Here is a 127567-nt window from a genome sequence, read left to right as displayed (position 1 = left end):
GGTGTTTTTGTCGGAATTTCAAGTGCTATAAGCAAAAGGTAAACTATAATAGGTGAGGAGAAGGATCATTGTAAGGCATTCATGTCTGTGTGGTACGTATCATCTGTTCTTAGCCCCATTTTCATGGTTCATTGGCATTTTGTCAATGTTGAGTTTTTGTGTTTTTGTTGGAATTTCAAGTGCTATAAGCAAAAGGTAAACTATAATAGGTGAGGAGAAGGATCATTGTAAGGCGTTCATGTCTGTGTGGTAAGTATCATCTGTCCTTGGCCTCATTTTCATGGCTCATTGGCATGTTGTCAATGTTAGGTTTTTGTGTTTTTGTCGGATTTTCAAGTGCTATAAGCAATAGGTAAACTATATAATAGGTGAGGAGAAGTATCATTGTAAGGCGTTCATGCCTGTGTGGTACGTATCATCTGTCCTTGGCCTCATTTTCATGGCTCATTGGCATGTTGTCAATGTTAGGTTTTTGTGTTTTTGTCGGATTTTCAAGTGCTATAAGCAAAAGGTAAACTATAATAGGTGAGGAGAAGGATCATTGTAAGGCGTTCATGCCTGTGTGGTACGTATCATCTGTCCTTGGCCTCATTTCGTCAATGTTAAGTTTTTGTTTTCGTCGGATTTTCAAGTGCTATAAGCAACTGGTAAACTATATTAGGTGTATAGAAGGATCATTGTGAAGTGTTTATGCCTGTGTGGTAGGTATCATCTGTCCTTGGCCTCATTTTCATGGTTCATTGGCATTTCGTCAATGTTAAGTTTTTGTTTCCGTCGGATTTTCAAGTCCTATAAGCATTTGGTAAATTATATTAGGTGTATAGAAGGATCATTGTGAAGTGTTTATGTCTGTGTGGTAGGTATCATCTGACCTTGGTCTCATTTTCATTGTTCATTGGTCAATGTTGAGTTTTTGTGTGTTTTTAAAAAACTAGAATTTTTAGGTCAACTATATTTGGTGTATGTTATGATGGTGTATGTGTGTCTGACATGTATCATCTCATCTTGACCTCATTTTCATGGTTCACATGTCAATGCTAAGTTCTTTTTGTTTAGGTTTGTGTTTCAATTGTGTGTACAAACTATTTTTTATAGTGTTATTTGTCTGTCTAACAGCATGTATCTTACCTGAGTTTCTGTGGTGCTTTTAGTTAAACCTTTATCTTTAAGTCTTTCAACATAAAATCAATGTGTAGTAAACCAGGAGATGATGATTGGAGTTTTAACAACCATGACTTGCTATACAGCCCTCACACAGTCGGTGAAACATGTCAGCGTGCGCACTCTTAATTCTTGTAAGTATAAGTGCTCTTGGATAAACAATATTTATATTCTTAAATGGCAGTGTAAATGAAACCCTAAGAGCTGTGATAATATTATCTGTAGTTGATATCATCTGGTCGCACACTTGCCGTGACATAGTCTTTTGTTGCTGATGCGGCGTAAAGCAATTGCCAATCAATCAATCATCTGGTTTAGGTTTTACAGGATTTGACTTTTTAAAAAAATCTAATATGTCTTACCTAATAAAAGGCACAGATTTATCATAAACCACTGAGGACCTCAGAAATACGGTTTCAGAATAATATGCTGACATTTCAGGACCTCCTCGTTTACATTTCAAGAAAAACTAAAATTGAACCGACGATTGATTTCTTTGAATGGACTTTAGGGTTGATATCTTGGAACAGATTTCAGAATTGATAACATTCAATAGACTTCAGCATTGATATGATTGAATGGACTTCAGGATTGATATACTTCAACGGGCTTTTAAATTGATTACCTCAAATGGACTTCATTATTAATTTTCCTAAATGCACTTCAGGGCTGATATCCTGATATGGTCTTCAGGATTGAAATCCTTAAATGAGCTTTATGTTTGATATCCTTAAATGGACTTCACGATAGATATTTTTAAAAGAACTTCAGAATAAATATTCTTAAATGGGCTTCATCACTGATATACTTGAATTGACGAGGATTGTTATCATTGAATGGACGTCGGGATTGGTATCCGTCAATGGATTTTCAGAGTGATATCCTTAAAAGTACTTCAGGATATATATCCTTAAATTGACTTCAGGACTTTTACTTAATGGACTTCGGGATAGATTTTACTAAATGGACTTCATGATAAATCCCCAAATGGACTTGAGGATTGATATCCTTAATTGAACTTAAAAATTGATATCCTTAGATGAACTTCAGGATAAATATAATTTAATTGATTTTAGAACTGATATCGTTAGATGAACCTCAGGATCGATATCCCAAAATGAACTTCATGATTGATAATCTTATATGAAATTCAGGATTGATATTCCTAAATGGATGACAGAACCGATATCTTTAAATGAACTTTATAATTGATATCATTGAAACGGACTTCTGCATAGAAATTATTCATTAATCTATAAATTAACGAAGGGATGATTTCAACTTCACCATTTGGAACTTTTGGTTTAATATCTTCCTTGTGAGCACCAAATTTCGAATTATTTATTGAGAGAACACCATCTGTATAGCGGAAAGTAAAGTTGAAAGATATTGCTAACTTTCTATCTATCCTGTATGAATTCAGTCTCATCATAATATAGAAACAAGTCGGCAAGAAAGGGGCACATTTGGTTCCCACTGGAATGCCGACATTCTATTGAAAAACATAAAAAAATCTGTTGTTAATTAAAAAATCAAGCATCTTGGTACTTGTAGTTTCAGAAAATATATTGTTTGAATCTACACATCTAAACATGTCAAAACTGAAGCATAACTAAAAATTGAAGCACAACTATGTAAAAATTAATTACAAATAAAAAATATATAATTGCATGCAGAAAGGAAAGAAAGAAGACAATAGAAGATGCTGAGTCACGATTAATTCACACTTAGTAGTTTGCAGAGTTGAAGTTGGAAGGCAGGGGCCGGCTGGATGTAACACCTACGCGTCTTGAGAAAGTTTGGTAAGGGTCATATTTGACCCCAATTATAAAGTTCAATGCTTCAAGGTAAAAAATGTTTTAAGTTGACTTACAGACATTTGAGAAAGTCTTATGGTACAATTTCTGTCATACTTTTATTCTAACGCGTTGATTTTTGCATCCCAGTTAGATCAAAATAAGGGATTTTGGCGAAATTTGACAAAATAGGCAGGATCATTCAGCCAAATTTAAGATCAGAAAACATCGAGTGCAGCCGTCGACAACCTAACTATTCAATTTAGACATGAAAAATGTCAATACAAACATTATTGTTAAAGATCTAATTTCTTGACATATGCGCTCTATGTTTTCTGTCCAGATATTCAATGGAAATTGACCCATTTTCGTTGGGTTTTTGAGTACTATTTGTGACATCATGGAGTGCCTATGAATAAAACGTAGGAACGTAAATTTGCAACAAAAAGACTTATTTCTTATCGAGTCACTGTGTTAGCTATGATCCATTGTGATATTGGTAAATAAATCCCAATTTGAAATTTAGGCTAAAAAAGTGTCTTATCAAACCTACTTTAAATTCGTGTGGCGCAAATACAAAATTTCATTCCTGGTATCTATGATGAGTTTATTTACAACCACTGGGTCGATGCCACTGCCGGTGGAGTTTTAATTCCCCGAGGGTATCACCAGCCCAGTAAGTTGTCAGCACTTATGCTGACATTAATTATCACTGATATGGTTATATTATAAATTAACTGTTTGCAAAACTTTTGTTTTTTTTTTTAATACTAAGGCTTTTCTGCCTCAGGAACAGATTTTCTTAGCTGTATTTGGCAAAACTTTTAGAAATTTTGGTCCTCAATTAATGTTCTTCAACTGAATTTCGTACTTTATTTGGCCTTATTAACTTTTTTTATTCGAGCGTCACTGATGAGTCTTTTGTAGACGAAACGCGCTTCTGGCGTAAATACAAAATGTATTCCTGGTATCTATGATGTGTTTATCTACAGCTAAATAGAGAACAGCAATATTGGAAGAGAAAAAGGCACCTAACTGGAACAGAACAGGTACATTTCAGTTAATTTCTGACAGGTGGAGATGGATGGGGAAGGTATCAGAAAAAACATTATGAAAAACTACCTTTCAGATCTTAAAATTAAGATGAAGAGTTTCTGTTCATTTCGGGTGGATGTGTTATCATGGGGAAAATTGACCTATCAGATTTTTTTCTGCAAGGGTTGTACCCATCAGAGTTTTGTATCAATATCCATTCACTGTATTGTGGACAAAATTCAATTCAGTCATGAATATAATACCAGATAATGTTTGAAACGAAACTGTTTATATAGATACCAAAGCAACACCCCTAAGATATGACAATAGGCATTTTACAAAATAACCCCTTAAAAGTAATTAGTTTTACCTTGCAAACTACTGATTTACTGCTGCAAGACCCTTCAAAGTTTTTTGCGTATAATTGTGTGTGTCAGATATGAAAAAAAATAATACCCTCCCCTAAGATGTATAAATTTCACACCCTCGGAAATGACCATCCATCCCCCTTTATCATATATTAACTCAGGGAGGTCCAGGATTTTGGAAAGGGGGCGAAGTTTTTAAAGATTGCCGAGCGGTGCTAGGCGAAAAATTTGTGACCTTTTTTTGGCTAAAAAACATAAAATAAGCGTAACATGCAATTTTTAAACGGTTTTTGTCGTGGGGCATGTTTATTTTTTAGTTGCTGTAAAGAATATATAAGGATTGGACATTTTTATCCTGTATTGTCCCTGTTAATTGTCTTTCATAAAATGACAGTATGGATCCAAAGCTATATATATGTACTGATAAATTTGATGTGGGACTTGTCAGTTAAAAATAGACATGGAAAATTCTCGCCGGTTTGTACATGTTGTAAGTTAGGTTATCATTACCTCACATATTTCTTGTTGTAAACAAGATATACGCCTGGATATTCGATGGAATTTACAATACGACCGACAAGAGTTAAAAAAAGACAAAGTTTAACAAGCAATTTTAATCCCAATGTTTGGTTGATTTGTTTCACCCAACAAAAGTAAGGGAAGTGAGGGGTTCCAAATCAACCAAAGGCTACGAATGAGTCTTATGACAACGAATTTATGAATGACGGTCGACAAATGGAGACAGAAAGGCTACACTCAGCAGGCAGGTTGTAGTCTGGTCTTGAAAAAAGTATTAAATATTATCAGTTCGGAGAAACAGACATCCCGGTCAAACATGCAAACCCCGGCCACAAAAAAATACGCCCGTTTCTATTCATTATGTTCATTTAATGCTAAATAATTCTGTTGGATTTTTTTTGTTTCTAATAGCAAAAAAGTGGACAAGATTATTGTTTCCAATTTAGTTCCGGCCAGAACTTGTTTAAGGCAAAAATCAAAGTCATTTTTTTCTCTCGCAAATATCTAGGACTGCCTCCTCAAATCAAATGGTTCATACCTTAGACTTTAAATCTATTTATATCTAGAGCTTATGCAGACTTGGGATAATTATTCAGCTATGTTGTTTTAAAATAGGCTGGGCGTTTGGGGTTAAACATGCCTTCGTAGGTAAATAATATTGCTGTGGAACTTTTTTTTCCATGAGAGTGTAAAAGTCCATATATAGAGTATTACGTTCTGTTTGGTGGAATAGTGAAATCAGTTAATTCCAGCGAAAAATATCTTTACTGATAAGTAAAGAATTGTCGCAAAAAAATAAATACTAGAGTACACGAGAAATGGCAAAGTTAACGAAGTCAAGTCTGTTTTATCATTTTACAAAAAAAAAGTACAATCAAAGGGGGGCTTACGCCCTCTACGCTCCCCTCTGGATCCGCCACTGTAACTGGAATATTGGTCCCAAGTTGAATGAGGCACCTACTGGAAACGCCTCTTTGTATTGAGAAAATTACGGCATATTTTGAAAGATTTTGTAGTCCTTTGTAGCGTCGTGAAAAAAATGGTAATGCCATAGCAGCGTTTTTGATGCTAGTATGTAGTAGAAACCCTGAATATATATAAGCAGTGAGTACATTTTACGATGGTCGAAATACCTTGAAAAAAAGATATATAGATGACCCCCCCCCCCCCCCCAATAGATGAAGATAAAATCTCAATACAAGAAGCTACTTCACGCCAGATCGCAGATACGTAACAATAGAAGTAGTGTATAGCACCTGAGATCACCCCTAATTTTTGGTTTGATTGTCCCTCTGGTATCTTTTGTCCCTCTTTTTTTTTAATAGCCTCGAGAAAACTTTCCGTGTTTTCAGACACAGTGAACTATTGAATTCGGTTTCTTACCGGCTAAAAGAAGAAGATGTCTATGAAATACTGAGTAAATATGGTTACGGTACTGAGTTGTATAGATTGAAGCCAATTTTGATAGACTTTGATTTTTTAACAACTCGGATGCATTTCTGAAAGTAAAAAAAAAACACTGTTCCCGTAATTTCCTGCTGCAGACCGATATTGATGTTATGTGCCACATCTCGGAGCCGTCACAACTGAGTAACACGCAGGTTCATACTACACACCACTCACCAGTCTTAGTCAAGTTATTACTGACTGATCGACCCCCCTCTTTTCTCGAAACTTTTTCACCGACTGCATGTCCCCAATCAAGTTTTTTAATTGTTTTTCATATATATATATTTTTAATGTCCCCAAAGTTTGACAAATGACCTCTAAGAAAATAAAGCAGAACACAAAATAAAATTATAGCTTTTGCCAGTTTTGGAAGAGATAAGATCGGATGATTTAAAAATAAATAACATTTATATAGACTCATTGTACATTTGCATCTATTTGAAACAGAATAGTCTATTTGAACAAAATTTTGTTGATATTGTAAATATTTTCCCCCATTTAAATATGCCCAAATAAAGATGTTGTGTCAATAATTAACTATCTGGAATAAATCCGATTATGAATGAATATTTTGCTCCCCCTTTTTTATATAAGGAAATTTAATGTCGACGTCATCTTTCGATCACGTGGATAATACGGAAACGAGGCACATGCATATACGCCACCATTGTTCCTTGGAGGGAAGTGCTCTTTGATAAATAATTCTTCAGATTTAGTGTTTACAACAATATATCAGAAATAGTGGTGTGGTTTTTAAGAAACCTTACATTTTATAGACAATATAGACTTATTTTTAAATTCGAACACAAACGTGGAAACTTGTTTTGTGGAATGTCTGCGAGTCTTGATCAGGTATGGTCACCATGCGCCATTTTGTGAATGTATTTGTAATTTCCTGTAATCAATAAACGCCCTAATACGTAAATTAATTCAGGCCTTGGTCATCTAATTATTAGTTATTTGCCATTGATTTAGTGTTATTTCTTTTTCATGTACTCCCAACTTCAGAGAGGAAAAGGACAGCCAAACCAAGGTACGTTATTGACAATATTTTGGTGGGAAATACACTTTTTTGTGAATCACTTCACTTTTACTTTCGGTTATGAAAAAATGCAACAATTATTGATATAGAATATTGAAGGTTGAAAATGAACTTAAGTGTATATTTATGTTCGTTGTTCATGTGTATATTTTAGCAGGTGTTTGACTGATAAACAATACGAGGATGTAAATGAAATATCAACTTTCCCTTTTTCATTACAAAGCCCAAGGACAATTTTTATATTTTGAAAGGCTTAGCAGTTGAAAGAGGATAATGAATTTTTATTAGATTAAAATATATACAACTTATGTCAACTATCTGTTTAGGTAGCGGTTGTGTCAATAAAAATAATAGGGTATTTAGGTTGGTATTTCCTTTTCATTTTTTGCAACATGATAAAATAAGTTTTGCTTTCCCTCCTATCGTAGATGAGCTGACTCATATTTTCTACGATTGGTCTCTTTTTTTCACACGAGTCCATTAGAACAATGGGTATATATAGGATTGTGAACATGAAGGATCAGGCAACTCTTTTAACTTTGCATTTGACACAAATTAATTTTTCACTTTGAAGAATAAAAAAAAGAAGATGTATATATGTGGAATGATTGCCAGTAAGACAACTCTCCACAAAACAATTATTTGGTGGTAATCAGACATATTGTTTTTGTCTTGTGACAAAACGTTGACAAGATCATACAGGAACAGGTCACATTTTATTATTAAACAGCTTCAATTGATAGTTAATTGACATACAAAATTTAAAACCCTTTTCCTACTTGCATGATTGCGAAAATAACCATTGTAGTTGGGGATAAAATAAGATAATATTCCTTAAACCAGAAAGCTTCTTTTTTGTCTGGCCGCATTGAAATTTTCTAAAATCAATAATATTTTCTGACTTAAGTCATCAGTGATAAAAAAAATTATGGCCCATTTATGAGCATTATATTTTCTGATCTGTGCAGCTGTTTGACTATCTTCAGGTTAAATTTTTTGATGAAGTTGAAGTCTACTTGAAACTTAATACTCATGTTCCCTATAATACATTCTTTCTAATTTTAATGCCAAATCAGAGTTTTCACCCCAATTTCACAGTCCATTGAACATAGCACATGATGGTGTGATTTAGGCATCCATGTACTATGGACACATATTTGTTTATTTTCTGCTTCAGTTTGTATGATAGGAACTACTAAACAGTCGACAACTTTTTTTTTAAAGTAAAGTAAAATATTAAAGTGTCAGGCCATAAAAAAGAATAGGTTTGTTTGCCCAAACGCTACCTACCCAGAAAAAAGCTGCCTACTCAAATTCTTTTATTGTCCTGATTTGAAGAAGTTTTTTTTTAATCAGATAGGCATGAAGACTAATAAACACCCGATACTTTAATTTCTCTTTTGGAAAAAAAAATAAAAAAATGCCTACCTACCTACCCACTGTGTCAACCTTTGGGTAGGGTTTGGGCAAACCAAAATATTTTTAATTGTGGCCTCATTTATTATTTGTTGATATATATATTTTATGTCATTTATGTACTTTTTGCAAAAAGTTTATTTGAATCACAGTTAATTGGGTTTGTATTTCTAATTATATAATAATTATTATACTCAATGGCTACTGTCATGCTCATTTTTGTGTGAATGACAATATATTTGATTTGTATATTACGATATCTAGAGAATTGAGGTAAAGAATTCAACCATCAATTGATACAATAACTGCTAATAGAAGATTGATTGATTGAACAACAAAGTCTCATTTTCATATTAAAGATTACGATATATCTATTGTCTTGTACTATAGGATTGATCACAATTATCAAAAATCAACTTTATAAATAATGCAAACCCTCCATCATTACAGTAGATACGGTAAATTATCATTACCACCAATCAATTAAATCAATTCAATAAATATTGCAAATTTAGTCTACAATTGTCATGATAGATATGATTGATTACCACTAATCAATTCAATATACATTGCAAACCTACAATCATTATGATTCGGATTGATTACCAATAATCAACTAAAATTGTAAACTCTAGATCATTACAATATGACTGACAAACAAAAATCACCAAAAAGAAGTGTGTACTCTGTTGAACAGTACAATAAATATGATTGACTACCAAAATTCAACTCAATAAAAATTGCAAACCACAAACCGTTACAAAATTTATAGATCATTAAGAGTGAATCTTCATTGAACTGTACTGTAGTATTAAATTTATTTTCAGTGGCAAATGGACAAGCTAAAGAAACTGTGAAAGACGAGGAATTTGAACCTTATCTACAACAACCACCCCAACATCAGGTATAAAGATAACTAAAAACTGGACTTCACAAGTCTGTGGAGTCGGTATGAATTAACATTGTACAAGGTTTAAACCAAACGCTTGATGTCGGAACATTATTTTTGTCCTAAAGGTTTTGACAAGCTTCAATGAATTTTGTTAATTCTTAATGAATTTCTGATTTCTTTGAAATTAAATAATGTTCAATAAGATGTTGAAGAAAAAAATCTGTAAATTTGAACCCAGACAGTGTGGTGTAAGAACATAAATCCACTATAATCCCATTTACATTCAATACTATTTATTATGATTTTAACCTTGTTTTTAATCAATATTAAACACAATAGATACAGGTGAGCTACACAATGTTTTCATACAATAAGTATTCGCTTTATTTGAGCCATGTGAAAAAATAAAGAATAAAACAAAAAAATTTGCCCACACAATAGCCAAAGGTTTATTAAGACGTTTAAGCCTTGTCGATCTGTATCTCCTAAATTTAGTTTCCCTTCTCTTTTGTTTACCTCGAACAAATGTTATGAAACTTATATACACAATGCTTGAAACCACAAAACGCAGCCAGGTCAAGTTTGAATTTTTGTGAGGTTACTATTAACATTCTAAAGTTGTGTCCTATTACAAATGGAAAAATTTCAGAAATTTAAGTTTCTGTTCTCTGACTTTAATAGGCCTCAATCAAATGTGATAATTTTATACACAATGCTTATTACTACAAAACACAGATTAAATTAAAATTATGGTGGCATCATTTTTACCTTTCATGTGTTATGCCCTTTTACAAATGATAAAATGCTTAATTTTTAGTTTTCGTTCTATGTTTTTCCTGAACTATATGTTATGAAATCTAAACACAATTCTTATTACCACTAAACTTAGATCAAGTACTAATTTGGGTATTGTCACTTAGGCCAGGGTTTTTTAATTTGTTCGTTTACGGATTTTACCAATGAAAAAGTCGGGTCGGTCGGCAAAAAAAAAAAAAAATTCTATTTTGTCATCATTTCTTAGATTTTAGTTCGATGAAATCAGCTGTCATAAACATCGCATGCCATTCTAATAATTTCCCGTAAACAAAAAGTGGACGGGGACTGTACGGATATCGTCATTTCACAAACATGAAAAACAGATTCGCGTAGCTCTTAATCAATTCCCGATAACTTGGTGGGCTTGGTGAATTACGATCTTCAAGCACGAAAACTGATAAAGAAGAAAAAATGTAAAAACGTCGTACGAAAATAAGTTGCAACACACATGTCAACAAACGTAATGGACTCCTCCACTGGAAAAACGAGAATATCGGATTAATCTGTTGTCATGCATTCCCGTTCTTTTGGCCAAATGGACGATATTTTTTTATGATCTATGAAGCAAGAAAATTTCAAATGATTTGTTAATATTTAGTACTTTAACTTGACGTCTTCTACCTGTCCACATTTGAACAATTCTATTTCTATCAGATGATGCATCTTACGGACTGATGACAAATACGGTAAACGAATTGATTTTGTAATTGGTTTTAAACACAGGTTTCGTTTCGCAAAATTATTTGCACAAACCACATTTCAAGGTCAGTTATAATTGATTTGTCTATTTTTAGAAACGTAAACTGGAAGTTTTATTTTTTTCACTACAGAAAGTGTTATCAATTTTGATAGTGATTAATGCATTTCATTTCATAAAAAAACGAGTATTTTAATTATTTTTTAGGGATAATGCATTTGTTACGGTCGGCGGGAATAAAAAAGCATGAAAAGTGAATTTTATTTTTATTCTGGAAATCGGCAAAACCGGATCGGCGGATCCGTAAACCAACAAATTAAAAAATTCTGGCCTTTATAATGTTATAAGCTATTTTCGGACCACAGATGAATTATCACGTGATTGGTTAAATACCGTCACATGGTGACCCCCTATGAGACTGTATGGGGTTAGTAAGTTTCATATGGGGTTCATGACGCGTTAATGGCGACGTCATCTATTAATGTTGTTGTGTTTCATTGTTTATTTTTCAACAAAACGCTGCAGAAAAAGTCCAGCGTCCGATAAATTCGTATTACGGTTAACTACTCCGGCCTCACCTCCCCCTATGGATTTACTAACCCTCTATGGATCCGTAGGGGGTCAGTAGCGAACCATGTAACTTATAGTGGGGCATCATCTGTGTCCCAAGGAAAATACATCTTTAACCTTTTGTACCAGTAAAACACTTATACAAGTTTTAACCCTGACTGCATATAGGACTCTAAAATATCCTGTTGACCAAATGACATAGAAATTAGAAACTACAGGTCACGGTACAGCCTTCAACAATGAGCAAAGCCCATACCAAGTAGAAGAAAGAAAATAACAATCATGGGCAAAAATAAAAAGGAAATCACAAACAGCTGTCTGTAATAAAAAGGTGCAAAACACGAACACAAATATGAACACTTAGCAACATTAAACGCAAACAATTTGGTTTTAAGGACATATTATGGTATACAAATGTCTGTCTGTCTGTCGGGCGTCCACATGTCGCACCATAACTTGAGAATCGCATATCCAATATTCATGAAACTTAACATAGTTGTTTCTTATGATGGTCAAATGATCTGTATTCGGTAAATTCAGAAATCATTGCCTGCATTTATTATTGCAATTTTTGAAAAGTGACAAAAATTGGAGATTAATAATAATTATTACGATGTCAGGGAAAATCTACTTTCAGAAATATGTAAAAGATATTACTTTTTATCAGAATGCAAGTTTTAATTATTGCAATACTCACCTAGTCACATATCTTTGGTGATGATTCAAAATTTTATTTTAGTAATTGATTTTTTTGTTTAAAAAAAAGGGGGGCTATTACATGTCGCGCCATATTTCAGAGACTTTATGATAATTGCATAAAACTTCACACACTAGACGACAGACGTATCATGCTCTCAAACTTGCATTTATTTCTATTATGCCAACACAAAAAAATGTCTGTTTACGGTTACCCAACGGACCCTATTTTGAACGCTGACCCTAAGCCATTTTATTTCCATCGTAAAGTGAAAAATTAACTGAACACGTGTTTAAAGTGAAGATAATGTTGCCTGATACATCCCAATGTTCATAATCATGAATATGATAGCTGTTTACAGGAAATTCGCGACTTGTGTGATGAAATAAACATTTTGCTGCCATTTTTTCCCAATCAATAACAAAGGGAAATAATCCAATCATTACAGCTAATTTCCTAATGCATGTAGAACAAAACTTTGGATAGCTTGCTTGCTTTGTTTGTATATTGTAAAATCATTAGAATAACACCCAATTAAATTCAAATATAATATATACAGGTTTAACTATGTCTATATATATTGTTTAAGGATATCAATCTTAGTTACAAAGCTTGAATAAACAGTTATACAAACAAAGCAAGCAAGCCAACCAAAGTTTTGTTCTACATGCATTAGGAAATTAGCTGTAAAAATACGAGTAAACTCGGCCCATGGACAACTCCGACCACAGGAAGACAGACAGCACAACTCAAAATCCAGGTGCAAAAAATAAAATGGAAATACCGACCTACCTATCCTATTTATTTTGATGATGTAACTTTAAACAGACATATATTTTTTTGGGGCCTTAGGCCTAAACGATTTTGTTTCAGATCAAACAATGCATTAGAACCTTATCTACAATTTTAAATACATGTCGTCAATTTCAAAATAAAGCGATAAAACATTACTGTTCACTTTCTATATGCACTGACAGTTTAAATCAAACTAAATTATGAACAAGTCACTGTCTGTTCACATGAAGGTAATGAAGTCATTGTTTATTTAATATCTATCATTCAATTTGCTCTGACAGATTAAATTGAAATAAACATGTTTATCAAGTATTAAGATTTTATCTCAGATGAAGTATCATTGATATCAGATAATTGTTTTAAAAAGAGCTTCAATTTTCTTATTTATCTATTCAAAAATTAAAAGAACTGACCCTTTTATATAGTAAAAAACAGACCTGACTGGAGTGTTGAAAGGGGAAACAAAAAAATTGGTTTTAACTTCATTAAAATTTAACATTGAAAATAATTATAATTTAATTATCTGATAGACATGGTCGTCACTTTTTTGACAGTAATGTTGGTCTGTCTTGTCTGAGATAACTATAACAATAGGCATGTGAATGAATAAATCACAGGTCACTGAACGTATCTTAACATGTGAACAGACACATGTAAAAGTCGTCACAGATTGTTGATTAATAATATCTGATGTATTTTTAAAACAGGGATACAGTACAGGACCAATGTCGAGCCCAGACCCATTCATGCCTAGTTACTATAATCCAACCATGTCATTTCCGTATCTTGGACAAGGACTAGGTGAAGGTGCTTGGTCAAACGGTGGTGACGCGACAATGCTTTCATTTGGTAGTTATGACTATAATGGAATGTTCAGTGGTTTCGGATACCCTCAATTTGGATGGACTGAATATTCAGGAAGTGATTACTGGAGCAATGGAGGACAGGGTAGAAAAGACACTCGTTATCCTAATCCAGAGGACTATTACAGGCAAGAGCAAATGATACCCGCTGATCCGTATACACAAATGAATGGAGAATTTGAACGTGATCCGGCTATGAATAGTGTGGAACAGGGACTTAAAGGAATGAATATTGCTGGGGATAAAGGAATGGACAATGGATATATGGATCCTGGGCAGTTAGGTGGGGACGCTACTAATGTGGCACCTCCTGTGGGACCTGTTTCGACCGGGCAGCAGGCTCCAAAGAAGACATCTTGGGCTGCAATTGCAAGTCAGCCAGCTCGTCCCCAGCCTAAAATTCAACCAGGTTCTATTCCTCGGGCTCCGATGAATCCTAAAAAGCAAAACATGGACATTGGAACTTGGGATACAAGGAACAATGTGGCTGGAAAGCAAGGAAATCAACATGGAGGACGATCTTGGAGTGCACCTCGTAGTAGGTCAATGAATTCTAATTATTCAGGAAACACTAATCAATCGAACAGTGCTTCTAGTAGCTCTGGACAGGCGAGTGTGTCAAGTGCAGCATCTGCACTTCCACCCAATCCTGTTTTGGACAAGCTCAAGTCGGCTAATCTATATAATCCAAAGGATTTCAATTTGAACCCAAAAGGTGCAAGATTTTTCATTATCAAGAGCTACTCGGAGGACGATATCCACCGTTCAATTAAGTATAGTGTATGGTGTAGCACTGAACAGGGAAACAAACGTTTGGACGCGGCATACAAGGAACGTGAAGGAAAAGGACCAATTTTTCTTTTCTTTAGTGTCAACGGAAGTGGACATTTCTGTGGAATGGCCCAAATGATGACAAATGTGGAATTCAATACTGATGTGGGTGTTTGGGCACAGGATAAGTGGAAGGGACAGATTGAGGTGAAATGGATCTATGTGAAGGACGTTCCAAACGGTCACCTCAGACACATAAGACTGGAGAATAATGAAAACAAGCCTGTTACAAACTCCAGGGATACGCAAGAAGTGCCGTTGGAAAAGGGAAAGCAAGTACTGAAAATACTTCACAATTATAGGCATAGCACTTCGATTTTTGATGACTTCAGTCACTATGAGAAACGTCAAGAGGAGGAAGGCACAGAATTTAAAAAAAATGGTGCTGAATAAAGCCCATTGGTGACACTGGGTAGGTGTCTTCCTGTAGTGAATCAAATAAAATAAAATAAACTTTTGTTTCAGGCTAGTTACAGAAGAAGATACTCCATTTGTACAGTGAAACCTGTTTAACATGAGGCAATTGATAAGCACTCTTAAAAAGTTTTCGATTATTTAGTTGTTCCTTAGAAGTCAGTAGTAGCTGGCAAAATTGATTTTGATTGCAAGATTTTGGCTGCCTTTGATATCTTTATGTTAATGACAAAAGTATTCCTTGTGAAAAATTTTGATTGCAATGCTTGTCGGTTGTCCTATTTTCAAATTTTTGAGATCCCTTAGCCAAAGCGGCAATCACTTGGCATCTGTTGTTTTTAAATATTTAATTTTTTGCCTCACAAACCATCAGACAAATTTTAATAAATATAGAAAAAAAAAGACGTGGTACGAATGCCAATGACTCTCCACAAGAGACCAAAAGACACAGAAATTAACCACTATAGGTCACTGTAGGGCTTTCAACAATGAGCAAAGCTCAAACCGCATAGCTAAAAGACCCAGAAATGACATGTAAAACAATTTAAAAGAGAAAACTGACTGCCTTATTTATATACAAAAAAATGAATGAAAAAACAAATGTGTTGCACACATACAGACGATGACCACTGAATTACAGGCTCCTGACTTGGAACAGGTACATACAGAATGTGGTGGGGTTAAACATGTAAACGTGATCCCTGCCCCTACCTGGGACAGTGGTGTAACTTCAACATATGAAAGAACTATAAAAATCAGTTGAAAAAGGCTGTACTCATCAGGTGGATACAAATAGAAATACATCCCCAACAAAAACACAGAACTTGGGGTGAATTTACTTAAGGACAAAAAAGGAACATAAGAGTAAAATTCAGAAATGTCATTAGGTAATTTGTGAACATGTTATAATTTTGAAAATAGATATAGTAATGCCATATTTCTATCCACAATTCAGGCACTTCATGAACAGATCCTTATGTAAGATCGGCATACTTTTTTTTAAGGAAAACATTAGTGATAAATCATTGGCACCAAAATTTGATATTATTCACCATTTTTGTCCTGCCTTCAACAAAAAGTACAAGGATGCAAAACTTACGGATATATACTATCAGACTCCGTCTTTTTCATCTATTTGTATAGAGCTTTATATTTGTAGAAGATTGAAGTTGTGGATGCTTCATTCCTTTCATTCAGATTCCTTAGTTATGACAATAAAATCGATGAAGGATAAAAAAAAAAATTCAACTTTTGTGGGTGGAAGTCAAAATTGCTGCACATTTTGTTTAATAAACATAGATTTTATATATATCCTCAGTGAAAAAATTATATGAATTATGTTTTTTATCCTACATTGGACTTTTGATGTTGTCCCTTATATAACTAAGTTTCCATTGTTGTCATACATGTATGTCCATTATCCTAGACATCATTTTCATGGTTCAGTGACTTTAAAAAAAGGATTTTTATACTCCCTTATATTATTAGTGATGGGGGCTTTAAGTTTTACCTTGTCCCTCCTGTACGTCCCATTTTTTTGTGGTTGTATATTGGTATGACGCTGTCCACGTCCGAAGACATTGGTTTTCACACTATAACTTTAGTTTAAGTAAATAAAAATCGGTGAAATTTAAACACAAGGTTTATGAACACAAAAGGAAGGTTGGGATTGATTTTTGGAGTTTTGGTCTGAACAGTTTATGAATTGGGGGCACAAATAAGCATGTTTCTTGGTTTTCGCACCATAACTTTAGTATAAGTAAATAGAAATCTATGAAATTTAAACACAATTTTATGACCATAAAAGGAAGGTTGGGATTGATGTTTGGAGTTTTGGTCCCAACAGTTAAGGAATTATGGCCCAAAGGGTCCAAAATTAAACTTTGTTTGATTTCATCAAAAATTGAATAATTGGGGTTCTTTGATATGCCGTATGTAGATTTTTAATTTTTGGTCCCGTTTTCAAATTGGTCTACATTAAGGTCAAAAGGGTCCAAAATTAAACTAAGTTTGATTTTAACAAAAATTGAATCCTTGGGGTTCTTTGATATATGCTGAATCTAACCATGTATTTAGATTTTTGATAAGTGGGCCCAGTTATCAAATTGGTCAACATTAAGGTATAAAAGGGTCCAAAATTGAACTTTATTTGATTTCATCAAAAATTGAATTTTTGGGGTTCTTCGATATGCTGAATCTAACCATGTATTTACATTTTGGATATTAGACCATAATAGGTTAATGTCCAATTTAAAATTTTAAAGGTTAAGTTCTTAGACCACATTCATTTTGTGTCAGAAACCAGTGTTGTTTCAACTTTTTAATCACAATCCAAATTCAGAGCTGTATCAAGCTTGAATGTTGTGTCCATACTTGCCCCTACTGTTCAGGGTTCGAACTTGAAGGTCGTATAAAGCTGCACCCTGCGGAGCATCTAGTTTTTTCTGTTCTTTAATTTAAGTTTGCCTTTACCAAATGTTATGAAACTTATACGCAATGCTTGATACCACCAAGCTTGAATTTTGACCATTCTAGAATTATGCCCCTTTACAAATGGAAAAATTGCTGAAATTTTTCGTTTCCATTCTCTTAAGATGACCTCAATCAAATGCTATAAAGCTTCTGCACAATTCAATACAATTAAGATTTCGGTTGTGTAACTTTTACTGTTCTTCAGTTTATTATGTCCATTTATGATATGCAAGTAGATTCATCTGTTTCTCAGGCACACATTCCAGGGGAATCTTCATTTATTTTGGTTATGCCAATTTTCTCTTGTCATGAATAATAAATGGGATAATAATAATTGGTAGAAAGTGTAACATTGTGATAGTTTTCAAGCAATGCAAACGGTTATGTTGAAAAAAAATTGGGTGTCCATGCTGTTACTGTCCACTATGTTCGTCTTTTCTTCTGAATTTAGTACTACCTAGCTAGCTAAATAGTACTTTGATCAACAACTTTAGTCAGGACTCATATTTTGAACAGTTTATATCTTTACAAATAATATAACCAAGAATTCAAATCGTTGCTTTTGTGAAAGAAGTGGAATTATGATGTGAATATTTTTGTCCATCTGACCTTATTAATTAATCAATATTATGTTTTTATGCCCCGTCTACGATAGTAGTAGGGGCATTATGTTTTCTGGTCTGTGCGTCCGTTCGTCTGTTCGTTCGTCCGTCTGTCCCATGTCAGGTTAAAGTTTTTGGTCAAGGTAGTTTTTGATGAAGTTGAAGTCCAATCAACTTGAAACTAAGTATACATGTGCCCTATGATATGATCTTTCTAATTTAAATGCCAAATTAGAGTTTTGACCCCAATTTTACGGTTCACTGAACATAGAAAATGATAGTGCAAATTTCAGGTTAAAGTTTTTGGTCAAGGTAGTTTTTGATGAAGTTGAAGTCCAATCAACTTGAAACTTAGTATACATGTGCCCTATGATATGATCTTTCTAATTTAAATGCCAAATTAGAGTTTTGACCCCAATTTTACGGTTCACTGAACATAGAAAATGATAGTGCAAATTTCAGGTTAAAGTTTTTGGTCAAGGTAGTTTTTGATAAAGTAGAAGTCCAATCAACTTGAAACTTAGTATACATGTTCCCTTTGATAAGATCATTCTAATTTTAATGCCAAATTAGAGAATTTATTCCAATTTCACAGTCCTTTAAACATAGAAAATGATAGTGCGAGTGGGGCATCCGTGTACTGTGGACACATTCTTGTTTCTGGTTCCTTTAGTTTTGACTTTGATCTTGAAGTCTTTTTACATGTCCTCTCTTATTGATATATTGGCTCATCCTTTTAGCCTGCAGAACTCCTGATATACATGTACTACTAAATCAATTTCTCGTTGACTTTTACCTAGCTTTAGGTTAGAAAAATGTTCATGATGTCTGTTATATATACATGTAGCTAGGGCTGAAAAGAATTAAAACTTTGGTGAATGAAGTATCCTGTAGGGAAGAAAAGATTTGATTAAATTTAATTATTTGTTTAGTTAAAAAAAAAGTCCTAAATTCAATAACTTACTTTTACTAGGCAGGTTTCACTGTACAAATGTTGGTTAAGGTTTTACTTTTCAGTAAAGGTTTGTATCATTGTTAATTATATATATAACTAGCCTATTTTAGAATGCAAGACATGGGTTACGGGACTGACAGTAGCTTCATACTACAAAAGGTAGAAAGCCCTGGTCATTGTATTGATTAATTTCTCGCTTTTGAAATTATTTGGTATTTAGAAAACATCCGTGATACAGGGATTGCCTTACCTTGTCCATTTGCAAATTTAATTCTTGGAGGGCCTTAGCGGAGTTATTAAAAATTAAATACCCTTTTTCATCTGTAAATCCCAAAGTTAGTTTCCATTCTCTAATGTTTGATTAAACCAAATGAAATGAAACTCATGTACAATGCTTATTATGACTAGCAGATTAAGTTTGGCTTATTATTACTAGCAGATTAAGTTTGAATTTAAGTGGGGGAAATTGTTGATTATTATGCCCCAACCATTGCAGAGGGGGCATAAAGTTTTACTCTTTTTCCATCAGCTAGTCCCACTTTTTCCATCGGCTAGTCCCATAATAGATTTTCGTTCTGTAACTTGAGTTTCCTCAACCAAATGTTATACAACGTGTTCACATTGCTAACTTCCACAAAACACAGATTAAGTTTGAATTTTGGTGGTGTTTTTTATACAGTTCTAGAGTTATACCCCTTTACAAATGGAAAAATTGCTGAATTTTTCATTTCTGTTCTCTTTCTAAGGTTTGTCTAAAGTCCTCAACTAAATCTTATGAAACGTATACACGATGCTTATTACCACAAAGTTCAGATCAAGTCCAAATGTGGGTAGTGTCTCTTTTACAGTTCTTGAGTTATGGCCCTTCATAAAATTACATTTAAGCGGGGGCTGTCATGTGTCCCATGGACACATTCTCCATTTATTTAGCTGTTTTCCAACTTGGCCTTAGCAAATGTTCACTTGTATTCAGAACTCTGATAAATTATAATTGCATCGATTATTAATTGCCTACATTTTGTACATGTAAGCTCCACTGGTTTATGTAATTTTCATGGTTGAGTCCTTTACTCTGATTATTTTTGCAATAGGTTATAAATTAACTTGGTGTATAAAATAGATTGGTACAAGTTGTTGCATTGGTCAATGTTGAGTTCATCATATTCTGTTATAGGTATACATATTTATCCCTCTGTTATGTTTCACCTAATCTTGACCTCATTCTAATAATTCATAGAATTGGTTTATATTTAAGCTTTCTTTGCAAGATTTTTATGCCCCACCTACGATAGTAGAGGGGCATTATGTTTTCTGGTCTGTGCGTCTGTTCGTTCGTCCGTCCGTCTGTCCCGCCTCAGGTTAAAGTTTTTGGTCAAGGTAGTTTTTGATGAAGTTGGAAGTCCAATCGACTTCAAACTTGGTACACATGTTCCCTGTGATATGATCTTTCTAATTTTAATGCCAAATTAGAGATTTTACTCCAATTTCACGGTCCAATGAACATAGAAAATGATAGTGCGAGTGGGGCATTCGTGTACTGAGGACACATTCTTGTTTAATAAGCAGTGAGGACAAGAATCATACATGTGCAGTCTTGTTACTTATGAGAGACTAGAGTGTGCATACATGTATGTTTATAACAGAAACTGAAAAAGACAAATTTTAAGTACATGTTTTAAGAATATAGACTAGAAATGATGGAGGTGAAATGACATTGTTTATTTTCACACCTTTATGGTGTCAAAAAGCAAGACAAAGGTCTAACAGCTGTCTTGTCAATAATGTACCAGTTTGTAATTAGGTCAGTTATCATGAACAACTAGTGGTAGTTCAATGATATTTGGTATGTAGATGCATTATTATTGGCACATCTTGTTTCCATTGAGATAAATTGACTATAATTAACCCTTCAAAGTCCCGGTATGTTAACTTTCAAGATTTTGTGTACTTGACCAGTGCAAGTTTGTTAGGTCATGTTGATAGTAGAAGCTTGCTTAGTTCACATTTTAAGTTTGTAATAAAATCCGTTTAAGAGGAACCACTTGTGATAAGTTAATGATATTAAGTATGCAGTTGAGTACTTGTGAATCTTTTCCATAGTGATTATTTTACCCATCCCCTCAGCACTTTTCATGGATTAAAACTTTTACATGCACAAATTAAGTTTGTGTTTATGTTATTGCAATTGGAATCACATATAAGTTGATGATACAAATGTATTTGGTTAGCACACTACACAACATCAGTATTCTTATTTCTATTGGTTTATTTTGTCCTGCATCATAAGGGAGCTACCATTTGATTTTTATTGGGGGGGGGGGGGGGGGGTGCTAGGATGAAATTTGAAAAAAATAGGCAGGACAGGAGTTTTGAGTAAAAAAAAGGCAGGATGAGACACTTGCAAAAAAAAAAGGCAGGATAAACTAAAAAAAAAAAAAGGCAGGACAGAGATTACAGCTAAAAAAAAAATGCAGGACAAAATTTTTCATCCTAGCCCCCCCATAAAAATCAAATGGTAGCTCCCTAAGTTGTGGGTTCATGGACTGAATGTTTTGTATTGTTGACTGGCTTAGATATTTAAATTTAATATTTCATGATGCTATCAATATAAAAAAGAATACTAGGGGAGACAAATCTTGATGTCCACTGCAAACATGTAGTATATGAATAAAACAAAAGATTTACATGTATGTCATTTTGGAGATAGATCTGTATATAGCTACAATAATGTATATCCAAAGGATGTGTAAACTTGTAACACAAGAGAAAAAATATATTTGAAAGTGTCCGATATATTTATACATTCATGATTATCCAAAAGCACACAAAAGTTAATGACCTGTTTCTTAACAATAAGGAACGACATCAAAAGTTCAATGTAGGATAAAAAAAACTTAATTTGGGAAAATTGATTGACCAATAAGGATATACATAAAATCAAAGTCAATTAAACAAAACTTGCAGCAATTTTGACCCCCACCCCCAAACAGTGAAACTATTTAAACTAAGTTTTTTATCCTTCATTGATTTTTTCTATGTCGTCCCTAAGGGGGCAACCATTCAACTTTCTTTAATAAAAAAAACCTTGTCTGATAAGAGAGCAGTACTTTTGTTATTGTGCTACTATCCATATGAGTCGATCCAGTTTTCATCCTTCAGGTCCAATTACAATTTTAGTCATCTACTATTGAATAGGTTTTAAGATTGAAAAGGGCACAATACATGTAAACCAACAGCAACATGAATGTGGAATAGGGTGACGTAAATGTAAAAAAGAAGATGTGGTATGATTGCCAATGAAACAACTCTCCACAACAGACCGAATGACACAGAAATTAACTATAGAGCACCGTACAGTTATCAACAAGAGCAAAGCCAAATCCACATGTAAAACAATTCAAACGAGATAACTGACAGCCTTATTTATGTTAAAAAAAAATGAAAGAAAAATAAATGTGTAACAAGTGAACACAACAAACACTGAATTACAGGCTACTGACTTTGACAAGCACATACATACAGTATGTGGCGGGGTTAAATGTAACACACACAATGCATACAGCATCCAATGTTTATGTATTGTGTTATGCCATGTTTGGTAGTGTTACTTTTAAATTCGAAGGCACATAATAGATTTAAAAGTTTTTGAGATTAAAAAAAAAACAAAATTTTGAGACCGTGCACAAGGTTTCTCTGAAAGTATTTTGACTGCCACATGAGATTCCTTCGGGTGTCATTTAGTTGTACATATTTTAACAATTGTGTAAATATCATAAGTTTGTCAATGTTTAAACTTTTTTTCATTTCTTTTACAGGTAATTTAAAGATATTTGGATTATCCAGCCAGCATTTTGATAAAACTTTTAAATCTTCAGAATATATAATCTATAATGAAATGTTAGCTTAGACAATAATTTCAAACTTCATAATTATTTCATTTCCGCTCAACATGATCCTATCGACTAAGGAAATAATGCATCGTGATTTTATGTTCATTATGAATTTCATTTTACAAATTTTACTGGTCGCAGCGAACGACTGTTAACCCTTCCACCAAAAGAATCAACCATTGTGCTTCTTCTTGCGTTTTGAATGTGTTCTTGTACAATATTTTCAAATCGACAAAACAATTTCCTTCCAATTCAAGAAGGAGAATTCAAAATGTGTTGTACTTTCATTTTCTGAAAGACGGGAGTAGTCTACGAGGACAATGATGGCATTTATTGATTCATTGTGGATTGTAAAACAGACAGTGCATTACACCTCAGGGAAAATGTATGAAAAATTGACGTAATGTCCCAAAAGACACACAACCTGCGTGTGATTCGTGTGATTCATTATTGAAATTGAGAAGACATCCTACTTCAAAGAAAAAACTTCTGTGTTAAGATTCAGTATTTAGACAATTCAAGAAAACTGTGTTTTGAAGATAATTCTCATTTCAGAGGGGAAAAGATATTTTACGTATCCATGGAGACACGAACAATATAAAGAGTCTCGGGTAGACAGATTATAAAACAGTTTTTCCCCAAAAACATCGTCATTAGTGCAATGGAGTTTTTATACAAGAAAATAATGTGCAGCTTTAATTATGAAAACAATTGAAAAGACAAATCAAAGCTAGGACCAAATTACTAAACATTTCGCTGAGTTCCGTAGTGTACTGATCATGAGTTATAATGAAACAATTTTACATGTGCATGTTTTGTACATGGGTTTGTGAGAATTAGTGCAGTGGTGAGGACATAAAATGGGGGGTTTCACCAACAACAAATCTGTGATTTTTTTTTAAACACAAATTAAACAGTAGCAGTTTGTTTCTGTTAAAAGTCAAAATAAAATACTTACAAAACATGAGATATAGTACATATTATTAGAAAATGCATGTCTAGTTCTTGTAAGACATCTGCTGCTAATTTTCACTGCATCTGGCCAAAAAGGAGTAATATGTTTTTGCCATTACATTACTTAGGTTTGTGTCGACTCGTCATTCCAAGTTGTCTTCATGGAAAATTTTTAGAAACCACTGGACAAATAGTAATTTTCAAATTACTGATCTGTTTCTGTATAACACACTTTCAACACCAGTTGTTTCTCTTTGCTATAAATAGTACATTTGTTCTATACCCAACCTACAAGTAATAGGATGTGCTGGCAATGCAAAGCAAGATAAGTTTAAATGATAAAAAAATGGATAAAAAAATTATTGATGTGAAAAGTATTGAGCTGAAAAAAAAATATTGTCTTCTCAATACACTTAAATAAATTAAAGATGACACATTTATAGATTTTGCTCCATGCAGCTCTGGTTAACCAAGTACTGTAAGAGTAAATAAATTATTAAGCACTCTTACAAATAAATTACTAAGCACTGGGTCAATTGCAGAATGTGATTAGGATGTCCAAATCAAACTTCACACGGTTGATTCTCATGGTGTCTAATAGTTTGTGAATGAAATTACCGACAATCAACCAACATATTCATCACAGCTATAGTAAAAAAAGACAGAACATACATGTAGGTTTTCAAATGGAAGTTATTGTTTAAAAAAAATATTAGGTACAAAAAGTTATTTCAAATTAACTTGAGTATACATGCATTCTTTTGTGGAACATAATGTATATACTTGTGAATTCTATTGTCGGTCTACTGTGTATGATATATAATGTACATTTATTAATGGAAAGTTTGATTCTTTGTTTCCATTTACAAAATTTTGACCCAATTGCACATTTGCACCAATTAAAACTGCTGAACAGAACTTGAATTTAACTTCATAGCTGCTATGAAATCATATTTTTATGTATTAATTGTCACGAGTCTGTTGAAAGGTAAGTTGGTTATATTTGAATTGCTATAAAGATGTTCAGATTGAGTACTCCTCAAGAAATGTTTTTATACATCCGGAAAATTTTTTTGTGGTATATTGGTATCACATCCGAAGACATTTGCTTTTCATACAATAACTTTAGTAAAAGTAAATAAAATTCTATGAAAAACATGAGCTTAATGACCACAAAAGGAAGGTTGGGATTGATTTTAATGGCTGAAATAAGCATTTTTCGTTTCCAGACAACTTGTGGAATGGTGTATGAATCTCTAAAATTATACCACAAGTTACCATACCATAAAGGGATGGTAAAAATTGCCTGAGGAGGGTCAATTTGCAACAGCATAAAGTATGTACAAAAGCAAAAAAGTTTAATATGAATCACAAAATCGTCCTGAATATGCATGACATATTTGCCACTGGACGTTAAGCAACCAACAATCCATCAAACAATTAAAATCACATAACCGATTTAAGATCTTTGACTACAGTTATTGTTTGTCAGAAACCTATTATGTCAAATATTTAATTACAAGCCAAATTCTGACCTGTATCAAGTGTAAATATTGTCCATTTTGCCCCAATTGTTCAGCGTTGGACCTCTGAGGTCGTATCCAGATGCACTCTGCGAAGCAATTTATCTATGTTATAAGAATCTGTCATCAGTTTGCATTCATAGCATGCAATAGGCTTTAAAATCAGGGGCGTAGCTACCTAAGGCTTGACTAGGCATGTGCCTATACATAAATTTGCCGATTATACCCCTTTTGGAAAAAAAATTAAAATTTTTAATTCTAATGCGTATTATTAGCTCACATGGCCCAAAGGGCCAAGTGAGCTTATGCCATCACTTGGCGTCCGTCGTCTTCTGTCGTGGTAAACTATTTAAAGAATCTTCTCCTCTGAAACTACTAGGCCAAATACTTCCAAACTTTAACTGAATGTTCCTTAGGATATCTAGTTTAAAAATTGTATCCAAAGTTTTGATCTATCAACTAACATGGTCGCCATTGCTAAAAATAGAACATAGGGGTCAAATGCAGTTTTTGGCTTATAACTCAAAAACCGAAGCATTTAGAGCAAATCTGACATGGGGTAAAATTGATTATCAGGTCAAGATCTATCTGCCCAGATGAATCGGACAACCCGTTGTTGGGTTGCTGCCCCTGAATTCGAAATTTTAAGGAAATTTTGCTGTTTTTGGTTATTATCATGAATATTATTATAGGTAGAGAGAGATAAACTGTAAACAACAAAAATGTTCAGCAAAGTAAGACCTAAAAATAAGTCAACATGACTGAAATGTTCAGTTGACCCCTTTAGGAGTTATTGCCCTTTATAGTCAATTTTCTAACCATTTTTCATAAATCTTAGTTATCTTTTACAAAAATCTTCTCTGAAACTACTGGGCCAAATTGAACTAAACTTGGCCACAATCATCATTGGGGTATTTAGTTTGAAAATTGTGTCCGGTGACCGGGCCAACCAACAAAAATGGCCGCCATGGCTAAAAATGGAACATATGGGGTAAAATGCAGTTTTTGGCTTATAACTCAAAAACCAAAGCATTTAGAGCAAATCTGACAAGAGGTTAAATTGTTTATCAGGTCAAGATCTATCTGCCCTGAAATTTTCAGATGAATTGGACAACCCATTGTTGGGTTGCTGCCCCTGAATTGGTAATTTTAAGGAAATTTTGCTGTTTTGGTTATTATCTTGAATATTATTATAGATCGAGATAAACTGTAAACAGCAATAATGTTCAGCAAAGTTAGATTTACAAATAAGTCAACATGACCGAAATGGTCAGTTGACCCCTTTAGGAGTTATTGCCCTTCATAGTAAATTTTTAACCATTTTTTGTAAATCTTAGTAATCTTATACAAAAATCTTCTCCTCTGAAACTACTTGGCCAAATTAATCCAAATTTGGCCACAATCATCTTTTGGGTATCTTGTTTAAAAAATGTGTCCGGTGACCCGGCCATCCAAACATGATGGCTGCCACGGCTAAAAGTAGAACATAGGGGTAAAATGTCAAAAACCAAAGCATTAAGATCAAATCTGACTGTGGTTGAATTGTTTATCAGGTCAAAATCTATCTGCCCTGAAATATTCAGATGGATCGGACGACATGTTGCTAGGTTGCTGCCCCTGAATTAGTAATTTTAAGGAAATTTTGCAGTTTTAGCTCACCTTTCCTAAAAGGAAACGTGAGCTTTTCTCATCACTTGGCGTCCGTCGTCGTCGTCTGTCCTCGTTAACAATTTTTCAAACATCTTCTCCTGAAACTACTGAATGGATTTGGATGAAACTTAGCATGATTGTTCCTTAGATTATCCTGCACAAAGTTTGTGCTTTGATTTTTGATCCGTCAAAAAACATTGCCACCGTTACTTAAAATAGAACATAGGGGTCAAATGCAGTTTTAGGCTTATATCTCAAAAACTAAAGCATTTAAAGCAAATCTGACATGGGATAAAAATGTTCATTAGGTCAAGATCTATCAGCCCTGAAATTTTCAGATGAATCAAACAACCCATTGTTGGGTTGCTGCCACTTAATTGGTAATTTTTTAGGAAATTTTGCAGTTTTTGGTCATTATCTTGAATATTATTATAGATAAAGATAAACTGTCAACAGCAAAAATGATCAGCAAAGTAAGATCTACAAATAAGTTAATATGACCAAAATTGTCAATTGACCCCTTAAGGGGTTATTGTCCTTTAATGACAATTTTTCCCAATTTGTTCATCATATTTGCTAACTTTAAAAAATCTTCTCTAAAACTACTCAACCAAACTTCATTTGAATGATCAGTAGAGTGTATAAAATAAAGTTTGTGTTTTATTTTCTATTTCGTCAAAAAACATGGCCGAAGGCATTGTTTACCAGGTGAGCGATTCATGCTCTTGAGAGCCTCTTGTTATTTATACATAAGCCACACGTATTCAAATTCCGACAAGTAATACATCGTCATGTACACAACACCATCCCCCTTACCCAGATATCGGGTCTTTACAACACCAACAAACAATACCTGACTTCTTGGTGTCCTTAACGTAACAAACGCCGATCTGTATGGAACGCCATGACTGCCTTATGTTAATGATCAGCATTATATGCAGTGCTCACACCATTATATTAAGTGCTCACAACATTATATTAAGTGCTCACAACAGTATATGCAGTGCTCACACCATTATATTAAGTGCTCACAACATTATATTAAGGGCTCTGAACATTATATTAAGTGCTCACACCATTATATGCAGTGCTCACATCATTATATTAAGTGCTCACAACATTATATTAAGTGCTCACAACATTATATTAAGTGCTCACAACATTATATGCAGTGCTCACACCATTATATTAAGTGCTCACAACATTATATTAAGGGCTCACAACATTATATTAAGTGCTCACACCATTATATGCAGTGCTCACATCATTATATTAAGTGCTCACAACATTATATTAAGTGCTCACAACATTATATTATGTGCTCACAACATTATATTAAGTGCTCCCAACATTATATGCAGTGGTCAAAGCATTATATGAAGTGTTCAAAACATTATATGCAGTGGTCACAACATTATATGAAGTGATCACAACATTATATGAAGTGCTCACAATATTATATGAAGTGCTCACAACATTATACGTTTTTTGTTGTATGATGAGATTGTTGTATGATGAGATTGATGTATGATGAGATCATTCGGTAAACATCGTTTTTTAGCGGAAATTACCGAATCCATAATTTGTAAATTACGGTAATGCCCAGCAAACAAATTTAAACAGTTATTAAAGTCATGTGATCATAAGGCAGTATACAATATTTAAAACTGATTGAAATAAGTAAGGAAAAGATGAAACTAAGAAGTGAATGATTAAAGTAGTTCTGTTCGTCGTAAGAAATACGAATGGCAAAATGTAAGTGAAATAATAAAAAGTTTATTTAATGAAATATCGAAGGGAAATTTGTATGACATATTCCTCGAGTTCATTTCCTACTGAAGAACTTTAGCAAGGTGCCACTTTATAGTCCGTACTCAGTTTAAAAAAAGCTTAATTACCTTTTAAATAAAACAGTCAGCTTTCTATAACACATAAGCGTCATATTACGCTAGCTTATATATGTCATGATTGAGTGTCATGATTGAGTCATTTTTGGCATCCATTTTCAGAATTTGTCATTTCACATGAATAAGAATCTAACAGATATGGAAAATGCAGTTTAAAGCATTTCATTGTAGGTGTTTAACATAACTTTAGGCAGCAACCATTTAATTTTTTTTTGGGGGGAGGGGGGGGGGGGGCTATTGATTTTTATTTTTTTCGCGACAAGTCGAAAATATTTTTTTTAATTCAATTTTAGCATTACATATATTGACAGCTAGGGGTGAATCAACCAAATTTTTTTTCTCAGAATCAAAAACAAATTATTTTTTTCTCCAAAAACTGGAAACACACTTTTTTTCAAAAAAATCCATAAATTTTACCCTTTCAAAACCCAGTTTAACATTATTTTCATTTAAAGTTATCATCTCTTATGAAAACTGAGTTTGTGGGGATGAAAAACGTTTACTACGTTTGTTCGTCATTTTGCACGGTTAATATATATAAAAAAAGTGGTATGCTTGATAATGAAACAACTCAAGTTCCACAAGAGACAAAATGACATCACAGAAATTAACAACTAAACGGCCACAGTACGGTCTTCAACAATGAGCAAAGCCCATACTGCATAGTCATGCAGCTATAGAAGGCCCCGAAATGATAAACGTAAAACATTCCTAATTTATGTACAAACAAACGATCGAAAAACTAACATGTATATAACACATTAACAAACGACAACCACTGAAATAAAGGCACCTCCTGACTTGGGACAGCCACATATACAGAATGTGCGGCGGGTTTTAACATGTTAGCGGGATACCAACCCTCCCTCTAACCTGGGACAGTGGCGTAACAGAACAACATAAGAACGAACTATGAAAATCAGTTGTAAAAGGCTTAACTCATCAGATGGGTACAAATATAAATCCATCTACCAGAAAATAGAGTAGACGTGGGCGGCTACTTCTATATCCCAACAACAAAAAGACACTATAGGTACTGATCTGAGAGTACTCGCAATTACTGACAGCTAGTTCAAAGCCACTAACAACTAATAAAAAAAAACATGCATCTAAGTTTTGCATTTAGGTAAAGATTGAAACAAACTGTGAGTAAAATAGAATGATTTACTATTATTGGATAGTAACGATTGTCCATGAAAAAGGAGTCATTTTCAATGCTCTTCAACTTTGTACTTGTTTGGATGTATAAATATTTTGATATGAGCGTCACTGATGAGTCTTATGTAGACGAAACAAGCATTTGGCGTACTAAATTATAATCCTGGTACCTTTGATAACTACTTGACCTAAATTAATTCTGGTTAAGGTACATTAAGATACAAAATATAATCAACTACAAGTCATAGAAGAATAATATCTTTTAGATCGCACTTCTTTGATAACAATGGACCTCGAAAAAAGATTCAAATTTGTGTTTAGGTCCAGATGATAGCAACAACACAAAAAAGAGGAATGCTATTTGTTGCTGAGCACTTCTTTTATTTTATTTAAAGTCCACACAATTTATTTTGTAACGGAAGCACAAAAAAAAAAGATACTCATTATTATGTCAATATATAATTGTAATATAATTATATTAATGGAGAACTTCTAGTATTGTTTTACTGTGAATTCTTCTCGTTGTTGTGATTGGCGTTCTAATTCTTCTCACATACAAGCTTGTCTATAGTCTGAGGATTTCTGTTATTTTTGCTACCAATTTTTTTCCATATCCCATGTTAGGATCAATCTAAAAGGTTGAAAATTTCATATCTGAATATTTTTTTCGTTATCTGGAAAGTTACTTTTGACGGCGGATCTTGATTGTTTCTGTGGGGCTTCTTTCTCATGGATAGGGATCACTCACGGGAAAAAAAATGGAAAATTGTCGAAACTAATTTGACTTTTAGGTATACTAGCATAAAATCGAGAATGGAAATGGGGAATGTATCAAAGAGACAACAACCCGACTCCATAGAAAAAACAACGGCAGAAGGTCACCAACAGTTCTTCAATGTAACGAGAAATTCCCGAACCCGGAGGCGTCCTTCAGCTGGCCCATAAACGAATATATATTAGTTCAGTGATAATGAACGCCATACTAATTTCCAAATTGTACACAAGGAACTAAAATTAAAATAATATAAGAAAAACAAAGACTAGAGGCTCCTGACTTGGGACAGGCGCAAAAATGCGGCGTAGTCCGAATTATATTCTTAAAAGAATTTAAATTCACAAACTAGTTTTTTTGCACCAAACATTAATAACTGTTTAAATTTGTTTGCTGGGCATTACCGTAATTTACAAATTATGGATTCGGTAATTTCCGCTAAAAAACGATGTTTACCGAATGATCTCATCATACATCAATCTCATCATACAACAATCTCATCATACAACAAAAAACGTATAATGTTGTGAGCACTTCATATAATGGTGTGAGCACTTAATATAATGTTGTGAGCCCTTAATATAATGTTGTGAGCACTTAATATAATGGTGTGAGCACTGCATATAATGTTGTGAGCACTTAATATAATGTTGTGAGCCCTTAATATAATGTTGTGAGCACTTAATATAATGGTGTGAGCACTGCATATAATGGTGTGAGCACTTAATATAATGTTGTGAGCACTTAATATAATGGTGTGAGCACTGCATATAATGCTGATCATTAACATAAGGCAGTCATGGCGTTCCATAGATCTGTACCCTTCATTACATAGGATTATTTGGATTTTATTGACAATGCCTGTTTCATCGGCAACTAGTGAAAGATCCTTCAGCGCGATTAGACGCGTCAAAACCTGCCTGAGATCGACAAAGGGAGACGAGCGACTTTCAAATCTATCTCTTCTTCATATCATTTTACACCGAAACCTCAATGTTGATGTTGATGCGAGTTTAACTGACTTTATCGGCAGAAAAAACCGTCGACTTGACTTTGAGTAAATGTATCATTGTCTTTGTGTATGAAATATTAGATTTGTTTAACCAATTTTTGCCCAAATTTGAGTTAAAAGATTCGTTCAAAAAAGTTGAAAATCTTTTCCTTTGACCCTCTGTGGGCCTTAATCTAAAACTGATCTACACTGGTCATATGGTAATAATTTTTTTTCTTTCAGATTTTTGATTGTACACTACCACGTTAATTCAGGTGTTAATATAAAATTATTCATAATTCTTCGAACGTTTCTTCATGAATATTATCATGATAAAAACCAGTAAATATGATATTTTTGTACACAAAATTATGCAACTAAAATGCCCTGGACCTGCTGGGGGCCTTGGACGGCCCCCAGACCCCCTGCCGATTTGTGCTTCAGTACAGTTGATTTGATACCTAGCTACGCCCCTACAAATAAATAAAGTTGTAAATGTCAAGGAATGGGAAGATAATCTTTTATGATCTTTAATCTTAAAGATCCATATAGACACATGGCTGCTTTTGGTAAACATAGAACATAGGGTGAAATGAGTCAGATTTAGAGGGGGGCCTGGCACTCATTTTTTCTGGGGAAAATTTGCTTGATTATATAAGGAATCACTAAAGCATGACCGAGCGGGCCGGTATGAAAATTTTAGATCCGCCACTGATTGATAATGCAGTATTGGCTTATATCTTAAATACTAAAGCTGTAAGAGCAATTTGAATTAGAGCTAAATGGATCAGCTGGTTGAGGTCTACCTCCAGCATTACCTTCAGAAAACTTTTTATGCAATATTGCCCCTAATATGTCATTTTTTTGCCCCATTTATGGGCATTATGTTTTCTGGTCTATTCGTCCGTCCGTCTTTCCCGCTTTAGGTTAAAGTGTTTGGTCGAGGTAGTTTTTGATGAAGTCGAAGTACAATCAACTAGAAAATTAGTACGCATGTTCCCTATGATAAGATCTTCTGATTTTATGCCGAATTAGAGATTTAATCCCATTTTCACGGTCCACTGAACATAGAAAATGATATTTCGGATGGGGCATTCGTATACTTAGGACACATTCTTGTTCGAAATATCTTTCTTTGCATGGCTTGCATCTTAAAAAACAGATGTAGATGGTACGACTAAAGGTAAAATTTATCAGCAGATTCAGGTCTGTTTCTATCAGATTTTTTGAAAAGTTGGACAACAGATTTGGTTGGTACTGAAATGTTATTTGCCTCATTATTAAAGTTTATTTCTTGTTTCAAGACAATAACTGGAGTTTCAAGTGTATAGATCTCTATGACATAGTACCACAAGGGTACAAACCTCAAAAGAAATATTGGGGATTAAGGCCCAAACTTAATAAGTGAGGGTTTACTAGGATTTCCATGTCCCCGTATAGTATCTTTAGTCATGAAATAATACCACAAAGTTCCATATCATGAACACAGTGACATAAAATACAACATATTTAATTTTGATAAAAAGAAGGCTAAATCTATTACATGTAGGGAAAATGGGCCATGCAAAAACAAAAACAAAAATCTAATAATCAGATTATTACATGGCATTTTTAGCTCACCTGACCTGAAAGGTCAAGTGAGCTTTTCTCATCACTTGGCGTCCGTCGTCCAGCGTCCTGCGTCCGTCGTCCGTAAACTTTTACAAAAATCTTCTCCTCTGAAACTATTGGGCCAAATTTAACCAAACTTGGCCACAATCATCCTTGGGGTATCTAGTTTTAAAAATGTGTCCGATGACCTGGCCATCCAATCAAGATGGCCGCCATGGCTGAAAATAGAACACAGGGGTAACATGTATATTTTGGCTTATATCTTTGAAACCAAAGCATTTAGAGCAAATCTGACAGGGATAAAATTGTTGATCAGGTCAAGATCTATCTGCCCTGAAATTTTCAGACGAATCGGACAACCTGTTGTTGGGTTGCTGCCCCTGAATTGGTTATTTTACGGAAATTTTGCAGTTTTTGGTTATTATCTTGAATACTATTATAGATAGAGATAAACTGTAAACAGCAATAATGTTCAGCAAAGTAAGACCTACAAATAAGTCAACATGACCAAAATTATCAACCCCTTAAGGAGTTATTGCCCTTTATAGTCAATTTTTAACAACTTTTCGTCATTTTTTGTAACTTGTACAAAAATCTTCTTCTCTGAAACTACTGGGCCAAATTAAACCAAACTTGGCCACAAGGATGATTGTGGTATATAGTTTAAAAAATGTGTCCGATGACTCCGCCTACAAAAAAAATGGCCGACATGGCTAAAATTAGAACATAGTGGTAAAATGCAGTTTTTGCTTTATATCTTTGAAAATAAGACATTTAGGGCAAATCTTTCAAGATTTAAATGTCCATCAGAAGAAGATCTATCCCCTCTCAAAATTTCAGATGAATCTGACAACCTGTTGTTGGGTTGCTGCCCTAAAATTGGTAATTTTAAGGAAATTTTGCAGTTATTATCTTGAATACTATTATAGATAGAGATAAACTGTACACAGCAATTATGTTCAGCAAAGTAAGATCTACAAATAAGTCAACATGATCAAAATTATTAGAGGACCACTTAAGGAGTTATTGCCCTTTATAGTCAATATTGAACAACTTTTCGTCATTTTTGTAACTTGTACAAAAATCTTCTTTTCTATAACTATGGGCCAAATTTAACCAAACTTGGCCACAATCATTACTAGGGTATCTTTTTAAAAAAAAGTGTCTAATGACCCCGCCTACCACCCAAGATGGCCGACATCAGTAAATACAGTAACAGGTGAGCGACACAGGCTCTTGAGAGCCTCTAGTTCATATCGCATGTATTATCAGCCCAAGAGCCGCATGGCTCGAGGGCTGATAATACATTCGATATGAAAAATGACATATAATGATCTTTTTATCATATGCTTCAACAATGGAGAAAAATAACGGATTCATATATTGATCCTTTTTCGTGGTTTTCAAATAGAAGTTCGGAGAGTGAAAAGCTCACGGACGTCCCAGTGGCGGACCCAGGGGGAGAGGGTTCCGGGGGTTGGAACCCCCCATTTTTTTTGGACGATCAACTTGATGCATTTGAATGGGGACATGTGGTTGGACCCCCCCCCCCTAATTTATCCTGGGTTGGGATCCCCCTTTTTAAAATGGCTGGATCCGCCCCTGCGTCGAACCAAAAATTAACTACATTCGATATGAATTATTTCTACCATATGCGTCAACAAAGTAGAAAAAACATTTTAATATGGACGAATCGACGAAAAAAATCAACAATATACATAATTAACACTGTTTGGAAAAGTCAACTTTTTTGAAGTAACTTTCTAAATAATCATTGAAACTTTTAAAAAATGCATTTGTTTAATAATTAAATTATTATTTATTTATTTTTTCTAATTATTTTACACAATATACTTTTCAGTATCCAAATATTGTTTTGTACACTACTTTGTAGTGTCTTTCACTGAAAACGATCATTGAGATCTATGTGTCGAATATCACCGGAATGCCATGTGATCACGTTACGGAAAGGCATGTGATAACAATCGAAGCATGTGATAAACTTTTCATATCAGCCCGCTAAGCCCCAATTCGAAAAATATGGAATTAACGTTAATTTAATGCTATTATCATACAGTAAAAATTATTTGTTATTTAGTCTAAGTATATGATAAATTTTATTATTAATTTTTATTTCTTGATTAACTTCATTGGGTTTATATGATTAATTAGTCTTGAATAGTGTTTTTATACGCCCATTTACGGGACGTATTATGGAAAACTTTTGTCCGTCCGTCCGTCCGTCGTCAACATGTCGGACGTTATGTCTCTTGGAAACATTAATTATATAGGAAATTGTTAGCGCTAATGTGTACAATTCTTGCAAGATTTTTATGATATTATCATGTTTTTTACAAGTTCAAAAATCAGTGCTGTTGATTTATTCAATGGATATCACTTTGCATTTACTCTGAGGTATTAATTTCTCTCAGATATAAATTAAAAGTTCTTTTAAAATAAAAACAGTATATGTACTGCCGAATTTATTCAGTTGGTCGATCTTATTAATAAAAAAATCAAAAAAATTCGAACAACTTTTGATTGCCCCCGCCACAAATCTTACACCGATCTGGTCGTCGATGCTCACCTGGCCCAAAATAAAAGCCCACGTAAGTTTTGTCATTACTTTGCACTGTCGGTGTAAAGTACTCTGAAAGTGTGGTAATCAACTTTACTTTAATGGTGCTTGTGCCTCTATATAACTCTAACATTGTCTTTGCTGTATTTGGAAGAAAAAAAAATAGAAATTTTTGGTCCTCAGTGCTCTTCAACTTTGTACGCTGTTTGGCCTTTTAAACATTTTTTGATTCCAGCGTCACTGATGAGTCTTTTTAGACGAAACGCGCGTCCGGCTTTAATATAAAATTTTGATCCTTCAAGGTATCTATGATGAGTTTATTTGCAACCACTGGGTCGATGCCACTGCTTGTGGAGATTTATTTCCACGAGGGCATCACCAGCCCAGTAGTTAGCGATTCTGTGTTGTCTTGAGTTATAATTGATCTGTTCATAATTATAAATTAACTGTTAACAAAATTTTGGATTTTTGAAAAATTAAGGCTTTTCTACTTCGGGAATATATTGCCTTAGCTGTATTTGGCCGCAAAACTTTTAGGAATTTTTGGTCCGCAGTGCTCTTCAACTTTTTATTCTATTTGGCCTTTTAACATTTTTTTAAACGAGCGTCGCTGATGAGTCTTTTTAGACGAAACGGGCGTTTGGCGTTAATATACAATTTTGATCCTGGTATCCGCTATGATGACTTTATTTAGACGTGCACTCTGTATTACGTATCTTGATCTCTGGCATTAATGATAGATTTTCTTCTCTTTCTAAAACCGCTGTCATGGCTCTTGTTTTAATTCCGGAGATAACAATCCAGAAATAACACGCTAATGTTATACTTGAGAACAGAAACCCGTTTCTAGAATTTTATAACTCTGACTTGCCTAGTACATGTGGAATTTCTTCGGAAGTAGATAGGAAGTTGCATTTCTGGAAACATATCAAAGATACGTTGCCAAAGTCAGCTGCTGAAACCACTATGCAATGCAACAAACTATATTATCCACACATATATGCTATTCTCAAAATTGTTTGCTCAATGAATGTAACAAGTTGTATATGTGAGCGTTCTAATAGTGAGCTCGGGTTACTAAAAACTTTTTTACGTGCAACAATGGGCCAGGATCGACTAAATGGACTTGCACTGATGCAGAACTTGATGTGATTGTTGACACGTTTGCACGCATGCATTAAATTCAAGAAAAATGAAATTAGAATCAACTTTATAAATCATGTGTAACATTGTATTCTATAGTTGTAACTATTTTCATATTACAAATAAAAAAAATAATTTAAAATTTCAAAAGGTGACCACCCTCTGACAAATTCCTGGATCCGCCCTGACGTAAGAAATGATTTTAACGCCAGATAGGAAGATGTAGTATGATTGCTAATGACAGAGTTCCATGACATTGATATGTGCAATTATATAATTCATCGTACATATGACAGACATGAACCAGCAACAACTGTACTGAATAAAATACAGGCTCCTGACTTGGGACAAGCACATAAAGAACGTTGCATGTTCAGAAACCTGGGACAGTGGTATTTTAATAACACTCGATACAATCAGATCAATTTGGAATAACTCGATATATCTGGGGCTATCATAAGTATATAGCCATAAGGCTACAAGTGTTTTGAAGAAATACTCCTGGATCTTAGATAAAATCAAACATTAAGATGACTCGTTATGCTTAACATGACTGATTATATCTCAAAGCGGTAAATGGGTCGAAGGACTTGGAAGGCATGACCTGTTGCTGATCTAAATCTGCTTTTTTTTAATAATATTAATAATATTCCTGGTTCATCCAGGAGAAAGAGTTCAAATATTGTTAAAAACTAAAGACTGAGTGCTCCGAAATTCGGGTAAGCATATCCTGCTAAAGATCATTGAAATTGGTGAACATCCACTTTGTATACATAACTTGTCTGTTTTGGTATAAAATAAATTTATACTCTACTTTATTCTTAATTTTGCATAACATTTTTTAAATTAACATATGTATGAAATTATAGTTTATAGTTTTGTTTTTAAATTATATGTGAATTATAAATTTAAGTATTTTAAGGGAAATAAAACTAGTTTTTACAAAATTGACCATATTAGGGATAGTAACTCTTTCTCTCTCAATTTATAATTAATAATATTATGTACAATTTACACACTTCCAATAAACAGTTCTATTCATCCTAAAAGTATGCTCAAATGGTGGAATAAAAATATTGAAAAGATCACAACAGAAATTATTAACTCTGTTTTCGATACTATTTTAAATAAGAAACATGGAAAGATTGACAAACATTATAAATACAAGGTCAGGGATGCAATCATAGTTTAAGCATTTCCAATATATGCAAATTAGGGAGGCCATGTTGAATCGACAAGTGGGACAAGTTCACTTCCTGTGATATGAAAACTTCCTAAATGTTCCAACAGAAGCGTTAAATATACTGAAATGCCCGAGCAAATAACCGTCTCGGACTTTCTAAAAGAGACATGGGACGACTACAATTCACCGACGACATCGTCTTTCACCAAGAGGTTGTCGCAGTGTCGAAACACAGTGAACTCCTTAGAGGAAGTGAGTGGACAAATTATTTGTGTACAAATGTTTAGGTGTATACAACCATAAATATTCTATATACATTGCATCTTGCCAATGAATGCATACTTGTCCATTGAAAAACAATTGTTCTAATTTTTATCTGAGGGTCAACAGTGCACAGAGTGACAGACCATTTTTTTCAAATCATTTTTACCCTGCCCTGGTCTGTCAGAGTACTTCAGCATCAGTGAAGTTAGTCCAAATAATTATGAGGTCTTGAAAGGCTATTTATATTATTATGCTTTGACACATTACAAAGGCGTCGTAAGGCGTAAAAGCATAAAAGTATAAAAGCCTTTTAGACGTCATAATTATTAGGACAAAAATTCGTAGACACAGATTATTCATTTTACATGTAGAATACTTGAATCTATACACCTTATCGCTAATCCTGGCTGACCCAGCCGCTTGAACTTTTGGCGTCATCCATTTTGTACATATAAATCACTTTTCCATTGTGGCATCAGATATTTTGTTTTATGATGTCAAAATTTTACAGGAACCTGTGTGATATCCAGTAATGGTGGACAAATAGCGATAAGGTGTATTAGAATTTAGAGAAGTTGAATTACTTTGAAACAGCATAAAAATATATACTCCCTTTTTTGTATTTAGAAATTAAAATATAATAAACCAGTCTGTCTTAACAATTTGCATATATTTCTTTTCAGTTTTAGAAAGAAAATATACCTGACTGTTTTATTTTAATTAGTTGGCTAAAATGTTATATGCACTATAATAAAATTCAGATTTTAAATGCACCTAAACAGATGCACATGCACAATCTAAAAAGGATGTAACATGCAGTTTTGTACTACATGATCTACAACATGTTTATATTTAAACAATTCAAGAAGTTTATGAATGCATGATATTTTAAAAGCAGCTGCAAAATTATAAAATGTAAGATCGATCAGCCCTTATTGGATACTTGACCAGGATGATAGCAGTTAAAAGTAAAAAAAAAAAGCCTCCAGTAAAATATAAAAAAATCTGAAAGATTCACATTACACACAAGTACGGAATTTGATGAAATTTGGTAAAATGCTTTATTTCACTCCAAAATCTGTATTTTCTGAAAACAAACAAAATGTGGAATAAGGAGAATAACAAAAGTAAAAAATTTACACTGGTAATAGCATTCTGACAAACCCCATTGTACACACTCATTGTATTATGACCACTTCACTGAATAGTCTTATATTTATAACTAGTGTACATGAATAGTTGCATGTAGAATTAGTTATACATAATGAATCTCAATAAACCTAATTTTGACATGTTTGATAACTACAACATGTACATACCTAAATTTTAAAAGAAAACTTTACTATGTCATTGTATGTTCAACAAGGGGAGTTAATTCAAATTGCACATCACACTACATTTACTTGCTGTTTATAATGTATTTCATGTATTAGATCTGAAAATATAAGGTAACAAACGTTGAATGTGCTCATTACTTGATGAACTCCTGTTTATATTGTACTTAATTGAAAGTCAAAATCTGCTGGTCCTAACATTTACTATTACTTACATGTATTTACTCAATTAAATTTATCCTGTTATTTAAGTTCATGACCACACTCTTCTCAGTCACCCCTTCCCCCATGGACAGCCATAGCATGGGCATATTTAATAGATTTTTCATATCTAAGCTAGAATCGGAGCGTTTTTTTATGAGGAAATCAGTTAAAATCTTTCCCATAATATTATTGAATGAATCAACTGAAATAGACACTTTGGTGTTTAAAAAGTGTCTAAAATATTTCTTCAGATGAACTTGAAATTTGAGGCCAAAATCGGTCCTTACCGGACCTACTCCTTTATGCTTTTATTTAAAATCATACATTTTGGTCTTATTAATGATCACAACTGATTCTATAAAGGTACGAAGTGAGGGCCTCTATCACTTCAAAGACTCCTGTAGTAACAGGCCTAATTTTCTCAATTACCTTTAAATTATTGCATTGAATTACATTTAATTCATGTAATTATACCCTTCAATAATTATATGTAAAACGTATATACAAAACTTGTGTCTATTTAAAGGTATAAGATAAATAGTACAAATATTATATTAAATAGAAAGAATGCACCATTTACTGCATTGCATAAAAAAGCTTTTTAACCATCAGGGTAATTTATGTATACATATGATATCCAGCTGACCAAGCTATAAGAAGTTTTAGAAACTACATGTAGCTATACATGTAGTATCTTGTGAAACAGCTGCCTAAATGTACATGTAATTCATGTAATTCATGATTTTTGCCATGATTATTTCTAGTCAGACTAGTAAAATTTTATTTGGACTAGCAAGTATTTGCAAAACTTTGTATACATGTAGGCACATTGACATAAGAAGAATGGCAGATTATTGGTCTTCGGACTAGTAGTTCGAAAAGTTTTTGGTGCAGACTGAACTTGTGCATGTAAATGTTTAACTAGAAAGCTACATGTAGTGTCCATTGTTTTAAAAGTTGTTTTCAAGATTTTAAACTCTACTACTTCAAAAATTTGGGAAACACTGTTGTGTGATTCTATGTAGTTATGTAATTGGATGATGTTCAAAGGTTAAGATCAGACATTTTTTTTGTTTGATGTATAGATTTAAAACTGAATGTACTTATAAACTTAAGACTATCAATTACACATGATGTATGTACTAAATCAACCACTGAATTCCTATATAGGCCAAACAAAAAAGTATGTCTGTTTAATGAACCTCTAGATATGATAGACTCTTATGTAAAAAAAATAAAAAATATCCTATCTATCTAACCTTTTATTGCAGTGGCGGATCCAGGGGGGGGGGGGGGGGGGGGTTCCGGGGGTTGGAACCCCCTTTTTTTGGCCAATCAATGCATTTGAGTGGGAGCATATAGTTGGAACCCCCCTCCCTTTTTAAAATGGCTGGATCCGCCACTGTATTGTTCAGCATGTGACAGTAAACACACATACTTTTTTGATTGGCCTAAATCAACTACTGAATTTTCTGAGGTATATATATTTACCGTTAAATGATCTTTAGGATTCTGTTATATAACTCGTATCTGACCTTTTCACAAATTTATGTTTTCAAAGTTTTTGATATTGTATTTAAACCAAATTAAAGGATGCCTATAGATAATCTATTAGTTCAGAATTTACAATTACCTGAAATTTGAGAAAGGAATAAAAACATCATTATTAACATTTTTCTGTAGGTCTGTGTATAAATCCGCAGGTCTTAAATAACCTAAATACTGATTTAAGGAATTCAATTCAAATAAAAGCATGAAAAGATTAAAGGGTCAAATAACATATTTTACATTTTTTACGTACACATCCAGTTTACACTGTCCACTTTTGTAATTTTAACTGTCTAACATTTATGAATTGGTTTCTCTTTCTTTGATAGTACAGATAATTCTGGTTATTTGCATAGCCTTTTGTGAGACATATTACAAATGTATTACATTACAGTTTTTATCACGATTGGAAATGTACTTATTTGTATAGTTGATATATTCTTACTTTATACCTGTTAAGACTGAGAGTTGTATTGATGATTTTTAGACAAAAATCCTTGATGAAAAAGACTACGGATAATATAGTCAGAGATTACTCTGAATCTCGGACTAGGGATAATAATGTAACATTCAAATTCCATGACCATTTTTGGACTATCATGCTTTGGATCATTTTTAAAGATTTAAAGATATTATTCTGACTGATACAAACATGACCATGCATTTTGTAATTTGCTGAATGAGTTCTCCGGGTCATGTGCATAGTTGAATTGCATGACACATTCAGAACCTTTAAGTCCTGAACCTTGCTATGATTTAGCGATTTTTACAAGTTTTACTGTAAGTACATGAAGTATTGACCAGTTAACATGGTTAACATTTGTACAGAAAGTAAACAACAGAAATGACTGAAGTGGTTTTTCTATACAAGGGTTATCAGTGAACAGGAAATAAACCCTGTGTGTAAGGAAGTGAGAGAGAAACAAATGTGTCACATGTATTTCCTCTAGATTGTGATAAATCTCTTGATTTTTTTTTGATAAAAAAATGAAATGTGATTTACAATAAAAAAATCTTCCTTGTGATTTTGTATAATTCATACAAGACTTTGTTACAGTTGAAATTTATGTACAAGATTTTCTTATCATTTTGATAAATAATCGTTGATAATAAACACAGTAAAAAAGGAAGTAATTCATAAATTCGATATGCTCCTAAATTTAAAGGAATGAACCTGTTAAACTTTATGATTTGTTTGCTTTTAGTTTCTAGATGTTAAGTTTATTAAAGTTTTAAGTAAAGGGAATGGTAATACAAAGATATTTTACAAGTCCCCCTGTTAACTTTGTCTTGATGCCCCCTTTTTGTCAAAATCCTGGATGACAGGAGCCTTAAATGAGAGAACAGACACAAAATCCTTATCAACTATTTTCATTAGAGTTATGCCCCTTGGAAACTATCATTATATTGAAAATTGCATTGTAAGAGCTAACAAGCATACATTACTTTGAAATAATTATAAAAGGCTTTTAGGTTTTGCTTTTCTATGGATAAAATATGTGCAAAGGGGAGACAATGCAACTCTGTTCTAGCAAATTATCTAGGCTTTGTTGGCTCAAATTGAACAATACATTTATTTCTGTTTTCTTTATATCACCACCTGATAATATTCTGTACATGAATCATTTAAAAAGGGGGGGCATAGGAGGGGTCCTGATCCTAAAATCCAAGGCTATGAAATCCTGAGGTCCCCAATTTAAAAAAAAATTAAATTTTGACATCCCGAAATTCGAAAAAATTAATTCCAGGGTCCAATGCTTAAAAACACCTGATCTGGGAGTCCCGATAAAGATCCTATCCACCCTCATTTAAAATTGAAATAAAAAGTCTGAAACAAGAATCTATCAATAAAATAGAAATGGCAGACCGTGCAGACCCTCATGGGTAATCAAGGTCGTTAAAAACACCCTCATTGTCATGAGAATTTCAGCAGTGATTTAACCATGTTCATATTTTTTTCATTTTAGAAACTAGATATAGACAGAAGCAGTGTGTCAAAGATGAAGAAGTCAGTCAAAGCTTTATACAACTCCATCAAAAGTAAGAAATCTTATGTTAGAATATAGAGATAAGAAAATGGTATGAGTGCCAATGAGACAACTCTCTATCCAAGTCACAATTAGTAAAAAGTTATGGCCTTTAACACTCAAGCATTGGCTCACACACAACAGCAAGCTATATAGAGCCCCAAAAATAACTAGAGTAAAACCATTCATACGGGAAAACCAAGTCTCATCTATATGAGAAACTAGAAACACATCAACAAACAACAACTATTGAACATAAGATTCTAATCTAAATAAGAAACAAGAATTGAAAAAATACTTATGAACCACATTAAAAAAACCACCACTGAACAACAGGTTCCTGACTTAGAACAGCTCTACAATCAAATGCAGCCGATTTAGAATGTTCATTAGCATATAAGACAAGTTGGACATAAGAAATTGCAAACTGCAAATCTGACTTTATGTTTCTTTCAAAATAAGCATTTACAGTGTTTACAAATACAATTTATTAAATTCAGAAGTGTTATTTATATTACTTGAAATTGCAAAGGTTAAAAGTTTTAGAACATAAAATTATAATAATGCAGAAATGTTATGTACACATGATCCATATTTACAATTGAAGGCATTGTTAGAATAAGACAAAGTTTTCCTGGTGGGGATAGGGATTTCATTGTCTGTCACTTAAATTATAATTGAATTAAAAAAAAGAAAATGTAGACATGCATATGCATGACATAATTTGTCTTAAAAATCTTTAAAATCAGTTGAATAAGTAATTTTACAAGTAAAATTTTTAACACTATACAAATATGTCACTATATACATGATATATGTGAATGATAAACAATTTTTCAAGAATGTTCATGGTCTTTTAGTAGCATGCATGCCTAGAATCCTGAATGTTGTGGTTTCTATCCTTGGCTCGGTCAAACAAAATACTTTAAAATTGGTATTTGCGGCAGCTAGGCTGGACTTGTTGCAAATGATGTGGATGTTACCAATTAAAGATCACTGTAAAAATCTTGCCTTCCACAATAAGCAAAAAACATTCTGTATAGTGAACTAAAAATGCTATAAAAGGCCTGAGATAACAAAATGTGAAAATCTATAGATGGCCTTATGCTTAATATTCAGCATCCCTTCATTTGATAGTCCAAATCTAAATTGAATCTGTTTTAAATGACTCGATTTAAGCTTTTTATTATATGTGCACTGTATGCTTGATATTCAGCACCCGTTCTTCATTTGCTATCGCAAATCTTAGTTGTATCTGTTGAAAATGACTAATTTATTCATGCTATTATTTTTTTTTTAATTATCTATTTATTTAGAGCATGTAGAAAATGAAGATACTTTAGCTGAGAATATCGAACATGTTGGAGAAAGTCAGTTGGAACAAGAACCTTGTGTCGGTAAATATCAAACAGTGATAAACAAATAGTGGGAATTAATTCCTTATCATGCCCTACCTTCCATAGTAGTGGGGCATTATGTTATACTGACTGTGATTCTGTCCTTCCATCCCATATCAGGTTAAACATGTTAAAGTTTTGGATTAAGTTATGTTAAGTTTTGGATTAAGGTTTGTGGTCATATCAACCACATGTTTATTAAGAAATAAATTCAGTTACTGTCTTATAAATATATATATATATATATAAGTTACATGTATTTAGAGGTTTTAATAGTAAAACTGGTTTTCACATCAAATTACAAAATGTGCATCTTTGCATAAACTAACCCGTTTACAGTATATAAAAAGAATAACAATGATCATGAAACAATAGGTAGACAAAGATCAACAACTTTTTTTATGAAATGCTTCAGTGGCTGCATGAAGTTTTATCTATGATTCAAACATTTTACAAAGACGTCGCTGTATGACGCTGAGGATAAAATGATATTTTTTTAATTAAAATTTATGTTATGTTTGTTACAGATGATGCATTTAACAAATTTTCTACAGTCACCAAAGAATTGTCTGGTTCCATGAATGAATTAGTAAGTATATGGTTATTACACCTCCATAGATAAAGAGCATAGATAAAGAGGGTGGGGGGAGCTTGTGGGAATTTTATAGACCTCTGCAGATTATGTTTTTCAGAGCTGTTGACATGGTGGACTCATTTATTTTTGGCTGCATCAATTTTCATGGATTAAGGAAAAAAAGAGAATATTGTGTGAGAATAAAATGACCTGTTACCCTTTTAACTGGGAAAGGTATTCTCCTGCCGACAAAAAAAAAAACTAGCAGTTAGGATATAGTCAAGTTTGCTGAAAGAATTATCAATCAATTCTTTGGACTATTATTGACGAGCTAGGTCAATTTAGAACCATAACTCATATACATATGTATAGATGTAAGAAGATTTGGTATGAGTGCCAATGAGAAATCTCTCATTCCAAGTCACAATTTATAAAAGTAAACCATTATAGGTCAAAGTACGGTCTTCAACACAGAGCCTTGGCTCACACCGAACAGCAAGTTATAAAGGGCTTGTAAAATGACTAGTGTAAAACCATCTATCAGTCTATCTTTTTAGTACAAAGAAGACTTCTTTCACCAATAAAGGTGCTGTTAAACATTTAACTCTAAAAATTTCAAGGCTAGGTAAAGGATATGAAAAATACCAAGAAATCTTCAGTATACTTATACTTTGATTTAATGTTTATAGTTTTCTCTATTTATCATAACTCAGAATAAAAACATTGTAACTTGAGAGGCTTTTATATTTACAGGTATTTAAAAATATGATTGCCAATGAAAAATTATATGTCACCGTACAGTCTTCAACAATGAATAAACTCCATACCACATAGTAGGCTATAAAAGTCACAGAAATGACAACAATTCAAAAGAGAAAACTGACTGATTTTTTTTAAATTGATGTTTCTCTACAATGGGTGTGCTATAATATTTAAATGTCTTTTCAAAAACTTTTACAGGTATCTAAGTTACACAGTATGTTGTTATTTCCACTTGACACATTCCTGAAGAATGATTTAAAGGGTGTGAAAGGTGACCTGAGGAAACCATTAGATAAAACCTGGAAAGACTATGAAACTAAATTGTAAGTACTAACTAAACATTTCAAATTATGATATTTCTTATCATAGTTATATGCATTTGTTTAATAAATACCAGTGAAGTTTGAGAAAGAAGATTTCAAATTTTGTTTTGTCAAAAAAAAAAAAAAAATCACCTGGATTTTTAATAAAAGAGAGTTGTTCAAGATATGAAATGGTGTATTAATTTATTTTTGGGAGTACCATATTTATGGAATGAAGAAAAATAATATACTTTAAATTCAGAAATTATTGTGAAGTTTTTATTAATGCAAAAATGTGACAATTGCAATAATTTATACCCACATTTTCAACTTTTTTATGTGAACTGAACATAATTTTTTTCATATTGCAAAAATTAAAATCGCAATTGAGTCTAAAATGAAAAATCACAATAGTGAATGTAAACAACAATTTCAGAATTTACAGTCTTGATTTTGTTGTTTTGACAAAGTTTGTTAAAAATTGCTCATCTATACAAACAAAATCCCATGAAAATTGGTTCACCAATCACAGTATACTTAAAATCAGACAGAATTTCTGTCATCTGGATTAACTGAACTTATATTATGGTGATTGTTGTTAATTTAAGTTCAAAGATAGAGAAAGAGAAGAGGCAATTGGCAAAAGAAGTTGGTATGACAAGGGAGACAATTACAGGAGCAGAGGTAGGGATTTTATCCAGCAATGAACCACATATGTTTATATTTACCAATATATGTTTGATGATGTTCATAAATAAGCATTTAAAAACTCGTCACAAAAAGTGCTTGTTAAAAAAAGAAGATATGATATGATTGCCAACAAGACAACTATCCGCCAGATACAAAATGATATAAAAGGTAACAAATATAGGTCACTGAAAGGGCTTCAACAATGAGCAAAAGCTTGAACATGTTTATGTGTTAGAATAGAAAACCTGCTTTTTATTAGACTGACAATCAGATTGGTTTTTAACCTGCTAGTTCAGAAAGTAACAGTCAAGAGGAAGACTCCTCACACTACCTGAACACAATTCTGACACCGAGCGGACTTGTTTTTTTTTCTTTTTACTTAATGCAGCATGATTTCAAGTCTTTCCTTGAACCTCAACAAAGGTCAACGTGTGACCTTTCACTCTTGAGGCTAGCATGCTACCAAAAAAAAATCTTATTGTAGGTTAGATTGAGTAAAATCTGAAGTTCAAAAAGAATATAAAAAAAAACAATATAAAAGATCAAGCAAAATTTACTAAATAAAAGCAACTTGTGAAATTACCTCCCTTCAGTATTAATCTAAACAAAATCTCATGAAACCAATTCAGCAAGAATTTTCTGATAGTTAATCTTCGTGCTTGTGTAAACATATTAATTTCTTCATTAATATAAAGAGGAAGAATGACATCTTATTTTTGTTTTATGTTGCAGATTGCTGAAGAAATGGAAAAAGAAAGAAAAGTATTTCAACTTCAGTTGTGTGAGGTATGAACAAATATTGGAAAATTAAATTTGAGATTAATGAATGTTCTAATTTGCATGGTAGTATATCAATTTTCTTTGAGGAAAAAATAACCAGGAGAAATGAAAATAAACTTATTCTTAATATCACTTAATGGAGCAAAGTGAGAGAAAAATAACAGATTTCTGCCATAGGGCTGCTCCATTAAAACATACATTAAACATACATTACACCAATGAAAATGAAGTATACTTCTCTTCTGCATTATACATATTTTTACCATAATAACCCTTAGTACCAGTATCATTTAAGGGTATATTGTGGTTAAACCTGATTTAATGGTTGCAATCTGACAGTTCCATAACAGTCCAATAAAACCCCTGGTTATCCACTGAAATTAAGTTTTGATGTTCTCTGTCATTAAATGTGAAATCATGAAGAAATCAGCCATGTCTGATGACCAAAAAAAAAAAAAGAAACAACAAAACACTATAAGACAAACTTTTAAAATGAGGAACATGTCAGCTAAAATTCATTAATTTATTAAAAAAAAAAAAAGAATTTGATAAAACTCTTAATCCAATTATCCTTAAAATAGTTAAACTATGCACAACCATACACATTTGGATCAAACTATGTAAAAAAAAACTTGCTTTTATAGATCTAACCATTATAAGGCCATCCACATGGTAAAAACTCTGATGAATGTAATATATAGATTCTTACACTGCAACAAGTGTATTACGATATTTCTCCACTCCAGACAGTTAAATTTTATTATTAAAAGCGCAAGTTTTAGTGTCGGAATCTGTTTCTCTAATGCTTTTTATCCTTCTTTTTCATAGATTTTCAGAAACTTGTGTTCTTTATATGCAACGTCATCAAGCATTGTCGCCTTTTTTCATGACGTCATAATAGGAATATTCAGAAGAAAACAAAACATTTAGACGTCATAATCAAATTTCAACTAATCATTTGCCAAGAACAGATTTTTCACTAGTGAGGAGAAATATTTTTCTCACACCAATCGAGAAATGTGAAAATAGCACAAAAATTAAAGAAATAAAGATCTCTTAGGTTAAACATATTTCATTCTAGAAACTAAATTAAGAAGACTAAATTAAGAATGAAACAAGTTTTACATCTTAGTAAAATAATAAAGATCTCTTTCTATTTGTTACAATCACTCATACAGGTTACAAAGTTAAAGAAGTAAATAGCATGGTGAGCTGCATTGTATCATTTTCTCTCTCTCCATTTCAGTACTTGATACGAGTGAATGAAATCAAGACAAAGAAAGGTGTAGACTTGCTGCTGCATTTAGTAGACTACTATCGTGCACTGACAATGTAAGTAGAAAATAGATGGACAATTGTGGATTGTCTTCTGGAAACAGGATTTTTACTGAAAAAGTCACTTTTGTAAATTTATAATTATTCATGGGATACAATTTTTTTTGGACTTTTAAACAACAATTTTGAAGAATGCAGATTTTGGCAAAACTATAGATATACATATCCACAATTTGTTCTGTATCTAAGAAAATTAGATGAATCTGTTAGAAAAATAACTTACAATATTTTGTCATTTTCCACCTACTGATTAAGGACAGGAAACTCCCACACGCTCAAATGTAAATGTCAGTTTAGGTATTAGATAAACGTTGGATAGGAAAGCTTTGATTCAATTTTCCTATGTTAAATCCTCATGACAAAGAATGATTTAGAATTTGCAGAAAAAGACATAATGTTGGTTCCTTGCATTTTATGTTTTATATTACCAGTCAATAAATTAGATCTAAGATTTGCAAATCTAGAATTAAAATATATAAGAATAACCCATGCTTGAACAAACAATGCCGATATATCACACTTGTATTACAGACATTCATAAATTAATATGTTTGGTCAGTAAATATATTTCCATCTTTGCTTTCTTGTATTAGTTATTATATAATACATTGTTATCACAAAAATGCAATACTCAATTACCTGTGGTTTGACCTAATATTTAAAATACACGTTGTTTCATTTTATATTTACAGGTTCTTCCAAGAAGGACTAAAAACCATTAACCACTTCCAGTCGTTCATAGATAAGCTAGTTACTCAACTAGAGACAATCAAACGCACCCAGAATCAGGAAAGGAATGAGCTTGTCAAACTTAGGGATGCCCTGAAAGGTTCAATGGCATCTTATAAGGAAGTGAGTAGACCAAAATAAGAGGTCAAAATGTGGTGTTACTAATTCTCATAGTGAGGCTTGGATTATTCCAAAATTAAATGTAGGGGTTGGAAGGAATTTTTTCCCATAACCCCTTCTACTTCTAATTAAGTTTGGAATTTCTTTTAGTCAAATTTGGATAACTTTGATTTTTAAAAGCTGTATAAAAAAAAACTTGAACCATCTGTACTATTCTTCACAAATTATATGATAAAGAATTATTTTAGGGCTAGTTTTCCATTGATTGGAATGTTATCTTATAATATTCTTTTCACATTATTTAAGATGTCAATGATGGCAGAAATATTTTTGCACACTCAGGTTGGAAAATTTACTAAAAACTGTTATACATTCTTATGATAACATTAATTTGCTAAGCAAAACTAACACCATTACACATGTTACATGCACAACCAATTTAGTTCAATATCAAAATTAAGAACCTTAAAAGCATGATTTATTTAGGAGTTTTAAAATTAGTTAGGTCTGCATGTGTATAGACAGCAATCTCTACACGATTTCTAATCGTGTTTTTGTAGCGTAACTTCTAACTTCTAAAATCTGTACTATGCTTTCCAGTTTTTATGAAAAGCTTTTGTTGATTCAACAAATTGCAATGAAACTATATAGTTTAATTAATATTTAATCATTTAGAGGGAAATGTTCATTCATGCTATTATCACACATGCAAAATAGAGAGTTGCCTTTAAGCTTATAATGTTAAATATACATGGTATTCAGGGTTGACACTCGCACAATATATGAATGTTTAAAGTGTCCTCCAAATTGGATCTTATAGAAAATTATAAATTCATAATATACCATTTTCATGATGCTATTCTCATGTACCATGTATGTTTTTATAAAACATATCTAGAGAGTTGCCTAACTACTTATAATATTTAAAATACATGGTATTTAGGAATGGCACTCTCTCTATTTATAAACGGATAAATTGTAAAATCCATTGTACTCCATTTTCAAAGTGTCATTCTCATACATACCATGTATGTTTAAATGGAATAACATCTAGCTGTCAGAAGTAGAAAGATATCTTTATATTATTTTGTGGTTTATTTTTATTGGGCAAGCAAAACAGGAACTCAACTTTAGGACTGGTAATCTATTGTGTAAAGCTTATTTTTATGTTGAAGTGTTGATACTAGAGGGAAAAAATGCAATTTAATTCTGTTTACCCATGATACTTGTTTTTTTCGTTATTATAACATAAAACTTTTTACTATTGTAAAAATATAACTGGTTTTGAAAATTTTGGATAATTGTAAAAATCTTAAAAACTCTTTTGCCAGTTTTTGCTGAAACTTGTTATAAACTGAAACAAAATAATATTTGAGGTAAAGTAAGTTTTGTCATAAAGATATAATTTTCAAGATATCTGAAAACTCGCAGATTATAAATAGAGTTATGTTTTGTTGATTTAAATAAGCAAAACAAGTTGCATTTCCACTTGTAACCAACACTTTGAATGTATTTATCCTGCATTTAACTATCTAAGAAAACAGAAAAGTAAAGCTGTACAAATAAACTTGTACAATATCCATTTTTCTGTCTTTTGATACCCACCATTGTATATCAAGATGTGTTGTAATTAAAATACAAGGCTCAAGTCTGTTAAACTTATATCATTTCATCGTTTTTGTCCAATTAAGTTTTCTGTAAATTAGAGGCCACAGCTAGAAAATAGAAAAGGTAAAATATATTTATGCCAGATTAATTGCAGGATAAAAACATTTTACATATTTTAAAAGAAAGAATAAAATTTATTAATACTTGTTTTGAATCAGGAGAGAATCTTAATGAGCCTTGCTGTGCTTAAAAAGCAAGAATCTGATGTCTTTTCTCCTATTGCGAAACTTTATACAAATAAATTTCATTTTTTTAACAATGCATGTTGTCTATTTTTAGTTTGTTTACCATGTGACCTTCAGTTATGATTATTTTTTAAGCATATGTTTTTTTTAGTTTCAGTATATTTTATTTCACTTTGAAAAAAGGGTAAAATTTTGTTTTTGTTTAAAGCCTTTCCATGTACACTGTGAAGCTATGCATTGCTCAAAATATGATGTTTAAATGTAGCAGCCATTCTTCAAAACAGATTACAATAACAAAAGCTTTTTGCATAGACTTACATGTACTTGAAGAGGCTTAATTTCTTCCATCTTATAAACTATAGATGGTTTTATGTATGTTGGTATTGTAGCCTTTTAATAATGCTTAAATTTCTTTTATGGTGTTGTGTATATATGTCAATTGTTAATTGTCTTGATAATACAAAATTTTATGTTTACCTTGAAAAATAACAAAACATCAGTAAATGCTTTAAACTTTTATACAGTATACTGGAAAATGTTGAAATACATGTAATTTTATTTTTACTGATGATAAATAATTGTATCGGAGTTACTCCATCTAATGAACCAACACTATTGTATAAAAAAGATGGTGTATGATTGCTTATGAGACAACTTTCCACTAGAGACCAAATGACACAGTAATTAACTGTAGGTCACTGTAGGGCCTTCAACAATGAGCAAAGCTAATATTACATAGTCAGCTATGAAAGGCCCTGAAATGACAAATGTTAAATAAATCAAACAAGAAAACTTAACATTTTTTTTATGTACAAAAAATAAACATAAAAAACTATGTGTTTACTTCTGGTATAGACTTCTTAAGTGAATATCTTGGTATGCAGGGTTGTCAATTTATATTATTAAATAAAAGACCCAATTTGACAACATTTCATGAGACTACAATTTTATTATCAAATCATGCAAATCTGGTCCACATGTTTTGCCTGCTAGACAGGTGTCATCAGGATTTATGATAAATAAATAATATGGCAAAAACTTTGAAAAAATTTCTTGTATTTAACAACTTAATACTGCATGCTTAAGAAATGATTATGGTATTTGGGGTTGATGGTCAAAGCATGTTTGGAGATTAAATTTTGCAGATCTTATTTGTGACTCAGTTTCTACATTTCAACAAGTAAGTCCTCTATTTGTGCTCGAGACCTCCTTTAAAAAGATTATATAACACAAAAGAACCAAAAAGTAAAGCTAAAACCGGAAGAAAGAATAAAAAAAGAACAAGAAATTTATCAGGATTCCTCCATACACAAAATTTACATAAAAAGTGCAATGGTATGTTTAATTATGTTGTAAGTTGAATGCAAATGTGTCTTATTTTGTTTATATATTCGCAGAACCAACCACAAGCATACCTACAGAGAAAAATCAGTTTTGTAATTTGTAATTACATGTAGATTGCTTGATTATTATTAATATTTATACCACAAAAATAACTAATCTTATATGCCTAATTAAATATAAACAATTCTGATATCTTTCCAGCCTGCAGCCAATAAAGTATCAAGTGGGTATTCCCTCCATCAATTACAAGGCAATAAAATGCATGGTTTTGAGAAGGAGGGAAATCTTCTTAAGAAGAGCGAGGGAAGAATGAAGAGAATATGGCAGAAGAGAAAATGTAGGATTGTTAATGGTATAATGTCCATAGGTCATTCGGATGTAAGTAACCAATATAATAAGAAGATGTGGTATGACTGCCAATGAGACAACTTCGAATCTAAGATCAAATGACAATGATGTCCAAATATACAGGTTAATGTTCAGCGTTCTGCAACTAGCAAATCATATATACATATTATTTGGTCTCTGGTTGGAAGTTGTCTCATTGGCAAACATACCACATCTTTAAAATTTGTATAGGAACAAATATTACTAAGTTACTAGTCTCATACTTATGTTAATAGTAAGGCATTGAAAACATGAACAGTGGATTCATTTATTTTGTTGTGTACCAATTTTCCTGGACTGAGAGCAATTTGTATTTTTGTGACAACCCAGACAAAATGACAAAAGGACATCCTCTGAACAGTACACATATAACTAAAGAATAATCACTTTGAACCCTGACCAAAATCTTAAGAGTGTAATTATTTTATATCCATATATCAAAAACTCTGAATTTTACCAATAGATATCAGAAAAAGTGGAATAAAATATATTAGATGACTAAATGTATGATTTTTAAGGATATGGATGTTCACAAATAATTAAGAGGAAATCTTGGTATAAAATTGAATAAATATCGTATTAGAAATTAGATCTGTTAATTAGTATAAAAAATTATTATATTGCTTGTGTACTGTGGATTCATTTTTATTCGTGGTATACCAATTTTCGTGGGTTTCGTGGGTCACAGCGAACCACGAATTTAAGAATTCAACGAAGAATAATCCCGAGAAATGTGTATGGAGTTGGATGTCTATTTCCGGTTATGTTATGCAGTTCTAGTATAGTGTTGACTAGCGATAAACATTGTAACATAACACGTGATTTTTATTGAAAGAAGATACAAGTATTTTGATTAAATCTATAATAAATATATCGAATATCAGTGATAATTTACTTTTTTTAAATTGATTAAAACTGTTCATGGAAAATAACTGCAAGTTGTTAATTACCGTGTCATAGTTTGGTTTACCTGTGATTAAAAATCAATAGGATTAAGTACGGGGATATTGCCCGTAGGTAATATTGTTTATGACAGGAACATTTATTTTCACACCTTATACTTAAATCACTGTTTATTATATCGTGATTAGGGAAATTAGCTTTCAATCATAAAGTTTTGAATGCCTTATAGAATTAAGACAAGAATTTATAAATTGTAAAACAAACAAATAATTAGTTGTCTCTGCCCATTATTGTAATCGAAGTTATCAATTAACACTTTAACCTAGAATGACCAATTAAGCGAGGATTTTGACAATTCAAATTTTTCAATGAATTCCTTCTTTTTTGTTTTGTTTTATTATTGATCAAACCAAGGATGTTATATGATCTCCTAAATAAAAAAGAAACCCACGAATTACGTATCTAATTTTTTTTGTTGTAATCAGCGATCCACGAATTTACGTATACCACGAAACGTCTTTTTTTCTCTATCCACGAAAATTGATACCCACGAAAATAAATGAATCCACAGTATTATAAAATACATTGTATATGTGTTTTGTATATTGCAGGAAAGTAAAGACCCGGTGAAACTAAATCTACTTACTTGCCAGGTTAAGGTATGTATTCATTTCATTTTACCATCTTGTTTAAAAAAATATCTTATAAAACATGATAGGAAAAAAACTTATAAGTATTACTACTAGTATATAAACATGAAGAAAAAGATATCAATCAAATCCATATTATGATACAAAGCAAGATGTATTTTATTTCTTGTGTTGACTATTTTCACTTTTGAATTCAAGGGTTATGGTCCTTGATAATTTGAAAAATGTCACTTAATGTCCAAACAGACACACAGATAGGAAAATAACACTTTATGTCCAAACAGACACACAGACAGGAAAATGACACTTTTTGTCCAGACAGGCACACACATGTAAAGCCAAATCAGCCTGAAAGCGCCATACATTAGAATACAACTAGCTGCCATTTTCAGTTTGTCAATGGTTACCTACAAAATTCAGGAAATTTTATTAGCTCTAGATTAAATATACAGCTCATTTCTAGTTCTTTGATATCTTTGCACATTGTATTACTTGATCTTTTGAATGGACCCATTAAAGTGCTTTCTATTTATGGATTTTTGCTTCTGGACAGTAAGAAACCAACCATTAATAAATTTATTTCTGGATTGAAAGTGTCTAAGATCTTAGGGCTATTCCAGTAAAATTTACCTAGGAGGGGCGGAACGCCGACGATATTTTTTCCATAGGTGGGGGGTTATCAACATAATTGTATTCTGGAGGGTGGTGGTCCCGATTTAAATTCATTTCTGTTGGTGGGGGGTTTCTGAATGATAGGTTAAACATATTGTTCCCCCTGTTATGAAGGAAGATTCTCCTGAAAAGGTCATCCGACTGCAAATAAAGTTGGCAGACCACTAATTTTAAGCGTCCGTTTGTATTCTTGTCAAACCAGTGATCGGGAAGGACGTGCCCCCTGCGCCTATAGCGCATATTGACAAGAAATGGCACATACAGTGACAAATGTAAGCGCCCACGTGGAGCATGATACTTTTCACTTCGTTTCGAAACGTTTAGATATCGTCAAATGAATTTCCGATCGTGTTCCATGCCGCCATGTGTGTGTACACAACTGTGTAATGTTCCTCCAATAATAGGAGCACCTATATATTTTTGGGACGTCTCGGATGTTTACCTATGATAATAGAACCATGCGATTTCACGTCTCGGGTGTTTTCCTATTGTAATAATAAAACCATGCGGTCTAACTGATAACCCGAAAAACGTAATTAACCATCATTCATGATATATATTTTTTTTATAAACAACTTTAAATTTGTTAAATTTGGCTAGTACAGACGAGATTTAGCCCTTATAATAATCTCATTTAGTTTAGCTTGCTATTATTTCGATTGAAGAACCCCAAAGACTTTTTAGGAATATAGTTTTTGTCTCCATAAAAGACGCTTAACTGTCCTTGTCATTTTTTGGTCTTTGGCTCATTTTGACATTTTGTAAACATGACTTCTTCAGCGATTTGTTGTTTTGTTCTATGAATTAATGGTACTCTATACTGTTATTCTTGTCACCGTGATGAAGATATAATGATACAAGAAGTGCAGAGGAATTGCCTGAAATGTCCTCTGATACGGAACGTCTGGAATAAGTATGGTATCGACAAAGACCCAAATTTAATGTAAAAAAAAACAACATGAACATGAACAAGGCAACAGTACCAGTTTAAACATTGTAAATAAAGGTTAACTTAAATATTGTTGAGGTTGGAAGAAGTTATTGTATATTCATTGAAATTGAAATGGCAGAATTTGCTGTACTTAAATCTCTTTCCTTGCAAAGAATATGTCCTTAATAAGGTGGACTGGCCAATTCTTTGCAATTTTTGTCCCAAATAATATTTTATTGCATACAGTTTATAACAACTTCAAGTACCCTCTCCCTTGTATACCGTCTCCCCACAAAAAAATATGTGTGGGTGACATCCAAACTATGCAATCCATAAAAAAATATTTATATTTGGCACAGAAAATTAGATTTTTATTGCGCATGTTGCGTGGGTGGTATTGAAGGAAAAAAATGGCCTAATTTTTGCGGAAAAATATGGCCTTGTTACACAGGAGAGTATATCATCTTCCTCAACATTTGCCTATTGAAAAAAAAAATGTATATAAGAAATACAAAAAATAAAAAAAAGAATTACATTGTGCCTACCAAAAAAATATTTTATGGCTCAAACTAAACTCTGAAACATCAAATGGTTGGTGCCAACCAGTTTCCCCACCTGAAGAATATGTCGTACCTGAAAATGTTATTGACAGTTTTAAAAATAAAATGGGCCATAATTAAAATCGCACCCCCCTTTTTCGGTCACTGTGAGCTATTGCCGTCATGTTGCATCTGTCGTCTGCTGCTCCATAACATTGTTACATGTTTCATTTTATATTTTAATAGCAACATAGCTAGTATAAAAAAGAAGATGCGGTATGATTGCCATTGAGACCAGAGGCGGATTTAGGGGGGGCCAGGGGCCCCCCCCTTTTTGGATGCACTGAAATAGATAAACCAACAAATTTTACATTTATTTGACAGGATGCAACATTTTTGTATACTTTAAAAAACTAGCTAACTTTTATTTTTTTTCTCTAGGTAGGGGGTCTTGGAAGAAAATACATGTTCTAGGTGGGGGTGTATTTTTTTAATCTTTTCCATAGGTGGGGGGTCAAAAAATAAGTGGCGTTCCACCCCCCCTGGATAATTTTTACTGGAATAGCCCATAGTCTTCCTATAGATAAAAAAGTATATATCATAATAAAAGACATTAATATATACATGTATATATTTGTATTCTACTGCAATTTTTGAAAAAGATATATATTTATTTATTTATTTTTCAGTTAGTACATGATGATCCTGGTAAAAAATGTTTTGATCTAGTCTCTCGTAAGTGTTGCTTATTAATATGTGTATTAATGTATTTAAAACTGTAGGGGCAACTTGGCCAAAGAAAAAGAGGTTGTTAAAAACTTTTTTTATAATTTTCACATAATGTTTAAAAATGTGTAAAATATAAAAATGTAAAATGAATTATCCCAGATTTTTTTATGGTATTATGTAATGTGCCTTTTTCAGTGCAAATTAAGGAACATTTTCCATTGATATTTCCTTTGTTGAAACATTGTACACAGTAACGAAACATCGCAGAATATTTATGTTACGAATTTAAATAATCTTTTACAATTATGAATTGTTTCTTGGGTACACACATACTTTTCTTTAATCCAAGATTTTCTTAAAAGTTGATGTATCAATGTTTTGACTTTTGAAAGTAAAAATATAAACAGTTTCTAAAAATGAAATTAGGGATGTTCCATTAAAACATACTTAATACCCATATAGTTTTATTCAGAAAACTGCAACCCTGTCTTATACAGTGCTACACTTATAGATTATCGGTGATCATCTCAACGAGATTGATTTTCTCGCTTGAGCCAGGACTGCAAAAGCTAGAAAGGCAATCAAGTTGAAATAAACACTGAGAATCTTTTTATCACTATTTTACCTATGACAACGTTGTCAATTTCGCTAGCAACGCCACATGCATGCTTAGTTTCTAGCGATAATTTTCCATCTCAAGCGAGTAGCATGATTTGAAAATTATCACAAAAAAAAAAAAATCAAAAGGAAAAATGCACAAAATACCGATAAATATTGATATTCAGAAGGTACTGTTTTGTCTTCACATATAAGAAAATTTGCACTACACATGTAAAAGTAAAATTGTGTAGAAAATAAAAGTATCAGAAACATAATGCTATAATAACGTACTAATATAAGCTATTTTTTGTCATTATAGAAAACAGAACCTATCATTTCCAAGCTGAAGATGAGGATAGCATGAAAGAGTAAGTCTTACTCCCATAACCATAGTTAGACTTGAAAAATTAAATTAAGAGTGTCAGAAGTACTTTTCTGGATTTACCTTCATTGGTAACATAAAAACATTTGTGAGCCATAAATGTATACATTAGTAGAAAGAGCTATACAACCAAAAGGGACAAAAAAAGAAAAGCCAAAATTTCAATCATTTGTCAATAGGCTTTTTTTACAGAAATTTAAAGACAAAAAATTATCATAAGTTATACTGAAATATTCATGACATATAAGTAATTTGGCTAACCTTAGAATTAGGAAAAGTCTTAGATAGAACATGAATTATGACTAGGAAAGGTAATAGATAACCTATGTACATTGTTTTTTTCTTCATTTCTCATTATTCTATTTGAACAGGTGGATATCTGTTTTAAATAACGCCAAAGAACAAGTATTAATGAAAGCTTTTCACGACAACACAAATTCTCCCTGTATTAACCAAAATGTAAAAGAACTGACGGGGAGTATTCTACAAATTGTTAAAAGGTTGCCTGGCAACAATGTCTGCTGTGACTGCAATGCAAAAGGTAAGAAACATAATTTTTTTTCTAAAAATGTTTTTAAATAGAAAGAAGTTTTGTTTAAAGGTTGCATTTCTGTAAATATTGACAATGCAATTTCCCATAGGAACTCCTTTTACGGCTAAAAATGTACCACTTTTACAATGAAGTTTTGAAAAAAATCTTATCCTAGAATTGAAAGTTCATATGCGCCACAATTTTTTTCAAAGGTCAAAATATAGGGCTGTGTGGCATATTTTCAACGTTTATATACCCTGAACTTCTCAGAATTTAAACTAACACAAATTTTTTTAACTACCCCTACCTTGAATGAAAGGTTACCACAGATTTCAATGTAAACAATATGCACATGTTTATTTACTGGTAACATTCCCAAGTTATGTCTCTGTGAGATGGAACACAAAGAGCATAGCTGGGAACTAGTATGTAAACAAAATTAATTTCCTATGAATATTCAAGATCTCACCAAAAGAGGCTTGTTTTGAGAAACAGCTGTATTTACAAAGTGCAACCTATAGGAAGAGATCTCTAATTATATACATGATATATGAGCAGTATAAATAAAGAATTTCAATTCCTGAGTGGCTTTCATCAATTTAGGTGTGCTAATCTGTTTTTTTACATTTCAGATCCCGAGTGGCTGTCCACAAATTTAGGTGTATTAATCTGTTTAGAATGCTGTGGTATCCACAGACAGTTAGGTGTACATATTTCTAGAACTCAGAGTATTGTTATAGATGAATTAGGAACCTCACAACTACTGGTATGTATTAGCCTTATAAAGGAATTATTACTTGTTTTGATTGTGAAATCAATTTGTGAGGGGATGGACCATGGTGATTTCGGGTTTTATATCTGCTCCAGCCTACTATCCCTGCTCTTCCAATCAAGCTTTAAGACAATTTTATTCTAAATATTCTCATCCAAGCACCTGTAATGTGACTTCTTGAGAATACAATTGGGAATGGAAATTGGGATTGTGTCAAAAGAGACAACAACCTCATCTCAGAGTAGAAAACAGGCCAAGGACAATAGTGGGTCTTCAACACAGCAAGAAAATCCTGCACCCAAGAGTCAGCATTTGGCTTCCTAACAAAAATGTATACTAGTTCAGTGAAAATGGACGTCACACTAAACTACAAAACTTATAAATGACTAGAATAAAAAAAACATAAAATACAAAGGCCAGATGCTCCTGATTTGGGACAGGTGTAGAAATAATTATATAAATGTACAGTTAGTCAATCAAAGGCCACACCTAATGAAGAATGTACTGTTACATCTAATTCAGTTTATAGATGAACATTGATATATAAAAATGATACAAGGAAAGGTGGTATAATAACTAGGTAAATTGTCTAGGTAAATTGCGATAAACATATATATCTAGTCTTTCGACTTTAATATTATTCTGGCATTTCAGTGCAAGGGTGGCATAAAGCAATCTTGTATTTCATGTAGAGGTGAATCCGAATTTTTTCTTTCTTATATATATTTATTTTTACTGTTTAAGGAATGACTGTAATATTTTTTCTGTCTATGAAGAAATAACATAAAAAATGTGGTGCACACTGAATAACGCGCGTAGCGGGTTATTTAACAGTGTGCACCATATTTTTTTATGTTATTTCGAATAGACAGAAAAATCTTAGTCATTTCTTATAATTTAATTCTAAATTCCTTTTTAAACCGTAGAAAACCACGAAAAAACGTTGATGACGTCACGGTCACATGACTAAATTATGTCTATGGGCTGATAACAAAATAACGTCAGCCAATCAGAAGACGCGTTACATCCAAAATTAAATTATTACTGAATGAATCCACAGTAGTAACAAGCTTTGAGATCAATATTCTAAAGTTAAAATCAAATTTTTTAGCATCTACTATTTTTTTTTAAATTTCAGCTGGCCAGAGTGGTAGGAAACCAAAACTTCAATGAAATAGTGGAAGCCAAAGTAGATCAGACAATGAAACTAAAACCTTCTAGTCCTATGTATGTATGCAATTATCATTCTAATGCAACATTGTTTTTTACTTTCATTTTTTATTGGATAACTAACACGTCACAAGTGAACTTAATATTTGTGACCATCAAATCACCAATTAATGCTGTAGGAGTTTAAATTACAATACAGTTATCTCTTTTTTTTTTCTTATAGATAATAAATGACTTATCTTGTATGTCTTATGTTGTAATCATTGATTGGTTAAACACTGAATATACACTAAAATGTAGCTCATTTTGGCTGCTGTTCGAAAAATAATTTATTCAGACACATACCTTTAATGATTTATTATATGAAACTAAGGCATTAGTGTGGGACTGCATTTGAGTAGAAATTGTTTACGTACATACATGTTTATACTTAAAAATAGAAGTGCAAATCTTCATAAAATGTTTAGCATCAGGTTGCACCTATGTTGTGCATAAAGTGAGTTAACAGCAGCATACTTGATATATAAACAAATAAATAAGGCATTTATGAAATAACGAATTTTAAAAAGCAAAGTGCAATTTTTATTACAGGTTGCTATTTGTATGGGTGTTGATAATTGACTTTCCAGAGATCTTTTCATATACAATATACTGTTCATTGACACACAAAATATGATGTCATCATTTCATAATGCAATTTTATTCTACAGGGAAGAAAGACTCCATTATATTAAGGCCAAATATGAGCAACATAAGTATGCAATAATAACCAGCACCGACAAGGAAGACCTTAAGCAGGACTTAAAACAGGCAATAATACAGCAAGATATAGGAGCTTTAATTCAGGTCTATGCAGAGGGGGCTGATCTAATGACAGAACTGCCAGACGATGTAAGTACCTGGGGGGAGGAAAATAGAATTGCTATACTAATTAATCATGCTGGCAGAGGACTAGGTAATTATATAAGCTGGTAAAGTGTTAGGCATATCAAATGTATTTCATAATTTTCTAGTTTGCAGAATGATATTCACACTGGGAGTATGGCTTGTTTATTAACTATTTGTCTTCAAAATATAATGTTGGGCGAAGATTTTTCTCTATGTTAATTTTTGTCAGGTTTTCCTAGAAATTTCCCAATTTACATTTTGAGGGGGATACTGACCCGAAAACACAACTCTTACGCAAACAAAAGAAAATTCATGTTTGCAAATGCTGCAGTCAAAAAGTCTTACAGCAGATGCTTTGAGTGTGTAGGTAAAGGCAATATCTTTGGTTAGCTTTCTTGTTAGCTGAACTGTGTAGTCATTATAGCTAGGTAAACTACCCTCCTTTCAGAGTAGACTATTATAACAGATAACCAATCTATCTGTCTGTAGAACTAGACTACTCTGAAAGGAGGGTAGTATACCTAACCTGATAATGACTTCATGGTTTAACTAATAAGTAAGCTAACCAAAGATTCTACCTTTACCCACACACTAAATGTATTCTGCTGTAAACTATTATAAAGAATACTGTTGTCCAGGTCATTAAATTTGTTCTAGGTCACTGTTTTAATTCAAAAAGGAAACATAAATTTCGATGCTTTTATTAAGTGGTCATTGGCAGAGATATATGTTTTGGGGGGAGATTGTACTTAATAGTTCTATTATATTAACATATAAAGTCATGATTTAACAACAAAATAATCAATTATTATTGTTGTTTCAGGAAAATTCAGGGACAGCACTTCACTTAGCAATAGAAAAAGAAGATGGGTACTCATTGCATATCGTAGACTTCATTGTACAGAATAGTCATTTGTAAGTGAATACAGTGGACTTTATTTTACAAAATAAGTCGTTGTCCATCCCCCTTACATCAATTTGTAGAGACATTTGACAGAAACACAGGTCAGCCATTTATCGTCCCCTCCTGACGGACTATCATTCAGAAAGCTCTTATACTGTGGATTTATATATTTTCCTGTATACCAATTTTCAGTGATTTAGGAATAGTTAACATTTTCATGGATAGTTTTAGATTACATGGTTTTCCTAATGTCTAAATATATACCTATAGAAAATTTGCAATATGATAATTCTTATATGATTTGCATATCTATAAATACTTGAATTGGATTGGTCAATTAGAATTTTTTTCGAAGTTTACACTTCGATATACCATGTTTCCGAAACTACTTTTGTAATCTATTCATGCGCGATACACAAGCTTGCAGTGATTCCGGGATTTTCAGCAAATTGAGATTTAAAAACAATTGCATAATAGTTGTGAATATTCTAGTGCATATATAACAAAAAAAAAAGAAAGAAATTTAAAGCACTAAAGCTTCGAAAATGTATAAAAATACAATTTAATAAAATTCCGCGAAATTTCATGAAGGATTTGGCGAATTTACGTCATGGCAAAACACGACGTCATACGAATGGAAATTTTAAAGGGAAAGATTATTTCGTTACGTGTACGCTTCAAATTCGGATAACATTTAATTAAAATGAAGTTTTTGAGGTAGGTGCTATTTCATTTAAGATTCCGTTGTATTTATCGGACATTTATGGTTTTTAGAAAGTCAAGATGGCGGCGTACTCCTTAGTTACGACTTGCCATTGTGCTTTTGATGGTAAATATATATAGTAGCCATCAACAAAACAAATGTTTATTAAATATCACAAATGTTTGGCTGAAGAATTATAAGGATTAAACACATTTTTTCTAGAGGTTATTGATGTGTAAACCGGGGCGATTAACTCACAAACTGAATAAAAGTCCGAAGGACTTTTATGTTGAGTTTGTGAGTAAGATAGCATTCATCGATTTCTTGGGTACAGGTTACTCACAAAATGAAATATTCAATATAGGATTAAACACATTTTTTCTAGAGGTTATTGATGTGTAAACCGGGGCGATTAACTCACAAACTGAATAAAAGTCCGAAGGACTTTTATGTTGAGTTTGTGAGTAAGAGCCCCGGTTTACACATCAATAACCTCTAGAAAAAATGTGTTTAATCCTATATTGAATATTTCATTTTGTGAGTAACCTGTACCCAAGAAATCGATGAAAATTGGTATCCAAAAAATTATAATGAATCTGTAGTATCTTGTTTCTCCTCTAAAACAATTTGATTGAAAATGAATGCTATCATACTTAGAAGACATTTTTGCCATCATGTGTTGTTGACCATGTTATACTTAAACTTTGATTTGACCATTTAGGTGGAGTTTTATTTAACCATGTTCAGACTATTTCAACACAACAACTTGCTCTAAGAACAGCTTCTCTGGCACTTACTGACAGAAAGCTCTTATATTGTGAATTCATTTATTTTTTTGTGGGCACCAATTTTTGTTTATTGAAAAATGTCTGTATTTTTGTTGATATTTGATTTCATCGTTTTGTCTAAGTCAGCATACAAAAACCTATAGAAGTTTAGCAGTTCATTGAACATTTAAGGTGGATCCCTACAGATCATGCAGAAATGACAATTTTTTTATCACTGTTCAATTTTTCTTAAATTTTTCATACATGTATATGAAATGCAATTGCCTCTTTAAAAAATTGAGTTGAAAATATCATGTCACCAGATTCTTTTCCATGGTAACAGTCACCAAATTTGGTACATCACAAATATGTATGAATACATACCTGCAGTTTATATTCTGGATTTTTTTCAAGCCTTTGAAAGTATTTTAAAGGTTTGTTCTTCATTTATCACAAAAATAATGTTAAAAATGTAAATAAAACACAAATAATGGCAGTTTTATACATATTTGATAAATCCAGCTCCATTTCATCAACACTGCTGCACACAAAAAAAAAATATTCAAAATTTGTATTTTTCCTAAATTAAAAAAAAATTAGTCCATTGAGTTTTTTTTTAAGATTTGACATAAGATGGTCAAAACAATGAGCTTTAAAGAAATAAAAAGTAAAATTTAGGTCTGAAGGCTATTGTTTTGACCTAAAACCGTTTTTGTTACCGCTGCCGACGAAGTGATCAATAGCAGTTTTTTGTATATCTTTCAAAATTGTGTAAAACAAAGTGTGACACAATTTGTCATATCTTTTGTTAAACCTACACAGATCAATAAAGTTTTACATGACAGTCTAATGAAAGCTATTTGTTGTTTCTATGAACAACGGTTACCATGGCAACAGGACAAGAAGTAGGAAAATTCAAGTTCTTATATTGTTCTGACATGCAAGAGTTACTACTAACAGACAAAAAGAAATCAAATACCATGATTTCAGAGCTGCAACCCATGGCTTCTATGTAAATTTAAACGAATGTCATGATAATGCAGCTTTTTAAGCATTGCTATTGTCTAAAATGAGCAAAATAATTCACTTAGTAGTTCGAAAAAATCACCATATATTTTTTTCTTTCAATTATTGATTCATAGGAACCAGTCACGCAAGTAAATAGATACTCAATTTCAAGATGTTTTCACACTGTCCTCAATTATTATTTAATGATTTAAGTTTGATGAAATATACACAATATATATTTTTTAATTGTCATGGTAACATAATCAAAAACTGATGAAAGTATAACTTTATCAAAAGTCTTTCAACTTTCTTTATTTTCAATACCTCAATAATTCAGCAACAATATACTCTTATATTTAAAATGTATATATAGTTTACTCCTCTGATTCAGTCAAATACTGTAAATTCAGAAATGATTACGACATTTTTATTATTGCGAAAAATGCTACAGGGTTATAATCACAATAATCTAAACTCACTTTTTGAAATTTTGTATATCAATTAAACAAGTCTATTCTCAATATCGCAAAATTTAAATTGCGTTTTAGATCAAAATGACAAAATTGCAATAATATGCATGCGCTAATTTCTGAAATTACAGTACTTTCTGATTTATAGCCATATCAAGCATATTTATAGTACACATTGTCCGTGTAAAAATTGTCAATCCTTTCATGTTGAATAGTACATATAGGTTTTAACTTCTCCCCCAATCAGTTTATCATATTAGTGGCATGAGGAAAAGAAAATACCAGTTATTGTGCCAGCTTTATTTGAAAGATCACATCTTGGCATGATATGTCTCTGAAATTGGTATGGTCCACCATGTCCATTGGCAGATGCCAACTGATTGATTTCACTGTTTCTATAAAGATGTCTTGTTTCAAAATCAAAATCCATACATTGATCTATATATATATATATTACAAAGAAACAGAAAAAGGCATTTGCGTATAGTAACAAGCCAATTTTTAAATATATTTAATTATGTTGAAAATTTTTTTAAAAATTAGGAACTTATTTATTTTAGTTGCAGCAATTTTATCTTCTTCATATTAAATGTTATATCCATTGTGTGACTCAAATCCAATTGGCACATACTTGTTTTTGTCTTTAAAAATACAAAAGAATTATTTCTTTTTTTATCAATTTCAGAAATAGTTTAGGTCATAAAAACAAACAAGGCAATACTGCTTTACATGTGTGTTCATTGTTAAATAAAACCGAGTGTATGAAACTTATCCTACGCACCCAGCCTGAGCTTGCCAATGTAGAAAACAACGATAGCCAGACACCGCTGGACATCGCTAAGGAGAATAATCATGAGATTTGTATTGATTTGGTAATTATAATTGACAATAACTATTTCTATAAAAATAAGAAGCTTGGGTGTGATTGCTAATGAGATAACTCTCTCCAGAGACCAATTGATATTGGAGTTGACAACTGTAGCTCTATGTTTTTTGGTGTTTTTTTTCTTCATGGAATGGATTGTTGTTTGACCAAGTTTTTGTCAGTTTTACATGTAAAGTGTCATTAATTTTGCAACTTATCCATACTACATAAACTAAAACTAAATGTGTTTATAATCTTTATTAACATACTATTTTAAAGAAACAAAATAAAATAACACATATGACACTAGAGTAGACATAAAATTTTTATTAGAATAAATCATCATTCAGTATATTGTATGTGGATTAGAGACGTTCATCTTTCTTCAGGGATTTCTTTTACTGATCTGTTCTATCGATGTTATTTGACTCTGTCATTTGGCATTTCGGATATAAGCATACTCCGCTTTATTGCATAATTTTGTCTGACAAATAGGCTATGCAAATAACCGGAATCTACTGTATAAAAAAAAGTGTTTTGTAACTTCATAGATTGCAGTTATCTTTTATAATGTGGATTCCTTTGTTTTGAGGGAATTTTTTTCGATAGGACCATAAACCATACTTGGGACACTGGGAAGACAATTAAAAAATCTAAAATACAATTTGGTATCAAATACTTTTCATGAGCAGTGTAAATGTCTGTAAAAATCTGAATTGCCTCTATATATATAGTTACCTAAATGTTGGTGCCTTCCCTGGGTATACATTAGAATTGGGTCATATTGACAAAATAGACACTTATGGTTTACTTTTACAAATTTAGATTTGGATGAAGAGTTGTCTCATTGGCACTCATACCACATCTTGCTATATCTTCTTAGTACTTTTCAAACAATAATGGAAATCTATCTATATGTATATGGTGGCTTTGTGCTGTCTTTTGGTCCAGTTGTTGTCTGTTAGACATGTTTTCATTCTCTATTCTATTCTGTTTCAGTTGAAAGCAGCTTTACAAGGCAGGAAGGATGTATTTGGCAATGTTAATGTTGACTGGGATCTAACATATGTAAGTTTTTGATATTTGATTACCATCTATAGGTCTATATGTGCAAGGCTAATTATTGTTAAAATGTGATATGCAACTTTTTTGTATTCTTTTCTATAAAATGCTTGTACATTTATTTCTGATCATTTATGGAAATGGAAGGAAATGTGCACTGCATTTGTTAATTAAAATGTGGCATTAATACAGTGAGAAAAATACAAAGGAACTTACTTATTTTTTCATATTTTGCTTGTTTTCTAAAAATACTGGCCTCATGGTAACAGAAAACTAACCAAGCTTTCAATTTACAGGATACTTTTCTTTTGTCTTTAATTTAAGAGCTGAGGTGGTGCAAAGCAAACTGTGACCTGTTCTATATTTATATTTTATAGGAAGAACATTTTGGCGAAGACCAAGGGTACAGTGATGATGATCTTGAGGTTAGTAATTATTTTAGCCGGTATTTTCAAGGAAAGTTTTTAATTGAAAATTAGTACATATTTATACAGGTTTATAAAAGTGCTTGCATATTATGTCTTTCTTCAAATTTTTGTTTTTCCTCCAACCCCTTTTCTGAGTTTCAAATAGATTTGAAAGATGAAATGTAGTTGGGCAGTGAAAATGAATAATAGGGAGTTTAAATAAAGTTTCAGATAGAAGATACTTAGATTTATTTCTGTACAGTGAAGCATAATTCTTCTGTCTGAGTGGTAAAGACAATTTTAATGAAGGTAATTGATCACAAACTACCAAATAAGAAATGAAGTTTTATTTATCTCAAATTTCACTATTTTGTATTTCGAATTCCAACACAACAGACAAGAACAAAAAACTATTTCATTACATAGATTTTGTAGTTTATGAAATTTTATGGACAAATAATTACATCTTATGTTAGATATACAAGTTTATGAAACATTATTTCAAAAGAAAATCAAAACAATAACTCATTTTATATTTATTATTTCCCTAGAGTACTCCAGAAAGAAATAATAAAAATAGGTCACGACCACCTAGTTTAGTGACTGGTGCTAGTACATTAGAATTACCCAGCAACCAAAAGGAAGGTTTAGATGCAAGAGATCGTGCTTTGTCACAGTCACAGGCTTTATACATGAAACCAAAAAGTAAGTCATATTATATGTGTTTTTTTTTAACAGAATAACCTTTTGCTTAGTTTGGAAATGGAGAAAATGCAGCAATGAGACCAATACCAAACAACACAAAACACAAAAGATATCATATGGGTCTTCCTCTATAAACTATTGTCTAAACCGAATCTCAGGTTCTAAAGTGCCGCTAAAGTTGTCTAGTGTAGTTAATATACAGGCATTATCGCCAATTTCCTGAGAGGAATTTATTAAAAGAAACCTCTTATCAGGTCCATGTTTCCTGAAAAGCACATTTCCAGATATCACTCTCTTTTTTCCATCAGAATTATAAAATGTACACACAACAAATGTAAGATATGTTACAATTTCATCTTATAACTTAAAATCACCTCAAAAGTAAAGATTATCTTCCCTTTAAAAAAAAGCAAATTACCACAACATTGAATAATATACCCCCCCAATAAAAAAGCCCAGAGATTTTATGAGTTGTTCTACATTTATAACTTAGATTATCATTATTGTCTTGTATAAGAATTTTGATAATTTAAAAAAATTGTAAATTGTAAATCAACAGAGTAAATTGCATGAAACACTCTCAACATACACAGTAGAAACCGGACCATGTTCGTAATTAACCAAAAAAGGGAATAGTTATAATGAGGAAAGATTTTTGTTAGTAAACAAAAATCGTAAAAAAGGTAAAATCTGACTGACTGTTACAAACTGCAATTGATCTTAGATTATCCTAGAGTTAGAACAATACATATAGAGAATTCAAATGACATGTCACCATTCACATGAGAAAGCAGAAAAAGTATAATTTTTTATTTTTTTTTTATTAAGGGGAGATAATATTTGATATTAAGGTGATTTTAAGTTATGAGATGTTACAAACTGCAATTGATCATATGTTGTTCTAGAGTTGGAGTAATACATATAGAGAATTCAAAATACTTTTCACCATTAACATGATAATGCAGAAAAATTATAAACCAAATAATGATAAGAAAAAAAGAAAAGTAAAAAGATTTGCAAGAAATGTGCAGGTCAAGAAAAGAAAAGAAAAGAAAGGTTCTTATGTAAACTAATTCCTACTTTTTTTTGGTGATATTTCATCTGTTAAGATTTATTTTGTGAGTAGAAATAGGACATTTTGAAAAAAAATATCAGTTTAAATAATGTTTTGTTTCCTAGAGTTTACCCATACTAGACAAAGGAGCAGTGTAAGGAGTAGTAAGTAATTTCTCATGTATCAGAAATGCATGAGAATTTCCTCATGGATCTGTATGAGGAACTGCATGATATTTCCCTTCATCTTGTGTTTTTATGGCTGTAACTGCATGAGATGTGTTCACAAATTTATATAAATGTAACGTAATTTAAACTTTGTGTCTCATGGATAACAATTTTTAACTTGATTTTAGCATGCATACTTTTGTTTTCATTTAAAAAATACCTTTGCTGTTTCGAACATATAATACATATCTTCAAGGAATGGAAGAACAAATGCATATACAAACAATTTTAAATTCTAATATTATGTTAATTGTTAGTGAATGTCCAACGCCACTTTCAGCTCATGTGGCTTCACAAAATTGACATTTCCTTCAGACAATTTGATAGGCTATCAAGACAATGCCGATGTTTGTGTGGAATCCTGAATGCTTTTATTGTAGCATGTAACCAATTTCCTTTTTCCTTGAAATAAATATTGGTTTATTCAGACGAAATCTTATACAATACATGTATCAACATGATTAATGTATGTCCTAATTTTTTTGTTTTAATTACTGGTCTATGTTCATAGTCAACAGTCTTTGTTTCATACGTACTATGGCTTCTAGACTGTCATATAATGTATTTGTTTAGGGCTTCATATCGAGAAAAGTTTTGATAGAAAATGTGAAAAAATATATATTAATAATGTAATAAACTTTACAATAACCCAGCTGCTAACACACCTTTGAGTGATTTGATTACCAATATATAAAACTGGATTGAATAGTCTAATAATTTTACATGAAATAATAGAAAGAAAATGTGCATGCCGACAATTATACAAACATTAAACAGTTTTTGTTTGAAGTACAAGAAAAAATAAAAGGATTTTTATTGAAATTTAGTAGAGTTGTAAGTCTCAATATAAAAAAGGAAGTGATATGCATGCCAATGAGAAAACTCTTCACAAGAGACCAATTGAGACATTAATTAACGTTTATAGGTTACTGTATGGCCTTCAACAATGAGCAAAGCCCATATTGCAGTCAGCTTTAAAAGTTCCTTAAGGCTATTGTAGGAAGAAAATGAGATTGAAGAATTTTCCAGCATTCTCTTTCTTGACCTGACCCTTCCAAAATACAACTTATATAGGAAATTATATTAAAACATAGCCACAAACTTCCCAACCCCTCCCCTCAATTGTCATTTTCCATATGCTATCACACACCCAATTTACACATCCTACTTTTGTAGCAAAGGTGACCCTTACAAATGATTAGTTATTCATATATACTCAGTAAACAATGTAATTATTAACTGCAGATTCTGTCCTTTATTATAAAACAAGTTTATCAGATAATAATAATTCTAATTTTATATCATTTTATATTTAGATTTTACAGTGCCTAATGCTGTAAACATGCAAAATATCACAGCTTCTCAGCCAAACTTAGCCATGAATTCTTCAACCAATCATCATGATTCCCTACAGTCACATGACAAGATATCACCCAGTGGTAATGGCCCACCGCTGCCGCCAAGAATGAAGAAACCTCCACCACCGCCACCAAGTGACAAAAAGCATGCAAGAAACAAATCTGAACCTTTCCCTGCAGAGGTCATTCATAGGAGGTCAATCTCCGATCCCCCTTCGCGACCGCCACCTCCAGAATTCAGGAAAACAATTGCTTTATCATCTAGGCCCTCACCACCTCCAGAGATAGATAAAACAGGAGTAGGGTAATTATCATTACTGATAAATTCAGAAACTTTTGTGATGTTTTTTATGATTGTGAAAATTGCCAGGGGGTATATATTGCAAAAATTTAAATTTGTATTTACATTTTGAATGCATTATTGTATGCAGTTTTTCCTGAAATTTCAATATTTAATCTGGCATTTTTGTCCATTGTTGAAAAATTGCAAAAGGGAATGCATGCAAGAATTCCATGTCTCAAATTATGATATATTGTAATGTATCTCAACGAAGTAATAGTAAGTCAAATTGTAAAGTGGTAAAATTTCACAATGGTTTTTAATTTTCCCAAATTTTGCAAAAAATTCTCCCTTTATTTGTGTTTGCTGTAAAAGGAAAATTAGGTAAAAAGAACAAGAAAAAGGTGAAAATAGAACCTCACAGACAGTTACTGGATTAGAAATCATGAAAAATAAAGTGCCTTTATGCAGTATATTTTCCTTGAATGTACAGGGTACAAACCTGAAATACACTTAGGTGTTTTTTTAATATGGGTGAAAAAGCAGTTAGATTATTAACTTATGATGTCCAATCTTTTTTTCCCAGAGTGACCCCTTCACCAAGACCAAGGGCCAAGTCCAACAGTGATGGTAGGTCAAAAATATAAGGAATAATCTTAGAATTTTCTTTGAGCTATTCAATTTCAACATACATTAACCAAAGAAATGCAATTTTGAAATACCATTATCACATATGTCATGCCGTTGACTCAAAGTTTGCCAAGTATACATATGTAATAAAGATTGTGAGCTTTGATCAATTTTGATTGACACTTTCCTTCAAAGGTTTACTGAAAAGAGTTCAAAATGAGAGAGAAAATTAAAAAAATAATTTTGCATAGTATGTATACATCATTGTACATGTTAAAGATTGTGATTATGAAAAATTGAGAATCGTCCTTTGCTTTATTTTTAAATTTCAGACTCCAAATCATCCGGAACAGAAACACCGCCATTACCATTACCTCGCAAGGTAAAATATTTACTTGCATTACATTCATTACTGTTACTGTGGATTCCTTATTATTCGTCAAATATCAATTTTTGTGGATTTTGTGGGGTTAAGGGAAACCCCAAATTTTGATGTGCAAAGAAATGTTAGTATACAGACTTTGGCAAAAAAATGTAAGTATACAGACTGTTGCAAAAAAATGTTAGTATACAGACTTTGGCAAAAAAAACAACCTAAAAATTTTTTGAAAACGCAATTTTCCTCAATACACAAAATTGATATCCACAAAAATAAATGAACCCACAGTAGTTTTTCCAACATTAGCTTTTATTGTCAGCAGTTCATTAACTACAGCACATTTCAAAATAAATACTTCTGATTGACCATTTGTATTATCATGCTTTTATTGTTGTATCCAATTTTTCAAACTGCAGAAATTGAGGCTTTCATATATCCTCTTCATTGTCTTGCATAAGTGACAAATAATTTCTACAGCTCTTCTCTAAAAGTATGCAAAACAAAACTTTGATCAACTTGCTTGCTATGTTTGCTTGGATGTTTGCCAAAAAATAGGTAGGCAGAGTTTCAGTTTGTTTTATATATACTGTGATTTGATGGAAACAGACTACCTACCTGTTCTTTACCAACATCCAAACAAAAATAGCAAGCAAGTTGATCAAAGGTTTGCTTTGCAAGCTTTTATAGAAGAGCAGTAATATAACTTTATTTATAATGTTTTGTTTGATAGCTGTTGAATTACTGCTTTGTGCTGTACTAAAACAGTTATTATATACTTTTATACTTGTTGCTTGAATGTCTTTTATAGACAATTACAGCAGATTTCATTGAGTGTGTAGGTAAAGGTAGAATAGACTAGTCCAGCAGATAACCAATCTATCTGTCTGTAGGACTAGACTACTCCAAAAGGAGGGTTGTATACCTAACCTAATAATGACTTCACAGTTCAGCTAGAAAGCAAGCTAACCTACGATTCTACCTTTACCTTCACACTCAGTGCATTCTGCTTTAATGAATAAAAGAAAGGGTGAGCAAGTTGCAGAAAAATCTGTCACAACTTATTTCTACCCTCATCTCACATTAATTTTCCTCCAAAATGCAACTGAATTAAAACAGTGCTTAGTCTTTCACAATACACCATTGCTTGCAAGTACAATTTCAGATCATCAATTCAGAAATTGATGTCCTGAAATTTGTGGCATTATCCAATCAAAATGTACGTTATAGACAATGTTGCATTGGAATGATATGTTTAATTTTGCCTATTAGATTGTTGTAAATCAGGTAAGAACATTGTTATTTACACCGCACCTGCTTTGTGCTTGCTACTACAACTTTTATTTTGCATTTTGGTAGATTTTTTTTCCCACCAGGGACTTTGTTTTAATGAATGACTTTATATTGCGGCTTGGTTTTGCTCAGTTTTTGTTTGTTTATGAAAAAGGAATTTCTTGAAAAACTGTTTTCTATGCAGGTAACATTAAGGCAAATATAAAACTAAAGGCACCATAGGAATAAGTTTAGCCACAGTATTCCCTTGCCAGTTTTTTGGTTTTTCCTTTTTCACCAAAGGGTTGACTGAGTTTGATTTCCAATTTTTTTTGCATCCTGAGAACAAAAATCTATTAACCACTTTCAAACAGTTGCTTTCTAGAAAATAGTTAGTTGTGGTGTTTCTTTATCATTTTTTTATGCCCTACCTACGATAAAGAGGGGCTTTATGTTTTCTGGTCTGTGGGTCTGTTCGTTTGTTTGTCCATCCGTCAGTCCCGCTTCTGGTTAAAGTTTTTGGTCAAGGTATTTTTTGATGAAGTTGAAACTTAGTACGAATGTTCCCTATGATATGATCTTTCTAATTTTAATGCCAAATTAGAGTTTTGATCCCAATTTCACATTTCACTGAACATAGAAAATGATAGTGCAAATTTCAGATTAAAGTTTTTGGTCAAGGTAGTTTTTGATGAAGTTGAAGTCCAATGAACTTGAAACTTAGTATACATGTTCCCTATGATATGATATTTCTAATTAAATGCCAAATTAGAGTTTTTACCCCAATTTAACAGTCCCCTAAACATAGAAAATGATAGTTTGAGTGGGGCATCCGTGTACTATGGACACATTCTTGTTTTTATTTAAAATTGAAACATCCACATTGTCAAGTTAATTGCTGAAAGTGAGGTTGAGCACCAAAAAATCAATCATCAATCATAAGATTTATTCATACAGCACCTTGGACACAATTAAATTTGCAATTAGGTTTTGCTGAAGAAATCATGAATTTAAACTTTAAAATAGTGCACTTAACAGTAGAAATGTCAGTCAACATTTTAAATTCTACAGTTTTACACCTTTGATATTAGATCAGAGTAGCTAGAAGTGTGTTTTACACAGTAGTATTTTAGAGAGAACATGGTTGATATATACATTGGATTCATTATTATTTGCGGAATACACATTTCATATATTTTGTGGGTAAAGGTTAACCATAAATTTGAAGATTCGACAAAGTACAAATGCTATAGAGGCTTGTATGCAGAATTTGAGAGAACCACAAAATCAAATATCCAGGAATATAGAATGTTTCTTCAATCCATAAGAATATGTATCCACAAAAATAACCGAATCTGCTGTATGTGACCACCAGTTTTAATTTTTCTTAGCTCTTTGGATAATGTTGTTGTAGACTATAGTCTGTTTCATATTTTTGCTAATTTCCAAGTTTGAAACATTCCCTTTAGAATGTAGATGCCATACAGAACTTGTTTTTATCCTATGTTTCTAGACATAATTGTATCGTTATTAAAACACTTAAATGATTTAGACTTATTTATTTCAAGCCTTTCCAGTTTAATTACCATAATAGGAAATATTTCTATCAATTACTGTTAATTTCTGATAGAGCTCTGTAACTAATGAACTACCATAAGAATTCTCATCAAAAATTGTTCTTGAGATGTAGAGTTTTGGATATATAACACTGGTTATTGAAATTTAAGGATATTTAACGGCTTGAATCAAAGAGTGATTGGTATGGCTATTGAAAGAGGGACGTAAGATACCAAAGGGTTAGGGACAGTCAAACTCATAAATCTAAAACAAACTGACAACGCCATGGCTAAAGTGAAAAAGACAAACAGAAAAACAATAGTACACATGACACAACATAGAAAACTAAAGAATAAACAACACGAACCCCACCAAAAACTAGGGGTGATCTCAGGTGCTCCGGAAGGGTAAGCAGAAGAAAATATTCTTTGATCCTAACCTTTGTGAAAATTAGATTGATTATTAAGGACACAAGAACCAATCTAATGTTCTAACTTACTTGGTAGCTAAACTGTGAAGTCATTATAAGGTCAGGTACACTACCTTCCTTTAAGAGTAGACTAGTCTGATAGATAACAAATCTATCTGTATGTAGGACTAGACTACTCCTAAAGGAGGGTAGTATACCTAACCTTATAATAATTACACGATTCAGCTAGCAAGCAATCAAGCCAAAGAAATTACTTTTACCAACACACTCAAGTCATTTCGCTGTAACCATGGTAACACATGCTTGTTGATAGAAATTTTACATGAAGAGTTAAAAGATTTGATTTTTTATTCCAGAAGAAGTCACCAGTTGGTCAGAAGTTTCAGGCATTATTTGATTGTGATGCTGACAATGATGATGAACTGACTTTTGCAGAAGGGGAGATAATCCTTGTATTGAGAGAAGAGGAAGATGATTGGTGGGTAAGTAATCACATGATCAGAAATGACATTGATGAACTTCCAGATTTTATGAAGAGTTGGAAAGTATATAAATGATATAATTGTATAACATAGAATTCACTAGAAGTCGAAATAATTTAGACCCCATGACCTTTTTTCCACATTGACCTCATATAAAATTGCTGACTTTCTTTAAAAAGATAAAAAAAAAAAAAAAAAAAACAACTAAAAAAGTAGTTCTTTAATGGTAGGTAATTGATTAATTATCATTGAGATTGATTGAAGAAGTTTCATCATGCATTATTCACCATCAGAAATTCAATTCTTAGATAGATTTACCCTTTTTCACTGCTATTTGTTGGTTACACATTTTTATTGTATTTTGTGGGTATAGATTTGAAAAGAAATTTGAATATTCAGTCTCATAAGCTTATATAAGGCAAGCAAACTTTGTCAAAACCATAAAATCTAGCTTTATTAACAAATATACATGTATATTTTTCTCCAATCCACAAAAATTGGAACCCATGAAAACAAATGAAACTACAGTTTTCTTTTTTCTTTGTATAAAGTTTGGAAATCAATAACTCACCACTATAACTGACCAAGGTATATTTTTAATTAAGTAGTATATTGTATATTTGTAGGAGGGAACGATTGAAGGTCATCCAGAGAGAAGAGGACTTTTCCCTAAAACTTTTGTACAGCCATTGTCCTAGCATCTGTACATACATAGCAGTATATTATTTAGATATACTTAGATAATGATTCTTGTTGTACCACCTGTTTAAATTATTTATTCTAGTTTAGACCTTTAAAGAAAATACTGTCACTTGAGACACAGTAATGCCTCTGAGTCTTGTCATGAATTTTATATTCAAACATTGAAAAGATGTAACACAGTATAGCATAGAGTATTCCGAAATGATATGAAATATGGCAGACTTTCACTCAAACTTTTATCGTGAAGACTGATATGGTGTGAGAATAGTTTATTGATAAATATGCCTTGTACCTAGTTTTGAAGCTGGTCAAATGCAGTCTATTTGATTGTTAAAAAAGATAATATAAAATAATTATCTTAAATTTAGAATAGATTTGACCACTTGCAAGAAAACATGCATGAGATTGGGTTAGTTTGGCTGTCAAATGTTACATGTACCTAATTTTTGTGTCAGATTTGTGAAATAAGGTCAAATGTCAGAGTGGTACGACAAGAATTAAATTGACACATGATAAGTTTTGAGATTTAACCATATATATAAAAAAAAACTGTTTGTTTAATGTTTACAGTACATAAATGACTGAGAAAAAAGTATTTCCACACAATAGATAGTCTCATGAACTGATTTTTTTTTGCATAATATTTATTCTTTATAATATTTGCTTTCAACAAATGGCTTAAATATGTTAATTTGTAAAAAAAAATGAATACAGTTTGCAGTACTCATAGTGCTACCATTTTATATTATATATTTAACAGATACTATGTCCTCAATTGTCTTGCTTGTTTTTTCCATGGCAAAATTTTTATTAAATGGCTTTTTTTTTCTAATCATTACAATGTAATGATATTATACAGATTATATTTGAACACAAATTTATTTATAGTTAATATATAAAATATTCCTGTGTGGAGGAAGCAGGACTGTCTGTTCCATGGAGCAGTTATCAGTATTAGAATTATTTCACAGCTCAGCTTTCGTTATGTGTGCCTTGGTTTGCTTTGGGTATTATCTAATAATTTTTTTCTTTCATTTTCTAACAAACTTTGTAGGAAGAGAGGTTTACAGTTTTTAGCCTCATAAAGATTGAAAAATAAAAATGAGTAGTGGTAAATGTACATAACCAACTTTAAATGTTAAACATGTTGTTCTGACCTTATTAATGATTAACCTATTAGGAATAATATCAACCAAACCGTTTCTTTCAAATCTTCTTTTTCCCTAGCCTAAACTTGTTAAAAAGTTCAGTTTATGTGAAATAGGTTGAAAATGCAAAATTCATTTTGTCATCTGCTTTTGGATTTGAAATTAAATGCAATCATGTAACACTCATTTTCATTGGTCAATGTTAAGCACCAAATTCTCAATTGATACCTTGTACTGTAGTAAAGAAGTGAATGAGCTGTCATATTGAATTTCTGAAACTTTATATATTATAATTTGAATGAAAATGAAACATCACCTACCTCAAAGACATAGTTTTAATTAAATATCCAACTTTAAAGCATACACACATAAACACAAATGGGGATCCAGGATTTTGAAATGGGAGGGTTATGATAGACAGGATGAGAAGAAGAACCTGTGAAAAGATTGTTAAGCAATTTAAAAGACAAGGAATTATAGTACTCTGTTTTAAGAGTTGCCTCCCATCAATTGGGGGTTTTAATGTTGTAAATAATAAGGCAAGTTTGGTACAAGCTTTTTTCATTGTGACCTCGAATGCTTTCTTTTGGTAAAAAATACTTTGACAAATGTTTTTATTTCTTGCAAAGATGTACAAACTTGAAATGGGTTCTCTGGTAAAATACTGATCAAGTAAAAAGAAAAATATATATTTGATTATTTTATTAACTTGCTGTATTGCTTATGTTAATGGTAATTGTTATGTGTATTACACTGAGAAGTTATTTCTAAAAAAAAAGTGAGAATTAACACAGAATTTTCTGTTTTTCTGAAGTTTTAATAAAAGTTTAAAGGGTAGAGGTCAAAGGATACCTACTCCTGTTCTAGTAGAATAGTTTGTTTGTCAAATTCCTATTTAAGAAACCAAGAATGGTTTAGTGATTTACTTAAAGTGTGTCAAGAATGACCAAAACGTTCTTTTACATGCAATGTTCCTTTTCATCAACTAAGTCATAGTGAAACCTTGCAAAAATATACCGGTAAAATATCAGTGCAATATTCTATTTTAGCATAATCATTGGAAATAATCAGATAGTTTAGATTTGAATATTATCAGTCATTAACACGTCAATCAAAAACATAAACCTATTTTTGAAAAATACTGTAAAAGCAGTCTTTTTTTGTCAAATTGCCGATGGCTGGCAATGCAGAACTTGTTGGTAAGATTTTATTGTCATGTTTTTTCAATCTTGTTAATGATTTTCATCACACAGCAAATTACTCTTGAGATTTTTCTTAATTGAAAAATTAGCATGAAATTGTTCAATGAGATAAATCATGAATAATCCTTGTTTTAAAAGAAAAATTACAATCCCTTTAGATAATTCTGAGTCTGATGAGTTGTGGGTAATTTTATTGTTGCATAAGAATCTGAGACTGTGAATTTAAATTCAACACTAATTAAATCGGAAGAATTAGGTTGAATTTTGTCATAGGGCATCAAACTAATTAAAACTTTATTATTTTTTTGTTATTACTAACAATGTTAAATAGTGCAAGAATACGATAGAGAATTGTTGTAATGTTATTTTGATCCATGCAAGATCTGTCGTTGTTAGGGTGATGGTTATATTTAGATAAGGTTATGGCCGATTAACAAAATGGCAGTCAAATATAAAATATAAAAGTAAAAAATAAATCAATTGTTAAGTCATTAACTTTATTTTATATAAATCTATTTGTTCCTGAATAGTAAATACTGTTAAAACCTGTTTAAATCTCCCAAAGAACTCCAAACAGTTATTGTTACTGAATTTATCTGAGCTCATGAATATTCATGAGGTCAGTTATTGACCTTAGTATGAACTTAATTATAGATTATTTTAATGCCCAAATTGCAACCATTTGTTGAAATATAAACTGTGATTATAGGTAATTCATTCCTTGATAGTATCAGATATTCCAAAGAAGGTTATTTTTTTTTTATTGGAAAGTGACATGTTGTCTGTTTAATGATATAGACAGAAATCAAATATCTGTCAAAAGTCAAAATGTATGGTTATAAAAGTAAATGACAGCTCACATGAAATGAGAAAAAAGTTTATTTGGATATTGAAAGTTTTTATTAAGGAATAAAATTGAGAATGGAAATGGAGAATGTGCCAAAGAGACAACAACCCGACCATAGAAAAAAACAACAGCAGAAGGTCACCAACAGGTCTTCAATGAAGCGAGAAATTCCCGCACCCGGAGGCGTCCTTCAGCTGGCCCCTAAACAAATATATACTAGTTCAGTGATAATGAACGCCATACTAATTTCCAAATTGTACACAAGAAACTAAAATTAAAATAATACAAGACTAACATAGGCCAGAGGCTCCTGACTTGGGACAGGCTCAAAAATGCGGCGGGGTTAAACATGTTTGTGAGATCTCAACCCTCCCCCTATACCTCTAGCCAATGTAGAAAAGTAAAAGCATAACAATACGCACATTAAAATTCAGTTCAAGAGAAGTCCGAAACATAGAAATTTAATGGAATCAAACCTTATATGATCAGTTCAAAGGATGGAGCTAATCTATATAAATTTTCTGAGGAAAATGTCAAGAATATTTATTTTTGAAATGTTATTTTGTTCATAAATTCATCATATGATCTGTTATAAATAAATTCATACATAAATAAAGAGTCTAAAATTCATACATAAATAGTCTAAAATTCATACAACTGACAACATATAGTTATTTGGTGTGGCCTAATAAGAATTTTTATATATATTGTTATTGTTTTAAATATACACAGCTTTAAATACATGTATACCAATTTATATTATTATATTTGTTTATCACAACACTAAACAATCATATGAACCATTTAAAATATATTTGTTTATATTATGAAATAAGTTTTTACTGTGACAGTTTAATTGAATTGTTTTTGAATTTCACTCAAACTAAAAAGGTTTTGATAGAATGTAATTTGAGTTTGAGTTATTGCCCTTGGCCGCCATTTGTAAAAAAAAAGGAGGGGGTTAACATGGTTTATTGTCTTAATTCACCAACCAAAGTGAAACATGAAATACAAACAAGTCTGATAAAAGATCATTACTAGATTGTAATGATAAATTAAGCAAGGCTAAAAGAAATTTAAGTTGTTCTAGCAGTCAATATAACAAGACAATGTGTACCCGTATCTCACATGGTGACAAAAGGGAAATAAATCTTGCTTAAATTGTATCTCTCCCAAAACCTAAGAATCCAAAATGGTGTTCAGTAGGGTAGAAATATGTTAGATGTACAAACCATGTTATTTAAAGTCAATCATATAACTTTTTGAGATTTTTTTTATAATACAATGTGTGTACAAATCGGAATATATCGATTAATATAATGACAGAATTGGGGTATATATTTATGATTAAAGGGGAAATATTGGGTTTATATTTATGATAAAGGGGAGAAAACTTTATATAATCATTATTTAAGATTTATTCAAGATGTCAGACTCAATCATCCAGACATGAATTTCTTTACAAAGTTGAACGGTTCAAACATTTTTCTCTTGAAAGAGTAAAATATGAGGAAAAAATAAACAGGCTGGTTTTGTCATCTAGACATGAATTTCTTTGTAAAGTTGAACAGTTAAAATATTTTGGACTTGAAAGAGTAAAAATAGATAGAAAAAATACCAACTGGTTTTGTTTTGAAGAAATTCTTCTAATGCTGGTGTGAATATATTGTCTCATTGTTATTTGTATATTGTTATGTTATGATGTGCAATATGTATATATATATATATCAATGTCTATACGTTAATGTACAAATATGTATTGATATGACCACTCTTTGGTGGAGAGATTTTGTTTTAGAACATTTTATATACTGTATAGCCCTTTTTTTTTCTTGTGCATTAACATTTGCTGCATTTCATGGTTGGCTCTGTAGAAGTAAAATTATACCTGACAAAAATATTATGTTTAACCTAAGATACATTGGTGAAGACTAAGATATGAATATTAAACCTTGCAATTATTTTACTGACCATATTTCCTTCTATGTCACAATATAAGCTGACACCAAAAGTAATTAATTAATGGCAAAGTAAAGGAAAAGTATAAAACATTGACATTCAATTGGCATGTAAAGGGATTTGGCATATACTGTTTTATTCAGAAATTAAAGCATGCATTTATAGTTGTGAATCCTTGAACTCTAGCAAAAAAGCAAATTCTAAGATCAAAGATTTATAAAGAAAGATCACTTCTGAAATAATAAATGCATGTTTTTTTCATTGTGCACCAGATACAGTCACATTTAACACATTGATTAAAATATAATTTCTGAATTTACAGTAGTTTTGGAAATTGGCTATGCAAGTTAATGGAATATGTTTATAGAAATCTATCACAGAAACCAAACAGGATGTTAATTGTATATTACATGTAAATCTTTCTTGTACAGTTTGTTGTGTATTCTGTATGTTAATTACAAGTCATTCAATTAGCAAGACCAGATTTTCTTGGGGTTATTTTTTTTCAATGATTTTAGGGTGTGCTAGAGATATCAAACACAATAATATGTATGTGGTTAAATAGATAATTAGGAAGTGATTTTTCTTAAATTCCTATTTACAGACATTTGGGAAATTTGGTATAAAACAATCTTTATACAGCAGTCAATTTGTCATTTAATTAACTTAGAGATTAGTGGGATTATTCATTGTCTTTAACCAAAATGAAAATACGTGTATATTGGTTGGGCATCAAATGTTAATTATAAAGTTTTTTATGTTTTTTTTTTTTTTTAAGATATAACAAGGAATGCATTGTAATCTTAATTGGTGAATTATTGAATTGGATCCATTTGTTTCCATGCCATTATAAGATTTAAAGTCTTTTCTTACTAATGCAGAATTAGGTTTTACTACCAGTAGATTTAGAATGGGTCTGTACTCTTTATTAACTAATTTGAAAAATATGCAAATTTGAGACTAAATTTAACAATCTGGTTTGCATCATTGGGTGAGTGTATAGGTTTATATATTCTATTGAATATTTTATAAAGCAGATTTATTAAACTTATGTACAGGATAAACATGTAAATGTATATATTGTTTCATATATAGGAATATGTTTGTAAATACATGAACGCAATCTAAATGTTTAAGTATTGAATATGTAAAAAATTATGAGTATAGGAATTGATATTTTATGAACTAAACCGACTACACTAAAACCTGTCAAAAATAGTGATTTAAAGAATAAAACTAAAATAAATGATGTAGACTAAACTTCATAATACTTTTTGAAATTTTTGAAAACTCTATTTCAACATAATCTATAACTTACTTTAATACTTTCTGTCATACAGTAACTATGACAATTTCAGAACTTGTCTAAAGAGAATTTGAGAAGAGTAAGTTTGACATAGACTAAACCGGCCTTCACTCTTTATTCTTTAAAATTTCATGTTATATAAGAATTACAAATGAAATTTTAGAAGTTGCCATCAAAAGAAGTACAGATAATTTCGATTCAAACTATTTCATGAAAGTAATAACTATTATTTGGCATTATGGTCAGTTTTCAGTATCTAAAGAAGTTCTGTAAGTGGTTGAAACTGTAAATCATGTATGGTGAAATATTATATCTTAATTTTTTCATCAGGCTTTACAAAAATAGAGGATCTGACTTATGGAAATTGTTCAATCCTCCTTTTAGAAATACTGAATTAAAAATGATTTGATTAATCTATATAGTTTTTAAATTTGATTTAAGCTTCAGCAATTTTGAATGTACAGTTTATATTTTTCGGTATTTTTGCGATTATTTTAAATATTGAAATAATTGTATCAGAATAGGTAATGCAAAATAAAAAACTCCAATTTGAAAAGCTGACCACATTTCTATGCAGTATTTGCTGAAAATCATAAGTATTAGTAAAGAAGTTTTTCCTATTCCTCAAAAATCGTAATGATAGGTGAACAGAAACATTTTGAGTTAACAAATATACATCTGGCAGGAATATATTTGGTCCCTGTCTTATTTCAAATGTCAAACATGTGTTATCAATTATTTTGCAACTGATCAAATTATTAAATTGTGCCATTGAAATCAGACAGTTGTTAACAGTCAAGTCAAAAGTTACTTGGTATCTTCTTTCTCTAGTTTATAACACTAATCTTTTTTCACATGTCTTTGTGATGAAGATTAACCATGCACTATTGTAAACAACTATTTGTATCCATGGTCTTTATGAATAATTTATACAGCTGCCATACACATGTGCTATCAAATAAATATAATAATAATTCTACTTGCTGTTGTTAATTTTTCAATAAAATATTCCATTAACCTTGAGGTACATGCTTTTCTGACGAACTATATGGTAACAAGTGTAAATACTGATTGATGACAATAATGTTGAAGATCGTAATCTTCTGCAGGCTTGAAGTGTTCTGTGCATTGAATTAATGTAACTGTTCAATAGCACTTCGACATGGCTTGCGGATATTCCCAATTGTATGTTGCTGTTATACAGTAGAATATCGGTATGTTGTTTTGATTTGGTAAAAAATAGTTGAATGCTTTTCAGTGGGAAAAACTTAAATTTCCAATCAATGCTATAATTTTCGCATACTGTTACCATCGTCTGCATTTTACTACAGTTAGTTCTGATAAGAGCGATATCATATGCTTCAACGGGTGATGAAATATAAATGAATACGAAAAGTAATAAGAAATTCTGAAGGCAAAATACAAACTAAATAATCTCCTCAAAGATACCAGGACTAAATTTTGCATATATGCCAGACACGCATTTCGTCTACAAAAGACTCATCAGTGACGCTAGAATAAAAAAAAGTTAAAAAGGCCAAATAAAGTACGAAGTTGAAGAGCATTGAGGACCAAAATTCCAACAAGTTTTGCCAAATACAGTTAAGGTAATCTATGCCTGTTGTAGAAAAGACTTAGTATTTCAAAAAATTCAAAATTTTGTAAACAGTTAATTTATGAATAAACTCATCATAGATACCAGGACTAAATTTTATATGTACGCCAGACGCGCGTTTCGTATACAAAAGACTCATCAGTGACGCTCGAATCCAAAAAAGTTAAAAAAATCCAAATAAAGTACGAAGTTGAAGAGCATTGAGATCCAAAATTTCTAAAAGTGTGGCCAAATACAGCTAAGGTAATCTATGCCTGAGGTAGAAAAGCCTTAGTATTTAAAAAAATTCTAAATTTTGTAAACTGTTAATTTATAAATATAACAATATCAATGATAATTCATGTCAGCACAAAAAGTGCTGACTACTGGGCTTGTGATACCCTCGGGGATATAAATCTCCACCAGCAGTGGCATCGACCCAGTGGTTGTAAATAAACTATAACTATATCACTGATAATTCATGTCAGCGCAACAAGTGCTGACTATTGGGCTTGTGATACCCTCGGGGAAATAAATCTCCACCAGCAGTGGAAGCATGGAGTCTTCCAATAACACTAACTTTTCAAGAAATAACATTGCCTGTTCATCTATGTATGGCGGACTTCAAGTCAATCAACGCATTCCCAATTGTATGCTGCTGTTATACAGTAAAATATCGGTATGTTGTTTTGATTTGGTAAAAAATAGTTGAATGCTTTTCAGTGGGAAAAACTTAAATTTCCAATCAATGCTATAATTTTCGCATACTGTTACCATCGTCTGCATTTTACTACAGTTAGTTCTGATAAGAGCAATATCATATGCTTCAACGGGTGATGAAAAATAAATGTCCATTACGAGTATGCCACGTCTACAGTCGGAGAGCTCTTCTAACAAGTCATGAATGTATAACAGATACAATGTAGATGATAAGCTGCTTCCTTGGCGAATGCCGCGATAAACTGGGAAGAAACTTGAGATTTGTCCGTTGTAAAGAACTGCACTTTTAGCGACCGAGCACATATTATACCGCAGTCACACTAGGCCACGATTGCACTACGATCTGTGAAAAGAATTAAAATTGTGAAGATCGTAGTGCGATCGTGTAGATCGCAGAAAGGTAGTATCACGGTCGTGGTGAGGTCGTCAAGATTGTGATGAGCGTGGCTAACTTTAAACATGTTCAAAATAATCGTTGTGTGGTTGTGGCGAAATCAGGTCGTAATAGAGCGCAGTAAGGTAGTGGTAAGATCGCAAATGGTCGCTGTACCATCCGAACGAGAGCGTGATTCTATTCGGAGAGACTTCGCTACGATCTCAGAATTACATTATTACGACCTCACTACGACCATCAAGTTCTCACCGAGACCCGACTACGCTTACATTACGACTATACCACATTTCCACCACGCTGTTCAAGATCAAGACATAGTACGATTTTAGCACGCCCATGCCGTCCTAGTCACGCTCTTTTTACGACCTTTTTTTCTGGTTTATTTTTAAAAGTGAATGAATGAATGAATACTTTATTCTCTTAAAACAATTGTTACAGAGAACATATACATATTAACAATATACAAACTTATATAGCATGTGTGAATTACATAATTATACATGTATAGAGTAATACTAAGAAGCTCTAACCTGGAGGAACGACCTTCTCTTGGACGTTTTTAATAAATTTACATAGTTTTTCTAATATAATTACATTGTTGGAAGCAAATAGCTGTTCAAACTTATAAATGTTAACATTTTCGTGACAAAAAGGGGGAAGCAGATTTATTCTTTCATTGATAAAGTAGCTACAAGTCATAATATAGTGGTATTCATCACCGATATCAATCGAGTCACATAGAGAGCAAACTCTTTCGCTTCTTGGCAAATTGTGCCATCTCCCGGTCACGAATGGTAATCGGTGACTACCACATCTAAATTCACAAAGGATGTACATATAATAGGGTGATAACTCTGAGATATATTTTTCAAAACAAAAAACGAGTTTTAAATAATCTATAGCATAATGCCTTAGGAGACTTGAACATTTCTTAATACCAAAATTGTATGAATTGATCCTAAAGTTTCTGTTCTGACTACGTTCATACTACGACCATCATGCTCATTGTCATGTTCACATAAAATATATAAAAGATCTGCAGCTTTTGTTTGTCTGTTCGTAAATAAGACCTCTTGTCATTTTTCTCTAACGGCTCAACCATGCTTGACACATCGGTGTCATACCTGCTATCGTTCCCTAAAACATCGTTTGAACCAACATAGAGTTGGGAATCCGGCTTGATTGGTCGGTCCGACATCTTAACTATAAGAGCTCCCTCTGCCTCTACAGCTACCCCTACCACAACGCCCACGTGTTCCGGTAGATATTGGTGTCATAACTGTGTTGTTTCCGAAACATCTACGTATTTATCAGATATAGAAGAAATAGAACAGTATTGATATGGAACACGATGCTGATTTTATTGCTGAGAAAGTAGTAAGATCGCAGTTTGAACGTAATGTAATCATGGTGAGAATGTGCCATAATAGCAGTAGGAGCGTGGTAAGATCAAGTTACAATCGGAAAACTCGTGGTATGGTCGTATGAGAACGTGATAAGCGTAGTAAGATCATGATAATCGTAGAAATCGCGTGGTGTGAACAGGATATAGTCGTAGCAGGATCATTGTACAAGCGTAATGAGGTCGAAGTATCATCGTGAAAACAACGAAAATATAAATTTTCATGCCGCTCGTACTGCGACCTCTCCACGATCTGAATTAATTTAAGATCGCGGTGAGTGTGGTGCGATCGTGGTCTAGTGTGACTGGCCTAAGCAATACTCAACCATAATTTTCAAGTAACTTCATATTCAAGCAGTGTATACAACAATACATTGTGCCAAACCGTATCAAATGCTTTTGTTGAATCAAGTAAAACAACTATAACATTGCCTAGTCATTCAAGATGGTGAAAAATGGATTCATGGATATCAAATGGTGAACACGATAGACAATGCTGATATGCCATTTTCTGTGGGTTTGGAAAGCATTTGTTGTCTTTTTTCAATTCAATTTTTTAATCCATGAATTTATCAAACACTTTTCCGATACACGGTGTTAAACGTATTCCTCGATAAGATTTAGGAGAATTAAAGTTGTAACAAACTAAGTTGAAAAGATTTGTTATGTGATTTCTCAAACTGTTACCACCGTATTTCAGATGTTCATATTCGATGTTATCCAATCCAGACGCTTTATTACTTTTCAGGCTCTTAAAAACTTTTCCCACTTCGTTGACTGTAATATTTAGCTTAGTATTGTTATAAAATGTTCCTCTGAAATCTTTGTGAGCAACCTCAACAGTCTTGGTTATCTCCCGTTCCTTGTCACAAATCGGTTCTGATTTGGTATTTTGTTTGAAAATTGACTCGAATTGCTCTTCCCATCCATCTAAGATATCATCCTGGGTCGAACATTGTCTCTCACTAACAATTAGTCTTGATAAGCAGCTTTTGGACTTTTATTTTTGTTCAGAAATAACCATAGACGTTTTTGATCGATATCAAAATCCTTTTTTCGAATGAATCATATGTCTATTGCATATGCTTTTGAAGAGCATTGAGTAATTCCCGTTGGAAATTTCTCTTGAAATATGATGTCTTCACCCCTTGGTCTATTGTTAGAAATCCAAAGTTGACGTTTTGAACCCATATGTTCATGCAACGCAACACCGAAATGTTGACTACTGGGCTGGTCATACCCTCGGGGACGAAACGTCCACCAGCAATGGCATCGACCCAGTGGTTTAAATAGTTATCAAAAGTACCAGGATTATAATTTAGTACGCCAGACGCGCGTTTCGTCTACATAAGACTCATCAGTGACGCCCAAATCGAAATATTTATAAAGCCAAACAAGTACAAAGTTGAAGAGCATTGATCATCCAAAATTCCAAAAAGTTAAAAGCTAAATACGGCTAAGGTAATCTATGCCTGGAATAAGAAAATCCTTAGTTTTTCGAAAAAAATCAAAGTTTTGTAAACAGGAAATTCATAAAAATGACTACATAATTGTTATTCAAATTGGTATTGCTGGTTCTCCGTAATGAGATCAATTTTACTGAGTCACACTTTTATGTTCTTGAAAAAAAAAAAGTTATTTCCAATATTGTTTTAAATACTTAATTTATGTTCGTATAAGATGAAGACGAACCATTAATGCTGACTTTAAGGAGGCTCGAGAGTACAAAAATTCAGCAACAATTAATACATTTTTCTTTTCATTACACATTTTATTTATTACACTATAAGTTGTTACTCTATGATATGGTTAAAAAATCAACAAAAAAAAATTCGATTCGTTTTGGCCCCAGATGACTTTTAAAATATTTATATCATTGAAAAAACTCAAAATTATCTCCCTTTGGTGAAAAATGCCATTTTTTGCATCAAAATTGAAATAACTTTTTTAACTCATCGGTGACCTATTTTGTTTTATTACTTTTTTCGAATAAACTGAACAAAAATGCATGCTTCTTTCAAAGGCAGATTGTGAGCTTAAACTGTGACCCCATATTCTTATCTGATTTTCCCTTTCAGTATAGGATGAAGATTATTTATAATTTTTTTTTTAGCGAAACCCTTCATTTAAACCCGCGAGCCCCCTTAAATTTGCTTTATCAAAACGAAGGTTTGTAAGCAAAAGTGTTTGAAGCCTTCGATCACTTTTAAATTCTTTAATTACGATAAAATAAGATAGAGTATTAATTATCTTGTATAAACGTTTCCAATTTTGCCCCTTCACCTTTTTTTTTGTATATATGGAATTTGAGGTACTGAAAAGGATTATCTATCATTTACTTTTGAAACTGCATATTCAATGAAATATTGGTGCATTGTTTTGGAATACTAATAAAGATTAGTATGTTTTACAAAAACATATTGCGAACGACGAACTGTAAGTAAGAAGATATAGTCTTCAGACTACACTTTATATATACTCAACGCCTCTGATATATATGTCAACAATAATAACGGAAGTGCCCACCTTATTAACGTACAAAATATACAATATTCGGATGTGGTATGATTGCAACAAAGTAACAAATAATGAATAGAGAAAAATAGGTGACAGTAACCAAGAATATAGTGTAATGCAATCTTTGGATAGAAATGATGTAGAATTATGTTGTCTTTGAATAAAAAAAAAGAGAAAGTGCAGTGTTTTAAAAAAAGACAGAATAGTCCGTAAAATGAATATAGAGAATAAAAAAAAATAAAGCCGCCCTCTTATTCAGACCTTCATTATGTAACGGAAAATGAAGCGACTTTGTTATATTGCCTACTGAATTTTGCGAAATATATAAATCCGGTTTTAAAACCATAAATAAAAAGATACTTTTTTTGTATAGTTTGCACTTGCATTGTGCAGTTGCATCACATTTGAAGATTGTAGTTTGGGTTGGCACCATCCAACTAGTCTAACACCACCGCATTCTTAATGTGCCTAAACCATGTTAGGACTCTGCAATTCTGTGGTTGTCGCTTGTTGCTTTGTAACATATTTGATTTTCATTATATTGAACATATATTAGGCCGTTTATTTTCTCGTTTGAATTGTTTTACCTTTGTCATTTCGGGGCATTTTATATCTGACTATAAGGTACGGGATTTGCTAATTGTTGAAGGTTTTTGGTGACCTATTTTTAGCTTCTGTGTCATTTTTTGTCTCTTTCGGAGAGTTGTCTCATCGGCAATCATACTTGGCACTCACACCACATCTTCCTATATCTATATACATATATTTATTATTTTTATATGAAACACCAACAATCGATTATTTCACTTACAATATGAACATGTATCGATTCTCTGACAGTGTAAAGCCTCTAAAAATATATAAGAATTAACAAATGTACATCTTATTTGTTCTTTGAGCAATTCGTGAATAAGTTTAATAAATATTGTTTACTCATGCGTGTGTTTTAAAACATATCCGGACATCTTTGTTGACAAACTATACAAGTTAGTTCTAAATAATTAAATATATTTATATCCTACGAATTATTTTGCCATTTCTTAAATAAATGAACTCGAAGCGATCCTTGTAAGTGTATATCCGAAACTTTTCTAGACTTTATAAAAATGTATAATATTATGAATGTGTGGTAATGTACTGATAGCAATAAGAATTGAATGGTCTTATAAGAAGTCAAGTGTTACACCATTTATTGTCACTGTATATATGTGTAAATGTATTTCAAAAAGTATACTTTGTAAATAAACTCATCATAGATACCAGGATTAAATTTTGTTTTTAAGCCAGACGCGCGTTCCGTCTAAAAAGGACTTATCAGTGACGCTCGAATCTCAAAAAGTTAAAAAGGCCAAATAAAGTACGAAGTAGAAGAGCATTGACGAGTTAAATTCCTAAATGTTTTGCCAAATACAGCTAAGGTAATCTATTCTTGAGGTAGAAAAGCCTTAGTATTTCAAAAATTCAAAAATTTGTTAAACAGTTAATTTAAAGATATGACCATATCAATTATAACTCATGTCAGCACATAAGTGCTGACTACTGGGCTTTTGATACCCTCTGGGAATTAAAACTCCACTTACAGTGGAATCTACCCAGTGGTTGTAAATAACCTCATCATAGATACTAGTATAAAATTTTGTTTTTAAGCCAGACGCGCGTTTCGTCTACAAAAGACTCATCAGTGACGCTCTTATTGTCTCATTTTTATTATTGAACTATATTTATTAACACATACATTTTTGTAAATACAACAAACGTCATGGAAACAGTAATCCGCCATATTTTACGTTTCTATTCAAGAAAATCAATGTTCACATGTATTCTGATAGAAAAGTATTTATTTTCACCATGTCGTTGAGAAGGATATTGTTGCAATTTGTACTAGTCGATACTATGCATTTCCAAAAGCATCACATGTGTGCCTTTGGAAAAGAAATATGTTCACTTGGATCTAAGGTTTTTTTTTCCGCAAATAACTTGCTTTAGTCATGGAAAAACAAGACATTGCCAATCAAGTGATAACCTTGAACATGAATATGATTTGAGCCGCGTCAGATAGAAATCGACCTTATGCAAAAAAAATCTCAATTTGAGTTTTGTTCATATTAATTTTGCTTATAGTCATACAATTTGAATGCAAAAACCGTTTTACTCTAGGTTTCTTCTTTCAAAAGTTTCGCTATTTCAAAGTTGTGACGGCTACATATATTTAACTTCAGAATCTCACGACAACGTCGTGAAATTAGCATTATCGTGCATTAATTTTATTCTTCATCGGTCCTTTTCTCGTTATAGAGAGAGCCACGAAAACATGCATTTGTATACAATATTTAATTTATTTTATAAGATTGATACAATGAAAACATAAAGGATTCTCTAATTTTCAATCCAACTGTTACCAGTACATGTGAAATGTTACTCCTCTGAAGCACGAGGACAAAATTCGTCACGGAAATTATACTGGAAAAAAGGACGGACTTCATTGTACAGATAAAGCATTCTCTCCTCTGTCAGCCCTGCTGGCTGAATAACTTCTGGAAGTGTCGTGAGCAACTCCGGTACGTTTGTGATTTCCTTAAGCAAAGCCAGTCTTTTCTCCGGTTGATCAAGAGTTTCTCTCGCAAATACTACTCTGGTAAATCGGAAGTAATGGAATTTTCCTAAACCTCTGTGTGGTTTGAAATAATTAGTGAAGAAATTATCCCATCTGTACCACTTTAAGCTGTGTTCGTCATCGTCATTTTCATTATAAACTTCCATAGGCGGATCCAGGGGGCCCCCCCTTTCGTGGGAAAAATTTGGTTGATTATATAGGGAATCACTGAAGCATGACTGGAGCCCCCCCCCCTTTGGTCAGTCAGCGGCACCCCCCCCCTTTAGGCAAAGTTCTGGATCCGCCACTGACTTCTGACCTATTGCATTTGGCAGAATTGTCAACAATTTTAACCAGTTGTGATACAGTGTTTACGTCCGACTTTCTAAATTTCTTTTTCAACATGCCAAAACATGCGTCACATAAACATTCTGTGTGCCCAGCAATCATAAAATGCAAATTAATAGTTTTGTGTAAACCCTTTGCGCACCTCCACAACAGATAATGTAAAGTAGTTTCATTTTTGTTTTGTCCCACAGAATTATCAGCATGAAAATGACACGCCTTTTCATCGTAAGTATTACCATGCAGATAATGGTGGAGCATGCTTAAAACAGCATTGGGTCCATGTGTCCGACTTCCATTTTCCCCGATTGTTTGTTGCTCATCAATAGAATAATTCGTTTGCATTGGAAAGTTTTCATCGCAAACTCAAAATATTTGAACCTTTCGAGGCGTTAAAACGTAAAGAGCTCCAACCTCTTGGGACGAATGTTGCAAGTTTATATATTGTGAAAAGTCAATAGTGTAAGGGAGCTACCATTTGATTTTTAGGGGGGGGGGAGCTAGGATGAAATTTGAAAAAAAGGCAGGACAGGATTTTGAGTAAAAAAAAAGGCAGGATGAGTAACTTGGCAAAAAAAAAAAAAAGACAGGATGACAATTGTTGTAAAAAAAGTCAGGATAAGCTAAAAAAAAAAAAAGTCAGGACCGAATGGACTGAAAAATAAAAAGGCAGGACAGAGATTACAAATTAAAAAAAAAGGCAGGACACAATTTTTCATCCTAGACCCCCCCCCCCATAAAAATCAAATGGTAGCTCCCTAATGAACATTTTCAAAAATTTTTGAACATGGAGTGTTATATACTTTCCTATTGGAGACTCAGCCAACTAAATTCATCACGTGATCTTTGTGTACATAATTTATAATATTCACACTGCGTCCGCGCAGACTGTATATGGTCAATTAGTTTTTGAGTTCTCACTTATTTCGCGTCTTCTGAAATAGATCCGGAAATATCATCCCTCAATTGAAAGCACGTTTTACACAGATCCGTCTTTGGTTTCATAAATTGAACATGAGGGGCACATGCGTTCCAAACTTCTTTAAATACGGTTAGTTGAACATATTGTTGTTCTGAGTTAACGAATGAACTAACATATTTGGAGTGTACATATTTCTTGCTCTCGCTACAAGGTAGAAATTTATCACAACATTAAAAATAACTCGAATAATTCAAGCCCTTTCCGTGTCCGATTTTCTCCCACAAAAGGGCTTGAACTCCTTATGATCATTGGCCGCTGAGAGAGAGCCAATCGGCGGCGATCAGGATAATGAGTCTGCGCAACTGTCTTGTAATTGTCTTACCAAACACGTGTGTTCAATTAACACAAATCCGATAATAACTAATTAACATCAATTAACATCAGTTTACATCATCTAACATTAATTAACACCCGGAACTCCTCCTTCTTTAGCTGCCAATTTAAATCAAAATTCCCATATTGCATAGCGGTGTGAATTTTCCGGTTGACGGTCTTGATCGAGGAAGACGTTCATGTAGCCTTCGTAGATCAGCGGAATATAACGACTGAATTCTTCGGGTTACATTAAAAAGGAATGGAATTAAAGACAAATTGAACCAAGAGAATTTTTCGATACGACTGGTTGTCGCGCTTTTTGCCATAATAGTCCAGTCGATTTGTGAAACAATAGCTCAGAATGTGGTAAAAGCATAAAATTTTGCAGAGTGTTAGTTGAGGTCCTAACTAAAATTTATAGCTATGGACCCAATTCAGAAAATCAAAATGGCGGCTCTGGGCGGCCATTTTGAAATCATGTCCAAAAAATTAATAAAAATTATTATTAAAAATATGAAAAATATATTACATTACCAATTTTGATAAACTTTCGTATATCTTATGACAGAGAATATCAACTGAGGAATATTGAAGTATTAGGTGGCCATCTTGAATGGTGGCCATTTTGGAAACGTAAATTTCAAATATATCAGTATTCGCTATCCTAAATTGTTTTTTGAATTAAAACTAAGTTTTATATGCATTTACAACTAGTTTTTCTTATCATTTATTTATATGACTGTTGCTATTCATATAGGATATATTCACCAAGTGCTTAAATAAGGCATGCATATGTTAACAAATAAATGTATTTAAAAAATACGCGTAAATTCTTTTAATTGCAATTTAGCATGTAGGGCTTAGTTACTGTTTTACCACCAAATTAGACAGAATTCGAGACACAGAAAAAAAAGTCAAGAATCTGTTATCCATGGAATGGGGCTGCCAAATTGATAGAATACAGTGACGGCTCACACTCTGGAACAGATATTGTTTTAATATTTGAAATTGATGATATTGGTAAATTGTACAGTAAACCCAACATCTTCGTATGCTTGCATCAAAAGAGTGATTGCCAGCTCAAATGTCTATGACTATTCTGTTTGTATCTGCTTGGCATTGCAAACCCTTACGTGTCCTCTCTTGCCGTTTCACACATTCCTTTCAGTCTAATTGCCCATTATGTTTTTCTTATATCTAGTTCCAGTGTTTTCGAAATCTACAATTTTGATCTTTTCCAAAAAAAAACTTTCGGTCATAAATTATATAATACATACGTAATTTCTGTTTTAAAAAGTTACTTAGGCAAACGTGTAAGTAACAGAAATTTTGATACTGATATCTTAATTTTGTAAACATGTGCATGCCTTATCTGACCTCTTTGTGAATATCCAATATAAATTAGTAAAAAAAGTATGAATGCAAACAGTGAATTAATAAGATTAGCGAATAATTATATATTGGAAATTCATGTTTTCAAAATGACCATCATTCAAGATGGCTACCAAAAAAATCAATATATATGAAGTCCTCAGATGACAGTCCTTGTCAATTGTGATGAATATACCATATGACTATATAATAATTTCCTGCAGCAAGCGCTTAACTTATCAGTCAAAGTGAACACGGTCACTAAGGAAATGCAAATGTGTAAAGGCAGTATTTAGTTGTTCTACTCTATGTTGATGTGGAGGACAATGTGATAGAATATGATAAACAGAGTGTGGTTTGACAAAACGTGTACATGTACATTTCATTTATTGTAAGATATTTTTAACGTCAATTGAGAACATTTGAGCAGTTGATGTTCTTATAACATAACTTGTATGATATAAAATTCATTATGTCTGCAATCAAGGATTTTGAAAGATGTTTCAAATGAACAATATCAACAAAACGAATTATCCAGTAATCAGCCAACTATTATAAACGACAGGTATACAAATATTTTCTTGCTTTATTTCTACGTATAAAATAAAATTCTCCTGTTATTCTATGTCGAACAAGCGGTTGCACGAATATTGCTTTCAGAGTAATAGTTCATTTTATGATCCTCTTCGTATCCGCGTTTTAATCCTTTTGTACACAAAACAGAAGAATAACTCGGGGGAGGGGGAAAGGCTATCTTTTTGTCCTGTTTATATCGCTCAAACAAATGTATTTGTATATGTCTTCCACAATGCATTTTTTTATTATATCGAATAATGACTACATATTTTGGCTTAAAAAAAAAATCAAGATGGCCGCCATTCAATATGGGTAATATTTCCAAAACTTTTGTTCTGATTCAGCACTGTTGTTCTATCAACCAGATTTCAGGTCAATATCTTCCCTTATATCATTTTCATGATTTTCTATTATTAATCTATTGAGATCAAACGGCCGCCATTTTAAAATGGCCGCCTCTTCCGCCAATTTCGATTTTCAGATTGGGTCCATAGCTTAAAATGTTGTCCATGACATATACTACTACTATGCCAAATTTCATGCTTTTACCACAATCTGAGCAATTTTGTCAAAAATCTGCACAAATCGACTGGACTATAATACATTTAACATGTTTAATAGTTCAACAGTGATTTGTGACAGGTAGATCAAAATCCCAAATACTATCTATTTAAATTATAGTAGTTCAAAGGAGTAGGTCCGGTAAGGGCCGATTTTGGCATCAAATTTCAAGTTCATCTAACGAAAGATTTTGGACACTTTTTAAACACTTAAGTGTCTATTTCAATTGATTCAATAAGTTTTTGGGAAAGATTTTAAATGATTTATTCATTAAAAACGCTCCAATTCAAGCTTAAATATGAAAAATCCATCAAATATGCCAAAAAACGTCACTTTTCAGATGGTTTTTCTCAGAAATGAAAGTGGCCGCATCCGTGTTCATCCTCAACCTTTATATTTGTTATGTATTATCAACAAATACAACTTACATTTCAATATTATGAATGAACACCAATGCGGCCACTTTCATTTAAGACGTAAACCGTCTAAAATTTATCTAAAATGCTAAAATTATGAAGATTTCAGTAATTTAGCATGACTTAATGATGCTAGTACCCGATATGTGTACATTGTATTGTCAAAAACAGCCCATATTTATGTACCAGAAGCATTCTACTTTCCAGTAAATATCTAAAAGTATACATTTTCACAATTTTGTAAAACTGCTATATTTTGGGGCCAAAAAGGGGTATTACTGAACCTACTCCTTTCAAAATAAACGGGTTTTTTAGATGAAATTTTGGTTTATTATTTATTAATCCGACATCACAGCTTACGTCTTTCAAAATTGTTACCTTAATCTCGCAGACGGACGGATGGACGCAAAATTGTAAGACCCACCGATGCATAGATCGGGAATTTTATTGCCCGAATACTAATTTTAAAGTTGTCGGGATATGAAAAAGGGGGTTTAAAAGGTTTTATTTTGAAAGCTATTAGTTTTCGAAATACATGTACACATGTATTATGCAAAAGTTTCCCTCTTTCTTCAATTTCTAAATAGAAATGTCATTGAACATAAATTAAACGCAACACATTTCTAAATTTTTGAATAGATATGAACAGATAAATTGCACGCACAAAATCCACCTAGAGCACGGGTTGGTCTTTGTTTAATATTGTATATATTTGTGTTGTTGTTTCTTTTTAGATTGTTCAAAATGCAACGGTACAATGATATGAATAACTTTTGACTTAATTTTGTATTTGCGTGTCTCACTGTGTGTAGCGAAGTTTTGCAATACAGCACAAATTTCGTTTTATACTACCAGAAATAGTTTTTCAGAATATTACTTAAGTTTAGTTAAGCTTAAGAATTGCATACAATTATTTTTTTAAGCATGTTGAGACAGGTGTTACTTTCACTTTGTATAAAATGTAAAAATAGATCGTGAACGTAAAAATAGTTCAATATGTAGAACGTATTAGGAAATACATACCTTAGCAAAGCAATGTATTCCTGTTAGCCAAAACTGATACTAAGGTTGAGAAATATGTTATTTAGAAAAGGACAGGATTCAGGAAGAATTTTTTTATCAGATAATTTGAAAATGTTCATGTCGGACCGGATAAAGCGGTTTCCGTGAAAGGTTATCGGCATTTTTTACTAAACTTATCAGAAATAGTATACTAGTTTTGTCCTATATGTATGGAATACGTTAGCTAAAGGCTCGATTTAATCAGATTAAAATTGTAAGGTTTCCCCGTATATCTTTTTTTTACAAATTTCATATAAAACCCCACTAAAAAATGTGAAGGCATATATTATGTTGGATTTTCACCAGTACAGAGTTAAAAGACGCAGAATCGTCTAAAGTATACTAGTTTAATTTGTCATAGTTTTGTCGACCATAACTTGTTTCTCATGTTATGAACATGTATAACAGTTTTTACAATTTAATTTAGTTGAAATACATAAGAAATTTTTGAACAAAAACAATACTGGTTATATTACCAAAAATTGAAAACGTTATACAACAAAAATCTATCCAAATAAACAAATATAACTGTGACAATTCTGCTTCTATTGGTACCTAGTACATTAAAATCCGACCAGAAATGTCCCCACAATATTTTTTTGAAAAAACGTAGTTTTGTCAGAAAGCGACATGTTTTTTTTTTTTTTTATAACGTCAGAAACTACCTGTATGAAAACTTGTGAAACTTTATCGTAACGTTACTCGGTTTGACGTCGAATTGCATAAGGTCGATTTCTATCCGACGCGGCTCATTTGTAACTTCTTGTTGTGTTAAGTTTATTTGTTTATTTGTAAAATATATATGGTTTTAACATTTATCTCTATGAAAATCAACATGTTTGAAAGGTCAAGTAGATGTATCCGAGGTTTAAACACTAAATATACTGGTCTCCTAGATATAATCTTGGTAAGATGAACGATAACACGACTATAAGTATATTTCTTCGTATTGCAAATTATAATTCATAATACACACTAACTGAAACTATTCAAAGAGGGAAGGAAATATTGTATAGTTAAGCACATATTGTATCTGATAACACATGTACGTATTTAAAATGAAACATTGATTCAAAAAAGTGAATTTAATAATAAGTTATGCTTTGTATTTACAGAATGCATAATGAAAAATTGTGTGCCGGGTGTTTGCGCGATAATGAAGAAAATATAGCAGAAACATGGTGTAGTAATTGTTCAGAACTAGTGTGTAAGTTTTGTGCTAAAGTACACCGGCGATTTGACACTCAGCATACAATAGTTCAGCTGAATGATTTAAGTGAGAACATTTTTTCTCTTATTGAAACTTCAAAGTATTGTGGAACTCACAGTTATCAAAAATCTGTTTTGTTCTGTCCCAAGCATGACCAATCTATATGCGACTTGTGTCTTTCTGACGATCATGCTAACTGTAAATCAATTATTTCGATCGAACGAGCAGCGAAAGGGGCGAAGGAAGGTACGGCGGCAGTTGACTTAGAAAAACGTTTAAAAGATATAGTAACAGTGGCAAGGACATCGCTGAAGGAGGTCGAGACAAATGTTGATTCTCTCATTAAGCAAAAGAGCGATATTCTACAAATGGTATCGTCTGTTAGAAGAGAAATCGAAACACGTCTTGACGAACTGGAACAAGATATAACAAAGGAAATAGAGAAACTGTACAACACATGCCAACAGCGGGTCATGGAACAGAAAACAGTCATGGAAAAACAAGAAAAGGAACTGTTGGATAGAAACGCCGATATAAACTCGTTAAAGCTGTGTACAAATGACATTCAGTTTTTTCAAACAATTAAGACTTTAGACGCCAGTACGCATCACTACGAAACAGAGATGACCACTAAGATAACAAGAATAAGTTTAGAATATGGACCGAATGAAGAGATACCGAAACTTATTGCTGCCCTGAAAACGTTCGGAAATGTTCGTATATCAGAAACCGATTTGGAATTGCACCACAGTCCAGATAAAATGCAGCAAAGTCAAGTTCAAGTAAAACACTCAAAGACTGCAGTACGTATGCATTACTATGATATCTAAGATATTTGGTATGATTGCCAATGAGACAACTCTCCACCACAGACCGAACTATGTAAATTTGTCAATTGTTTCCCTAATGCATATATATATATATATATATATATATATATATATATATATATATATATATATATATATATATATATATATATATATATATATATATATATATATATATATATATATATATAAAGGTATAACAAGTCATAAAGGGTACAACATCACCAAAAAATACCAATAAAATGAACAAATGTTAAATATTTTGGATAACAGATATCCTTCATCAGTATTAAAATTATGTAAAATGAATCTATTCTGATTAAAAAACTATAACAATTTCTACAATAAAAACATTCAAACCCGAACATCATGGAGCCGCTTGTACAATTCCAATTTTCTTTTGTAAACATGACGTAGACTATAAGACTATATAGCTATTGACAACAGAGTCTGCAAAGATACGCTTTAAATAGAAATAGTAATTTGGGATATGAACTGGTACAATTATAAAACTATCGCACATTACTATTTTTATTAAAGTAATATCTGAAGAATGTAAAACAGAGTACATATGCTAAAGAGGCGTGTATTTTGAATTTGACAGAACAACAAAATCAAATATCCAGAAAAACTTTAAAAAATCTTCAATCAAAAAAATTTCTATCATCAAATATAAATGAATCTGGTGTATGCGACAACGAGTTTTAATTTTCCCTAGTTGTTTTAGAAAGTATGTTGCAGACGGCAGGGCTTTAGCTAAAACATACCCTTTAGATGTAGATTTCATACATGACTATTTTTATCATTCATTTCTGGACGTTATTGTAAATCAATTACACGCACTTTAATGATTTAGACTAGTAATAAGTTTTTCGGGTTTACTTAAGCCCCAGTCCCACTAGACCACGATCGCACCACGCTCACCGCGATCTAAAATAAATTTAGATCGTGGTGAGGTCGCTGTATGAACGGCATGAAAATGTTAATTTTCGTTGCTTTCACGATGCTACTACGTCCTAATTACGCTTCTACAACGATCCCGCTACGATTAAACCACGTTCTCATCGCGCTTATTCTGCGACTTCACTACGCTTATAAAGATCTTTCTACGCTCTTCACGCTCTCACTACGACCATACCACGAGTTATCCGATTGCAACACGATCTTACTGCGATTATAGCACGTTCTTACCACGATTATACTACGTTCATACCGCGATCTTACTACGTTATCAGCAATACCGTCAATATCGTGTTTCATATCAATATAGTTCCATTCCTTCTATTTCTGATTAAAACGGAGATTTCTCGGAAACAATACAGTCATGCCACCAAAATCTACTAGAACACGTGGGCGTGGTGGTAGGGGTTGATGTAGAGGCAGAGGGAGCAAAGTATGAACGCCATACTAAACTCCAAGAAACTAAAATTAAAAATAGTACAAGACTCCTGACTTAGGACAGGCGCAACATTAGTGGGGTTCAACATGTTTGTGAGATCTCAACCCTCCCCTATACCTCTAGCCAATCAATGAAGAAAAGTAAACGCATAACAATACGCACATTAAAATTCAGTTCAAGAGAAGTCCGAGTCTGATGTCAGAAGATGTGACTAAAGAAAATATTAAACAAAATGACAATAATACATAAATAACAACAGACTACTAGCAGTTAACTGACATGCCAGCTCCAGACTCCAATTAAACTGATACTATACACATAAGTAGTATAATACTTGTCATCAAGAGATGACCAATCAAACCTAAATTACAACCTATTGCTGGTCCATAAAGCTCAAATGACGATATTTTAGTGAACGATAGCAGAGATGACACAGATGTGTCAATATATATAGGAAGATGTGGTATGAGTGTCAATGAGACAACTCTCCATCAACGTAATAATCTATAAAAGTAAACCATTAAAGGCCAAGGTACGGCCTTCAATACGGAGCCTTGGCTCACACCGAACAGCACGCTATAAAGGGCTCCAAAAAATACTAATGTTAAACCATTAAAACGGGAAAAACCAACGGTCTAATCTACATAAAAACGAGAAGCATGGTTGAGCCGTTAGAGCAAATGGATAAATACATTCAGACAAACAAAATCTAGGGAGGTTTTTTTATATATTTTATGTGAAAATGACAATAGAAATGATGGTCGTAGTGTGAACGTAGTAAGGTCGTAAGAAGAGCGTGATGAGGACGGCAAGGGCGTGCTAGAATCGTACTATGGTCTTGAACAGCGTGGTGTAAACGTGGTATAGTCGTAGTGGAAGCGTAGTTGGGTCGCGGTGAGAACGTGATGGTCGTAGTAAGGTCGTCATAACGTCGCTGTGAGATCGTAGCGCTGTCTCTCCGAATAGAATCACGCTTTCGCTACGCTCTCGCTACGATTGTACAGCGACCTTTGCGATCTTACTACGATCTTAGTGCGCTCTCACTACGCTTCTACTACGACCTGATTTCGCCACGACCGCACCACGATTGTTTTGAACATGTTCAAAGTTGTCCACGCTCTTCACGATCTTGAAGACCTCACCACGACCGTGGTACGACCTTACTGCGACCTACACGATCGTACCACGATCATCAATATTTGCATTTTTTTCACAGATCGTAGTGCGATCGTGGCCTAGTGGGACTAGGGTATTAGAGTATATTAGCAAAATGTTAAGACATCTCCTGTTTAATTCCGATTTGCTGTTACTAATAAAGTTTCTTAGACATATATTTCTAAAAAGTTCTCATCGAATAATTTCTGAAACATTATTATTCATTATAATTCATTATCAAGGACATGAGATCCGATTTAATGTATTGTTCTTTTTAAAGCTTGTTAGCTTAGCATTTTTCATGAAAAGTGAACTGATTTGTTCTTTGATTTTAGAAGAAGTCACCAGTTGGTCAGAAGTTTCAGGCACTATTTGATTGTGCTGCAGACAATGCTGATGAACTGATTTTTGTAGAAGGGGAGATAATCATTGTATTGAGAGAAGAGGAAGAGGATTGGTGGGTAAGTAGTCTCATGATCTGAAATAAATTTGATGAACTTCAAGATTTTAAGCATATTTTGAAAGTTTAAATAATTTAGACATCTTTTACTGTTTCTCGCATACTGCTGTAAATTTATAATAACTTCGGATCTCGACCAGATTCTAAAGAATGTATACACCCGACTTGCATACCTCATTGGCTTCTTATTCTCCAGAATTAACATATTTCAGTTTTTGAATGTTTTCCGGTTCTTTTTTTTCCGCTCCCAAATAGTTTATAGAAAAGAATATAAGTATCCTCTTTTTTGGCTTATTTTGTATGATAAAGAGCCTGAATAGACTTGTTACATATAACATGTTTGACGAGACAGTTGAAAGTTTTTAATAATTTTCAGATCTCAATATATAATTTACATTGTACTCATGAACTCTCATTTCACAACTTATATTGATTGAATTTTAATTATCGGAATATAATAAAAAGTTGTTTTACAGGTTTAAATGAAAAAGAGATGTATATTTGTTTAGCAATATATAAATACATATATATATATGTTTACGTTAGACGTATTTGGTACAACTTTATGGAGTTTTGGGTCCTAAATGCTCTTCAACTTTGTACTTGTTTGGCTTCATAACTATTTTGATTTGAGTTTCACTGATGAGTCTTATGTAGACGAAACATGCGTCTTGCGTATTCAATCATATTCCTGGTATCTTGATAACTATTATATATACTTTTTGTATAAAAAGAAGGAAACCAATATAAGATCTAGTGATTTCTGTAATAATGTTCTGTGTTGTTTGTTTGAAGGAGGGAGAGATTGAAGGTCATCCAGAGAGAAGAGGACTTTTCCCCAAAACTTTTGTACAGCCATTGTCCTAGCATATTATATAGTTTTACATAGATCATAGTGATTGTTGTTGTACAACCTGACTTGATTTGTTCAATCTGGTTAGGACCAATTAAGAAATAAATGTTGGAACTGAAGACACAGTTATGCCTTTCTGAGTTATGTCATGCACATTTTTGCTCATTTGAAGTTATTTTCAAAAATGGCAAATGTGAAATTTAATATATGTTGTCAGAAGCAAATCTTATTGTACACAGTTTTGAAGTTGTCAAACGCATGGTATTTTTATGTCAAAAATAAAATTTAAAAATATTCCACTTTAGAATTAGACGATATCTGATAACTTGCAATTTTTGTGTGTGTCATGTTTGTTAAATAAGGTAAACTTACAGAAAGAATTACTTAAGGAAGGTGATACGACAAAAATTGCATTTGCACATGATAAGTTTTGAGATTTAACCATGTATGAAAAACCTCTTTGTTTGTATGTATACAGTACATAAAAACCATAGATAGTATCATTGACTGAATGTTTTTGCATTATATTTATTCTTTATAATATTTGCTTTTCACAAATGGCTTAAATCTGTTAATTTGTAAAAAAAAAAAAAAAGGAAGCAGTTAGCAGTACTCATAGTGCTATATTTTGTATTATATATTGAATAGCTACAATGTCCTCAATGTTCTTGCTTGTTTTTTTCCATTGCAAAAAAAGTTTATTAAATGGCTATTTTATTATTAATTTATTTATAGTTAATATATATATTTTTTGTGGAGATGGTAGGACAATGCTGAGAGTGATCAGTATTAGAATTTATTTCACAGCTCAGCTTTTGTTATGTGTACCTTGATTTGCATTGGGTATTTTTTAATAAACCATTTTCCAACAAACTTTATAGGAAGAGTTTCACAGTTTTTAACCTCATAACGATTGAAATATAAAAATAAATAGGGGTTACTGTATCTATCTAACTTTAATTTAAAAAAGAAAGATTCAAAAAGTTTTAATATTTGTGAAAACGTTTGAAAAACAATGAAGTCATGTGTTGTCATGATATTAAAGCAACAACTTTATTTTAAAGTTTTTTATTTTTTATTTTTTACCTTTTTCAAAGCTTGATGGAATAATGTCTATATTAATACATAAGAAAAGGAAAATAATACTCTGTTTTAAAAGTTTCCTTTCACTAATAAGGGATTTGAAAGTTGTAAATAATGAAGACCAGTTTGGTACAAAACAAGCACTTTTTCATTGCGCATTAGGATAGCAAACATTTTGATTTACATCCACTTTTCTTTTATTTAACTAAGTTGTAGTGAAACTTTGCAAAATATACCGGTAAAATAACAGTGCAATATTCTATTTTAGCATAATCAGCTAGTCTAGATTTGAATATTATCAGTCGTTGACACATTAATCAAAAACGTAAACATATTATAGAAAAATACTGTGAAGCAGTCTTTCTTTGTGGAGTTAAATTTCTTGATTGCCAATGACAGGCAATGCAGAACTTGTTTGTAAGATTTTATTTTCATGTTTTTCTCAATCTTGTTTATGATTTTTCAAAATTACTCAGAGATTTCACTTGATTGAAATATAAGCAAATTAGCATGAAATTTTTAATGAAATGAATCACGAATTAACTTTGGTAGGTTGTGATAAAGATAATATCTCAACACCCTTAGATAATCCAGAGTCTGATGAATTATGGTTAATTCTATTATTTGTACACTAAAATGAAGTAATGCTATGTCATGTGTTGGCAAGTCATTATTTAGAATATAGGTAGCAAATTATATCATTATGTATTTGCATTGTAGATATTACCAATTTGCATAAGAATCTGAGATTTTGAATTGAGTTCAACACTTATTGAATCGGAAGAATTAGGTTGAGATAAATGAAATTTGTCATGGGGCATCAAACTAATTAAAACTTAATTTTTGTTTTATTATTAATAACAATTTTAATGTTAAATACAAATGTTAAATACAAATTTGATATAGGATTGTTGTAATGTTATTTTGATCCATGCAAGATCCGTTGTTGTGAGGGTGATGGTTATATGTAGTTGAGGTTATGGCAGATAAACAAAACGGCGGACAGATATTTACAAATTTTGAAAAAGTAAATCAATTGTTAGGTCTTTAGAAAATTAAATCAATTGTTAATTCATTAACTTTATTTTATATAAAACTATTTGTTCCTGAATAGTAAATACTGTTAAAACCTGTTTAAATCTCCCAAAGAACACCCAAACAGTTATTGTTACTGAATTTATCTGAGCTCATGAATATTCATGAGGTCAGTTATTGACCTTATTATGAATTTGATTAGAGATTATTTTTATGATCAAATTGTAACCATTTGTTAATAATTGCTGTGATTATAGGTAATTCATTCCTTGATATTATCAGATATTCCAAAGAAGATTATTATTTTTTTTTATTGGAAAGTGACATGTTTGTTGTCTGTATGATGATATAGGCAGAAATCAAATATCTGTCAAAAGTCAAAATGTATGGTAATAAAAGTCAATGACAGTTTACATGAAATGAGAAAAAAGTTTATTTGGATATTGAAAGACCAATGCAAGTTTTGATTAAGGAAACATTGAAATTTGATTGAATAAAATCTTATATGATTAGTTCAAAAGATGGAGCTAATCTATATAAATTTTCTGAGGAAAATGTCAAGAATATTTATTTTTGAAATGTTATTTTGTTCATAAATTCATCATATGATCTGTTATAAATAAAGAGTTTAAAATTAATACACAAATAAAGAGTCTAAAATTCATACAACTGAAATCATATAGTTATTTGGTGTGGCTAAATAAGAATTTTTATATATATTGTTATTGTTTTAAATATACACAGCTTTAAATACATGTATACCAATTTATATTATTATATTTGTTTATCACAGCACTAAACAATCATATGAACCATTTAGAATATATCTGTTTTTTTTATCAAAGAAGTTAAATTACTGTCACAGTTTAGTGGAAATATTTTTGATTTTCACTCAAACTATTGAAATGTTTTGATAGAATGTAATTTGAATTTGATTTATTGCCCTTGGCCGCCATTTGTAAAAAAAAAGCAGGGTGTCAAATGTTTGATTTTTTTAATTCACTATCCAAATATAAACATGAAATACAAGTCTAATAAAAGAATATAACTAGATTGTAGAAATGAATTAAGCAAGGCTAAAAGAAGTTAAAATTGTTCTCGCAGTCAGAATAACAAGATGAATATGGCAGTAGGAATGTGTGCCCGTAGAGGGGAAATACATCTTGCGTAAATTGTATCCCCCTCAAAACCTTAGAATTCAAAATGGTGTTCAGTAGGGTAGAAATATGTAAGATGTACAAATATATTATTTAAATTCAATTGTATATTTTTTTGAGTTTTTGTTGATAATACAATGTGTGTACAAATCGGAATATATCCAATATTATACTGACAGAATTGGGGTATATATTTATGATAAAAGGGGAAATATTAAGTATATATTTAAGATAAATAGGAGAAAAACTTTATATAATCATTATTTAAGATTTATTCAAGATGTCAGAACCAATTATCCAGACATGAATTTCTTTATAAAGTTCAAGGTTCAAATATTTTTGACTTGAAAGAGTAAAAATATGAGGAAAAAAAATGACTGGTTTTGTCATCCAGACATGAATTTCTTTGTAAAGTTGAACAGTTCAAATATTTTTGACTTAAAGGGGAAAAATAGATGACAAAATACAGACTGGTTTTGTTTTGAAGAAATTCTTCTTATGCTGGTGTGAATATATACCTTGTCTCATTGTTATGTTATGATGTGCAATATGTATATATATATATATATATATATATATCACAATGTACAAATATGTATTGATATGACCACTCTTTGGTGGAGAGATTTTGTTTTAGAAAATTTTATATACAGTATATAGCTATTTTTTTCTTGTGAATTAATATTTGCTGCATTCATGTTTGGCTCTGTAGAAGTAAAATTATACCTGACAAAAATATTATGTTTAACCTAAGATACATTGGTGAAGACTAAGATATGAATAGTAAACCTTGCAATTATTTTACTGACCATATTTCCTTCTATGTCACAATATAAGCTGACACCAAAAGTAATTAATTTATGGCACAGTAAAGGAAAAGTATAATTCAATTGGTATGTAAACGGATTTGGCATATAAGGTTTATTCAGAAATCAAAGCATGCATTTATAATTGTGAATCCTTGACCTCTAGCAAAAAAGCAGATTCTAAGATCAAAGATTTAAAAAGAGATATCAAACAAATTAATATATAAATCTGGTTAAACAGAAAATAAGATAGTTTTTTTGTAAGGTTCCTTTTTGAAGACTTTTGGGAAATTTGGTATAAAAGAATCTTAATATAGCAAACAATTTGCCATTTTATTATATAAGCAATAGTGGGTTAATTTCTTGTTTCCACACCATAACATAATGAAAATAAGATTAGTCTTGTGGTTGGGTATCAAATGTAAATGAATAAAGTTTGATTTTATATTTTTTACCAGGAATGTATTTTTTTGTTAATAGGTGAATTGATTAAATTGGATCCATTTGTTTACATACCATTATAAGAAATAAAGTCTTTTTTTTACTAATGCAGATTTCGGTTTTACTACCAGTAGATTTAGAATTGGTCTTTACTCTTTATTAGCTAATTTGAAAAATATGCAAATTTTAGACAAAATTTAACAATCTCCGATTTTCATCATTGGGTGAGTATATAGGTTAATGTATTCTATTGAATATTTTATATAGCAGATTTATTAAACTTATGTACAGGATTAACATGTATATATTGTTTCATGTATAGGAATTGGTTTGTAAATATGTGAACACAATCTAGATGTTTAAGTATTGAATATATAAACCTGACAAAGGATGAATATAGGAATTGATATTTTATGAACTAAAACCAGACTACACTAAAACCTGTCTAAAAGTAGTGATTTAAAGAATAAAACAAAAATAAATAATGAAGACTAAACTTCATAATACTTTTTGAAATTTTGGAAAACTCTTGTTTAACATATCAATCTATAAAAGAGGGACGAAAGATACCAGAGGGACAGTCAAACTCATAAATCGAACATAAACTGACAACGTCATGGCTAAAAAAGAAAAAGACAAACAGACAAACATTTATAACTTACTTTAACTAACTATAACTTACTTTACTAAATTCTGTCATACAGTAACTATTAGAAGAGTAAGTTTGACATAGACTTAAGCCGACTTCACTCATGATTCTTAAAATATTTCATGCTCTTTAAGAATGACAAATGAATTGAATTAATTCTCCTTGTTGTAGAAGTTGCCAGTTAAAATAATTACAGATAATTTCAATTAAAAATATTACAAAAAAGAAATAACTATTATTTGGCCTTTTGGTCTGTTTTTAGTATCAGAAGTAAGTTCTGTAAATGGTTGAAATTGTAAATTAGATATGGTAAAATATTTCATTCTTACTTTTTTCATCAGGCTTTACAAAAATAAGGATCTGACTTATGGAAGTTGTTCAATTCTTCTTTTAGAAATACTGAAATAAAAATGATTTGATTTAAAATCAAATTTTCAAATTTGATTTAAGCTGCAGAAATTTTGAATGTACAGTTTATATTTTAGCTTTTTTGCAATTATTTTAAATATTGAAAAAAAGTATCAGAATAGGTAATGCAAAATTAAAAACTCCAATGTCATTTTTTTTTATAGCATTTCTATGCAGTATTTCCTGAAAATGATATCTCTTAATCAAGAAGTTTTTCCCATTCCTCAAAAATCATAATAATAGGTGAACAGAAACATTTTGAGTTTACAAATATACATCTGGCAGTAATATACTTGGTTCCAACTGTCTTATTTCATACATCAAACATGTGGTATCAAATATCTTGCAACTGATAAAAATATTAAATTGTGCCATTGATATCAGACAGCAGTTTAGTTGTAAGTCAAAGTTTAGAGCTAAGGTATCAAAGAGTTACTTTCCCTTTGTATCTTCCGCCTCTTTTTTATAACACTAATATTGTAACCCATGTCTTTGTGATGAAAATTAACCACTGCACCATTGTAAACAACTATTTGTATCCATTGACTTTATGAATAATTTATACAGCTGCCATACACATGTGCTATCAAATAAATATAATAATTCTACATGCTGTTGTTTATTTTTGAACAAAATATTCTTTTACCTTTTAAAATAGGTTAAATTAAGAATGGAAATATACATAAACTAAAATTACAAAAACATACAAGACAAACAAAGGTCAAAGTTGCACTTTGTAAATACACATGTTTCTCAAAGCACGCCTCTTTTGGGGAGATCTTGAATAATCATAGAAAATTAATTTTGTTTACATACTGGTTCCCAGTTATGCTCTCTATGTACCATCTCACAGACACATAACTTGGAAATGTTACCAGTAAATAAACATGTGCATATTGTTTACATTTAAATCTGTGGTAACCTTTCATTCGAGGTAGGGGTAGTTAAGAAAATTAGTGTTAGTTTAAACTCTGAGAAGTTCAGGGCATATACACGTTGAAAATATGCCACACAGCCCTATATTTTGACCTTTGAAAAAAATTGCATATAACTTTCAATTCTAGGATAAGATTTTTTTCAAAACTTTATAGTAAAAGTGGTACAGTTTTAGCCGTAAAAGGAGTTCCTATGGGAAATTGCATTGTCAATATTCACAGAAATGCAACCTCTAAGGCTCATGACTTGGGACAGGCGCAAAAATACAACAAGGTTAAATTCAAACCATCTCCCTTTACCTCTGGCCAATGTAGAATAAACAAATTAACACACAGCGATACGTACAATAAAATTCAGTTTTAAAGAAGTCTTGAGTCCGATGTGAGAAAAGGTAAGAGGAGAAACTGAGGACTTCTTGAAATTACGGACATGACAGCTCCAGACCTTAAATCAACTGATTTAAAGATTGTCTTCATCATATGAAAATCAAGCACAATCCCTCCATTAGGAGTTTGGTATTATACTATCATAAAATATAATTGATTGATTGTTGGTTGCTTAACGTCTAGTGGCAACTATTTTATTCATATTCAGGACGAGAACAAGTTTACAATAAATACAATAGGTAGGTCTTGTCATAATAGAGGCCATCTGGGATGATGGTCGGGGAAATTTGGACTGCCACCGGAAAATGAGGGTATTTTGGATAGGGACAGAAATTTTGCCTTGTAACAGGCCACCTACGGACCCCTCAATGAGTTGTTGCAAGGGTTCTTAACGTGCAAAGAGCGTGGCACTCTCTTTACACGAGGCATCGGATTTAACGTCCCCAATCTGACCGGACGTGACTGCGAACTTGGTACATCCCGCACAGCCAAACGGACGCCCTACGTTGGCAAGCGTTTTACTGCCGGTCGGGAGAAGACCAAGTGACCATATTTCTATTCCCCAGTCACCCTTGGGGTTCATAAAATATATGGGAACAACATAATCTGGTTGCAAAGACCAGGAACATATACAAGATATATTAGATCACGAGTTATACATACTAGCAAGGACATATAACTAACGTCCTTGATACTAGCGTGTGGTTCCTCTACAAAGGGGGTTAAAGATACAGAGGTATAAAGGTAAGGTAAGGATATACTGTTCCCAGCAAAGACCAAGGTTACATTTCGAAAGGTATATTGTCTTTTCGAATGAACTTGTCCAATTTTATTTGGATTGACAAACAGTTTTTTTTTCAAATGAAATTAAATACAATCATATTGATGTACGGTACGCACTGAAACCCGGACCGGACCGAACTCCGGACCCGGACTTTGGTATGAAACCCGGACCCGGACTGTGGGTTTTTTACCACTTAGAATGTTTTTAAGATTACTGTCATATAATAAGTAACAGTATAAATAAAATAAAAAATAGGGAACCGAAATTTTCCCACATTTCGAGCGCAAAATTGAACAAAATGAGTAAAGTAAAGTAAGAAAGAGATATATAATAATTCCTTTGTCGTTTTTGTTTTATGGAAATTAATAAAATCTTTTTATTAGCAATGAAAGCAAATAAAATTCTTTTAATAAGAAGAGTGAAGCGCAATAGTTTGAAACATTCGAGGGTTATATTTTTTTTTGTTCTGTTTTCTTCTTCTAGACATTAAGGGAAAAATAGAATTCCTGCTTTTCTAAAATAAAATAATTCCCCGATGTGTTTATATTTCTCTAAGAAACTGTATAAATAGATTTTAAAATTATTGCGACCTTTTTTGTCTTATGACTTAATTCGTACTTCTATAAATAGTATATCACGGTTAATTTCCCCCTCTTCATATATTTTTTGTACCGTAAAATAAAATAAAAGGTTTACTTGCTCATTTGATTGATATCACAAAGTCTGTTAAAAGGATTAAACAATCCAATGTTTCACGAAAAAGGTAAATCAAAGACTACATTATCAATCATAATCAAGCATGTATAGAAGTTAGATTTAAAGGGGCATTAACTACGAGATATAATGAAAAAATGTTCAATATAGTGAAATAATTTTATTTTAGCAGCCATTGTCAAAATAAGCTTAGATACACCGCTTATGAATTATTCACTTGTAATCTACGTTTCAGTAGTATTCCTTTGGTAAGAAATACAGAAATAATCTTGTGTTATATATAATGAGTGACAACAATTGACTAACTGTATGTAAACTGTTTATTGACGTAAAGTATATTGACGAGAAATTTGATCAGCATGTAATACATAAGAAATTTATAAGATATGTATCCGACATTTAACGAAAGAATCAAATGTAATAGGCGAGTCCGGATGGTGACCTGAAGTAACCCCGGACTAGGTGTATTCGCAAACTATAGATATCGATAGAGATATAAAACTTCCCAAATTATTTGATGAAACGAACTTATTCATTTTTATTCATTCAACTTTTTGCTTATTGGATTGTCATCGGGAACATTAATAAAAGACGTTTACCCGAGAATCAACAAAATAATATTAGGCGAGTCCGGACTGTGACCTGATGTAACCCCGGACCAGGAGTATACGGATTGTATATAAATATACTAAATTATTTGTTTAATTAAAAGATTTTTTTCTCACCTTTTTGCTTTTTGCTTTTCTTTTCTTCATTTCTCTATTTCTTTAATTATTCGATTGGCATCGGTATAATCAATAAACGACACTTAAGCAGCGACCAACCGTGTAATACACAATCTTGAACAGGTGAGTCCGGACTGTGACCTGACATGACCCCGGACTAGCTTGAAGTTTACTATACCTGCGTGTATTGCATTACGATGACTAACTGTATGTAAACTGTTTATTGACGTAAAGTATATTGACGAGAAATTTGATCAAGCATGTAATACATAAGAAATTTATAAGATATGTATCCGACATTTAACGAAAGAATAAAAATGTAATAGGCGAGTCCGGATGGTGACCTGAAGTAACCCCGGACTAGGTGTATTCGCAAACTATAGATATCGATAGAGATATAAAACTTCACAAATTATTTGATGAAACGAACTTATTCATTTTTATTCATTCAACTTTTTACTTATTGGATTGTTATTGGGAACATTAATAAAAGACGTTTACCCGAGAATCAACAAAATAATATTAGGCGAGTCCGGACTGTGACCTGATGTAACCCCGGACCAGGAGTATACGGATTGTATATAAATATACTAAATTATTTGTTTAATTAAAAGATAGGTGAGATTATATATCAGAAAAGGTACACGTGAAAATTCTGGTAGAAAATACTGGATTTTCGATGTTCATTTGACATTTTTGATCGCTGTTGTGAGACAGTTTTAATCGTTTTACTCGGAGCTTTACCATTCTAAGAAAAACGTTTGGATGAAAATATCTGTTTTTATTATTTAATTGGTTCATATTTACATAGAGAATGATTTACCTACCAAAATTTGAAGCAGAAATGTCAAAGTAATATTAGAGTTCATCAAAGTTTCCATCAATCAACTGTACTGCTATTTCGCGAGGATAGTAGTTTTTATTCATGACTTCATCTTATTCTGAATGCTATTCATGTTTTGAGCACAATTTCCTAGTAGTTCACTTACAATTCAGTATTTTATATTGTCCATTTTATTGTAAGAGAAACAATTTAAATGGTCCAGATTTTCCTGAAGAACAGTTGAAGACATTATTGTGCTTAAAAACTGAGTGCTATATAACGAAGGACAATATTATAATTTCTCAAGTTACAAAATCCTATTTGATATGCTGATCAAATTTGAAATTTTTATATCTTTTTTTTTCATTAGATGCAACTTAGACGGTTAAGCATATTTTCTACAAGTCTTATGCTCTTCAGTTTTGGAAATTACGATAAAAATCGCAAGGTCACCATCTAAAAATGGATAATACCAATAGGGTATGACAAATCATCTCTTTTATCATAAATTTTAATATTAAACTTCACGCTAATGATATAGATATCAAGATCTAGGACAGGCCCCTGTTCATTGTTACTTTAAGCATTATTTAAAGTTAGTCATATTTGAGAGCCTATATATCATCTAAATTTTTTTATTTTAATTCTTTTTTATCAGATGTTTTTTCGATGGGTCATTGCTGATTTGGACTCAAACCAATAAAGAAACAGGTCTACAATAAGCGGTGCACTTTTAGTTCCCATATGAATTCCGACAACTTTTAAAACAATATACGAATATCCAAAACTAACGACAATGTTGCCTAGTAAAAATTCAAGGCCAGTTATAATATCAAAGCAGGTGCAATTGACATAGTCCTTTTGTTTTTTTGTTACAAAAAATGACCTTAAAGAGTTTGAACACATATATTCGCATTCTCACTTTTTAAATGCCCATTTAATTAGGTGTGTGATTTTTTTTCTTAATACGAATACGAGGCAAAGTGGTAGATAGGGTAGACAAATCAAAACTTTAAACCACTTCAAAATCATTAATATAAGCATGCGATTTATCAAATACTTCCAACGATTTTTTGACACTCCAAAAGTTATAAAACTATGTTCAAAGGCGTTATCTGAACTATTTATTAACAATTTTTTGATTGTACCAAGTGTACTAGTCAGTAGAATAGACAGTTTTGTAGTTGAACAATGGATTGAAACGAAATAAATCTACATTTTAAGGTGTTTTGTGCAACTTCAGAAGTCAGTATAAAGTTGGAACTTTCATTATATTTGGTTTTTGTGGAGCCTGAGACTTTTTTCACAAAAAGCTCGACATAGGGATAATGATCTGGCGGTGGCTGTGGCGGTGGCGTCAGCTCACTTCTTTAAAAAAAAAGCCTTACATTTTATAAGGCGGAAGACCTGAATGCTTCATAAAAAGTAAAATCACAAAAATACTGAACTCCGAGGAAAATTCAAAACGGAAAGTCCCTAACAAATGGCAAAATCATTTATACTTTTTTTGTTCCTTAACAGAATGATCATAAACATACCGGCAATATTTACAAAATCAAATACGTTATTTAATTTTAATAAAAGGTTATTTGAATCTTCAGGGCGATCAAATTTGGGAAACAGTTTAGAATAACAATATGCCTAAAGTTATAATATGAACGATTTTATACTTTTATTGCAATCCTTAAAAATTGTATGTAATTAATTTTCCGGTAAAGAACAGAGCTTGATTAATAAATAATATTTGCCGTTGTTGTTTAAAATAAAAAGTAGGTTCGAAATATTTGTATTGTTTGTTTGAAATTTTCTTTGATTTATTCTACGCTCATGAGAACGGTTTGTTTCAAAAGTTTTAGAAACTATATCTAAAATGTTGACAGAATCGGTTCTTGATATATTGCCAACAACACAAACACTATATTGCTACATCTTGTTATACATTTGTCTTTATTATGATTAACACTGTATGGACATCTGAAAAGATAGAAGTGTGTGTTTTCCGACCTATAAATATCTGACTTAATCATAAACCTCCTGCTTTACTAAATTAAATACGCTTTTTAAAAAAATCAGAGAAAAGCATTAATATGTCAAAATGAAGTTTTGTTCAAAACAATAATGTTTGCTTCAAATAATGCCAGATAAGCATGCAGTCAATGTAATTTGAATGTAGTAATTTATCGGTTTAATCAATAACACTTATGTTAAAGACCGGACTGCGGGTATAAATAGAATCCAATGAGAAATATTATGGCTTCTTAGGTTTTCTTTGCAGTTTTCAAGTGTAGTTAAGGACCATTTTTTCAGATATCTCAACTAATAATTTTTTGTTTCCTTTGGGAATAGTCAACCAAGTAGGAACATATATTATCTGCATTTTGACAAACTTATGTTGAAAAAAAATCATAAATATAAGAAATATTGACTGTTCAAAAACTCAAGTGGTCAAATTTTCAAAATTTGAATTTCCCAGACTGACAGATAAGGCGGAGCTTGCATCAGCTGTTTTCTGTTTTTGTTTACATAAATACCACATGCACATGCTGATAAGTGAAAAATTCTTACCTTGCATGTGTACAGCTTTAATCTAAACTTTATTACATTTCACAGTAATGACTTTTAAAAATTCCATTTGTTCATAATAACTAGTCAAGGTTAATTTTATTAATATGAAACTGAGTAATTTACTTTTAATGAAAATCATTTAGATTTGGTAGAAACTCCAATGTATACTAGAATAGGGAAGAATGTAATAATCAAAACACTAATCCCATTTGTGACCCATATATTCTTGACATGATGGATTTGGGAACCATTTCCTAACCAGTTCAAGGACACATTTTGGTATTAAATCTCTCCTGTGATACGTATATTTTCTCCTTGGTCTGTCCCTTTTAAGTGCGTGTCTCTTTCTCCTTAAATATCTTGGGTCATTCCACACCCCTCTATGAAAAAGGTTTGTCCAAAAACGTTTGAATTTATCTTTTCTTAAGAAAGAATTTCTTTCATGAGGTGCACAATTTTCATTTTCCCACCACATTTGTCTATTTTGTTCATCTGTTATACACGGGCGACATAAACAATAACTACATTCAGGTGACTCTTGGTCCTGTTCAATATGATAATTTTCTGAATGGTCATTGCTTTCAGAAATGTTCACATTATTCTGGTCATAATTAGCCTCTTTAAAATCCCAATTATTATGAGCAAAAAAGTAATATATTGCATCTCCCTGCTCTTGTGTTACTTCAAGTGCTAACACAGAAGTTCCATGTTTTATAAAATGGAAATGAACTTCCAAAATCTAGGATGTGTAATCTGCAACCCAAGGCACAATGAGGATTTCGATTTGAACAGATTTAATAAAAGTACTTGGAAATGTTGAGACACATTCTTTTGGGTAAAATAATAGTTCACAATTAAAAAAAAAATATCAGATATATTTTTGATAAAGGAATCTTCATTTTTTTTAATTTTCTTTATCCCAAGTAAGGCCTCAAAAATGCCCTATGACAGTGATATTTTACACATGCTGTGTTTGTGTGTCATTAATTTGGCGGGAATGGACATATCTGCAAGTACTAAAACTGTAACTGATACATTAGTAAAGGGGTGTGAGAAATTTTTAAGAACAATAAAGATTAATGTTCAAAACAAAAATAGTAAAATTCTTTATCATAAATTTTATTTTTAAATCTCATTCATATTTATCTCCTAAATTTGTCAAAAATTATGAACAAAATATATTACATATATATTAATAAGTTTGACTTGAGTACTTATATACCCCTTCTTAAATTAAATAGCTTGATCCATATGTCAGACAACATTACCTCCTCAGCCTTTCTTATAGTATTTCTAATAGTAATTTTTGTAAACGAAGACGGTTATTGAAGCTTTATTGCAAAAATGGAATGAAGAGAATGATACCAGTAACACCCAGTCAGAAGAGTTTCAAGCGAAACCCTGTCCATCCACATTCATCAGATTAAAGAAAGGAGACACAAACCAACATATTTTTCTTACTGCAGAAGATTCATTTAAGGGCATACGATACAGTTACAGTGAAGGTAATGACGTTGCTAACGTAAAATGTTATTTTCGCGACGTCAAACTCTGACATATCGGGAAAAGATGCATTTTTCGACTGATTTTTATCATTCAAACTGATTTAATTTGAAAACGAGTGCATGGACCCCTATTTTTTAAAACAGCAATTTGTTTCATTTTGCAAAGAGATTATGTGACCCAAATTTGATAAAACTGTAATTAGCGCAATTTTTTTAATTTTGATAAACATGCAGCAAAAAATGACGTTTTTTCCTCTATTCATGAACATTTGATAAATATAGAGTTATTTCGGAATAAAAATTGCATAATTTTTAATGATACTTATAAAATGCAGAAATTACCGATTATTTTACAAAAACCATTTTGTGTTTATCTTTTAAAACAAAAAAGTTATGTCTTTCTTTCGAAAAAGAAAATACGGACACAAATCTGAATTTTGAGCAATTATACAAAATTTCGACCTTATTTTACTCAAAAAGTAGCACATGAAGGTATATTTTTTATTACATATTTGATTTAATCAGGTAAAAAATAGCCTATATGCAAATTTTCATCAACTTGTAAATACAGGTTCAAAACTGTATCGTATGCCCTTAAGAGGCTTATATCGGTTGTTGATTGGCATGCAAGATGTTGTTAAGAAAAACTTAAACCTACAAAAATGTTGAAAAAAGGACATGTTTGTAAAACAAGCCTAAAATGTAACGATAAAGAGACACCTCATGTATTTTCTTGATCCTCCTCTCCTTATTTACCCACAAAGGATTACTTAGTGAACAATAGAGTAAATCATGGGATTACATGTAGTGGAATATTGCCTGCAGTCTACAAGAGATTTGCACAAGGATCAGGAATCGGGGTTATAAGTGATGAAAATCGTGCATCCTTTTTCAACGTTCACAGTCAGCACATACAAGAGGAGTATAAATATTCAACTGACATAGCACTTTTACAAGAGATAGCATCTTATGAAGAACTTGATAGCAAGATAGACATTATGTCAGATGCAAAACACGGCTGGCGTAAGAATGCAAAAGATACAAGTGTTGTTTGCATTGGAGAAAAAACACATAAAGTTATCAGTTGTGAACATGTTACGAAAACAATGGACCCTGTATCTCAACGACATGAAAGACTTGGGACAGAGAAGATCTTCAACTATTTACATAAAAACGATGTAACAGGGAATGTTCATTGCCATGACAGGAATTTGTCAATAAACAAATATGTAAGGGAAAATACAGAAGCAATCAATCAGAACGATGTTTGGCATTGTGTTAAGTCTGTAAAATCAGCTTTAAAGAAGGTGTCAACTGGATCTAAATCTTCTGAGGGAAAAACATGGTCATTCCAGTTATCAGACAAGCTTGAACCTGTGGCTACCCACATGCATTGGGCTATTCAGAACTGCAACCAAGATGAAAAGAAACTGAAGAAGAGTTTATTAAATATCCTCGATCACTATAAGAATATTCACACTGACTGCCATGAGAGTTCCAGGTGTAAGTTTGATGACAAATATGAACCGTCACGAATTGTAATAATCTCGCCAGTTGCTGAAAAACTTCTTTTAAGTGTTATACTTAAATCAACTCTATACAAATATGCAAAGGATTATGTTCTTGGAAGGGATACATTTTATGTTGAGAGTTTTAACAGTGTAACAAATATTTATCAAAACAAAAGAATTGTGTTCGGTGATAGCCAATACAATGCCCGAGCCAACCTTAGTGTACTTCACTGGAATGAAAATGTTGATAGAGACTTTACTTCAGTGTCAAATAATCAAAATCACAGGATACCAAGGAGTAAAAAAGGGAATAAAAACTACAAAAGAGCTACATATAAATTTAGAGACAATATTTGGTCAAGATTTATGAAAAGTATTTATTCAAAAAGAAATCGTAGACAGTAGAACAAAAAAAGTGTTTTAAATGTGATATTTCAAATAAAATTCTGCAGTTTTCAAGATATTTGTTTTTTTAATTAACTAGAAATAATCACAGTACAAGAAATTTAATACTGTGTACTATTTTCTGTAAATTTTTGTTTTTCTATTTCTGTAATTATAATTTAGATATTTATTGTAAATTATTCATACTAATTGATTTTTATCACTCATTGCAATTTTAATTATACTTACATATGTACATTTCTGTTACAATGATACATAAAATTTATCATTCAGATACAGCCATGTGTTATTATTGTAAACAGATGATGTGTATATTTATAAATAGGATGTTGATAACAACAAGCTCCTCCCATCCCCATACAGGTTTTATTGCTTACCACCTGGTAATTTTTATAGGTCAAGTCAGGTCTACACATATACAATAGATAACACACACATTTCTTTGACCTTACCTTTAGATAAACGTCCGTGTCTGATTTACCGGAAACCACTTTTATAATCGAGAGTTAACAAAACTTAAGGAGCAAGAAACTTATTTAAACAATAGCAGATAGAGAAATTCATAAATGTTATATAGCCAGTCTTATTCAAATTTATAGTTAGCCATACTGGTGCGGATTCAAGCTTTTGTTTGTATGGCTCTTTGCACTGTTGATTTTCAATTTGTTATTGGAACAAATTTCATGAACTGAAAGCTGACAGATATTCATTTTAATAAGATGGAATAATGACGAGAATAATCGCCTAGTGATAAAGTGAAAGCATTTTCTCCAAATTTTACGTGTCACATTGGGATGTATTTATTCAGACTTCATTGATATACTAGTATCTAAACACACATCTTTTTGGAAACCCCGACACGATGAGTACCAACACTCGCGAATCTCAGGAAATATTACGCTTATTTAAATGTGTCGTCGACACAGGCACTGATGTTCTCGCTGCCTTTGCTAAAGTTAAACTTTTACCAACATTCAACGGAAATTTCAAACAATTTCTTGAGGACAAAAAACATGAAATCTTTCACTTATGGCAATCTAAAAAGCTATCATGTTGTGAGTGTCCACCTGCCGGTTACAACCTTAAACGTAAGAGTCATATGGATAACTGGATATTTAAAAAGATTTATGATGATAGTGGTCCTGAGGAAAGGAGACATATTGTCCGTAATAGCGGACATGTTGTACAAGTATGTCTTCACAAATATGTCACACGAAATATTGCAATTGACGAGCTTGATATAAGTATAATATCGTTTCTTCTTCGGAATTTGGCAGTATTATCCCAAAACGAGACCACTTCATTGGATACAATTACAACAACACGAAGTCAGATTTGTCATGTTTATTCAATGAACTGTCTCCCATTGATATTCTTGAATACAGCATGGACTGCATTGGAGAATGCTTTAGTAGACCTGGCGGATCCTTCGTACAAAGGGATGACCCGAAAACAAATCAAGTACTTGCGCAAAGTAGATTTAGAGAAGGAAGAAATAACAGAATTGACGAAAAACGTCGAGGAGCTGAATACTGTAAGTACATGTACATCTGTGCTTGATTATTTTCTAAAATTTATACAACAAAGCTAGCTAGAAATCTTGACCTCTATAATTATGAACAAATCTTTACAATGATCACGTGTCTGGTTTACGAATGAAAGGGTCACAATTGTGTTTGAACTTTTGATTTTGCCATTTGATTATGGACTTTCTGTTTTGAATTTTCTTCGGAGTGCAATATTTTTTGTGATATTACTTTTTTTGTAAATTTTGTTGAGCACCCTTCATTGGAAAGATAAAACAACTTCCAAATCCTCTATCATTGATACAATGCGCAAATATCTTATCATTGGCATAACTAAAGAGGAATAAGAGCATAAGAAATCAATAGCCAATTTTGTACACGAAGGATAAAAATGTCTTCATTAAAAAATATCTCTATTGGTCAATAATAGCTCATCATTATTACTTAGACTGTCTTCCTTTTTCATATCAGAGTGTCTAAATATAAGAAAGAGTGAACTTATATGATACATCATTTTGTAACTTTTCATAATTTAGCATGATATGTTATCATGGAACCTTTCATTCTACCATGTCAATTATTATAGTTGTATGTAATGCCATAGGTCTTAACCATTTATTGTTAATGAGTTTGTGCCAATAAAAATATTTGTATTTGTATTTTGCATATGCATTTTAAATGGGAACAACATCTTGGTTTGATACATCTTTATAGGTGAATGCCACAACCTCGTAACTAAATAAATAAGAGACAAAAGGTACCAAAGGGACATTCAAAGTCATATGTCGAAATTAATTTGGCAACACTATGGCCAACAGACAAACAGGCAAATGACAGTACACAATACAACACAGAAGAATAAAAATTGGGAAAATAAAACCCGGCCAAACAAATTGGGTGATCTTAGGTGTAAATAAAATCACAATTTTCTTTTTGAAAAAAGTTGAAAAAGAAATTCAACAGGCTTTAAAAAATCCAAGTTTCATCATAAATTTGTGTATCAAGCATACATATTTGTTATAAAAGAGAAGCTACTAAAAGACAAAAACGTCATCAAAACACTAGATAAAGATCACTAGCACCATCAAAAGCTGTAGATCATCTGAAGTGCTCAGGAAGGGAATGCAGATCCTGTTCCACTATTGGCACACGTCATGTTTCTCATTCATGTACATAGTAAGTATAAATATCTGTTATAAATGATGTGAAAAACTTCAAATCTCCAAACTCATTTCTTAGAGCATGATCGGTCATTCAAATTCACAATTGGTCGGGCCTTGCAAAGGTGGAAAAAAATAAATCAAATGATACGTCCAAAAGTCATATGTCTAGGTTTCCAAATTGTCGGGAAATTTTATGTTTCTTTATGATGTTTTCGTCAACTTCTGCAAAAGAACAAACATCCTGATTGGATACTGGCTAAACAGACACTTTTACGTCATTTGGTCTTATTACCAATTATACCACTTGTTCGTTCTTATTTTGAGATATGCAATTATGCAACTTATATTTGGGCACTTTACCTGGTTCTTTAATGATCTTTAATGATTCAGTATGTGAAATGTTATTGTTAAATTCTGATATAAAAAACGTGTAATATAGATATTTTTGTAGAATAGATTTGATTGATTGTTGGTTGCTTTACGCCGCATTAGCACAAAAAGGCTATATATCGCGGCGATGTAAAAAAGACAAACGTTCAATAGGTTTTGGAATTTTATTATTTATGAGACAAAGGTAGCTTATATCAAATTCTGAATACATCTGCTAATATATGTGACCAGCCACGACATATCCAGGCTTATGGAGGTAGAACGTCATTGTGAGAAAAACGCCGTTAACTATATGTGACTAGCCATTTCCAGTCTTAGGAGGGTACATTGTCTAAAATTTGATTTTTGTATATTTATCTAGAATATTCCGAAACAAAACTCTCTGTCATGTTATTATGACATATTTGTTGTAATAGCAATGAAACGAGACATTTCGAATACCGGTATGAAAATGAGACTGTTCTATGACGACTTTTACTTATTGAAGGCACTAATTTATAAAACACAAAATTGTTGTATTTATTGGCTCTTAGTGATGTTTGATAGCGTTTTTGAATAAAATTTCAAAGACTTAAATTTATTACAATGCAAACAATTCTTATCTCTATTTTAGAACATGTAATTTAAAGTTGTTGAAATAAAATTAGTTTAAAATTTGTCAAAGTAAGCTTTAAGAATTCTTTTTTTTAATTTAGATTTATTATGCATGTCTCTAAACATACTATGCGACGCGTAACAGTTTATAAGTAAGTGTTCTCATATATTAATTATACAGCAGAGCATTATTTGTTTGTTTGTAGCTCTATTTTAGAACATGTAATTTAAACTTGTTGAAATAAAATTAGTTTAAAATTTGTCAAAGTAAGCTTTAAGAATTCCTTTTTTTAATTTAAATTTATTATGCAAAAGATGTCTCTATACATAGTATGCGACGCGTAACAGTTTATAAGTAGGTGTTCTCTTATATTCATTTGATACGGTACATTTATTATAGATATATTTCAGACTTCATTTATGAAAGGAAATCTATAGAGCAGAAATTTGATTTATTTTTTTTTCAGTTTAAAATGTAGATTCAAATATTTTTCACTTCAAACGATAAAGTAAAACTTCATAAAAACTTATGTATGATGTATAGTTCGGCGTCCGCAAAAGAGAAGCAAAGGAAAGTGTTTATCTCTTTTTCACAAATACGTATTTCGTTGAATCTCGATATTTATCATGTTTATAATTTTTCTAACAATGACTTTCTACCTCCATAAGCCTGCAAATGTCATGGCGGGTCACATATATGCAAAGTGAAAACTAAAATGAAAATGCAGGTGCACTGTCTTTATTATTAAACTTTGAATCTTCAATAAGACATGAAAACAAGGATTTATACAGTACAATTACTACTATCAAAAATTCTTGTTCACAAAATGTCTAGATAGCTAACTTTATCACAGTAATCTAAATTCATACCAAGTCTACTTCCGGTTGTGTTACTGCAGTCAGGATTGAATACAATTTGATTGACAATTTGTTTGATTACAGGTAATGCATGAAGTATTTGACATGCAGAGAGTAAACAACGGTATAATCAAAAATGGATTTACAACATGTGAACATCAGATCTTAAAAGCCAAAAAAGAAATAATCCAGAACACAGATAAGAAATTTGGTAGGATAGAATAATATTTATACAACTATCTGTTTTTTTGGCAAAATAAATTACTATGACGACCATAGGAGCTGGACACATTTGTGTCGGTTATCTATGCTCTTCAACTTCGCAATATTTGATTTTGATTTACAATTGATTTGATTCGAGTGACACTGATGTAGACATAACGCGCGTCTGTCATACCAAATTATAAGCCTGATTTCGTTGATGATTTTTTGCATTTGAAATAACAAGCTATTCCCTACATGCTGTAAGGTTTTTAAATCTGTTAATACATAAGATCATTTTATTTTTCTGTTTTAAAAACAACGACGATTAACCCTATGAATTATTAAGTTAACATAAAAGTCAACACATTTATACATATAACTAAAAAGAAGATGTAGTACGCTTGCCAACGAGACATCTCTCTACAAGAGACCAAATGACATATAAATAAACAACTATAGGTTACCGTACGGCCTTCAACCATGAAAAAAACCCATACCACATGCTCAGCTATAAAAGGTCCCGAAATGACAAATTTAAAACAATTGAAACAAGAAAACTAACGGCCTAGTTTATGCACAAAATAAAGAACGAAAAACAAATATGATACATAGCAACAAACGACAACCATTGAATTACAGGCACATACATCATGTGGCTGGGTTAAACTTGTTTGAAGGCAACCTTCCCTAACCTGGGACAGTCGTGTAACAGTAACAAATAAGAACAAACAAATTATACAAATCAGTTGTAAAGACATCCAAGGGTGACTGTGAAATTGAAGTATGGTCACCATTGGTCTTCCTTCGACCGGCAGTAAAACCCTCGTCATAGTGGGGCGACCATTTGACTGTTCGGGATGTAAACATTTGCAGCCACGTATTGTCAAAATGGGGAAGTTTAATTCGATGCCTCGTGTAAAAAAAGTATCATACACTTTGCACGTTAAGAACCCCTGCAACACATCTTTAAGGGGTCCGTAGATTACCTGTTACAATGCTAAATTTCGGTCCCTATCAAATATACTCTCATTTCCCGTGGCAGTCTAAATTTCTCACATCTTAATCCTGGACGCCTCTATTAAAGAACAACTACCTATTGTATTTATTGTTAATTTGTTCTCGTCCTGAATATCTGTATAAAATCTTTGCCACTTGACGCTAAGCAGCCAACAATCAATCAATTAGTTGAAAAGAGCACTATCGATTTGTCCTGAAGAAAAACAATATTTCGACTTAGGAGGACAAAACGCAAGAT

At 32.0% G+C, this 127567-nt stretch overlaps 2 protein-coding genes across 14 annotated transcripts; both read left to right on the top strand.

The window, feature by feature from the left end:
• Positions 1–6949: 6949 nt before the first annotated feature.
• On the top strand, positions 6950–24247 carry LOC139498220 (YTH domain-containing family protein 3-like). 2 transcript variants are annotated; one of them, XR_011657852.1, is made up of 6 exons: positions 6957–7180; positions 7337–7361; positions 9614–9690; positions 13961–16035; positions 16750–18477; positions 19129–19468. XR_011657852.1 is itself a non-coding variant. In XM_071286587.1 (5 exons), exons 1-4 carry the CDS (start codon positions 7160–7162, stop codon positions 15338–15340), a joined length of 1503 nt encoding a protein of 500 aa, XP_071142688.1. In that variant the 5' UTR covers positions 6950–7159; the 3' UTR covers positions 15341–15359; positions 23206–24247. The 2 variants fall into 2 exon arrangements, 1 of the variants encoding a protein (XP_071142688.1); XM_071286587.1 differs by lacking the exons at positions 16750–18477; positions 19129–19468 and adding an exon at positions 23206–24247 and having other exon boundaries at positions 6950–7180; positions 13961–15359.
• A 14346-nt stretch (positions 24248–38593) lies between these two features.
• Positions 38594–80920, top strand: LOC139498219 (arf-GAP with SH3 domain, ANK repeat and PH domain-containing protein 1-like). 12 transcript variants are annotated; one of them, XR_011657848.1, is made up of 29 exons: positions 38777–39002; positions 44068–44140; positions 45444–45524; positions 46052–46113; positions 47059–47183; positions 47771–47846; positions 48585–48638; positions 49879–49964; positions 50660–50819; positions 51123–51158; positions 54215–54391; positions 55915–55962; positions 58785–58830; positions 59744–59792; positions 60178–60347; positions 60971–61104; positions 62249–62337; positions 62991–63171; positions 63992–64083; positions 67706–67892; positions 68885–68953; positions 69325–69372; positions 69906–70059; positions 71239–71277; positions 72657–73002; positions 73565–73608; positions 73941–73990; positions 77581–77725; positions 78352–80920. XR_011657848.1 is itself a non-coding variant. In XM_071286580.1 (29 exons), exons 1-29 carry the CDS (start codon positions 38877–38879, stop codon positions 78421–78423), a joined length of 2997 nt encoding a protein of 998 aa, XP_071142681.1. In that variant the 5' UTR covers positions 38777–38876; the 3' UTR covers positions 78424–80920. The 12 variants fall into 12 exon arrangements, 8 of the variants coding, with proteins under 8 accessions (XP_071142682.1, XP_071142683.1, XP_071142686.1 ...); XM_071286580.1 differs by having other exon boundaries at positions 77603–77725; XM_071286577.1 differs by having other exon boundaries at positions 77600–77725.
• Positions 80921–127567: the final 46647 nt, after the last annotated feature.

Source organism: Mytilus edulis, chromosome 12 (assembly GCF_963676685.1).
Source record: "Mytilus edulis chromosome 12, xbMytEdul2.2, whole genome shotgun sequence".
In the NCBI taxonomy this organism is placed as follows: Eukaryota; Metazoa; Mollusca; class Bivalvia; order Mytilida; family Mytilidae; genus Mytilus; species Mytilus edulis.
Note: the sequence above shows the minus strand (reverse complement) of the source record. Positions and strands in the feature narration are given on the sequence as shown.

Coding starts and splice junctions, on each gene's coding strand:
- LOC139498220 (XM_071286587.1), top strand. CDS start 7,160: ATGTCTGCGAGTCTTGATCAG. Junction 7,362..9,613: donor AAAAGGACAGCCAAACCAAG/GTACGTTATTGA, acceptor ATTTATTTTCAG/TGGCAAATGGACAAGCTAAA. Junction 9,691..13,960: donor AACAACCACCCCAACATCAG/GTATAAAGATAA, acceptor TTTTTAAAACAG/GGATACAGTACAGGACCAAT.
- LOC139498219 (XM_071286577.1), top strand. CDS start 38,877: ATGCCCGAGCAAATAACCGTCTCGGACTTTCTAAAAGAGACATGGGAC. Junction 39,003..44,067: donor CAGTGAACTCCTTAGAGGAA/GTGAGTGGACAA, acceptor TTTTCATTTTAG/AAACTAGATATAGACAGAAG. Junction 47,847..48,584: donor AGACAATTACAGGAGCAGAG/GTAGGGATTTTA, acceptor TTTATGTTGCAG/ATTGCTGAAGAAATGGAAAA.